Here is a 107,150-nt window from a genome sequence, read left to right on the forward strand (position 1 = left end):
AAAACCCTAAATTCCAATTTTCACTCATGTTTATTAAGAAATTATTCAAATTTCTTATTCTGATTTCCATTCTTTAGATAACTAAAAGAAAAAATTTATGCTTTTAAAAAAAAAGTTATTGTAAAAATCTTAGAAATTCTTTTTTAAATTCTCATTTTCCCACTTAAACTTGTGTCCACATAAAAAAACTATATTCGATTCATAACTTTGACGTTAGCCTTCATTAAAGTTTAAAAACTTTTATTATTAAAAATTTATTTAAAAAATTTAAATCAAAAATTTTTTCAAAATGTTTTTTTACAATAATTATGGAAAGTTATTTAACTATATAAAAAAGTTTTTTCACATTATGGAAATGTATTACAACAAATCATATTATTACTGTAAAAGAGTTTTAAAAAAAATGGAATGTGATGTGATGATATTTATAGTTTTAATAGTTATAATTATAAATTTATATTTTTTTTATCCATCGGCACATCTTTATATTTTTTTTGCGGATCATATTTATTTTTTTAATAGATGTGATGATATTCAGAATATAGTTTTAAAAGTGATAATTATAAATTATATTTTTTTTTATCCCTCTTCATATTCTTATATTTTGTTTGTGGTCAATTATTTGTTTTATGATTGAAAACTAAGAAAAGGAAAAAATATTTGTAAAGGATTATTAGCAGTGTTGTGATGATTTAATGAAACATATTGACGATTAAATTAAAAACCATCCATATAAAATTATAATCTTTTCAAAAATAATTAAAATATAGACAAAGCATTATTGAAATTTCTTTTATTTATTTCTTTTGTTATTTTAATTATTTTTGCAAAGATTATAATTTTATATGGATGGGTTTTAATTTAATCGCCAATATGTTTCATTAAATCATCACAACACTGTAGTAATTTGATTGTTGTATAATTTTTTTTTATTGTATTTGAATCCAAATTTATATGTATTATGAAACAACAAACAAATTATATTAATTATTTAATAAAAATACATATATTATAATTCGCTATGTCGAATGACAATTCAAAAGTGTAATGAACCGGGTTAAAAGTCGATTATGTTCAAAGGTACGATTCGATAAATGACAAAAGAAATGATGTCCTAAAAGTACGATGATTATATGGTATCTGGGCTTATGAAGGGTGGGCGTGTTGCAGATGTTAAATTAAAGAGGAATAAAAATGTTTATTTATTTTAAAGAAAATGTCAATCAAGATTATTATTTATTTTATAATATATTTTTCTTCGATAAAAAATATTCATTGGAAAATTAATGGATTTGTAATGTAATAATTCATTAATTTTGTCGATCGTTATTTAAATTCCGTATTATTGTTACATATTTCGTTGTTCAAATAATAAATATAATGTTTAACTAGTTACAAAATGTATATACATTAAATAAAATGAAAGTTCATCTAAAAAAATAGGGACAATCATTTTCAAAAGAAAATGAGACTAATGGTTAAATACAGTAACGTCATTGGAGACAAAATTTTAAGAGGTCCCCTTTAAATTTTAAATGTTTTATTTACCACTAAAAAAAGGTAAGTTAGCTAAAAGAAAATGAAAGTAATTTAGGATAATGATAGCTAAAAAAAAGGGTATTTTAATAATATTATTTAACTTGTAATTTTAATAATAAAATAGTAGTTTTTTAGAAACCGGAAACCAGTTTTAACAAATGTGCAAGAAATATATACATACTAGGGTGTCGCCCTAACCCGGCCTTCTACTGAGGGGAGTGTAGCGGAATCAAAAATGGCTTTGGTGATGGATCACAAATAAAGAGACATCGGAATTTAAACAAAAGGAAAAATATAATATAGGTTAGGTATAGGGAAAATTAGTAATTTATGTATCGCCATAGTATACATATATCGTTATTTCGTGATTTGTGCAAAATCACCTTTTCTGGTGGTAAGCTCCTTCAACATCTCTCTCCACTTTATGTTATTAATACAATCTCTTTTATCTAATTTATACTTCTTTATATTGGCTCTAACTTTATGGCTCCATTGAAGTTTTGGCCTTCCTCTTTTACGTTTGCCCATCACATCCAAACTCTTAACTTTATTTCCTATGTAGTTCACTTCTCATTGTGTGCCCATACCACCTAAGTCTGTTTACCATAACTTAGTCTTAATGGGCACTACCTTTAAACTACTTAGTATACTTGAACTGCGCACTTTATCCTTTCTTCTTACCCCAGCAATCATCCTCAGCATTCTCATCTCCATGGTTTGTAGACTTCTCTCGTCTGATTCTTTGGTTGACCATGTTTCCCAATTTCTAGGATATTTATCCAACTCACTAGTCTTTCTTTCATTTCATCCTTAGATTCGGCAAGTATCACAATATCATCTGCAAATATCATATTCCACGGGACATACCCATCTCCAATCATCAAAGTCTTCTGCCCCTTCCATTTCGTCTCTTGTATGCACGCTATATCAACTTTTCTCTGGTTCAACATTGATACCAATTCTCTCGTCTTACCTTTAAGCGTCCCAATATTCAAACTTGCTAATCTTGTCTTCTTTGCTTTGACCTTTACTTTACTTTTCACAGGATGGAGGTCTACACCCTGCGCGTCGCATGGAGGGAACGCCCTAGCTTTCATATTCATATTATTTTCATTTGTGTCCTTCATTTTGTTTATTGGACAGGTATCCTTAGCACCCGGCTGTCCGGGCCTGTCGGTGACCGGGGTGTCATCTCTAAGCTCCGAAATTTATCATACCATACGTCTTTACACATCAGTCGAAGAAAAACTTGAAAGTTTTTATGATTCTTACCAGGATGAACCTGCGTCCTTGTTCATACTCGTGCTTCCAAGCGTACATCTTACCCATTAGGCCACCCCGGCGATAAATATAAAATCTTATTTAAGTAATTAAAATAGCGTACCATGTATCATTTTAGGAGTTTTACAAAATAATAGATGATGCTTCTTCTGATCATGTAAAAAAATTTATCTTTCTAAAAATATGTACTTATAATATGAAATAACACATCTATGAGATAATTACCTTTAATTATTTTTAGTATTTAAAAATAAATAAATACGTACCGATGGCATGTAATGAGGACATGAAGTCGGTGGTCACGATGACATGAAGTAGCGAAGACATCGAAAAATAATAATATGATTAATAAGACCGATACCGGATCGGACCGATCTTTTTGTGAGGAACAGTCCGGACTTTTTTATTATAGTGGTCTGGACCCGTTTTAATTAATATTTAAATTTGTTTTACTATTCAATTAATATAATTTTTTTTTACCTAATTACCTAATTTCTTTGTATATTTTTTTATGTTATTTTTCTAGAAGAGTTATTTTTGCTTTTGTGAATTTTTATTTTGAATATGAAAACTATAAGTTTGTCAAAGAACCAAATTACTTATAATTCCAATAAATAAGAATTAAATTAGGTGAAAAATTTTTTTTTAAAACTAACAAAAAAATTAAAAGACCCATCCTGGACCGCTCTTTTTATTTAGAACCACGATATGGATCGACCTTTTTAAACACCGTGGTCGGGTTCGATCCGAGAGCAACGGTGACCATAGACGGGACCTTGACCTTCACAATTATACATATGCTATTTAAAATGTTGTGCAATTTACAGGGTATTAGTGTTGTTAAATTGCTGGGTCGGGTCGGCTTGGCCGAAAACCCAGCAAGGTTTGAGCCAAAAAAACGACCCTAAACCAGAGCCGACCTATTTGGCCATAGATCAGACCCGACCCAACCCAATGGGTTACATAAGCCGACCTGATGGGTGGCTTGCTGGGTTAGCTTGCTGCGTCGGCCTGCTGAGTTGTATTTCTGGGTCGGCTTGCTGTGTTGGTTTGCTGGGTCGGACTGCTGGGTCGACTTGCTGGGTTGGCCTGCTAGGTTAGCTTGTTGGGTCGGCCTGCTAGGTTGGTTTGCTGGGTCGGCCTGCTGGATTAGTCTGCTGGGTCGACTTGCTGGGTCAATTTTTTGGGTCGACCTGCTGAGTTGGCTTGCTGGGTCGACCTGCAGGGTTGGCTTACTCGGTCAACAAAATATATAGAAAATTAAACTAGTATGTTTTAATCCAGGTTCAATATTTTTGATATTAGAAAGATGTTTAAAAACCATTTGGTCTTGTAATAAATTGGAACTGCAGTTTTAACCATGAGGAAAAAAATTTATGAATATTTTTAAGACGTTGTTATAAACCTTTATAAATGTTTGTGATATTAGAAATGTTCCAAAACCTTTGGGTCTAGTAATTAATTGGCACTTCCACTATATTTTACTCCACGAGGAACTAAATTATATTTTTTTTAAATTTTTGCCTTAAACTTAAGAACTTTTGGGTCTAGTAATAAATTGGCGCAGTTTTATTTTACCCAACGAGGAAAAAAATTATTAAATCTTTTTTAAATTTTGTTTTAAGCCTAGTTAAGTATTTTACAGTAAGATGTTCAAAACTTCTGGGTCTAGTAATAAATTGGCACTAGCATTTTATTTTACTCCACGAGGGAAAATTAATTATGAAAATTTTTTTAAATTATGTTTTATTAGTTAAAAGTTTTTGAAACTAAAAAATGTTCAAAAACCTTTGGTTATAGTAATAATTTGCACTACCATCATATTTTACCCCACGAGAAAAAAAAAATTATCGCGAGAAAAAATTAATTATTTAATTTTTAAATAAATTTATTTTACCTAGTTAAATGTTTTTGTACTATAAAGATGTTCTAAAACATTTGTATTCACAAAGAAATTTCTAGTGCTAATATTATTTAACCCCCGTGTAAAATATAAAAATAAAATTATGTATTTATGTTTTGAGTAAGGTTCATATAGTATTAAATCCACACTGCATTCTGATTCATTACACGAGGAAGGCTAAAATATAAATATTTTTAATAACTTTGCTATGAGACTAGTTAAAAGTTATTTATACTATAAATTTTTTTCTAAACCTTTGATTTCATAGAGAGATTCCCATTGACACTATTTTTTATAATTTCTTGCGTTAAAATTTAGAAATATTAAAAAATATATATATTTATGTTTTGAGCCCAATAGTAAGTTTGGGTCTAGTAATAAGTTGTCGCTATCGATTTAAATTTTATTTTCAAATTTAATAGTGTTTTATTGTGGTCTGATCTTGCGTTGCATAATTTGCGAAAAACTATGCTAATTAGGCTTAGCCTAAAAATCAGCTTAAATAATTAGGCATTGGCTAAGGATTTAAGGATTTCGGCTAATTATCCGTCAGCATAACACAATTTATATTTATTAAAAATTATTTATTTATATTTATAATATAATCCTGAGGGTGATTAGCAGAAATCCTTTTCCGATGTGCAATTTTTTTATTAATTAGTTTTGGCTGTGATTATTTGATCTATAAACTTGGCTGATTGGTTAAACAACTTTGACTTATTTAAACAAATTTTTTTATTATTCAAAGATTCTATAGACTTTTCTAGTGACTACTTGGAATTTTTATTTCCATCCATTTCTTCTAGAAATTCTAACCTAAGATCAACTTATTACCTGCAATGTCTATAACATATCTCTATCTACTTTGATTTTGTGTCCATTTTTATAATATTTGTTTTAAATATTTCCTTTACTTTTAATGGAAATATATTTCATTTTTATTTTTTAATGATTTTAAGTTAATTAATATTTCAATAACTGATTTAATTTTTTAATGAGACTTATACATCAAGGAATGGGAAAACCAAAGATATGCGTTTTTTAAATCATTTCAAAAAATTTCTGACAATTGGTGGATTGTTAATTGGAAGAAAGTACGATTTTAAGGCTTCATACATTTTAAGAAATGACATAAGGAAATAAAAAATTAGGTTTTGAACATTTTTTAGTATCAAAAACTTTTAACTAAACTTAAAACATAATTTTTAAAAATTTTCGTAATTTATTTTTACTCGTGGAATAAAATAAAATGCTAGTGCCAATTTATTACTAAACCCAGAAGTTTTGAACATCTATTTACTATAAAATACTTAAGTAGGCTTAAAACAAAATTTAACAAAGATTTCATAATTTTTTTTCATCGTTGGGTAAAATATAATGGCAGTGCCAATTTATTACTAGACCCAAAAGTTTTTGAACCTCTTTCTATTATTAAAAACTTTTAACTAAAAACTTAAAGCAAATTTTAAATAAATTTTCGTAATTTTTTTTCCTCGTGGACAAAAATATAATAACAGTGCTAATTTATTACTAAACACAAAAGTTTTTGAACACATTTTTTAGTATCACATACTTTAAACTAAGATTAACACAAAATTTTTAAAAAATTAATAATTTAGTTCCTCGTGGAGTAGAATATAGTGGAAGTGTCAATTCATTATTAGACCTAAAGGTTTTAGACAATCTTTCTAATATCACAAACATTTAACTAAGCTTATAACAACGTCTTAAAAAAAATCACAATTTTATTTTCCTCGTGGGTTAAAATATAATAGCAGTGCCAATTTATTACAAGATTCATAGATTAAAGAACATCCTTCTAGTATCAAAAACTATATACTAGGCTTAAGATAAATTTTTAAAAAAATTTCAGAATTTATCCTTGTGGAGTAAAATACAATGGTAGTGAAAATTTATTACTAGATCCAAAGGTTTTAGATCTTCTTCCTAATATCATAAACATTTAACTAGATTTAAAACAACGTATAAGAAATTCACAATTTTTTTCCTCGTGGAGAAAAATATAAAAGCAATGTCAATTTATTACAAGACACAAAGTTTAAGAACATCTTTCTAGTATCAAAAACTTTTGACTAGGTATTAAATAAAAAATTTTAAAAAATTTTTGCAATTTATTTTTGTGGAGCAAAATATAATGGCAGTGCAAATTATTACTAGACCCAAAGGTTTTAGAACATCTTCCTAATATCATAAACATTTAACTAGGTTTAAAATAACGTCTTAAAAAAAATCTTAAGTTTTTTTCCTCGTGGAGTAAATAATAACAGCAGTGCCAATTTATTACAAGACCCAAAGGAAGAACATCTTTCTAGTATCAAAAATTTAGCCCAGCAGTCCGATCCAAGCCAGCCCAGCAAGCCAACCCAGCAGGCCGACCCAGTAAGCCAACCCGGTCGGCTCAACAGGCCCAATGGGTCGGGGTGGGTTGTGGTCTATTATTCGACCCTGGCTCAGGGTTGGGCCAATTTTTACGACTTCGATTCGGGTTCTTGGTCGAAAAAACCAACCATTTAACATCACAATATATTTATTGTTTAAACCATTCTAATTTTATTTTTACTTTAACAGTTTAAAATCGAAATCTGGAACATTCGGAACCGCGTGAAATATAAATACCCGGCTCAACCTTTTTAAAAATATTTTTAGGATTAAAACCTTTATTTTTACAAATATTCATAACCGGAACAGTCTAGGTTCTAAAGTCAGATTAAAATTCATTGATCATCAATTTTTGGATTAATAGAAAGAAAATGATTTTAGAATTAAATTCAAATTTTTTAAAAAAAGTGCAAAAATTAATTTTAATTTTTTATATTTATTATTTATGCAAATATTTTAAGGAGCTATAATATTGAGAGGATTTCATTCAATTTTTAATTAGAATTATTTTTGTTTATACCTACCCTTTGATTAATTAATTCATAAAAGAAAAACATGAAAGTAATATCCACTCCACTATTTTATACAAATTTGAAAATAATTATAATATAAAATTTCATTAATATTTTAATTAAATTATTCAATTTTTATAAACAAATTAACGTATAATTTTTTTTATAATAATTGTTTCATTAGAACACAAATATTTTCGTATTTGTTACTACTCGATTTGATTCGAAACATATATTATATTTCTTTTTAAGTAGACCTAGTATAGACCTTTAGTTTAACCAGGCCCGATAATACCTTCACCCATTTGGGTGGGGGAGGGGGCAGACAAAAATTTTGGAGTGGCAGTTAAGAATTTTTTTTTAATATCATAGAACGAATATTTGAGTTATTTGAACACTAAATTGAAATATATGATTTCATTATATATAATTATGATCAAATGGTAATAAAATTAAATGGAGGAATTGACTTATAGCTGAAAAGAAATAAGTTGAATTAATGATTTTACAATATGATATTATAACGTTGATATAGATTAATTATTCTTCTGTAATATTTGTTAGGGAGGGGTTCAACTATAAAATATCTAAACTGAATCAGAATATTTGAAAAACATTTGGAAATGCATTTTTGTATGGATATAAAAATTTGACGAAATATGATATAACACAATTTATAATTTTTTAAACTTTTCACAACCTCAATTTGATTTAATAATCGCTCTTCAGTAATATTGTTTTCCTTGTACAAAAAAAAATTGGAAAAATCTTGTAGTCTTATGATCCACTTCCTTCTATGTATTTTGCAATTATCATGTTTTCAAGGTCTCTTTTTTCAGGAACTCTCTTCCAGTTAGTGCCGTTTTGGTATAGGCTGATTCATTATTGTTTAGTTATAGATCCTATAAGGAAAGCAAAAAACTGCATCAGCTACAATGAATAATTCAAAACATTCGTATTTATAAAATTTTAAAGAAAATCTTCTTCCGTTATTAATAAAAGTATTTTTGAGTGATATTGGCCTATTTGGTAATATTTGATTTAGATCAGTAGTTTTAAAAATTATTGAAAGAATAACTAAAAGATCCAACCTCTACTTTTTGTTTTTAGAAGCTAAGGCTCATTTAGCTTATTCTGAATCTTGGCACCTTTATAATTTTCATCTTCATCCATCAAATTAACTATATTTACATTTACTCCTTGTTCCTCCTTATAATATGAGGTGTAGTAGCGCTATTATAAATTTCAGCCAGTGTTTTTAAAAAGCCCGATTCGGATCGATTTATAAAATTTTAGACAAAATAATATTATGTAAGCTTGGAGTTTGCTCACAGATGGCAGCAAGGTTTTAACCTTAATTTGCAAAATCTCGAGGTTTACATAAAAAATAATTTCCAGGAACCAAAAGAAATTTTCAAAAAAAATAAATTTAAGGGGGAGGGGGGAGGTTGGCAAGTGCAAGATTTTTTCTATCCCCAAATGGGCCTAGAATCGGTTCAACATTCAATAATAACTATATATGTAACATGACAATATCCTAAGAATAATACCATTTTTACTATTGGCCGAGATCGAATAATTTTTTATCGTAATTTTTAAGGCAAAAAAAGCTTTTGTTGACATGTCAGCAAAAAGATTTCAAATAAACGAAAGAACCTTAATCCTTAGATTAATTCAAATAATTTTTAATGATGAAAACCGCGACTTGATATTCAATTGTAATTAATTTCCAGCTGTTTTAAGGACCCTCACATTTGCCAAAAATATTTTATACTGGGTTAACAGGAATGACTTACATCAAGTTCTGATTTAAATCCAATAGAAATGTGTGGGCTTTTATATTTAAAAAAATATAGGCTCACATAGACCTAAAAAAAATGTGATTTGATGAATATAGGTCAAGTATTTGTGGAAAATTTTCCAAAAAAGGCTGTCATTAGCGTTAAATGCCACGTAATCAGTATTAGAGCTTTTGTTTCAAAAATTATATTATATTTTTTTTACTCCTGTGTTTTAATATAACTTAGGGGTTTTAAGGCAGTTTATATTATCAAATAAAATATTAAAAATCTTCACTAAAAATATAGAAATTCATTTATATTCTCCTCTCATTTATTTTTAAATATGCTTTTAAAATAATATTATATTCAAAAACTTAATTTAATAATTCGAAAATTTATAGAAATGGCATACAAAGTTGTTTCCTCTATATTTTTAATTATGCTCTGCTCTCCTCGCTATTAATTATTTATATCAGAGACCTGCAGAGATACAATTTGCACGGCCCGGCCCGGATTTTTGTTGATAAATTTTTTTAGCTAGGCCAGGTTTTTATATTTTCAGGGGCCTATTTTCGGTCTCGGTCCGGATTTTTTAAAAATATAATACATTAATTCTTAATTTTTACAGCTAATAATGGCGATTTAAAATATTAACGTCAAAAAAATTTTTAAGTCCCACCCAGCTTGGATATTTAAAAAAAATTTAGGACTGACCGGGGTCCGGGTATATTTAAAAAATTAAATAGGGCCACCCGTGTACCCAGGCCGGGTCTGCAGGCCACTTTTATATAGTTGTTTTATTAATTTATTTTTATATATATCGGATGAAAAATATAAAAGTGCTATAAATCATCTTTTATAAACTATGTGATCGATCGAGTCACTATTTTAATGTTTTAAATCATAATAATTATTTTTAAACCTATCACAAATGAATATAATAATAAAAACAAAGCAGAACGATCAATAAATAGAATTATATAAAAAAATTAATAATGCGAACTCCTTATTATGGAATACAATTAAACTTTACATTACAAGGGGAGGGGGGGGGGGAGGGTATTGCAATATTGATATTTATATTATTGTAATTAGTAAAAATAATTACTTATTATGTAATACAATTAAATATTACATTGCTTGAAGTGTGTGATGTAATAAAAAAAATGTGTTTTGATGAAGTATGCTTTTGCTATTTTTAAAATATATTTAAATCCTATCAATCTCTTATTTGATTAATATGAGCTATAATAACTTTATTAACCATCTTAATTTCCCACTTAATAGCACTAATTCTCAGCTCCGTGAAGTTGGCCGAACGATTGGAAGCACTAACGATGAATCATATGTCATTTTTTAGTGCTTCGTTAGTGCTTCAATCCGTATAGTAGCCGAATTCAAGGAAAAAAAGTTATAAGCAAAAATAAAAATTTGTGCCAACTTCACGCTTAAAAATCGATTGGAAGCACTAACGATGAAACTTATATCATTCTTTAGTGCTTCGTTAGTAGAGGTTAGTGCTTCAATCCATTTTGTAGCCGAATTTATGAATAAAAAGTTATTCACGATAAAAACAAAAATAAACAAATAGTGGCGACGTGCCAAAACAAAAACTAGAGAAGTACTTAACATCCGGTTTTCGCCATTATTTAGTGCTTAATTAATGTATTTAAATTCCATTATTAATTTGGTTAACCGCCATATGGAAAAAAAGTTATTAGCTAAATAAAAATTATGACGTCACGATTTAAGCGTGAAGTTGGCCGAACTTTTGGAAGCACTAACGATGAAACTTATATCATTCTTTAGTGCTTCGTTAGTAGAGGTTAGTGCTTCAATCAGTTCCGTAGCCGAATTTAAGAATAAAAAGTTATTCACGAAAAAAACAAAAATAAACAAATAATGGCGACGTGCCAAAACAAAAACTATAAGAGTACTAAACATCCGTTTTTCGCCATTATTTAGTGCTTAATTAGTGTATTTAAATTCCGTTATTAATTTTGTTAACCGTCATATGAAAAAATTGTAAAATGCTAAAGAAATTTTTAGAGGTCAAATTTCGGCTAGAAAATTATGAAAGCACTAACGATGAAACTTATATCATTCTTTAGTGCTTCGTTAGTAGAGGTTAGTGCTTTAATCAGTTTTGTAGCCGAATTTAAGAATAAAAAGTTATTCACGAAAAAAACAAAAATAAACAAATAATGGCGACGTGCCAAAACAAAAACCATAGAAGTACTAAACATCCGGTTTTCGCCATTATTTAGTGCTTAATTAGTGTATTTAAATTCCGTTATTAATTTTGTTAACCGTCATATGAAAAAATTGTAAAATGCTAAAGAAATTTTTAGAGGTCAAATTTCGGCTAGAAAATTATGAAAGCACTAACGATGAAATTTATATCCTTTTTTAGGGCTTCCTTAGTAGAGGTTAGTGGTTCAATTACTTTTGTAGCCGAATTTAAGAATAAAAAATTATTTGCAAAAAAAACAAATAATGGCGACGTGCAAAAACAAAAGCTATAGTAGTACTAAACATCCGGTTTTCGCCATTATTTAGTGCTTAATTAGCAAATTTGAATTCCGTAATTAATTTGGTTAACCGTCTTTATAAAAAATTGTAATACGCTAAAGAAATGTTTAGAGGTCAAATTATCAAAACCGGATGTTTAGTACTCCTATAGTTTTTGTTTTGGCACGTCGCTATTATTTGTTTATTTTTGTTTTTTTCGTGAATAACTTTTTATTCTTAAATTCGGCTACGGAACTGATTGAAGCACTAACCTCTACTAACGAAGCACTAAAGAATGATATAAGTTTCATCGTTAGTGCTTCCAAAAGTTCGGCCAACTTCACGCTTAAATCGTGACGTCATAATTTTTATTTAGCTAATAACTTTTTTTCCATATGGCGGTTAACTAAATTAATAATGGAATTTAAATACATTAATTAAGCACTAAATAATGGCGAAAACCGGATGTTAAGTACTACTCTAGTTTTTGTTTTGGCACGTCGCCAATATTTGTTTATTTTTCTTTTTTTTGTGAATAACTTTTTATTCATAAATTCGGCTACAAAATGGATTGAAGCACTAACCTCTACTAACGAAGCACTAAAGAATGATATAAGTTTCATCGTTAGTGCTTCCAATCGACTTTTAAGCGTAAAGTTGGCACAAATTTTTATTTTTGCTTATAACTTTTTTCCCTTAAATTCGGCTACTATACGGATTAAAGCACTAACAAGCACTAACAAAGCACTAAAAATGACATATGATTCATCGTTAGTGCTTCCAATCGTTCGGCCAACTTCACGTAGCTCTAATTCTCCCTATGGCAGTACCTTCGTTCCAATTTTGATTTGTAACTCTTCACAAAATTAATTTTGTTTTAATAAAACCTACATATCACATCCTAAAAAAGGCTCCCTTTCCATTTAAATTTCCTATCCATAAGTTTGGTTATAGATGTAGAATTACGTTTATTAAAAAAATATTTTATACAATTTTTTGCATTTAAAAAGAAATTTTTTGAAATGGAATAATATTTATTAAAATAATAAAAGGTATTTATTCCTTTTTTATTGATTTATGAATTTAACAAAATTTTATAAATTTATGCAGAAACTATAATAAATATCCTTAATTATAAAATGAAAAATATATAATCATAATAACAAAAGGAAAATATTGAAGCATAGATCATAAATAATGTAAAATACAAATTAAATAAAAGCGAAAGCAGCAAAATTATTCGAAACCTCCTTCACCTAATCATCAGGAGAGATCAAATTAATAAAACAAACATAATTCGCCTTAAGAATGGCTATTGCGATCCTCTGCCTTAAGTAAAAACCTTCGCGAGGCTCCCCAGAAGTTTTTCTGATTAGGTGGCCAACGTCTTTAAAAAAGTTTTTAGCCAAATCATCATATGTAGTTAAGGTGGAGCAAATGATAGGTATGAATATGTAATTTGAGGAATCAGAGCTGTATTTGCCGATCTTAACATTTTGAGCTCTGTTCAGAGCGTCCTTGTTAAAATTGGAGGGGAAGTTAGTGTCCAGACAAGAGAAATCACATATTAGAATTATTCCTTAAGACCATGGGATACGTGTGACCCCATCAGGACGCCTACTGTCGGAAAATAGGCCAGAAGGATCCATTGAGGTAGGAAAACCAACTGACCTGAGTGCAAGAGATATGATTTGATTGCACTTCAAGTGTCGAGTTTGCTGATCCGGGATTACGATTGCAATGTAAAGGATACAGCGCCATATTGTCATCATCAGTACGACATTTGCTGTATTTATATGGTAATGAAAAGGGAATGTTGAGCCGATACATAGAAGCATAGCTGAGCTCATGGTTGTCCAATTCGAGTTTGAGATTGTAGATGGAATAACATCTAAAAATTCATATCCCCGATCTTTGATAAGTTCAATAAATGTGGATCTAGCCAATGGTGAGAGACTCGTAATAAGGTAATCAACGGAGTTTTTCAAAGTGGTAGATCCCAATCCTTCTGCTTTACAGGGATCGGAAATAGGGTTGTGGCTATGATGGATTTTGCCCATTCTCTCTTAGCTGTATTCAAAAAAGGATCGTGGACCGACAGATGTTGGCCAATTAATATACGAGCCTGAAGGTGGCTAGCAATGAACGCACATATTGAGATCGACAATGGCGATCTTATACCAAGGCCGCCATGTTTGGAAGGAAATGTAGCTTGATGCCAAGCTATGTCTGTAAATTTGATATTTAAGCAGTCGCTAAGGATGACTCTTATTCTGGTTTCGAATCTCACTAAATGCTCTCTCTCTAAAAATAATAGGCTCGATCGTAGAGCATAAAAGATTTTAGTAGTGCTGTAAACGTTACTACAAAAAAGAAACGCGTTACCGTTACTCATTACATCTGAAAAATGGAATGCGTTACCGTTACTCGTTACCATTTTACAAAAGGAACGCGCGTTACCGACTTTTCAAAAAAGTAACGGGCTACTCGTTACTTAAAAAAATTAAATGTTATATATAATGCAAAAAAATAAAAAAAATTTTCCGACAATATATAATAAAATAAAACTATACAAAAAAAACATATAAGATAAGATCTTTTTATAATAAAATTTTCATATATAATTATAATATGAATAAAATTATACAAAAATAATATATTATATGATAACATCTTTATGTAACAATTTTTTATTTATTTTTAACAACAATTGATTTTCAAAATTTTGATCAGATAAACATGAGCACTTAGTACTCAACACAGCTTTCGCCGTGCTAAATACACGTTCAATTGGCGCAGAGGATGGGAGAGTGGTGTTATATTTAATAAACAAAAATTTCAATTTGGGGAATTTATTAAAAATATTTAAGGAAATATCTTTATTTTGAAAAAAGCTTGAAAAATCATCTTCACAGAGATCTTCATTCATTTCCTGATCAAAAAAAAGTTTATCATTATCTGAAAATATTCTAGTGTGTGTGTTGGGTAAAGGAATCAATATTAATTCATTCTTTACCTTCAAATGTTTTTTTAAGTTTGCTACTTGACATTGACGTAGAAATATTTGCGTTGGGACATAATTTACATTTACAAAGTGTAGACTTGGTACCATTAATTTTCTTAATTGGTTTAAAATATAATTAAAATTGGGGCCAGGGAAGGGGGTTAAATCTTCTTCATCTGAAGAAGTAAGTATTATGGACATAATATTCTTTTTAAACAAATTATAAATTATTTAATAATATCATTATATTTACTTTGAATTTTGATTAAATATTAATTTAGACTGATAATTTAACAAAGAGAATTTAAAAAAAAATGTTGAAAGTGGTTGATATGAATTAAAACTCCAAAAGCGTTACAGTTACTCGTTACCTTTAGATGAAGGTAACGAATGGCGTTCCTTTTCTTCAAAAAATGTAACGTCGTTACTAACGACGTTACTTTACAGCACTAGATTTTAAGGATATTGAAGAAATTCCGAATTAAAAAAAAGGCCTTTTGAGCAGGGTTGCCATGTCTCCCCCCATCAGTGGAAGTCTCCCACAATTTTTTAGTTTACCCACATACATCTCACTCCCACAAAACTCCCAAAATTAGAAATCTCCCACAAAAAGCTCCCACAATTTTTTAATTTCTCCCACAATTTTTTTTAGCATTTTAATGTTTTTAATATATAAATAATAATTTTGAGAGACAGTATTTGATTATTTTTATATTTTTAAAATAAATTTTAAATATTTATTCGAAAAATATGTCTAGTTCTTTTATTTTATTTTTCCGCTCTAAAATATATTTATTTTTTTATAAAATTCTCTAATTCTCCACTCGACATTTTCAAAATTTTTGTGTTAGAAAGAATAGAAGTTAGAACAGTATGTATAATTATTATAAATATATTTTAAATTACTCAATATATTTTATATCGTTATCTAGAATTGCAGTGCTCCACTCGACATTTTCCAATGTGTTAGAAGAATAGAACTTTTAGAAGTGGATATTATTCTAATCTCTAATTCTTTTAAATAAAGTTAGTGGATGAATAATATTGATTAAATTATATTTTTCACTACTTACTTTTATACTATTCCATGAAGTATATGTCAAGCAAAAGATTATAAATATAATTAATATATTATTCAACAATAGCTAAAAATCAAAGTGTATTTACCGAATTGAGGCAGCACAATAATGAATTACTACCAATTGGCTGTATATGCCATATACTGCATAATTCTTGCAAGAAGGCAATGAATGTACTATCTGTATATGTCGAAGTAATTGTGATGAAATGTTTTAACGAATTTAGTTCATCAACTAAAAGAGTCACTGAATTAAAAGAATTGGTGGAGTGGTCTGATTTGGAATGGTGTGAGTTGTTGCGATATGTACCTATCAGGTGGTTATTATTAATACCTGCCATCGAGAGAATTTTAAAATTTTACGAACCCTTAAAGAAATACTTCTTAAATAAAGATTTTAAAAGCTGTCCTAAAATTTTGAAAATTTTTTCGAGGATGAAATGTCCGAAGCATATTTGGGATTAGTTTCACATGTAGGAAATCTACTTCATGTAGTTAATATTCAGTTGCAATCAGAAGATTCTTTATTGATAAAGATTCACAAAATCATGCTACAGCTCTGTTCATCTCTACAGTTAAAAATAGATAATAAATTTTATGGCGCTATTGCTAAAAATATCATATTAAAATGTTCAAATATTACTATAATTAACGTATTTTTAAATGAAGCAAATATTTTTATTAAGACAATTGAATATTTACAATCAAGATTTGATTTTAATAACTCTATTTACAAGTGTATAAATATTATGACCTTGGAACAGAAACCATCATTTGATGGTTTTTGTAATTTAATAAATATATTAAAATTACCGATAGACATTGAAGCCTTGTTTGAAGAGATTGTTATTTTTTCCATTTTTATGATTCGCCAGAATACTTAAAGTTAGATGGTCTAAAAGCAGAGGAGAAATGGGTGGAATTTTTTCGTAATAACGATAAATCCCCATGCTTGGAAAAAATTTGTGAGTATGTTTTCTCCTTACCTCATCCTAATGCCTCATCGGAGCGCATTTTTAGCCTGATGAGGACTGCCTGGAGAAAGGAGATAAATCGAATTGCTTGAACAACATTAGAGGCCGAGTTAATGGTTAAACAAAATTATAAAATGTCATGCCAGGAATTTTATAAATATCTTAATAACGACGGTAAACGTTTAGTTCCATTATTTAAATCTCAAATAAAATATAATTAACTATAACTATTTGACTTTCTATATTTTATAAAATCTTATTTATACATTTGCATAAAATGAAATAAATTTATTTTTTACATTGTAAAATTAATATTTTGAATATTTTGGCAAATCATAAAAATAAAGAAGCATTACAATCTCCTCAAACATGACATCATATTAAATCTTATTAATAATTATCCGATAATAGTAATAATATTCTTACTTTGGTATTTCTGCAGCATAATTTAGTGAACCTTTATTAAATTATATTCTTCTGATTGCAACTGCATATAGTAGATTTCCTATATGTAAAATTCCTAAATATACTTCTGCCATTTATTTTTGAAAATTTTTTTCAAAATATTAGGACAGCTTTTATAATCTATTTATTTTTTAAAGGTTTGTAAAATTTTAAAATTCTACGATGGCGCGTATTAGGAGGAACCTGTCAACCAACATTATGCTGACTCAATTCTGTAAATACACTCTGGTTTTTGCCAAATTCACTGAGGAATTATCAGATCAGAAAGCTGCCATGTAATTCATGGGTAATGACAAATCTGCCATATTTACCATTATATATGGTTAGCTATGTCTTTGGATATTTCATATCTGGAGAAAATTTTTGTAATAGTTTTATTGAAATGACATTAATTTTGTTGAAATAGGGGAGGATCAAGGGAAATGTTTTGATATCTCCTTATTAGATGCATCTGTTAGAATTGCATATCTTTCAAATCGTCAAGAATTGACCTTCTGGATTTATATCCTAAAACATTGATGATAGCCTTGCTCATTTGTGTTCTACAATGTATACTTTTCATTTATATTAGTCGTTAAATATTATGGGGAAATATTCTACCAACATTGTGATGTTAAGTAGCTCTCTGAATGTTGTACTGCATGATATGTATTTACCATTTCCGCAACTGTAGTTGCATCTGTATTATTTCTTATTTTTGAAGAATATTTTTGTTTTGCAATAGATGTTGATAGACTGCCCTGTACTGATTTATGCTTTGAAGATTTTTGATGCCTCAAAATATCATATTCCCTTCCCCCATTGTATTAACTAAATACTGTAGAACAACTTCCCCGCACTGATTATAATTATTTTTTATATTGTAAATTTAAAATTGTTTGTTTTTTTTATAAAATCTTATTTATACATTAGCATAAAATATATTTTTTTACATTGTAAAATTACAATTTTTTTATAAAATTTTATCTTGTTTACATTCTTTTGTATTTAAAAAAGATCGTTGGTTATTATTTTTAAACAAAATTAATATATTATAATAAATCAATGTTATTTTAATAATAAAGATAGTATTTAAGAAATTTTGTGTCGTACAATTACCTATTTTGAAAAATAGTTGCGTATTTTATTTTGGAAAATAGTTACCTATTTTATTTTGAAAAAGAGTTGGATATTTTATTTTGAAAAAGAGTTGGATATTTTATTTTGAAAAATAGTTGGCTATGCCCGCAAATTTTTTTTTTTTAGCAATTTTCATATTTCTCCCACAATTTTTATATTACTCCCACAAAATACCGAATTTCTCCCACAATTTGAAAATTTTGACCTGGCAACTCTGCTTGTGAGCCGAAAGACAAGGAAGAATGCGTTTTAAATTTTCAAAGAATCGTCTGACTCCTCACCAATGGGAGAACCCAAATGCGATAGATTTTTCAAGGGGACATGCTTGAAACCAAAAACGTTTTGCGGAATTGTATTTATTTATTCTATCTCCAATTTTATAAAAACGTTTCTTATGAAAAAATCATTGCACCTATAAACCATTTCCTTAATGTTTTTTATAACTTCTGGCCACCAAAAATAATTTTTCATTGTATTTATCATTTTGAATAAACCAACAACACATCCCTTTTGTAACTCATTTAATCAACTTTTTAGCTCTTAAGAAATAATTATTTGTCTTCACTTAAAAACACAGTCATTTTTAATTCACTTATATGTGTTCTATAATCTTTAACATCAGATTTATTTACACAATTATATAACGATAATCTTTTAACTTTAATAAGGTCTGTCTACCAATGTAGCTTTTTAAAATTATATCAAAATTATTAATAATATTCTTATCATCATCCCAATCAAAAAAACAACATGGTATCATTGTTAATTAATCTCGATAATATATCAGGGATTAGTAGAGGTTTGTGGAAACCCTTATCGACTATATATTCTTTCCATTTTTTAACTCCTAAAACTAGTGCGAATTCTTCTTCCTTAATGGATTTTTTTCAGAACCTGACTATACGATAGACATCTTTCCTTTAAAAAAATTAAAAATAATTGTTTTTATTTTTTCAATAGGTCTCGCATTACCATCTATCCTAACATGGAACATTATTGCTCCTATATCCTTATAAAATATACCATTCATTATCTCTCTCTCTTATAATGCAATATGGTTGGCGCTTTAAACAATCTGTTTTTGATTTCGTTAAAGCCTCTTTCAATAATACCCAAATAAAATTGTTTTCCTTTTTTAGATATCGTATAAATTATTTGCCAATTTTGAGAATCCTTCCATAAACCTGGAACAATAATTCATAATATAAACCATGCCTGTAACTCAACTTTATTCTTAGGTTCAGTCATCTTCATAATTTTCAATTTTTTTTAAATTGGCAGTATGTCCTTACTATTAATTAAGTAACCTAAATATTTAATAGCATCTTTACCGATTTCGCTTTTCAATATTTCCTATTAAGCCAAACTCTGCCATTCATTCGAATACACATAATTTATTAAAGTGATCCTCAGCATCGTTACAATACCAATCATCTAAATAAAATATTTCCCTATTCATGACAGAAAATATTTCATAAATAATTTTTTGGAAATATTAAGTTGAAAATGTCAGCTCAAAAGGTTATCTTTTGAATTGTTATAGACAATTTTAATTAATGTCTTAGAAACAGGTATTTATAAATAAACTGAAGAAAAATCTATCTTAGAAAATAACTTTTCATTAACAACCTTAGCAATATTATCCCTTAGCCTTGGTAAAGGATATTCAAACTTTTCTAATTGTGGATTTGCTGTAAGCCTATAATCGGCACACTCGCAAAATAAAATCTTTTTATAACTAAAGCGAAAGGTGTGGCCCATTGTGAAAATCTTGCAAGAAAAATATCCTCTACGTGCCATTCTTTCTCTGCTCAAGAATATTGTTTAATTTTTCTTCCTAATCAAATAGTACTTTCCTGGACTTTAAAAATCTATGCTTATAATTATCCTTTAAATGTTAATTTTTAACTCTATATTTTATCATTAATAAAAATACCAAATTTTTTACTTTAATTATTTATATAAAATTAGAAGAAATATTCCTTAATATATCTCAGAGACCTGCAGAGGCACCATTTGCACGGCCCGGCTTTAAATTTTTAGCCCAGCCCGGATATTAAAATTTTTACGGCCCGACCCGGCCCATATTTTTAAAAAAATTATTTACGCTCTGAATATTTTAAAATTATATTCGACCTGGTATATACAAAAATTCACCTATGAGGTATTTTACCATATTTTTCAGCGAGTATTATCTCTTATTATTTAAAAAATACATGTAAAAAGCTAATATTTTGAGAATATTATATTGAATTTATAAAAATTATAACTGTTATTTATAAAAATGGATATTTTGAGCATATACTATATTTTATATTGCATTTATAAAAATAAAACTAATATTCATAAAAATGGTAATAATATTTTGAGCATATACTATATTTTATATTGCATTTAAAAAAAATAAAACTAATATTTAATTTATAAAAATGGAAAATATTTTGAGAATATAATATATTTTATTTAATTTATAAAATAAAAATAAATCGCTATTTAAAATAATGCATGTATAATAAATAGTATTTTGAAAATATTATCTAATTGCACAATATTAATATGATTTATTTTATAATATAAATTTTTAACAAAAGAAGATAATTGTATTATATAATATTGTAAAAAAAAATAATGAAAAATGTTGGATTAAAAACTTTAATGACTCAAGGTAAAATATAATAAATGCAATAAATATTTGACAGTTTGCAAAGTAAAAAACCAACATGATTGACGAAACCCTATACTCAAGAAAGATATTAAAAATTCACAAATTATCATGAAGATAGAGAAGCATATCTACCTTTTCAGGTTGAAGATTACTTCTTCTTTCTTCAAGAATTCTCCCAGTAGTGGAAAAATTCCGCTCACAGCTTGCACTTGAAGCAGGAATTGCCAATACCCGTTTTGCCAATTTTTCTTAAATTGGAAATTCGCTTTGATGAGCCGCCCACCACTCTAACAAATTATCCACCTTAAAGGTTTCATCTATTTTTTTATTTATGTAATTATAATATTCATCATCGGGTATTGACATATTACCAGAATTACCATCGCTCCATTTGTCATAAAACGATTCAGTTTGTTTAACAACAGTCGTAATTTGACTGATCGATGGTATTTCATTTTCTTCCTGAGCCTCTTGTAATTTAATATAATCTTTAATATAGTTTTCCGTCATCTTGCGATCTGTCCCTGACAACATTAATTGCTTGAATTTGGGACAAAGAAAAAGAGAAATAAAAGGATACTTGTGTAAAACAAATTTTTCAATTAAAAAATGCTTTATATTAAGTAAAATCAATTTTATTTCTCCTTTTCGCTTTGAAAGGTATTACAAACTTCAAGAAGTTCATAATACCAAATTACCACTTTAAAAAGAGTACAAGAGTCCGACTGTAACTCAACAATAGCTCTGTTAAAATTCTCAAGAATTTTGACTAGATCCTGAAGGATCGGAAAGTCTATAATATAATACTTTTCCGATTCCCCATGTTCTTGAAGAACTTTTATAATTTCTTCATTTTGAGAATAAACAGAATTGAGCATATTGTATTTAGAGTTCCAGCGGACTTCTATATCTTGATAAAGGGCTTTCAAATGCTGGCATTTATTACTTTGTTTTAAATGCCCCACTAATATTTTAGTATTATCTATTGTTGATTTTATTAATGAGGCATTACTTTCCAAATATTTGAAGTTAAATTTAATATATGACAAGAACAATTTAATCGTTCATTTAACTCCAATGCTTTTATAATATTTTTACCTTGGTCTGTAACAAATATTATATTAATCGTTAGTGTTAAAATTAAAATTATGAAAATTTTTTAATAGTTCATCCTTAACTACTTTGCTAGTCTTTGACACTTCTTTAAATTTAGCGGTAAATAGGTTTCTCTTCACTAACTTCCAGTCATCTGATATATAGTGCATGTTAACTGTTACAAACGAGTTCTTTTTATGGTCATCGCTCCATATATCAGTGGAAGCAGCCATAAATCGATTCTTGATTACTGGGGCAATAGTATCAACCAAAATGTTTCTTATTTTATTACATTTTTCTTTAAGGTGGCGTGATAGAGTGGTGGGATATGAAACAATGAGTTGATATCTATTTTACCATACTTTGCCCCAACATCGACTAGAGCCTGGCTGAATTCAAGAAACCCATAAAAAGCTATCATTTCGAAAGGTCTAATATCTTTTGCGCAAAGTGTTAAGGAATGATCTATAAATTTTTTTTTAAAATATTTTTATATTACATTTATAGGTTGGTTTTTCAGGTGTAAAAAAATTTTTATTGATTTTCATGGATTTACCATCACATTTATGTCTTTTTAAATGTGGTGTACCATGTTTATAATTTTAAGAAAATATACTTGAACAATTTTTACATTGTACGTAGCCAATGTTTTTTATTTTCATCTATGATGATGTTAAATTTAGCCCATATTTCAGATTTAAAATTATTATTTGTATTTCTAAAAGAATTTTATTAATTATATCATTAGTATTTTGTGCCATGATTTTCCTTTATTTGATTGTTTTGGTAAATATTTTAAAAATTTAGATATGAATTATAAAAAAATATATTAATAATACTTGAATATTGGGGTTTATTTAAGATATTCTTTTATTTGATAAAATATATGGAATACCATAATTAAAAACGTGCAATTAATAATGTGATAATATCACTGCCGAAGGTGTTGACATTTTTAGGGGAGGGAGGGGTGCTTCCAGTGAATATCCTATACTCCATCATTATTTTAGAATCAATTATTGAACCTATATGAATCAATAAAGATTTTTGAACCTTTATAAATGTTGAACCTTAATCAAACATAAACACATATTTTTTCCTGGAACCTCAGCCGAACCTAAATATATAAAGGATAGACACTGTCGGAAATTGTTACGTTTGAAGGACGTGAAATAGACTATTTAAAAAAAAATTAAACATGTCTATCCCGCATACAAAATATTTCAAATCAATCCACACATTATTTCAAGAAAATATTTTTCTCACTTTTTAACTTAACCCAGTTGCAGACCTTTAATACAAGTCAAAACAAACCAATGAAAGTAAGAATCGAATCATGGAAAAATTTTTCATAATTTATGGTCCAGTAACATTTGTTGCAAATTGTGTTTGCAATTATAAATTTAATTTCAAAATATTTTATTAAATTTAAACCTATTAATAAACGTAAAAAAAGAAAAATATTTTTAATATTTATCATATATAATTGTGAGAAGAAAAAATATACGAAAATTAAAAACAATTTTGAAATATATAACAATATTATAAATTTTGAAGGAATTATTTTTAAAAATAATTTATTAAAGTTAGCAAATATGTAAGTGGAAAATTAAGATTTACGTTTTAAAAAATATATATTAGTATGAACAAAAAATTGGATTGTTATCATAAAAAGGGCTGAAAATATAAAAATATTTGTAAATCTCGGGTCCTCAAATTTAAAAAAACTATTAATTTTGACTTCGTGTAAATGAATATTAAGCTTTAAATAAATGGGTGTTAAACCGGATAATTTAATCTTTCTCCGTTTATAAATTTCATAATCCAATAAACAAGAAAAAGCAACGAACAATAATTTGCTACGTAAAATATTGGATTGCTCAATCGATTTCCCGATTAATTTAACTAAAAAAATAGATGAGTTGTTTGGTAAATTGTGTTAATGAATGTGCATAAAAGCGTTAACCAAAAAAAATAAAGGTAAAAATGAGGGTGAAAAAATAAATAACGTTTATATCATTGGCTGACGAGTAAAGTGTAAAAAAAGTGGTTATAAAAACTTTTGAGTGATTATTTCGTATTCGCTCTTGTGTGATAAAGATATTTAAAAAAAAATTTTCGTTTTATTATTTATTATAATACATACATATTCTTTTCGTTGTTTTTTTTTTCAAAATTAAAATATAAATTTATTTTCTTTCTTTCTCCTTTTTCAAAAAACAAAAAAGGCGCTTTTTTGCGGCGTTTTGTGTACATAAAAATATTTAATATAAAATTTTTTCGAAATTTAAAAAAAATAAAACATAAAACAAATCAATTTTGTGTTGTATATATGTATATATATTTTTTGTATATTTATTAGTATAAAAAATATTGGAAAAAAGGTAAATAATATTGCAATTGTGTTTTATATATATTTTTCATTTAAAACGGGGGAAGGGAGAGTATAAAAAAAAGCTCTCGGATAACAATGATAAAGTAAATTTTATCTTAAAATCCCAATTATATACAATTTCATCGATCAAAAAAAAGATGTGCACCCCCCCCCCCTCAAAAAGAAAAAATAATTTCACCTGCGTTTTGTTTTGAGACAAAAAAAATGCTTAATAATATAATATGTAATTATCTATATCATCAATCATGTCTATTAAAATGAATCTCTTTTTTTTAAATATTAATTTTTTGACATTGTCTTCTAAAAAAGGGGTTGAATAAAAAAATATATATGGGGGAAAAATATATTTCTATTTCTTTTTTTAATGTAATACTGGGAGAGTATATTAATATTATTTTTTTTAAACAAAAAAAGGTATGTATAAAGGAAAATTTAAAAAAAAATTAAACAGGCTAAAAGAAAAGTTACATTGGTAACAAATAGTAAAAGGATGGATACTATTAATTTTAGTAACAAAAAATAAACCCAGTTTGTTATATATTATAAATGCACGATTTTAAGAATATCTTGACCATATGTTTAGTCGCGAGTGGTAAAAAAAATTATGGGAGATATATATATAACCGGAATTGAAGGAAAGACTATAATAAAAGATAAAAGAGGGGTGCATTTTGGAAGAAAAAGTGTAAAAGTTTTATATAAAATAAATTTGTGTATGTAAATAGATGCAAGCAGCGTGTAAAAGTTTTAAAAAAGAATATGGCCATCTTATAAATATTTAGCATCTATAAAGGGCAGATTTAACTTTTTTTAAATTAAAGTGTACACTTCAAAGTTTTAATAATTTAAACGCGCATATAATAATTTTTATAAAATAGGATTATATATGCAGCACCATGGAATTTTAAAATAAGAGAACACTTGATCTCGGACAAATTAACGCGCTGCTTCAATATTATTTACGACTAAGCAAGGATAAATAACTAATACAAGCGAAGGTAGTATAATAATGGTGAATGAAATTAGGGGAAAAATTGTTTGAAAAAAATATAAACATATTAGCTGAAATATAAGGCAACATTATGTTTATATATAAAAAAGATAAAATGATACTAATGAATAGAATCAATCAATAGACAACTGATTCTATAAAAATGCAAGAAACTAATAAATCATTCTTACCGAACTATAATAATTCTGCAATGCACATCACAAGCAGACCAAACATTTCTCAGTGACGAACCCACAGCTAGTAATTATAATCATTGATAAAATTGGATATCAAAAAAGTTCTTTTGTGTATAAATTAAAGAAATTTATAATAAAATATATTTTTTTTAAAATGTAAAGATTCTAAAAACTGTAAAAAAACATAAAAAATATAAAATTTGCAAAAAAAATATCTTTACCTATAAAATATTATTATGAATGTTAAATTTAAATATTTTTTTAAATCATACAGGGTTAAAATACCATGTGTAAAATATAAATAAAAGAACTATGACCCCCAAAAATTTTATATTTAAATATTGGATTAGATATAAAATTCAGTTCTTACCTTTAAATAATATGTTGTTAATTATGAATCGTGGGATTTTTAGTAAAAGATGAATAATACAATAAACGCATTAAACAACAAAAAAGCAGAGGATAATATATAAAAAATTTGTTTGGTGGTTGAGGGTTTTATGAGGGTTCATATATTTAATTTACAATATAATCAAGAGAAAATATGAAAAAGTTAAAATTCAACAAATGTATAAACAATTAGAATTAAATTCTGCGGTAGGTGGGCTCCGTTAAATCTGATGAACAAATGGTATTTATACGTAACTATTATTTCTTTTGTAATCTATATTTTTTATTTAAAAAAAATATATTATAATTGTTAAATTATGAAAATACTCCATTTAATATGAAATTTATACGATTTATAGCTTCATATAAGTAAATTTTTCAAAGAATAGTATTGAAAAAATTAACAAACGTAAGGCTAAAACATAGTGTTGTTAATTAGTCGATTTTTTCGACTCTGAACGGTTCAGACTCGAGTGCCTTTATGAGCCGATTTATATATTAAAATTATATTTTATATAAGAATTCATAAAAAATTATACAATCTAATAGTAATCTTTAAAATTCTTGCATAAATTTGAAGAATATTTTTTTTAAACCAAAAAATATAAAATATCTCAATATTTAGCAGGAAATATTTTTAAAAAAATTTGGGCCAGACCGGGCTTGAAAAAATAAGCCCGATGAGATCACTATTTTTCATTTCACCAATATTAAATTTTCTAAACTAATTCTGATCTCGGAAATCTAACATTCTTTTTTAAAAATAGATGTTTTAAATATAAAAAAAGTCAGAACAATATTCTTTTGAGTTTTATAAAAAATATTTAGTTTAAGTTATTTATTTTTATTTGGTAATTTGGAGAAATATTATTACTATATTATAAAAAAAATATATAATGTAACTAAAAACAATTAAATTAATATAAAAAAAATCATATATAACATTATATCTCCGAAATCTTATAAAAAAGGTAAAATAAATGTATTATTTGTAATTTATAAGTGAAAAGAAAGCAATTTTTTGAATAAAATGAAGTGTATGAAAATACTAATTCATTAATTTATTTTATACCCAATAATACTTTATATGTGATAATGAGTATAAAATATTCCTGAACCTCCTCGTCCAAATAGATCTTGTAAATTGATATCGAAATCAATTGATACTTCTATTAACCATATATACTTTTGTCAATAAAAAAGAACTTAAAATAAATGGGCCTGTGCCCTGATTAGTGCTCAGAGCAAGCCTAAGCACCAAATTGTGGTGTAAATTTTACGACCAAGCAAATTAATAACAGTATTTAGTGATGTTAAACGGATCGATCAATTTGGGCTTTTTTTAAGAAAAACGTAAACTCAATATTTTAATCAGAAAAATATTATACACGCTTTATGATTTAACTCATAGATAGCATTCAATGATTTAAAAATCTATTAGCGAAATCTCGAGACTATGTTATATTTTTCTGAAGAAAATATTGAGTTAGCCGTTTTACATGAGTTGGACATCTATATTTGCTTCCATATTTTTATAGGATTAAGTAAATATTGGAGACCTGCAAAGGTACCATTAGCATGGCCCGGTCCAGATTTTTTTTAAAAAAAATTTTCAGGCCCAGCCCCGATTTTTTTAAAATATATTTTATTTATTTATGATTTTTATAGCTAATAATGACGATTTAAAATAGTTCACGACATAACTCGAGTTGTGAACTAAGTTAGTCCACTAAATTGACTAATGACTCTGAGTTGAATTAACTCGACTACTATTAAATAAATATGATAGACATTTTTTGAGGATTATTAAATTTAATATTGAATAGATTGAATAATTTTTTATGAACTCATATATAATTTAATAACATTTTTATATATAAAATCGACTTGAGCCGCTTCATGTCAAAGTCGATTTTTCGACTAGAAACTTGACTTAGTCGTTTAATAACACTACTCAAAAACACATCATCTTTTATTTCCTTTATTGAATTTTTGCATATAACAAACGTTACTTCCATCTAACAATTGTGATCAATTAAAACACTTTATATTTAAATGTGTTCATCAAATTTGGATTTTTTGGAAATGTATGTATAGGATAAATTGGAAATGTATGTATAGGATAAATTGGAAAATAATGAACTATATAATAAAAAATTTATATATTTTGAATTACACTTGCCCGTTAACTAAGGAGGAACGAAAAGCGTGTCTAACACAAGGACGTAGTGGTTGTTCTTGGCGAGTGTGACGACGTGGCCCTCCGACGTGATTTTAAGGCCACAACATCGACTAACCTTTATGTTCATAATAATTTTAAATAGTAAAACATTACGAACCCGAAACAGTCAAAGAATATGAAGATAATTTACATGACATTTTAAATAGAGTAGATCCTCTATCAAGGGTGGATACATATGTGAAATAACAATCTTTAAGAACATGCCAAAGCACAAACAAGAGGGCTGTTCCGGTCCACATATTTTTCACCAAATTGATTTTTCACCTCTCCCCTTTTAACCAAATGCAATTAAGAAATCAATATTTTTTATGCAAAAAATCAAATTATGCATTTAATTTAATTTTTTTATTTCTACAATAATTTTAAAAATATTATATTATAATAGATAAAATAAATATATTTAATAATATATCCATTTTATGTTGGTATAAATTTTAAAATTGTAATATTTAATATAAAAAATTGTAATATTTAATATAAAAAATTATAATATATTAGATTTTTTTAAAAAAAATTCTTTTATTTAAAGGTTATTATTTAACCCTCTATTGCGCGACATATCAATAAATGGTACAATTTTTTACAAAAACTTATTTTTGTCTTTAAAAAGCCCTAAACTAAAAAAAAAATTTTAAACCGTAAAAAAAATTTCAGTGTGTATATTTAAATACACAATGTGTGAAAAAAGTATCATATTTTTTCAATTTAAAACCTTTAATAAAACAAATTTATATTAATTTTCATGAAATAATTTAAAACAATCGTTTTTTGTAGTAAAACATAATGATACACCATATTTGGTACAAATAACTTTCGTAACCAATTTAGAGCCAGGGCCTTTTTACTATATTTTGGCCAATGTGCTATTGAATCCTGTCTCATTTCTTTGTGCGTAATAAGACTTGTAGATTTTTTTATCGTTTTTTTACGCTAGCGTTCATATTTTTGTTACATTTACAGAGTATCTGCTATTGAAATTTTAAATGTTAATAATGGCATCTGTTCTTTTACCGGTACCTTTAAAGCTACAAAATCTTGCCTATACATTAACTAAGATTTATGAGCATCATAACAAGTATATGGAATACTATACGGTGATACCATTTACGTGATCTTATGTGAATCTATGCTTTATCTTTTAGAATTCTTTTTCAGTTGGAAACTGGCAATTATGAATTCTATTAGCTTTCTCTGTAGCAATACTCCCTTTTGGGCGAGTAATACTTGAAGTTCTATACCACAGAACCAATTAACAAAACACAATTTAAAATTGGAATGTAGTGGTAACCAATTGTTAAAATACCGCATTTCCGCTTGAATAAACATCTGCTGATCTTGAATCAAGAATTTCCTTATCTGATGAGCCACTAATTAGAATCAGAACTATTTTCTGGAATACAGTACATTTTGATTATAGATAGCAAATAAAGAACATTTATTAATAAAAAAAATAATCAAAAAGCCCAAATTCATATTGCATTTGTGTGCATTATGTATCTGAGTACATGTACCAAAAAATTTAAATTTTAAGCACTATTAATGAATATAACTATTTTAACCAGATAAATATTACGCAAGCTTGAAGATTTTGTTCGAGTTAGCCGTTTTTAAAAATCGGCTCAAAACGAGCCATTTAACAACACTAAATATAACAATCTATTTATATATAAAAAATTTCTATTACCTTTATTTAATAGGATTTTTAACTTCCTGTTCCTTAAAAATTTGTACAAGAGAAATGGCATAATTTATAAAATGGGAAAAATGCAACTATTAAGTTGTAAACTATGTATTTTATAATTTTTATATTGATAGCTGTCTTTCATTTTTGACAAAATTAACTAGAAATAAATAAAATATATGTGTATCTATCATACATCATGTGTATTAAACTATAAAAAATTTTATATAAAAATTTATACCTTTTTGGTATGTGTATTCATATATGATGTACACAATAGAGGGTTATAAATAAAACTTTGGGTCCTTTATATTTTTTAAAAAAAATTAAAATACTATAAAAATAAATAAGTAGTGTTGTGCATTTGCATTGTTAAAAAAAAATTATTTCGAAAATATTATTAATGTAAAATAAAACATAACATAAATTTAAAAAAAGGTAAAAAGATCGGATCGGGTTTTACAGATATAGACCCGATCCAATATTTAATATCGGCACAACCCTAATGGAAACCATAGGGAAGTTTTAATATTCTAAATATTTTTCACCTAGAATCAAGATTTCATAAAATACCAAAATATAATACCCATCTATTTTGCATGCAAATATAAAATTTGTCCTGCATTTATTTATTCAAAATAATTACCTTGACATGTGGACACTCAAATTCAGCCACGAAGGCGCCATCCGATCCGCGAAAAACGGCAACGTGAAAGCGGTTTCCATGCGAATCGCCGACGAGTACCTCGCCACCCTCACTCACGTCAATGCCGTTAGGAAAGTTGGTGAGGGATTCGCGGCCTATACGGCGCAGGAAACGTCCACTTTCTGCAAACACGGCAACACAATGCCCCTTGAAGTCACACACATAGTACTCATCGCCACGAACGGCCACGTCTGAGGGTTCACGCATTTGTTCACTGCAATCAAACCAGTGTAATAGGTCTCCAGTTTCGGCAATGCGAAAAACGGTGGGCGTTACACTGTCTACTGCTACAATATGTCCTGCACCACCTGGGGAACCAACTATATTATGTGAAATAATATTAGTGAATTGTATTAAAAAAATGAGGTAATAACATAACGAATAGCCTAAGAGGTGAGATTATAATTTGAAATAACCTGACCAGTCAGCCAATTGAAAAAACTAGTCTACCAAAAATTAAATATAAAAAAGGTTATCCAAATGGAACTTATATAAAAATTAAATCTTGGTAAATTCCTAAAATTATTCTAATCAATCACCAATAAAAAGACTGGGTCTAAAAGTTGGCATAATTAAATATCGATGATTTACTTAAATAAAAATCATGATTCAAATATTCAGTTTTTTAATTATTATAAATCATTTCCTGTGTTGCACTCCTGTTCCTAAATTATATTTTTGGTATAAAATAGGGCTATGATCGGCGCCAATATTGGATCAGTCAATATTTTTTTAAAAATTTAACCGATGCTGATTTTATGTATATTTTATACACATTGTTTATTTTATTTTTGAACTAATTTTCTTCTCCTAATAAATCTTCATAACTCTCATAAATATATTAATAAACAAATAAAAAAGGAAATTACCCAAATTTTTATTTGTCTACTATTTATTCCATTTGTTTCATTGATTAATAAACATAGATACAATATTTTATCTCCGATGATCCTCCTGGTTATTGGAGGGCTAATGGTCAAAGGTTTTCAACTTTTTCAAACCTTGAACCTAGCTATCTCGCATTTCCTGCAGAAAATGTTCTATCAGAAAAAGTCTGCGACACAGCTGGTGATATAGTGTTATTAATTGTTTCAACTTGAGCCTTTTTTTAAAAACGACTTTAATATTTTAACCAGAAAAATATCGCCTAAGCCTAGATATTTCGCTAATAGACGTCCAAATTAGGCTTGCGTAATATATTCTGGATAAAATATTGAGTTCGCCGTTTAAAAATCAAATCGAACTACTAAACAGCATTAGATATAGTCAACATGGGGGAAACTTATTATCACATAAATTTGAAACTCTTATCTTTATAAAGAAAAACATTTAACATTATTATTTTAATTATAATATTTAATTTGTTTTTGCTATTAATTAAAATGAAAATGGCAAATTCCCGATTTTTCGATTTTAAAAAATATAAAGTAGAAAATAATTCTCTCAATAATTTTTTTAAATATCAGAAATAATACCCTGCTGCCAAAAAATAAATTTTTTAAGTTGCAATTTCTTTCGAATTTTGCAAATTGCCAAAATAAATGTTATATGATTTCAGTAAAAATGGAAATAAAGAAAAATGACAATTGTCATAAACATTATTTTTAAATTTTATTTTGAAGAAAATAAGTAAATATAAACATTATTTTTATATGATTTCCATCAGGGATGTGAACCCGAACCCTCGTATTTTGGTTGTACCCGAACCCTTTTTAAAAGTAGAGGGTCCAAGGGTTCTAGGTGTCACAAAAAATTTTAAAAATAAAAATATTTTTTTAATAAATATTATAAATTATTTAAAATTTTATTAACTTTTTTGTGAAATCATTTATTAAATATTCGCGTTTTTCTTTCAATTTTTTCCCTGGACTTCCATTTTATTTAGAGATTGATATCATAAATTATTTTCCAGTGTAATATTTTTTAATGTAAATTTATTAATATGCTATGTTATAGAAATACGTTGATTATTTTGAAAGTGAATTATTTTGTAGTGCAAGTAATAATATTATTATTTAAATGATAAGGCACAACACGTTGGTCCTCAAATTGTATGATTCTAGAGCGATTGAAAGACTTCTGTAATGATCTTATTATAGGAGCATGTGAAGTCATTTTGTCGGAAGATGAATGGCGCCATAAGGACCTTACTAGTGTATTAGTTCCTTAATAACAATATTTAAATTACAATCAGAACATTATTGTTTATTTTATGGCATATGGATTAGATTAAAAAAAATTAATAGTCCTTTTTATACTAAATATTAAAAAAAAAAAGTTTTGTATTGAGCAAAATCAAATAGCTAAAGACCCTCTTAAGGATTTATGGCATACGCAAAACTCCATTATTTACAATATATTGGAGGCTACGACAATACCTACTGGTTGTAATGATAATAATAATTATGATAGCAACAGTGATTATCTTGAAATTTTACTTTTAGATAGAGAAAAAAAAATCAAATTATCATCAGATAGAAAGGAGGATCAAAAAATGTCTATCGCATCTTTAATAGAAAAGTTCTCAGAAGTTAAGAGAATAAATAAGGATACAAATATTTTAAAATTCTGGGAAGAAAATTCTTCAATATATTCAGAATTATATATCTTATCTAGAATCTTCATGACTGTACCGGCGACACAAATACAATAATTTTATAAAGATAACTATCTATTTTGGGTAAGGGTAGAACGTGAATTTTCATATATTGTCTAATTTACGTGAATCTCAAGGATGATATTTTAGAAGATATTTTGATTGTGCGATTGAATAAAACATTTAAAATATAAATTACATTTGTAAATAAAATAGGGACTCGATAAATTAAGGGTTAGCTTTGATACTTAATAATGTAGCAGTTATAGCATAAAAAGTATTAAAGATTTTGACATTTTGGAAAGAAAATGTGACACCAAATTATGATGTAGTAATGGCTATAAATACTTTTATATTAATCAGTTAAAAAATTAAAACGGAAATTGAGAATATGAGGAGTAAATTTATGTTAAACGAATCCTTATTATTTCCACCTAATTGAAAAATAAACATTTTAGAAGGTAATTGTAATTAAAATTTACCAAATGGATATATAAAAAATTTCTTGGAAATCATAAATAATTTCATAATTTCTTTAAACTAGAATTTAAAAATTTGTAAAATTGTAAAAATGAATATTCTATAAAAGAAAAATATTTTTCAGATTTATTTAAAGCACCTGATGGTCAGGACCAAATGATATGATTTTAAAAAAATCTGGGATGAACTATTATAATTAAATGTTAATTTATGATAATATTTTGCTTAATATCACAGAAACTAGGTATCTAGCAGGTAATTTAAGTTAGGGGTATAGTATAGTTAAGCATTAGTTTATTTTATAATAATTTTTTTGCTTAAATTTTACTAAAACTGGGCTGGAGATATGACTATGACATTACAAATTATATGGTTTAGAGTTATAGCCTAAATATTTTGAAAATTAGGTTTAGTTTAGCATCAACTACTTTTTATTGTTTATAATAGTGATTACAATTTTATTTAGGAATTTTTTTTACTTTGTTGATTTTATCAAAATTTTAAAATATTTTATTTATTCGGAGAATTTTTTTATCTCATTTTATTAATTTTCTAAAAAATATTATTTCCTTATTTGTATTAAGATCAAAATAGATAAGTGAAAATTCTGATCATCATTAAAAAGAAATAATATGGAACTTTATGTATAATCAATCTCTAAGCTATATCTTAATAAGATAAGATATTATTTATGATGTATCTTTTTATAAAAAAACCTTTTTACAAATCTAAAGACATATGATAAATGAATATTCAGATTACATTAAAAATTTATATAAAGATTTTCATTATTCCATTATCTTATATGACCAAATAATCATCAATGTTACCGGATGGGTAATGGTGCCATTTAAAATAAATATCGGATCAGTGCAGCCCTAATATAAACTCTATAATGTCATTTTTATATTATTAAAATTAAAAGGGATATCAAAAATTTCGATATATATTGTATTCCATATTAAATCAACCAAAAAAGTCGAACCCGACCGCCCTTGATTTTTTTAAAAATTTGCATGTTGGTAGTATATACACTAACTAATAAAAATGTAAAATTTTACTTTTCAAATCGCCTTACTTCATGAGATATGGTCATCTTTAGAAACGCGGAAATTCCAAAATATACTATATTTAATTTTCAATATCTCAAAATGTAATTAAGCTATAGACATGATTTAAATTTTATTAAATAGCTCTATAATATGACATAAAATTTATTTTATTGAAAAAAAGTTTATTACCAAAAACCGGAAATAACTATAAAAAAAAATTGCTCTTTTTTTTAAAAAATTTTTTTAAACAGATAGACATTATACTTCTTAATATTTGTACAAAATTCTAGATTGGGACGAGTACTGGGTCAATAGTTATTACACTTTAAATATAAGTTATATGGCTTAAATCCTATATTATACCAAATATAGAGTAATTATTTTTATAAAAAGTATGTTAAAAAACTCAAAACAACATTTACCAAATTGTATTGTATTATTTTAAATATAACGCAAAACGCCTTAATTTGGAGGCATTATAAGTAAATAATAATATTTTGTAAAAAGTAATAAAGTAACAACTATGATAATAAAAAAAGTGAGCTCAATAATCTCTTCACCCCAACCTAAAGATTATCTTTTTAGGCCCAGCCCCGATATATTTAAAAAATTTAAAATACGGCCCGGTCCGGGCCTGCAGGTCTCTGATGTATACAATTTCTGTAAAATTTTTTTAAACATATCCGGGCCGGGCCTAAAAATTTTTTTTTAAATATATCCAGGCCGGGCCTAAGATTGTTAAACCCGGGCCGGGCCTTAATATTTTTTAATATAATTTTTACATTATGAGTTAATGGTTATAAGATTATATTATATTATAGTTATGATTAATATAATATTGGGTGATGGTTAACACTATCATAGTTGTTACTTTATTACTTTTTACAAAATATTATTATTTACTTATAATGCCTCCAAATTAAGGCGTTTTGCGTTATATTTAAAATAATACAATACAATTTGGTAAATGTTGTTTTGAGTTTTTTAACATACTTTTTATAAAAATAATTACTCTATATTTGGTATAATATAGGATTTAAGCCATATAACTTATATTTAAAGTGTAATAACTATTGACCCAGTACTCGTCCCAATCTAGAATTTTGTACAAATATTAAGAAGTATAATGTCTATCTGTTAAAAAAATTTTAAAGAAAAAAAGAGCAATTTTTATTTTATAGTTATTTCCGGTTTTTGGTAATAAACTTTTTTTCAATAAAATAAATTATATGTCATATTATAGAGCTATTTATTAAAATTTAAATCATGTCTTTAGCTTAATTACATTTTGAGATATTTAAAATTAAATATAGTGTATTTTGGAATTTCCGCGTTTCTAAAGATGGCCATATCTCATGAAGTAAGGCGATTTGAAAAGTAAAATTTTATATTTTTATTAGTTAGTGTATATACTACCAACATGCAAATTTTTAAAAAAATCGAAGGGGGTCGGGTTAAATCTTCAGTTGATTTGATATGGAATACAACATATATATTCTTTACTAATATTACTTTCAACTTCAGTTTATGAATATTTAATTCCAGTTTAAGCATTAAAATAATTAAAATATTTTTTAGCCCAAAGGTTCATAGGATAACACAAGCAATGTAATAAAATGAATGCATCATTAATTTTGCCACATTCATTATTTAACTCTAGGGAATTTTTTTTAAACGATTCATTTTATTATAAGATTTTATTTAAATCTAAAAATAGCGATTTAATCAAAATCGATTTTGGACAGCTCTAGCTAGACAGTTTATAAACTTACTAATTAGTATGTACACTAACTGTAACATATGCTATATAAATAAACTCGTATTAAACATAATACATGTAATTTACCTTCTGTGATGGCCAACCCAGCCACGATATCAATGTAACGAATAGGCACTTTCTTCAAAAAATTTCCGTTGCGATCAAAAATCTGCATGCGAGAACGCTCATTGCCCCGGTCGCAAACCACAAATTTGCCATTCATCTTGTTGACGGCTACTTTGCGTGGATACCAGAGTTGCCCCTCGTCCCGTCCTGGGATCCCAAACTGACCCTTAAATGCGCCTTTATGTAAATATTATAAGCTTTAAAAACAGTATTCTGACTGAAAATCCAACTACAAATTTATCTTAGTGTAGCGATAACAATTAGAATATTTTTTAATAAATTCGTTTTTGAGGGGTATATTCTTTAGTGCTGTATTGTTCTATAATGAAGAATAAATAAATATGTTAAAATTTTTTATACAATTTTGTGCTAATTTGTGTTTAATATTCTTAGAAGAACTATCAGAATTTTATAAATAAACTTATATACTCAGTAGAGCAGAAATGCTGCGACCTAACATAAAAGAAATTTTAAAATAAGTTTAAGCCTAGTTGAGAAAATATTTAAAAACATTGTTTCAAAGCAAGAAAATTGCAAACCGGCTTTGGTATAGACTTGGATCCTGTGGTTGTTTGTATCGGCCACGATAATCTCTTCGTCAACACCCAAACAAAATCCATGTGGAGAATTGAATTGCAAATTTCCAGGACCCAAAGAACCGAATTTAACCCTATAACAATAGTCAAAAATCAAATATTTACTAAAAATATAAATTAGACGTTAAAAAATTCCTAAATTTATTAGACAACTAAACGCCTGAAATTAGCATCTATTATATATGATTAATTGAAAAATTTAAGGCAATCAAAATGAATCATTAACTGGCACTTCTTTTTGGTGGAGAAAAATAAAAAAATACAATAAACCTGACTTTCATGACGCTCATTTTAGGGTTGGAACTTATTCCATTGATTGAGGAAGAACAAGAAAGGGGTGGCGGGTGGGTCTGAAGGTAGGCACTTAAGCCCATACCCATGTTGAGGAAAGGATTGCCAGCTAACATTTGAGAGTTAGAAGAACCATCAATTAGCGCACCTGTAACATTATTGAGGCCGTTAAGTGGTGCTTGGAGTTGTTGAAGAGGGTTTAGCGGAGGTGTGGAATGCAGTGAGTTTAAATCTGAAAAGGTATATTTTTAAGGCGTTTAAATTTTGATAAAAGATTCGTTGAATTTGAATATAATTTCTGATAACACTTATCTATATTGTATTATCGATCAAAAAAGGCACATTTTCAACCGGTTGCTTTTAAAATTGTTAAAAATTTATGGAATTATTTAGATAGGTAAAAAAAGAGAAAGCCGTTTATTTTAGCTCGCTAGCACACTCATAGGTACAAAAAAGAGTCATTTTGGAAACTGTAAAATTTTAAAAATGCTTATATCTCAAATATTTTTATAATAAAAAATTATAGCATATCATATTGTAGATTAAAAAAAACTCTAAGGGCTATCAAAGTAAAATAAAAATGGCCGTAAATTTGAGTATTAACATCAGGTTTACCTATATTGTTTTACCTGTATTTTTAAGCAAAAAAGGGAGTTTGATTTTAACCAAATATTGAAAAAAATAGATGACGCTAATGGTTGAAAAATATTATTGTTAAACGATCTTTCTTTCTTCATAATATTTCTAACTTGCCCGTTCAGATTAATTCTAAATAATTTAACCATCCTACAGCTTATTATTTTATCGTCTTCCAATAACATTCGGATTTGAAGAGTGCAAAAACATATATTCTAGGTGCAGATCAATTATTTTATTATATATCACAGATATCAAAGTGTTGCAACCCATCCAGGACTAGTTTAAAAAGACTTGTTTTAGAACAAATAACTTGTCCTAATGAGTTTTTTCCAATTGTAAGGAAAATATTAAAGGTATAAGATATATAATTTATTAATATATATTCTATATTTTTTTATTAAGGAATACATTTCTCTTATATTATGGAAGATGATTATGAGAAAGAACAAATTTTTAGATTTATAATTTATTAATATATATTCTATATTTTTTTTATTAAGGAATAGATTTCTCTTATATTATGAAAGATGAATATGAGAAAGAGCAAATTTTTAGAAGAGAGATTCAATAAAGCGCGTATATAAGGAACACAAATATTTCATATTTTTCACCCAATTTCTAGTGATAAAATTGAAACAAAATTTTATTCTAACAGAAGCAAATATCAAATATAGCATTTGACTCGAATATTAATATGAATTTACTATATAAAAAAAATAGATATAACATGTATCTATGACCATCAATAATGGACGGCCTGTGATTTAGAGAAAAAAAAATCGAAAAAAAGAGGTGTTAGTTTTTTTGCATCCTCAAGAACCCTCAAATTCTTATAAGGTAAACCGGAAGATAAGGACTCAAATTGGGGCCAATTTATATTTTTTCTTTGATAGCCCTTTAGAGAATTTTCCTATCTACAATATGATATATTATAAAATTTTTTACTATAGTTTTATAAGCATTCTAAAAATTTTAGAGATTCCAGTGGATCTTTTTTGTACCTATGAGTCCTTATATCTTGAGAACCAGATGTGCTAGCGAGCTAAAATAAACGACTTTCTCTCTTTTTTACTTATCCAAATGATTTCAGAAATTTTTGATAATTATTTATAAATATGCAATTAGATACGATATTTGTATTCGGCTATCCCTAACTAATGCAAATGCCTTGGAGAGATAACTTAAACATGAAAATAAGTTATAGGAATCAGATTATTAAAAGGAATGTGTACAAAACAGGCATAATATAAGTTGAAATCATTAAAGATTGAATTAACGTGAAAGTAGAGTTTAGGGGAAATAGGTGAAGATACCTATTTTTTATTCTTCTTTATCACTTTTAATTCTATCAAATATTTTAAACTTAAATTATCATTCAAATGCGTTTATGCACGTTAGATAACAGCCACGGAATTCCAGTGTATCTCTAGTATTAAGAAAAATTGTTAAAATTAATTTATCTTGGCCAATTACAATAGGGTTTAGCCAAATTTTAGCTTAAAAAATTGTCTTTTATTAGGTTGAGCCTCAACTTGAAAATTGGCATAATTTTTTAAGATAAAAAAACTTTGCTAAGGACGTCATGGAGTTAGATATAGATCAACACTTGATATTAATTATCTGCTTATTTTTAAAATGTCTGAATATAAATCAAATTAATAATATAATATTTTTAAAATATATTCCTAGAATTATCTTAATTTAATCCATCCATCATTAAAATTTCAAGAATTGTATATTTAATTTTTATTTTAGCCTACCACTTACTTCACTCATTTAAAAGTAAGGGCCTTACAGTTTCCTTGGGGATATTTTATTATATAAAATACAAAAATATATCTTATAAGCAATCTTAAGTTTAATTATTTCTAATAAAATTATAAAATTCAATGAAACCTGTCAATTAATTATAAAAAGGATTAGATTAAACTAATTTCCTATTATAATAAAATATTAAGGGAATTTAGATGTGTCATGAATATTATATAATTTAAGAAATGATATTATAAAAAAACACAATAACTTGAATGGGCCTCGTGATTTAGGTTGTAATGCATGGGCATGTTGTTGGAAGGTAGGGAGTGGTGAAGTTGAGGCGGGGGTGGTGGGTTGGAAGACATGGTCAGAAGACGAGACAAATTGGCCGTGAGGTATTCGTTCCCACTCGGCTGTCAAATATATATATGTATCTATACTCATTAACCCGTTAAAAATATTTTTTTAAATAGACGGTTAATAAGTTAAAATGCTATAATGACTAGATCTATTTAGAAAATGCATATATACCCCAAGACTGGTATTATTGCGTTCGAGGAGAGCGGACAAATTATTCAGTCGTCCAGTGAGGGCGTTTAAATTCAACGATGAGGTTTTGGATGACCCATTAGCGTCCGGTTCCTATGCATTAAATAATTATAAGTTAAAATAAATATTAGTAAACTTTAAATCAAATATAATATAAAAAAGTAAAAATCACACATAAAAATATAAATTTAGAATTGTATAACTTATAATATGCATTAAATAATTATAAGTTAAATAAATATTAGTAAACTTTAAATCAAATATAATACAAATAAGTAAAAATCACACATAAAAATATAAATTTAGAATTGTATAGCTTATTAGAATGAGTGAAATGTAAGGAAATATCAGAGACGCGCCAATTATTTTTTTACCACTACCCTGTTACTTATATGAAAAAGAGCATCAAACGTCGTTACTAATGATGCCATGTTTAGGGAAAATATAATGTTACTATGGAAAGTAATGAGTAGAGTAACGATTATTTTTTAAGTTAATCATTAGTTTTTAAAATATGGAAAAAATTAGATATTAGTCGCCTAGAAAATTTTTGTTATAACCAATGGCAGATTTATCATTTTCGATTATAATGGTATAATAAAAATGATAAATTTTCATTAAAACACATTCTGTTGAAAATTATATCATGTGTATTTTTTTAAAATTTAAATATTAATTTTAGGCAATCTAGAAACCTTTATGAGCCTTAATTTTTTGATGGTTTGGCTAAGGCCAGTAAAAAAGATTTTTTGGCCCAGGTCCATATCTAATACTAGAAAAAATTCATAAGCCCAGCTTGAGTCCATAAGTAGTGTTGTTAATTGGTTGGTTGTGTAAAACCCAGACCCGGGGTTTGGGTATAAAAAATTGGCCAAACCTGCTCTGAACAACCCCGAGCACAGACCCGTGGTTTGTGACGATTTAATAAACATGTTGATAATTTATAAAATTTTTTATTGTAATAATATTGATCACTCATAGAGGGCGGGTCAGGAATATTTTTATCAACACAAAATATCGATATGGGTATCAAGTAAAATCTAATTTAAATATATTTAGACTGAAAGTATTCATTTTTTGTCTTGATGGGCATGATTTGGTCTGGGGGGTGGGTGGAGGGGGGGGGGAGTGTAAAAAATAAATTTTTTTGATATGGGTATCAAATAAAAGGTAATTAAAATATTTTTTATTGTAATAATAATAATAATCACTCATAGAGGGCGGGTCTAGGTCTTGGAGGGTCAGGAATATTTTCATCAACACAAAATATCGATATGGGTTTGAAATAAAAGATAATTAAAATATCTTTAGATTGAAAGTAGTCATTTTTTGTCTTGATGGGTATGACTTGGTCTGGGGAGTGGATGGAATGGGTGTAAAAAATAATTTTTTTTGATATGGGTATCAATTAAAGGTAATTAAAATATTTTTTTATTGTAATAATAATAATCACTCATAGATGGCGGGTCTAGGTCTTAGGGGGGTCAGGAATAATTTTATCAACACAAATATCGATATGGGTATCAAATAAAATCTAATTTTAATATCATACTGAAAGTATTCATTTTTTGTCTTGGTGGGTATGACTAGGTCTGGAGGTGAAATATATAATTTGCAGTTTTCTTAATTTAGCGCGTTATACCATATATATTTTTTTTAGTATCAATAGCTTTAGCGTGCTACTTTTTTTATAAAAAGAGATAGCGGTAGCTCGTTACTAAATAAATATAAAAAATATTGTATAATATTATAATTAATTCTAAAATCATAATCTTGTTATTTTATTTTAAATTTACATTTATAAATATGCATTGTAAATATATTTTTCAAAAAAATAAAAAATTTTAAATGTGGACAGTAGAGAATGATAATGAAAATAATTTTGGTACAGATCATATCGACAAAGTAATATCCCTTGAAAATAATGATGATATGGAATTTTCTTTTCCTAAATTCACAAAATATTTTAATCTCGATAAAAAATAATTAACCAGGGTATAAATTTTTCTGTAAGATGTGACGGAGGTTTTATCATCAAACAAGACTAGTAGCTTCAACTTGCAAAAACATTTAAAGGTAATATATCAAACAAATTTAATATTAATGTATAGCTCAATAATTCCTTAAAAAAATTAGAGCATCTATAATAGTTTTTGAGTTAGATGAGTTTATGAAAGTTGATAATATGACCCAGTCTAATAATGCTATATTTCAACTGGCCATAAGATAGTGCGCTATATTTTTGAAAAAATATCGATAGCGCCCTTCTTTTGTGTAAAATAACGGTAAAGCGCGCTATTTTTAAAAGTAGCTTTTAACAACACTATAAAATGCTTCCCTTTTTCTTATCTCTCTCTTTCTTTATCTCCATTTTAAATTTTCAATAATGTTAATGTCATGAGTAATTTATTTCTTTCATCTAATATAATGTTCATTATATTGGAAGATATCTGTTATTTTTAAGGAAATGATTAATGATAAAAATTCTACAAACAAAAATTTCTTTCAATTTTCTCTTGGATCTAAAGATATTTAAATTAGCTTTTATTTGATATTAATATCGATATTTTGTGTTGATATATTCCTGACCCTTATTATTACAAAAAAAATATTTTTTAATTACCTTTTATTTGATACTCATATCAAAAAAATTACATTTTACACCCCCTCTCTCCATCCACCCTTCAGTCCAAGTCATACCCAACAAGACAAAAAATGAATACCTTTAATCTAAAGATATTTAAATTAGCTTTTAATCGATATTTTGTGTTGATAAAAATATTCCTGACCCCCTAAGACCTAGACCAGCCCTCTATGAGTGATTATTATTATTATTACAATAAAAAATATTTTAAATACCTTTTATTTGATACCCATATCAAAAAATTATTTTTTACACCCCCCCCCCCAGATCAAGTAATACCCATCACATCAAGACCAAGAATGAAGACTTTCAGTCAAAATATATTAAAATTAGCTATTATTTGATACCCATATCGATATTTTATTTTGATAAAAATATTCTCACCCACCAGACCTAGACTCGCCCATTATGGGGGAAAGATTGACTTCTAGTTGAATAGATCTTTTGATTAGCTATCGATTGATATCCTATATTAGACATATCTTATTTCATAAGCCAAAAAACAACATAATTAATAAATAACAATAAAATTAAAAAGAAATAAAACGAAACGCGCGTAATACGCTTTTTAAAATAAGATTTCTCTTTATCACGATTAAAACGTGATAATACCGTATTATCATTCCTTAACTTAAAACCCTAATTTTTTAGTTATATATAAATTTAAACCCCGTGATGATCCTGGATAGTTCAGATCCCTTTAAAAATTACCATATATATATTGGGCATAGTTATTATCCACTTCTATTCTAACTCAAAATTTTTGAAAATGTCGAGTGGAGTGGAGCACTCCAATTCTAGACCGACGATATATAAAATTTTCAAATAACAATTTTTATAAAAAAATCTATATATATAATCACCGTAATCAAGAAATGAACGTTTTTATATCCTTAATGTTAATTTTTATTTTTCTCATCAACTTTCCTATCTTCTTAATGTTAATTTTTATTTTTCCTATCTTCTTAATGTTAATTTTTACTTTTCCTATCAACTTTCCTATATTCTTAATTATAAATAAATCGATGGAGACTATATCTCTCTAATGTTAAATTTAAAAAAAATTTTTGTATATAAAGGGGTTCGAACCCATAACTTAACGTTTTAAAGGCAAGCGTTCTTCCCGCTCAGCCACCTTCTATATTAAATTTTGTAATGTAATCTTTCTTATAATTATTTTGCTGTTATTTTATATTTTTATTGGCTTATTAATCTTTATTTTTATTAGTTTATTAAGGTCTTATTTCATTGGTTTAAATTTATTTTCTTTCTATTTTATTGGTTTAAATTTATTTTCTTTGTTTTATTAATTAATAACACTGTGTGACAAATTTCGACTTGATTTTTTGGGAGAAAATAAAATAAACATGTTTTAAGACAGTTTTTTATGCATATTATAAATCCGCTGTCAGTTTTTTTCTAGCACGTCAGGTTTTTTATTTATTTTAGGTTAAAGTGGCCAAAAAGGTCATTTTTAGCACTTTTTGAAGGTTTATAACTTTGGTTCTAATGATCCCTACAACTAATAAAATATCTTAATTTTTGCAGCAAACCTTCCTTATTTACATTTTTTTTTATAAAATCCTTACTCAATTTTATAACAACCTATATTTTTTAAATTTACCTTTATTTATAAAATCTTTTTTAATATAGCTTACATTTAATATATTTATTTATTATGACTTTCGTTCTCAAAAAAAAATTATTGAAAGATATTAAATGTTTATGAAAAATTAAGCGCGAAAAAAGATAATTCTTCTCCTTTCTTCCTACTCGTTATTTGGCATTATTATTTATTGCCCATACTACGGGTTCAGGTACTCCATTGGAAAATCATATATATTGATATAAATTGATTAAAAAAACAAATATTCTTAAATACATCTAAAAAAGATATATATTAATAAAAAATATGAAAAAATTACCAATTATTGCATTTTAAATGAATTTTGCTTCAAAAATGCTCAATTCAAAAAGAATACAAATTAAAAAAGTGGGTACAGATATCTGATTTTGGTATAAATTGATCATAAATGCATAAAATATTACTAAATACAAAAAAAATAAATATTACCTTAATTTTGCTTTAAAAATGACTTATGCAGAGAAAATTCGTGTACAAATTAAAAAGTTCGAAAATATCTGTACCGACTTTTTTAATTTATAGATTTTGGTTGAATTTTCATGGCATAGGCTACTTTTGAAACATAATTAGAATTAATATATAATCTTGAGCATATTTGAAGCAAAATTATATAAAATTTATCTTCTAAAGTTAATAATTTTGTAGTAATTTAAATTGAAAACTTAAGGCCCCCAAAACGAAATTCTTTACCATTTTTCTCAAAAACCAATAGATAAAAAATTATAAAAATTGGTAAATTTATAAAGAAATATAAGTTTAACACTATCACCAATTTTCAGGGATTTTTATTCGATACTTTTTAAAATATATCCGTATAAAGACCTAAATTTTACCATTTTTGAGATTTCGAAAAGTTGTCTTTATACGGTAATATTTTTAAAACTTGACGTGTAGGGAAAATTTGGAAAACGGATTCGAACTCAGGGTCAAATTCAGCACCAAAACTTGTTTTTATTTTCTTCTTCCATTTTTCTTGTCACACAGTGTAATCAACCATTTTTAATTAACGATCTTTTTCTAATTAACGATTTTTAAGAAGATCACAACCTTTTTTATATTTTTAAAAAGATAGTCAAGTATAATTATTTTATTAATAAAATTTAATATTATATATATAAATTATCATGGAAAATATAAATATTTATACAAACCAAAAATTTGTTCAAATTCTTTAGTACCAAGTGAAATCCAACTATCTTTTATATTAAAACGTCTTCAATTTCCTAAATCAGTGTCAACCCTTCGATCATGTAGGTTTATGTTACCTGCTTTCTAATTCAGTGTCAACCCTTCGATCATGTAGGTTTATATTACCTGTTTTATACCATGGATAACTTAATGTAGGATTAAGCAAATGTACTTCTTAAAAAAACCTAAAGTTTACAAAATATGCTCAAATAATTAACGTAAGTATTTATTAAAATATCAATTAACCATTTTTAAATTTTAAAAATGACAAATTAGTTTTTAAAAAAAGTTTAATATTTACCCTGTTCATATAAAAATATGGACATGAGATATTGTGAGAAAAACATAAATAAATATAAATTATGTTTTAAGTTAAAGAAATACAATATTTTTAAGATTTGTAAAAAATAATTGATACTTTAAAGATTAAGAAAAAAAGTAAATAACTAGATTACAGACATATATAAATGAGGATAGACAGATGCCAAATTAGGCAAAAATATGAAATAATGAAAAGCTAGGAATGAATGAATCATTTCAAATTTTTAAAAATGACAAATTAGTTTTTAAAAAAAGTTTAATATTTGCCCTGTTCATGTAAAAATATGGACATGAGATATTGTGAGAAGAACATAAATAAATATAAATTATGTTTTAAGTTAAAGAAATAACCTTTTTTAAATTTTTAAGAAGATAAAATTATTTCTTACCCTGTCAAGTATAATTATTTTATTAATAAAATTTAACTTTATTTAGCAATTATCATGTAAACTATGGAAAATTATTTTTAATTAAATTTTTAGGAAGATCACAACCTTTTTTAAATTTTTAAGAATAAAATAATCGTCAGGGAAAAAAAAATAAATTATCAAATTTATAAAAATGACAAATTAGTTTTTAAATTTAAATTCAATTTAGCCAATTGAACATTAAAAGTCATGCTCAAAAAACTAACCCAGGTATTTATTAAAATATCAACTATAAAAAATAAAGATATATTTTATTTAACCAATCAAAAAATAAATATATAAAAATAACATATAATAGCGGAAAAATTTATGATTCCCATCAATCTTACCCTCTCAGGTATAAGATTTATCTTTAGAAATAAACTAAATTATTTTAATTATATGTCACATATTATTATTTAAAGTCAAATGGACTCTATATACCTATTTATTTCATGGAATTAAAATACTCAAATGCCTAAACTATGTAACTATGCCACAATATGCCAATCAAATTCACTACTCCTTAGTACATATTACATTTTAAATTTAACAAATAAATTAAAATTATATTTAGCCAATTGAACATTAAAAGTCATAACAAAACTTTTCTCTCACCATTAATATGTGATCTCTGGAATACCAATTTAGCACTAAGTAAAATCCAACCTTTTAAATTAAAATGTCGTCAATTTCCTATTCTCCCATCTTTTGTTATTACTATTAATAAAAGTCAGTGTCAAACCTTCGATCATGTAGACATCTCATTTATTTAAAAAAATAATTAATCAACCCTCAAATTTATTGAAATTAAAATGCTCAAAAAACTATCAATTAAAAATATTTAAATATTAAAAAAAACCATATAATAGTGAAAACATTTATGATTCCCATCAATCTTACCCTCTCAGGTAAAAAATTTATTTTTACAAAAAGTCAAATGGACTCTCTATATACCTATTTATTTCATGGAATTAAAATACTCAAATACCTAAACTTTGTAACTATACCACAATATGCCAATCAAAGTCACTACTCCTAATTACAAATTACATTTTAAATTCAACAATTTTAATTATATTTAGCCAATTGAACTTAAAAGTCAATATAATACTTTTCTCTCGCCATTAATATGTGACCTCAGGAAATGATATACAATACCTATTTATCCATATCTTCCTAAATTTATGAATACAAATTCACATATTTTACATTCATATATTTAACATTAGATTTAATAAAATCTATATATATTCACAGAAGATGCTCCTTTATTTAAAAAAAAAAGGTATTAAAAAAAAATTTCATATAATAGTTCAAGATTTTTTTATTCCCGTCATACTTGACGGGTTATCAACTAGTCATTATAATAAACTTAACTTCAATATAAAAAAACTTTTTATTTTTTAAATTATTATTTTTGTAAAAAAAATAATCTAAGTAAATAACTAAAAAATAATAATTAATAAACAACTTCAAAAATATTAAAAAAACGCATCATGAGACTTTGCCATTTTTCATCACAAATTATAAATTTACAACATAATTTCTTTTTATTATTTATACATGCCTGACATTTAATCTTTATTTTTTTCCATATTTAATTACAATATGTATTAAAATAAAATTTTACTTTTTTATTTTACACCTTATATTGTATATTTAAAAATAATAATAATAATATTACTCGTTTCACTTCACTGTAATCGGATATTATGTAGGGGATTTGTTTATAAAAAAAATATACATGAAAGTAAAATAAAAATTAATTAAATTTAAATAGATTCTAGATGTGCCAGTAAATTTTTTTTTAAAAAAATTCGGGTTCTGGCCGGAAAACATTTTAATCAAAGGACCCCAAATTTAAACAAATATTTAAATGGTAAGAAAATGAGATTAAAAACTTTATTAATTTAGAATGTATAAGATTTAATTTAAGTTAAGACTAGAAAATGAGATTTATTTTCTAGTACTTTTCATTTATCCGAGCCCCAGGTGTAATCCATAGGTGGGTCTGAACCCCGGGTCGGCCTGAGAACATAAAAGGGTCGTAAATTTTACGACCAAGCAAATTAACAACACTACCCATAAGTTTCAAAAAATTTACCTAAGCCTGACCCAAGTCCATATTCATTTAATTGGATGAATTTAATGAAAATTAACAATATATATGTGTATATTTAGGCATCGTTTACAATAATTAAATTTACTATCATTAGAATAAAAAATTGCAATATTTTTAATAGTTAGCATCTGTTTTAAATAGGCTAAATTTAAATCAAAAAAATCTAGAGCAAGCATATAAAACACTGGTCTAGCTCTTAAGTTATTAATCCCGATTTGAGTCGATTTTTAAAAACGCCCCAATTCAAATTTTAACTAAAACAAATATTATCTTAGCCTCGAGATTTGGCAAATAGAGGTCCAAACATTTATCCCATCAATGAGCAAAATCTGTAGGCTAACATATTATTTTGGCTATCTTAATTGGGTCGTTTTTAAAAATCAACCCTAATTAACCTTTTTAACAACTCTACCTGGCCCAAAGGAAAATAATATTATACCCGACTCATGGACTGGACCAGCCAATGAAGGTGGGTAATTCCATGACAAATCGATATGTGATTCGGACGACCATTTTTCTTTGCATGGGTCAAATAGATTGTATACTTTTTACAAATTTTAATGGCCTAGCTCAAATGTTCGATGAGAGCCTTTTCCTCTTTTAACAAATCTAAAAATACTCAAAATATTCTTGGTCTAAAGTAACAAATTTTAATCATTTTGTAGCCGTTAAAATTCTACTTAAGGAAATGCACAAATTACTTTTAAAATATCCTCAGTCATTGTTTCCGACAAAACAAAACAAAAATTATTATGAAAAGTGCCCCATTTAAAATGATGAAGCTTATGAAATGTGTTTATTATCAATATATTTATAAATTTAAAGTAAAAATATGAATAGAGAAAATAAGAATTTAAATTTCATTTAGTTTTTATAAATTTAGAAATTAAAAAAGCAATTATAGAGGGTGTTATTTATAAAGATAATTTAATCTATTTTTATTTTATTGGGGTACAAAAATATGTATTTTTAAAATATTTATAGTGTACATAATAATTTTATAGAAATGTTTATTTATAAATAAAATGTAATTTTATCGAACTTTAAAGGCCTTTAACTCGGGATATATTTGAGGTAGAGCATCAAAATTTTGATTTGTATAAAATATACAATTTTAATCCATTTTAAAAATGGCCGGTCGAAAATCAGGTTATTTTGATCGATTTTTCTAGGTCTCTGCTTTGTCTCATTAGTTATTTTCCATTAAGAATTACTTTATAAAAATTATTTATACTATAAAATTTGATTTTTTTATATGTATAAAAAAAATTCGATCTGGCCAACTTTTGAGCAGATTTTTCGGTAAAAAAATTCGATTTAACATTATAAAATATTAGTTGTATTTAATAATAAGCCTTCTCAAGTTTTCATCAGTGGAGGATCAGTTTATACTGCACATTTAATGGGAAAATAAAACATAGACCCATATTTTTTTTAACGATTCAGAGTTTAATAGGCGTAAAATTATTCATGAAAAGCAAATATTAATTCAAATCTTATATGGGATTTTTTGATAATCCAATGTAAAATTAAATTTGCTTGTATGTTTTTCAAACAAATATTTATGTATCTAGAATTTAGATACATGGCTCTTGATGCTTTTCATTTATGTTGATTTTTAATTGGATTTAAATCGAGCTTTAACCCTGTATTCCACACTTTATCAATAAATGACATATTTAAAGGCACATTATTTTCGTCTCTTTCTATAAAAACATTTCGAATAGGGCTTAAAATTTTTTCAGTGTTTGTATTTAAATCAGGGTTGGCAAATCGGTCAATTGACCAGTCAAATTCAGTCAATTGACGGGTCAATTGACCAAAGGAAGAATAAATTGAAAATATGTTTAAAAAGGGAAAAAAGATGTAAATACATGTGATCACAATGTTTGCTTATTTTTTGTGTCCACAATATCAAGAGGAGAACTCACAAGTATGTGATATAATTCAAGAATTAGCTCTTTTACAAGGTAGTGATGACCAAAATATTTTAAGATAATTAATTTCAGAAGCAAAAACAGCATGTTTAATATAGCAAATTATGCGGAAAGTAGTAATTTCCAGAAACAATCAATTCCGACCTCTAGTTAATAGATTAAACTTTGTCCACCCTGCCCATTAAGAGACTAACAATTCCTAGTTCTACTTCTTCTTTAGAAAGAAATAGGTCGATTAGGGTTAATATTCTTATGAAAATGGAAATCGATTGAAGACAGTGGCGTAGCTAGGAATTTTCCTTAGAGGGGGTCCATACATATAAAAGCTGGGGGGCGGCAGGGTTTATCTTACAAATCATAACCATATCTTCGATAATATATAATAAATATATTTTTTAAAATGTTATTATAATTTAGTAGATTATTCTCAATGACTTTATAATAATACTATCCATAATAATTTCAATAGTAATATAATATCCTTCCAAAAACATCAAAACCAGAAAAATATAATTCATATAAAATCACTTTGAAGTCTTTTGAACGTATAATCTCAAAAAAAATTTTGCTCTGGGAGGGGTCCAAACCCGAAAACCACCCCCGTAGCTACGCCACTGATTGAAGATCTAAGACATCAGGAAAATTGATTAAAAAATATTAAAGAAAATGATAATATTGAAAATGAATCAGAACAAGAACTCCGCTACAATAGCTACACGTTAGTTATTGAATGACAATGAATTTAAAAAATTAATATTATAGATTTTATTTTACTATTATATTCAAAATAAAGTTAATATTAACTTTAAAAAAACATATATTTGAATTTGACCACATTTGACCCTATTTGACCATATTTGACCGGTCAAATATCGGTCAATTGACCGAAACGTATTTGACCGGTCAAATGCACAACCCTGATTTAAATACACAATGCGTAAAAGTATTTTTTTTTAAATTTTTAACTTATAACACAAAGGAATGACATATAAAATTTAATTATTGAATAAATGATATAATATTAAAATTTTATATCCGAAATGATTTAAAACAATCAATTTCAAAAGTAAAATATAATGAAACTCAATATTTGGTACAAATCACTTTGGTAACCAATTTACATCAGGGATTTTTGCACCATGCTTTTGTACTATATTTATGTGAATGAACGATTATATCATGTCTTATTTCCTTCATCAAAATAAGACATGTCGGCTCTTTGTAACATTATGGATACATTCTACTTGCAGAGCCCTCTACCATTGAATAGTAATGGCCTTTGTTTTTTCATTCGTAATTTTAAATATACACAATCTCGCATATACAAAAAATTTTTATAAGTATCATAGTATATAGAATACTATATGGTGATGTGTGATCTTATGAGAATCCCGTTTGTATTATTATCAGAGACCTGCAGACCCGGCCTGGCTAAGATACACAAGCCAGGCTGTATATTAATATTTGAAAACTCAATGAAACTCGGGAAACTTATTAATATTATTTTTTTTATTTAAAAATAATAAAAATGCGATCGTGTGGATATGGGTGGGAATTTTTTTGATGTAATAATAATTCAAAGTTTCATTACTCAAAATTTTTAAGAATTCCATATTTTCTTATAAAAATTTTACAATTCTTTAATTTTACATTAAAAATGGAAAAGATGTGTACTATATTAAATGCTATTAAGTTAGAACTAAAATATTTTTTATTGAAAATTTTCATAATTCTTTGATTTTACATTAAAAATAGAGTAAATTATTTAAAATTTTTAAAAAGATGTGTGCTAAATTAGATGCTACTAAGTAGGACCATTAAATCAAATACTAGACAATTAAGCAATTTATTTGAATAAACATAATATATAAACTAATAATATATAGATATATATAAAATTTTAAGGAAAAACATAAATAGTTCTATATAAATTTATAACATTTAAAAATTTAATTAATTTATTTAAATTTGACATATTTTTAATATTACTAAAATAAGAATATTTACACATATATATATATATATACATAAGAGGAAGATTTTCTTTAAGATCTGTGAAATTAAAAAAAATCTTATTGCATCTAAATCTAAAATTAGGCCAATTGAACAAAAAAAGTAAGCAATTCTTTAACTTTTGAGTAATGAAACCTTGAATTATTATTACATCAAAAAATTTCCACCAATATCCAGATCACATATTTATTATTTTTTTAATTATATTTTAGAAAAATAAATATTTTTTTTAAAAAATAATATTAAAAATTTCTGTGTTTCAGTGAGTTACCTAATTTTTTAAATATATACAGGCCAGGCCTAAATATTATTTTTGAAATACCCAAACGAGGCTAGATATTTTAAATCACCATTATTATCTATAAAATATTATATTTTAAAAACATCAGGATTGGCCAAAAAAAAAATTAAATACAGGATGGGCCATGCAAATCGTACCTCTGCAGGTCTCTCACATCAAATAATACAATTATATATCTTCCTTTTGTAATACGTTTGTAATTTAAAAAATTAAATACTTTTTACATGCATTATGTATTTAAATACAAACACTAAAAAAATTTGAGTGTTTTATTTTTTAAAGTTAAACTAGTTAACAATGAAAATAATGCATTTTTTTTAAATTTATCATTTATTGATATGGTGCACAATAATGATTAAAATTATTTTAAAATCTTGAAAATATGTGAATGAAGACAAACACATTTACTTGTGTAAAAGAATTATGTAATTTGTTTGCTTTATAACTTAAAACAAAATTTATCACCTACTACTATTGATATTTGGATTTAATTTTTTAAGTCTGCTCGATTTTTTTTAAATGATTTGTAGCGCTTGACCTGATCCTGGAAAAATTTGACCCACAATAAAAATTATTTGTTCGCTTGGCCCAAATTCATTTAAAATTAGAAAAAAAATAACTTTTAATTCTAAAAATATTCTACAAATAAAAAATATTAGTGCCTTGTTTGTTGCATGAATTTTAAATTATATCAAATAATTTCACAGAATTTAATGTCATATTTAAATATTTAAGCAAGACCAAGCCCGATCTTTTTTAAAAAATATTAAGCCTGACCCAATCATTTTTTAAAAAGAGGCCAAGCCCGAAGTCTGTACGGGCCAGGATTATAGATCTCTATCTACTAACCCAAATGTAATCATTTTTTAAATTTAGTGAGGGGGGGTCACGACCTCTAAACACCTGAATCCGCCACTGTACCCCATAAAACAATCGTAGAGAATCTTATAAATCATTAAATTTTTATTTATTCATTTACCTTAAGCATAGGTTGACCAAGGAACGGTTTGTTAAGGTGCAATTCAGCTAATGTGCACGACATGTTGATGCCAGGACCAGAAGTTTCCATGTCAAGAGGAGATGGAGAATTAGAATTGATGCGTGTCAGACTGCCATTGTTAAAACTAGTGGTGTTCATGCCATCTGAGAAAATATATTTATTTAGGTAAATGATTTATTTATTATTATGAATATATGTAAAAATAAATCATATATTTTCAACAAAAACGCAAAACCTGGGAAAAGAAACACCCCAAAATGAGAGAGGTCCATGTATGCCCCATCCCAATATTATTGTAATAGATATAAGTTTTTTAAATATAATCTTAAAATTACTCCATCTTTTTGAGCTTTTTAGAAAAGCTCGCCCAAGACGGAAGCTTGACTTTCCCTGAATGTATTTAATATTTCAATAGCATAAAAAAATATGATAGATTTTACGATATTTTACAGTTTGAGAATCCAAAATTGTCATTACTTTTATTAAAAGTATCGTTCAGCTAAAGGATTAGGCTTACCTAAATTTTCCTGATGTAATTTATCAATTCACTTTCTCAAACTAGAAGGCCTACAAAATGGGTTTCTTGGCTCAAAGCTAGCAGAGGCTCATCGCGCATTTATTTGGCAAATAAAATCTAGGAAAATAATTCCCCAGAAAAGATATTAAAAATTACAAAATAATAGGAGAAATAATATGGAATAAAAGTCCTTATTATACAGGACATGGTTTTTAATTAATAATTTCGATGGGCCTATCTCTGATAATATAATTGCTAATGAGCTAAAGTTTAGTTTTTGATATAACTATAGAACATCGTATATAATGTGCCTATAAATTTTTATCGATGAAAGTCAGCTGTGAGATGTTTGATTTAACATAAATTTCAAATATAAAATTTCAATATCATTGTATTATGGTGGTTATAAATGGTTAGAAGCATTACCAAGTAGTAATGCAGGCAACCTCTTATCAAATAAATAATTAAGAGCATAGTCCACCAAATTGAATGCAGCATCTTGTAACCATAAACATAAAATATTAGTTGATTCCAAAGGGAGGGAAACATGGTCTTAATTGTATATTTAGTCAAGGCAGACAAGCAAGATATGCAGCAATTAATTCAGTTGAGGGTGAGAATACCAAACACTCTGGTGCCTGCTAATTTAACATCAGATGATGGCCTGGGGCTAGGTGTTAACTCTTAATTTGGGACTTCTCATGGTCTCTTCATTTCCAAAAAATGTAAATTCTAAGGTAGATATAGTTAAGGAAAAAAATCTAAGATTAACATGTTTTTATACTTATCATTATTACTTATGTCAAGCGGAACTTTAAATTTATAAGAGCTCTTATATCATAACCCAAAAAATTTTAACTATTAAAAAAAAATTTATTTTTATAAAATGAGTATTTTACTATTATTATTGATATTAATTTTTAAATAAATAAAATATTTAGGATTAAAAAAAATATCAAAGCTATTTTAATTTAGCAAAACATTCTCGATTTAAAAATTATAAAAAAAAATTAATTTAAAACTTTTATTTATTTAAATAAAATATAAAAAGCATGAAAACTATTTAAAACATAACATATACAAAACTATGTTAAAATAAAATGTATTTTAAAAGATAAAAAAACATGTAAACTATTTAAAAAACATACAAGACAAGAGAAAAAACAATGAAATTAAAAAAAACTCTCATTGAAATCTGAGAAAACTTGAGTTACAAAACCGTAATTAGAATTAAAAATTGCATAGTATATTTCATTTAAATTTTCTTTGTAATAGATGCTTAGGGGTAAATTAAACTGCTAGACTCATTACTTAAGGAAAGTATCATTAATAGAAAAGTAATAGCAAAATGTATGACAGTCTAGAATCCTATCAATATGGCAGCTCATGACAAAGTTGTGGTAAATTTCCTAGTAATCGGGTAGCATATTATATTCCCAGGAACAAGGTTATTTATAGATTAAATCAAATATAAGAAAGTATTAGCTCCCCCTAATAAAATAAACGATAAGGTCTTGGCTTATATATAGGTTAGATATATTTATTTATTGCTAGATGTTAATTCTACGATATCAAGTCAAAGTGAGATTACTTATATTGAGAAAATTAATATTGTTTTATCAATCTTTGATGTAAAATTTAACATTTTTAACAAGTTTAAGTCTTATTTTTGCTAGAATTGATCATACATCTCTTATATTTGTTTTAATTTTCCTATAATTTTTCCAAATTTTATATTCTTGGAAATATTTTATCTCTATATAAAGTACTTTCGAGCCCTGGGGAGAGCATAGTGAGGTCTGGCATGAGAATCATGTTGCCATCAAGAGTCATGTTACCCAGTTTGGCTAATGCAGCCAATCCCATTATATTGGTGGCAAAGGCTGAAGAAGGGTTCATGTCATTGAGGGGTAGAGCTAGCGATGATGTCATGGCGGACAGAGAGGATGGAGACGTAAGCGCAGGGTCATTGTTATTAGCCTGTTCAAAATAAAAGATGTTAATTTTAATTATTTATCAGACATATCATTGGAATAAATGAGATTTGCTTTAAAAAACCTGTTATAATAGAAAGACCCCTAAAGATTGCATTATAAAATTTATTCACATATAGATATGAGTCAAGTAAAACCTCACGCTCTAAGCTATCAAGTGAACTAATGTCGCCATTGGTGAACGACTTGGAGCAGGAGCTCTCGTCTCCTGATTTAGTTTCCCTCTCGACCCCTGGATCCCTCTGGGTGACAAAAGGTTCCAAAAATTGTTCTTTCAAAAATGTTTCCAGCTTGGCTGGCGTATCCAGGTGAAAGGTGAGGTCTAGATCCGTGGCCGCTGCATATTTATTATTGGGTCTGTCTATTCCTGGTTCAACAACAGCTAATGGAAGTCCAGAATTGGCAGAAAGAATAAATAACCGATGTTTAACAAAAGGTTTGAGAGAGAGCATCTCAGGTAAATTGCAACGCCGCAGCATTTTCTTAGTAAATTCAGTGCTTATATTATTGTGTGGAGTAATGGAAAAAAATAAGATGTTTTAGCTAATATTAAAAATAGATCTAAAATAATTTACCTTTTTATTTGTATTTTAGATAATTATTAGGTTTTGTTTTCAACAGTTGGAAAAAAATCTTAAAATTGAAGATTTTTTTTAAAAAAAAATTCATTTCATCTTGAAGGATATTTTATGCATGAATATTACATAGGATATATTTATAGAATAATTATTTTCCTTTTGAATAAACCATTACTTTTTTGATTTAATCTTTTCCTTTTTGAATGGGAAACTGTAAAATGAATTCTTATTCACTTATAATTTAGTCTCACAAATTAACAAAAAAATTTTTTAAAAAATCGTGATTTAATAGAATCATATATTAAAAAAATGATAATTTTTGCCAATGCTAAATAAAATAATGATTCACCGAATTTATAACCATCTATATCATTACAAAAAAATACTTAAGCACAGGGAGATTTAGTATAAAGGGAACAATAAAAATAGATATTTTATTTAGATTGGAGGTCGGCTAGGACCAAAGCCCAGCCAGTAGGTTACATATATTTTTTGGACCTAGCCTGACAAATTGCTTAAAATATTTTTATTATCAGGCCAAAATTTTGAAAATGGTTAAAAAACAGGTAATTTTGCTAATAATATATTAAATTATTATAGACCAAACCAGACAACTTGTACAAAATCTTAAATAATAATCCTCAAAAAACGTCAATCAAATTTAGCCAATAGTGTTCTATTAAAAATTATTTGACCAATAAAAATTATTATAGCGTTTTTGGTTCAATGGTATTCATCATACCAAACTCAAGCATTCATGCAATTTAGATATATTTCTATCACATTTTAACCATCTTCATAAGGTTAAATTTTTCATAGTTATTTATTTAGTCATATTATTTTTTTTAAATAATCAATTCATACCCAAGATGCATCATCAGAAGACGTTAAGATATTGAGCTGCAGGCTAAATATTCATTTTTCATAACTATAAAATCTAACAAATTTAATTTAGATAAATAATATAAAAGGTAATCTATCAAATCAAAAAATTTAGCTTAGTCACTTGCATTTTGTATGATTATATATTTTAAAAAGATTATATAAGTAAATATTTGCATTTATCATTCCCAGTTTAGTTACACACTTGGAGATGACACCCATGGAGTTGTTAAATTAAAAACATAATACATCACTTCTAAGAAAATACAATAGGTCTGTTATTTTGCACTAATTGTTATCATTGGAAGCTGTTTGGATTTATTAAGAATGAGTCTTTTATTGACTTCAAAAAAATTTAAACTTCAATTAATTATTTTTGATGAGATTAAAAATACCAAGGTAATAAAAGAGGACATGTGACCCCTGCTGGATCCTTTCATCAGAGTCTATGATATGTGGGCTGAATAAAGGAGTTTTAATGTTACAATATGTCTATAGGAATTTAGGAGTAAAACAAATTATGAAATGTTCTAGAAATTTGTCATTAAAAGTATTTTTAAAGTCTACTATGGATTCTGAATATAATACAAATGGCAGGCTATTTTGACTACTCCCTTAACACCGAATCCTAATTGCAATCTATAACTAATTTGATCCTGGATTTTCACCCATGGCAATTATTTTTGCTAATAATCTTCTAAATAGCTAATTACAATGGGGTGGATACCACACTTTGATTTAAATCTAGGAGGTCTTTGTTTAAAAGAGTATTTATGAAAGTCTTAAACATTTAAATGATTTTTTGAGATAAGTGTAGATTTTATAAGAAATTCTTGAGGATGAAAACAATGTGTCTGGATGTGAATAAAATAATGAATAAATCCAATTATTTCTTTATTAGATAATTTATATAACTCGCAAATAATATTATTTTTATTCCATATTTTTCATAATATATTTGGTTTTTTCTAAAAATTTGCAGAATGAACATAAATAATCTATTCCTCATATTTGGCTATTGATTAAAGAAAATATTCTTTCGATGTTGGCATTATGAGCTGTTATAGAATATAATAAAGCCTACATTTTTAAGGATTGGAATATAAGAGAAATCAGACCAATTTTAGTGAAGAGTAGATTTTGTATATTCAACCATCTGATTTTATTTTGACTACTTGGGAACATTTTTAATTTCTATCCATTGGAAACATTCAATTCTTCTAGAGGTTCTGACTAGAGAGCAAAATATAAAATGCTATGTCTACATTTAATAAATTATCTTTCATTGCATCAATTAAAATTTTTTTGTTCATTTTTAACATTTGTCTCAAATATTGTTTTTACTTTTAATGAAATTTTATTTTCTTTCTTTCTGTTAACAAATCGTCGCCTGAGAATTATATTATTCTATCTCCACTTTTTTCTGTATTTTGAATACTAGAAATGCTTTCCTAATTTTTTTTTAATTTAAGGATGTGTATATTTAATATTTATTAATCACTTAATTTTATAATATAAAATACCATGATATATTTCTTATTATTCTAAAACTGAAGATAGAATAAATACCAAATTTTATTTTTATTCTATTCTCCAAACAACTTCTCTTTAAATCCAAAAATATTATTGAATAATAATAATTACTGTTGTAAACAAGACAACAGATGAATAAAAATTGTGGTAATATTATTTTTTTTAAAAAAATAATAAAAAAATATTCTTTTTTTTAAAAAAATAATAAAAAAAATATTCTTTTTAATTTTTTGTTTTTTTTTGAACCAGTAATATTGGAATCTTTATATAAAACCATACAATCAGTTAAAATAACTCTTAATGGGTCATTCCACATCAAATGAGCAAAAAAATGAGATTTTCGGCCGACCCCTTTCGATTTTTTTAAAATTTGGTAAGCAAAGAATGGTCAATGTAACTAAGAAGTAGCCAAAATTTTAGCCTCCTAGCATTTATATTTTTGAAGATATTAGGGTTCAAAGTGGCAAAAATGAAGTATTTTTACCATTATCTGCCTTCATTCAATTAAGCATATCTTAAAAACTACATAATTGTAAATTACGAATTTAATATCAAAATTACATACAAAGACTCCTTAAAAAATTTTTTTTATTTTTTTTACCAATTTTCGGCTATTTTATTTAATATATAAAGACGACTAAAAAAGATTTTTTGGAAATAATACGACCTTTAATTTTTTTAAAAAATTTAGTAGACATTATTAAACTCTTCCTTTATATTTATAAAAAAAAATTGGTTTGGGAAGCGGCTATCTTCATTCTCAAAATCGATAAAAATGTTTAGAAAAGTGTATAAATATTTTCCCGATAGGGGACATAAAATTTAATGGTTTTTCTTGGACTATTTGATATAAATTAAAGATTATTTATCTTGTAAGTGAAAATAACAATAAATGGGGCTTTCATTCAATTATAGAAATTGTCTATCGATAAAAGAAATTCAATTTATTACTTTATTTATAATTTATTATAAAATTTTTTGTCATATAGCATATATTTAATGAATATTAATAAAATATATTTAACCAAGTTTATATTTCTTGAATATATGAATCAGAATCTTGTGAATTTCATAGACGTCAAAAAAAATATCAAAATTTTCTCTATTCAATTTTTTAAAATAATTTGATATATTTAAAATATTACAAATATTAATTTATTATTATTATGAAATTATATACAAAATAAAAGTATTATCATAAAATAACCCAAAACAATATAAATAATGGATCGGATTTTCTAAAATCAGAATAGCCTTACTAAATTAGAATAACAATAAATAAGTGTTTCAATCAATAAAATAAATAAAAATTTTAAAATTGATTAATCATTCAATAATACATGCTCACTATATTCATTTTTTAATTAATTTCTTGGTATTTTGATTTTTATAAACACCTAACCCCAAGCCTGGAAAAACTATAGATGAATATACAGTTAAATTGTACAAGAATTTTATTGTATGGACGAAATAAGCAGAATCATGCCAGGCAAGAAAGATTGCGTTTCGATTTTGACCAAAAACGGAAAAGAGAATACCATACATAAGAGATTAATTTTAGATAATTTGAAAGAAATTTATATATTTTTTAAAGAAATGAGGCCTGATGTTAAAATTGGTTTTTCGAAATTTGCAAGCAATCGCCCAAAAATTGTATACTCGTTGGAGGTAGTGGTACACATGTTTGTGATTGCAGCTACCACCAAAATTTTAAATTAATGATCATGGGATCAAAATTACCCAATTTAACCATTGATATGTTGCCCTTTAAAACATACAAACATATTTAACATTTAATAATTTGCAATTCGCCTCAACCATCCATATGGGCAAATGTGATAATTGTCCAGGGTCAACACATTTACGCGATCAAATAGAAATATTGTTTCGTTCTAAGGACATCGAATTTATAACATACAAACAATGGCTATCCATAGATAGAACCACTCTTGAAACAATAACGAAACCAGAAGGTGAATTTATCAATGCCTTTTTTGAAAAAATGGAATCTTTATTACTCCATTTTTTTATTTCAACGCAACAATCGTTGTATCAAAACGATCTAAAATTGAACTTAGATGAAGACCAATATTTAATCATATGTGATTTTTAAGAAAACTATAGCTTTATAATTCAGGATGAAGTACAAATTTATTATTGAAATAGGGCTCAATGCACTGTTCACCCTTTTGTTATATATTATAAAGATAATTTTGCCAATATTTGTTGCCTAAATTATGTAATGATATCCGAATCTTTGCAACACAATACAATAGCAGTACATAATTTCATTGGTATATTTTTTAATTAATAAAATTTTTAGGCCAAATAAAATTTTTTATTTTTACGATGAATCCGCTGCACAGTATAAAAATCGTAAAAATTTTATTAATATTTGCCATCATGAGATGGATTTAGGAGTACAGGCGAAATGGCATTTTTCTGCTACAGCACACGGGAAAAGTGTTTGTGATGGGATTGGTGGCACTGTTAAAAGATTAGCAGCTATACAAGGCTTTACTCAAAGTAAATAACCACATTATATGAATTGTACAAGTTAAATAAAGATAATATTAATGTCATATATTTTAAATAGATGACCAAAATAAATTATGATTACGAAGATCCATTACTCAGGGAAAGATTTTCAAAAACTAGATCTATACCTGGAAGGAACACACAAAATAAACAACTTACAGATCTACATCAATTTAAAAGAAAAATGTATTCCAATTCAAGAGAAAGTACCTTAGAATAGTTATCATATAATGATGAATGTATAATTATTGAAGAAATATCAGGATACCTAACGTATCCTTATGATTCTAATTAGTGGTTAGCTTTGTTTTAGTGAAAAATCAAAAGTAGGAAGAAATGTATATAAAGTTTTTACCCAACCGGACTTTCTAATTAATGATCTGCATCGGGCCTAATTTTTCAAGCTCGGCCCGACACGAAATTTTTTAAAAAAAGTTTACCGTACCGGCCTTGCCCGAATTTATTTAAATATAGAAATTAAGTTTTATAATTACTCAAAATAAAAGACATATGTTATTTGTCGTTTAGTTTCAATAAATTAAATTAAATATTTAATTTTACATAAAAAATTCAATATAAAATTGAGAAATTTTGATATATTTAAAAAAATTCCAAGGTCCGATCCAACCCATCCCAAATTTTTTTAAAAATATTAGGCCCGGCCCGATTATTTAAATTAGAATTAGGCCCGAACTCAGCCCAAAGCCCGTTCAGCCAGACCAGACTAGACTCGGGCCGGGCCTAACTTTGCAGATCTCTACTTCTAATTCCTTTACATTTCCAAGTATTAGACGACACTCTTTACTTGCCCAAATGTCATATCTTAACATTTGTTTCACTGTTAACTGCTACTGGCCGTAGTTATACATTGTCGTCACAAGAAAGTAAATGTGCTACCGAAAAATTAGAATCTTTTAAAATGGAGTTGTATATTAGATTTTTAAATTTAAATTATATCAATGTTTTTAATATTTAGGGCGCCATATATGAAATGCACAAGATTCTGATTCATATATTCAAGAACTCGAAACTTAATTGAACATATTTTATTAATATTATTCATTAAATATATGTTATATAATAAATTATAAATAAAGTAATAAATTGAATTTCTTTTATCGATAAACAATTTCTATAATTGAATGTAAGCCCCATTTATTGTTATTTTCACTTACAAGATGAATAATCCTATAATTTATATCAAATAGTTCAAGAAAAACTATTAAAAACTGATTAATATATAATTTTATGTCCCCTATCGGGAAAATATTTATACACTTTTATAAACATTTTTATCGATTTTGAGAATGAAGATGGCCGCGTCCCAGATTATTTTTTTTTATAAATATAAAGGAAGAGTTTAATAATGTCTACTAAAAAATTTCAAAAATTGAAGGTCGTATTATTTCCAAAAAATCGTTTTTAGTCCTTTATATATTAAATAAAATGACCGGAAATTGGAAAAAAAAATAAATTTTTTTTTATCTAAAAGTAGAATATTTGTACGTAATTTTGATATTAGATTTGTTATTTACAATTATTAGTTTATAAAATTTGCTTAATTGAATGAAGGCAGATAATGGTAAAAATACGTAATTTTTGCCACTTTGAACCCTAATATCTTCAAAAATATAAATGCTAGGAGGCTAAAATTTTGGCTATTTTTTAATTACATTGACCTTTCTTTGCTTACCAAATTTTAAAAAAATCGAAGGGGGTCGGCCAAATCGTGGTTGATTTGTCATGGAATGACCCTAATTCTATTTAAATAATACTTGAAAACGTTTTAAAGAATTATGCTGGATGGATTGATTATTTTTTGTAAATGGAATAATATAAGTCAAAATTCTAAGATATTTTTATGTAAATGGATTAATATATTCCTAAATAATCAATAAAATTATTTTTGACTAATGGAGATAGAATAACCTCTAACTCAGGTAGCAAAATATTTTAATGATTTAAAATGGTTTAACATTTCAATCAGAGATTTCATGGGGAGGCTTATGGCCCATGGGGTGCCAGGTATAATATTATTTCTAATGTTCCTGGGCCAGGCCAGGTTTTTGGATAAAAAGCCTAAAAAATTTTCATTTAAATTTAGCTTATTAAACTGTGACTAACTTAAAAATATATTGCGTTTTTTTCTTCTAATAATAATAAATTTCAGTATTACAAACAAAGTGATTGCCTAAATACACTGAAATATTGTTTATTTTCATTTAAAACAATAAATTAAAATTTTGGATATGTTTTGCAAAATTTTTGAAACTTATGATGGGTGGGTTTGATTTTTTTTATTAAATATGGACTGGGTATGCAAATTATTTTTACTACTGACCTGGCCTGGAGGCTGATGAATAAATCAAGGTCTACGAAGATCTAATTTCAATAATTGAATTATTTCATTTCTTGTCTGACTTTTTAAAGAATGGGCAAACCACAGATGTGCCTTACTTAAATCATTTGCAAAAAGATTCGTGATAATTGTTGGACATAAGGAAATAAAAAAAGCCATTGTGAAGTGTATATATAGGGGAAATATTAATTAGTGATCTGCATCAGGCCTAATTTTTCAAGCCTGGCCCCGCTCGAAATTTTTTTTATAAAGTTTTGCCCAGCCGGAACCTGAAATTTGTTTTAAAAAATTTTGCTGGCCCAGCCCGAATTTATTTAAATATAGAAATTAATTCTTATAATTACTCAAAATAAACGATATATGTTATATCGTTTATTTTCTATAAATAAAATCACATATTTTTATTTTACATAAAAAATTCAACATAAAATTGATAAATTTTATAAAATTTTTAAGGACCAACCCGGCCCTGTAAAAAATATTAGGCCTAGCCCGAAGCCCGTTTGGGCCAGATTCGGGTCAGGTACAGGCCTACTTTTGTTGATCTCTAATATTAATCCATTTCCGTTGTTATCTTGAATTAAATTTACTATATTTTTGGGATTTTTTAAGAACCCATTATCAAAAATATACGTTACTAGCTATTAGGCCATCAAGAATGACGAGGTATAAGAATTTTCTCATTTATTCAATGATGGGTGACAAATGAATTACGCCTTTATTTGATGATGGATGAATCTGAAATTTTCCTAAATTATGAGGTGTTATTCAGAAATTTATATTTATTTAGATAAGGAGTTATTCTAAAATTTTGCATACTTTCTATAAAAATATGTTAATGTTTAGCAAGAATATATATTTTAGATTATAAATTACAAATACAAATGAATAAAAATTTAGTTTAATATATTTTTGATAGTGCACATAAATTAAAATTACTAAATATATACTCCCGTTAACATATTTTATAATAATGGAAAATTTTAAAATAACCCCTTATCTAAATAAATTTCTGAATAACACCTCATAAGATAAGAAAATTTCTGAATCCCCGTTATTCTTGACAAGCTATCAGCTAGTATGTGATAAAGGCCCATCCCAGGAAAAAATATTTTCGTCTAACAAAAAAAACGATATAAAATTTTCATCTGCTGGTAAGGGGCCAAAGCAACCTTAAAATTCTACAAATTTAATAGTAAATAACGACTGACCTATCCTCGTAATTTTCCAACAGTTTTTTTACATCGTGGAATGCTTCCATAACCTTGAGCTCATATGAGGTATGCATGTGCGCCAGTTCTTCAAGGGCGGCACTAAAATATTGATCCACTAAATCCTTACATGACTCTCGAGCTTCCTCTAGCCCCCGTTTGGCCGTCTCCTGCTGACTGTCCAGTGTAAAGAGCTTGTTCTCATACTGGCACACCTTTCCCTCTAGCAAACGCATCTGGCATAAGTTTTTGCAAAATTAACATAATATAGTTGAACATTTTATTTTCAATAATGGCATTATGATTTAAATTTAAGTCTCAGCATGATCGTGTTCAAAAAAAATTTTAAAGGTGGCAAATATAATATTATTTCTAAATTAAAAGTCAAAAAATAATCGTCTAGCAATCAAAAATTATTATATATAAAATATAAAAAAAATTTCTAATGTAAAATTAAGCTTATTATATAAAACATATTATGGAATAAGCCATTTTATTAGTTATCGGTAGTGTTGTAAAAACGGCCCAATTAAGATTAAAGCCAAGTAATATTATGCAAGTCTCAGAATTTGGCAAATAGAGGTTCAAACCTTTCTGTCACCTATGAGCAAAATATACAAGATTACATAAAATTATTTTGGCTAAAATCTTAATTGGGTCGTTTTAAAAAATCGACACAAATAAGGTCGTTATAACCACTAGTTATTTAAATGAGTTTTTATGGTCCGACAAAAAAAAACTAGTAACCCTACAATGAGAACAAATATTTTTTATAAGTTAAATTTATAAGCTATTTTAATTATTATTTAACCAATGGATTAAAATTTTACTCATAAATATAATTAGACAAAAAATCATAATTAGTTTTTACTTTTTCAGTTGCTGTATCAATGTCTTGTAAAAGATCTTTCTTATGCTTGTCCTCTAAATTTGAATCTAACAAAAGACAGATATGCTGAGGAGGTTGATGTATTTCAAGGCATTGCAGACATATAAGGAACTTTAAAAATATGACAAGCATTGTTTAAATTAGTTTAATAATTCCATATTATGTTTTAATAATGATTTCGATAAATATGATTGATAAAAACCTGACATGAATCGCAATAGTATTTCACTCTTTCACCTGGGTGTTCATTACAATGCACCACACATTTGAGGCTATTAACCAATGCAACAACGTCTTTATCACTATGGCAATTTTTATGGTCCAATTTTTTCGCTATACCACTAATATTTTAATTTTAATATAATAATTGATAAAATGAGAAAAGGTAAAGGTTATTTTTTAAATTAAGACAGTGTAAAAAAGGTGAAACTATAACTCAAAAATTTTATTATTGTGGAGAATGTTATCAATCTCTAAACTTATAAAAATTGTGGTATGTTCCAAAGATGCAATTTTATAAATAAATGATTACTGCATTTTCAGTTATAAGTGTAACAGAAAAAAAGGTATTAGGTATAAATAGGAAAGGTTTAGGTCATACTTAATCTTAGGAGCCGACTCTGCGTCACCACTATCACCATGATCGCTCTCGCTAGCAAAGGATTTGAGAGACTTACCATTAGCTTCTTCATCACGCAAAACTAAAGAGGACGAAGTGGACGAGGCTTGTGATTCACTTTCTTTTATAGTTGGTGCTTCCAATACATCATCAAAATGATTTGGATTTTCTTCACCATCACTTTTAGGAGTTGAAACTGTTGTGCCAGTAAGGCGATTGAGGGCTGCACGAATTTCTGCAAACATCATGACTCTGTGATTTTCAAAACATCGCATATACTGGTGAGCGCGCACACATGCTGGGCATAGATAGGCCCCACAGTCTACGCAACGACCAACAGCCACCTTGTCCTGGTCCCCATGAAGCATCAGACTCAAAACTATTTTGCAGCTAGTGCAATATATCGAATGTTGTTCATTGCTCTTCTCTGGTGAATTAAATAATTTAAATTTTGTTCATATTAATTACTAATCTTGCTAAAGTTACTTTTTGAAAAGTAAATAGTCACAAGTTATTTCGTAAAAATCGCAATGCGTGATTGTTTTTAATAAATACTTAAGAAAAAGTCATAAATTATATATCATTTTATATCCTTTAAAATTCTATATCGGAAAATGTCAAAAAACTATAAAATTCTAAGTGTTTTCTTATTTCTGGTAAAAATTAACATTGAGAAGGAATTTTTTAAGTGTTGATATTGACTAGGAATGTTTAGAACCTTGATATTTAACTGATTAATCAAGAAAATTGATAGCTATTTTTATTTAAATTTTTAATAAAAATATATAATATAGACGGCATTACATTTAAAAATCATTATAATATATATAAAAAATATGTATTGTATTAATATTAAAATAAAAATAAAAAAAATCATTGAGTATAACTAGACCTGTGTGCCGACTGCTTTACCAGCGACGTTTCATTGTTTAAAACGATCTGCTGGTGGCGGTACACTGATTTAGACGCCGCCACAAATCGGCAGCGACATAGTGGCATCAAATATTTTTCTAACTTAAATTTTTAATTAAAATTTTAAATTTATTGGAAACACTGTTAAATAAAAGTTTTACTTTATTATGTAAATTTAGAATTAAAATATAACTATAATTTAGCGATTTTATTAAGTTTTTAGTATCATGTATAATTATTATTTTACTTAAATTTATAGGACATATGATGATCTTTTAGAATTCAGAGTAAGCCCAGCTATGGAAAATACATACACGTTGGGTGACACAGGATATTTCTGGCTAATATTAAAAGTTTAGGAAGATCCAATGCTCTTCTTATCTTCCAAAAAAGACATATTTTATCTATAAGGCAAAAATAATGAATAACACCTTTTTTAAGACTAGTTAAATAGTTTTGTTGTTCCAGAATCTTGTAATAAATTGATGAATGCAAGGTAGCTAATATCTTAAGTCACATTTTTAATTCGTCCATGTAAGGCAATAGAGAGGTAGCCTTCATTTTTATCAAGTGTTATTTGCAAGCATGTTACAAAAGGGGTCATTCCATGTCAAATGAGCAAAAAAATCAAGATTTTCGGCCGACCCCATTCAATTTCAATAAAAAGCTGTAGATTGGTTATATATGTTCCCATTAGATCATAAATGAAATTTTAGCGCATTAGCAATTATATTAGAGGAGATAATCGGGGTTAAAGGTCCAAAAAACGTCTTTTTTTGCTTTTTACTGATGTTAAATAATTAGTTTTTAATTTAAAACTAAATATGATCAAATATTGAATCTAATATCAATAGCTAAGTTAATAATTGTTAATTATGGCAAAAACATCAAAACTAATTTTTTTTTTAAATATGGGTCATCTTATGGTCAGTTGAAAATTTGAAATTAATATTTCGAAATGAATATGATCTCCAATTTTTAATTTTTTTAAGAAATATTATCCTTTTACTATTTTTTTAATAATTTCTTCAACAATTAGCATGGCTGGATATTTATTTAAAAAAATATTGCTATTTTTATACTTTAAAAAAAATAGATGGCACTATATATAATAGTTTTAATATGTTAAAATTTATTTTTTTATTGATTAAAAATATTTTAATGTAAAATATATCATAAAATTCGATTATTTAACTTTGTAAACCTTATTCCCCTGATATATTCGCAGGAAAAAAAAATTTAATAATTTTTTTAATATTTCAATGTAAATTAAAAATAATTAAAAAATCCGACTAACATGAGAACAAAAAAGCTGGATTAAAGGAGTGCAGGAAAATTATTAAGGAAAAAATCGAAAATCACATAATTACCAGGCCTACCCGGCCTACCCTTCATTCCCCCCCCAGACTAAGTCATACCCATCAAGATAAAAAGAATGTTATGAACTTGTCATTAACCAGAAAATTTCAAAGATTTTTAAAAAAATTTTAAGCAAAACAAAAAATTAACTAGTTATAAAATTTTGGGTATCAAATGAATTTGAGCATTCTCTATAAAATTTTTGATCAAAGTTTTTGAATTTTGAACATATATGTTTAACACTGAAAAAATTAATAAAAGTAAGTCAGCTGTTTTTATCTTTTCTTAAAATTATTAAAAATAAACTGATTAGCAAAATTAATTAGCGAATTTAATCGATAAATCACAGTTGCTAAAAATAAAAATTGATTTCTTTAATATTTTTTCACAAACACCGATTCATTTCTTTAACATTTTTCTAATTTAAAAAAAAACTAATTTTTTATATTTTTACTTGTCGTTAAAAATAAATAAATTTTTCTAAATGAAACCTTTAAAAGATAAGCTTAAGTGTTGCAATCCACTGAATAAACCAAAACATAAAAATTTTAAAAAAAATTTAAGATCAGTTCTTCCATGGATGCTTAATATAAATAAAATAATGATTTATATCTTCAACAAAAAATATGTAATTCGTGCCGATACCAGTTAAGTAAAATTAGTCCACACATTCCCGAAGAATTTATATCCCCAATAACCCATAATCAGGATGTTGAAACTATTAACCCTGTATTGCATACTGTGTATCTCAAGCCACATACCACAAATTATATAATAAATATTTTATAAATAAATTTTAAATCAATTGCATGGTGTGTATTTGAAGCCATATTCTATATCTTCGATTGGAATTTTAATTTGGGCCACGTGATCTATTATTTATTTTTAATTTCGCATTTTATTAAACCCTATTTTTAAAAATGGCTATTTTTTATAAAATTTTTCTTCTCAATTTTCTACACATCGTAAAAGGATAAATAATATATTTGACAAATTTCAAAACATTAAAATTAGATAAATAAAAGGTAAAAATTAATGTTTATGAAATTATTTTATATATATTTATTATTTTTGATAATTATATTTTGTAATAATCATACGTTGCTTTAAAGACACATTATGCAAATAAGGTATTTTATTTGAGTTTTATATTTTTAGAATTATGAATTGTGGTACCATACCTAATGATAGTGAAGATTCAAATTTAAGTGAATCGTCTGATGAGGAGTTTCTGTCAACCCAAAATAATGATTTAGGTATATTTAAAATGTATGCTCTTATATAATCTATAAATATCTAGATTTCAATGAGAGTGATGAATCGGAAGAGGATGAAAATATAAATAATGAAAAAGGAATCGTGAGAAAAATGATTTGGAAAAATTGCTTAACTAATTTACCATTAGTTATTCCAAAGTGGAAAGGAGAAAACCCAACGGTTGATAAAGTAAAAAAACCAATGGATTATTATAATACATATCTCAATGATTTATTACCTCTAATTGTTTACGAATCAAATTTATATGCAATTCAATGTAATTCCAACAAACCTTTGAATTTATCGATAGATGAATTAGAAAAATTTATATGAATTATTTTTTACATGTCAATTATTAAACTTCCCAGAGCACGTCTCTACTGGGCCACCAATACAAGACAGGCCAAGGTGGCTGATGTCATGACCCTAAATCGCTGGGAACAAATCAAATCATTCATTCATATAAATGATAATGACAAATTTATTCCACTTGGAAGTGAGGGCCATGACCCACTTCATAAAATTAGACCCTTGATAACTATAACCAATAATATACTAAAATCTTTATCGATAGGGGAAAATATTTGCGTAGATGAGCAAATAATTCCATACAAAGGGATGAGCAGATTAAAGCAATATAACCCCCAAAAGCCCAAAAAATGGGGCTATAAAGTCTTTCTACTATGCGGAGATGATGGCCTTCTCCATAATTTTGAAGTATACTCTGGGAAAATACTACCAGCGGAAGGATTGCCTGATGTTGGAGCAAGTGGCAATGCTGTGCTACGTTTAATTTCTTATATACCACAGCAAATTAATTATAAATTATTTTTTGATAACTGGTTTTGTTCACCAAATTTGCAAGTCGTACTCGCTCAAAGAGGGATATTTTGCGCGGCCACGGTCAGAGGTAATCGACTACCAAATATCAACTTCCCAACAGATAAGGAGTTGAAAAAAAAAGGACGAGGATTTTTTGTTTCAAAAAAAAACAATAATAAACGGGGTTGAATTAAATTCAGTGAAGTGGCACGACAATCGTGCTGTGACCTTATTGAGCACTTTTGTAGGTGCACATCCTCTTATCGATTGCGAAAGATATGATAGAAAAAAAAAGGATAAAATAATGATAAAATGTCCAAACATTGTTAAAGTTTATAATAAATCAATGGGAGGTGTAGATCTTATGGATTCTTTACTTTCATTATATAGAATTCATACCAAATCAAGAAAATGGTACCATCGAATTTTATTTCATGTATTCGACATGTTACTTATAAATTCTTGGTTGCTATACAAACGGGATTATAATAGTATATCAATAGCAGGCAAGGATCGATTAAGTTTGTACAATTTCAAAATTTCGGTGGCGGAAGTCCTTTGCAAATATGGCAAATGCACTTCAAACAATATTCCAAAACGAAAATCAGTTCAAACTGGTTATCGGGAAAAATGTAAAAAAGGACCAGCTCAATATTTACCACTTCAAGAGGTTAGGAAAGACCTCACGGCTCATTGGCCAAAATATAATGATAAGAAGGGTAGATGTAAAATGCCAGGATGCTTATTTATAACAAAAGTATCTTGCAAAAAATGTGGTGTATATTTATGTTTTACGCCCACAAATAATTGTTTTATAGATTTTCATGAAAATTAAAATGTTTAAACCTTTAATATTTGTTATATTTAAATAAAATTTTATATATTTATAGTTTAAAGTACAATAAAAATTATTGTGGAAATAATTGAAATTTGTATCCTTAATTGCATAATGTGTATTTAAATCCACATACCGTTCATCTTCTAAGAAATTTAGAATTTTTTTTAAAAAAGTGAGCCATGAGATTATCAATAGTATCTAGAGAAATAAAAAATCTAGTTTGCCAAAAAAAAATTATTCTAACATAGTACATGCAATACAGGGTTAATGAAACATTACACAATATAGGAGAATCACCAATTAAAAGAAAACGTTTATAGGAGAAAAAATATCCTAAAAATAAAATTCAAAAGATTGAAAAAGCAATAAAGAGTAAGGTTTTAGAAATATCTGATTCCGAGATTGATAGTCCAATGAAAGAGGAAATTCTTATTATATTAAAGGATAACTTTGATACATTATCAAAAAATCAACAATATCAAATTCTTACAATTTTGCCTCAAAGATGGAGTGTAAATAAAATTCAAAAGGAATTCAACGTAACATCATACATGGCAAGAAAATCTAAAATGGTGGTAAAAGAATCGGGAATTCTTTCATTCCCAAAACATAAGGCAGGAAAGACACTAAACGAAAAAACATTTAAACTCGTCAAGGATTTTTATTAGGGATGTACCGATATTTTATATCGGATCGGATCGGGCCGATATTTCGCTCATTTTAAAATATCGGTTATCGGCAAATATTATAAAATTTTCCGATCCGATATAAAATGGCGCTTTTAACAAAATTTAAAAAAAATTATATCTAAAAAACCATTTATTTTTATAAATAAAATCGAAATACATTTTTATGTTTAATTTTTTTAATAGAAATAATTAGTTAATAAACATTCTGCAATATAGTTATTTTTTTTCGCATTCTGTTTAAAAAGTGTTCATTAATCTCTTCAGTATCTGTTTTTAGTGATGCTAGTGATATTAACAGTCCCCATCACCGCCGACATATCTCTGATATAAAAAGAAATCTTCGATATATTAATTTTAAATATTAATTTCAAATTTCATAATATATTTTTTTATTACTAATTATGTAAATAGATTAATGTTATTACTTATTATATAAATAATAGCAATTGAATTGAATATAAACTATAACTAACCATTATAATATATTTAAATGACATATGTTATGGTATAGTAAAATTATAGATGTTGTACTAATAAAAAGTATATTAAAAATTATAACCGGTATCTTTGCAGAATACAAAACTCGATATGATATCGGATCGGTTATCGGCCGATATCAATTTAATATCTGAAATATCGGATCGGCCTCCAAAAAGTGGTATCGGTACACCCCTAATTTTTATAGTTCTGATGAAATAAGCCGACTCATGCCTGGAATAAAAGATTGTGTATCTGTTAAAGGCGAGAAAAAACCAGTTCAAAAAAGACTTATATTAAATAATCTTAAAGAAATATTTAAGATGTTTAAGGAAGAATACCCAAATATATCAATTGGATTCTCTAAATTTGCCGAACTTAGACCAAAAAACTGTATTTTAGTTGGAGCTAGTGGCACACACACTGTTTGTGTCTGCACTATTCATCAGAATGTGAAATTAATGACAAATGTAATAGCTGAAATTACAGCAGGAGAAGATTACTCTATAAATTCTTACAACTATCTTTTGGCGCAAATTATTTGTAATCCATCTCAGCCAAAATGTTATTTAACAAATTGTGATCAATGCCCTGGTATAGAATCTCTTAAGGGACAATTATACCAATTGTTTCAGAGAAATCGTATAGAATATGTCACGTTTAAACAATGGATCACGGTGGATAGAACAAATCTTGAAACTATTAAAAAGTCCGTTGATGATTTCATCGATTATTTATTAGAAAAAGTTTAAATTTTACTGCCTCACTCGTTTATAGCTAAACAACAAAGTTTATTTTTGAAGAATTCCAAAGAAAATTTAAAAGATGGGGAATTTTTAACAATTCTAGATTATTCTGAAAATTATTCCTTCATTTTACAAGATGAAGTTCAGGGATTTCATTGGAACAACGTGCAGGCCACTATACATCCATATGTAGCATATTATAAATCTGGAGAAGATTTAAAAAATATAAATTTTGTTATTATATCCGAATCATTAAACCATAATACTAGTGCAGTCCTCCTTTGCCAAAAAAAATTTATTAATTTCTTAACAGCCAAATTTAATTCTAAATAAGAAAAAATAATATATTTTTCAGATGGAGCCGCGTCTCAATACAAGAATCGCAAAAATTTTCTGAACATAAGCTTTCATAAATACGATTTTAATATTCCTACCGAATGGCATTTCTTTGCCACTGCTCACGGCAAAAGTGCATGTGACGGTATCGGAGGAACTGTCAAAAGATTAGTCCAAATAAAAATCAAATCCTAACCCCATTAGAATTATATAATTATGCAAAAGAAAATATTAATGGAATTCAATTTGAATATATATCCAATCCAGAATATTCGAAGGGGAATTAGCCCTTCGTAAAAGATTTAATTCTGCGCTGCCCATACATGGGACCCTAAAAATTCACCGGGTTATTCCCATTGATCAAAATAGACTAAAAACCAAAATATATTCAAATTCTAAAAAATATAATATAAATAAGTTTCGTTTTTAAATGAAAAAATTATATTTAAAAATATTAATGGATATGTAACATGTGTATATGATGATAAATGGTGGTTAGGATATATAATCGATAAATATGATACAAATGAAGAAGTAAAAATCCGATTTTTACACCCTTTTGGACCTTCAGCCGCATTTAAATTTCCCCTGAAAGATATTTTAGTGTTACCTAAATCTCATATTCTTTTGCTGGTCAATCCTTCTACTCCCACCGGTCAAACATATATATTATCTCCTGAAGAAATCTCACAAGCTAGCCAGGCTTTGTATTTCTTTAGATGAAGTAAGATTTAATTAATTTATATGATATATATAAATTAAAATATTTTTAATCAACAAAAAAAACGAATTTTAACACAATAAACTATTATATATAGCGCCATCTATTTTTTTTAAAGTATAAAAATGGCAATTTTTTTTAAAATAAATATCCAGCCATGCTAATTGTTAAAGAAATTATTAAAAAAAATAGTAAACGGATAATATTTCGTAAAAAAATTAAAAATTGGAGATCATATTCATTTCGAAATATTAATTTCAAATTTTCAACTGACCATAAGATGACCCATGTTTTAAAAAAAATTAATTTTGATGTTTTTGCCATAATTATCAATTATTAACTTAGCTATTGATATTAGATTCAATATTTGATCATATTTAGTTTTAAATTAAAAACTAATTATTTAACATCAGTAAAAAGCAAAAAAAGACGTTTTTGGACCTTTAACCCCGATTATCTCCGCTAATATAGTTGCTAATGCGCTAAAATTTTGCTTGTGATCTAATGGGAACATATATAACCAGCCTATGATTTTTTATCGAAATCGAAAGGGGTCGGCCGAAAGTGATTGATTTGACATGGAATGACCTAAAGACTTTATCTGTCGCAACATTGTTCACTTATTATTGCCTGTTTTTAATATTAAGGATCCAAAATGTTTCCATGCAATGCTTGGCACTTGCAAGGATAGGCTGTTGCAATGCTGCATCCATTATACATGTTTTAGTCCTGCTATGTATATATTAAGATTTCTTTTATAAAAAAAAAAAAATTTTATATGAGTTGTGGATTTCATTAATAAAATATTGTATTACTTATATAATTTGGTCTTATACAAAAGTTTTGAAAAATCAAATCATTGAAACTCCAAATAATAACTTATAACTATATTAAGAATACAGATTATAAAATAAAACCTTTTTTAAATTTATCTAAAATAAATCTTTTTAGGATTAACAAAGGAATAGGATTAATTAAAATAATATAATATATAATACTGTCAATACCTTTTTGTATTATTAATCTAAAACATATCAAGTTGCAAATCAAATATCTTTATACAAAATAATGTTTATTAATTTTAAAAAATAAAATCGCATTTTTTAAAAATTTAAAATATATTCAATATTATTTTTCTTCTAATTATAATTCATAAATATAGTGTTGTTAAACAACTTAATTTGAGTCGACTTTTAAATACGGCTAACTCAATATTTTAGCCAGAAAAATATTGCACAAGCCTCGAGATTTTGCTAATAGATGTCCAAACCTTTGTGCCATCGATGACCAAAATCGTCAGGCTTGCCTAATGTTTTTCTGGCTAAAATATTTAGTTAGCCGTTTTTTTATATCGGAAATTGAGCCATTTAACAACACTACATAAATAATGTAAAATATTAATCATGCCATCTAGGCAGTGGTGTGTTGAAAGCCGACACTTTTTGGAGGCAGGGTTAGATTGATCATAAATCACTGGCAGCAGCGGACTGGTCTGAGTATAACCAATATTATGTTTTGAAGTGATATGTAAACAGGAAGCACATATAGATATGATTATTATTATGACATTATTTTGTATAATAAACATTTAAAATTTTAATATACAAAATATTATAAAAAAAATATTTTTATCATATCAAATTTTGAGCTCATTAATAGAATTTCTTGAGGCTATCATTTATAAGTATATTTTGCCAATGTTGTGGCTACTATCTTTATTATTTGATGTCACTTGTGGGGTAAAAGAAGGTGATGGTTCATGGGAATGTAAAAAAGAAATTTATATCCCCAAGTACTTTCATCCTGTGTTAAGTAGTGGCTAATAACCCTAAATTATAAAAAAACGTTTAGAAAAAAGACCAGTCCAGAATGTGGTCATAAATAAAAGACCTATCATGTGTATTTCTTTTTAATTATCTCAAAGATGCTTAAATAGTTTTCAGACTATGTGTACAAGTACATTTGGCTCACCCCATTAACTCCAAATTTATCACATTTTTCTTTAACATCTAATTATATGGAAATAAGAAATATCAAGTGTAGCACCGTTAAATCTTCAACATTATAAGGTGATGCCCTTTAATAATTTAATATGAATAACAAGATTATATACCTGATCAGTAATGGGCTAATATCAATATATCACCAATATCCAATCAGATCAGCCTCCAAAAAGAAATATTAGTAAACTTCTAATTAAGGTAAATAAGGAACTAAGAAAACCAATAAAATATTAGATGGGTGGGTGAATAGATTATTTTAAAAACACCATTGGCACAGGTGAGTTAGAAATTTTGGAATGAGCAAGTAGGCATTTGTGTTAAAAATAAAATATTTTTAGATGGGCAGTAGGATAATTTTTTAAAAAATTATTGGCACAGAAAAGTAAGTTAAATTGGAATAATGAGCAAGTAAGCATTTGTGTTAAAAATTAGTTATTAAAGGACTCTAAGTACACTATCATTGTCACTATGTTCAACAAAAGTATGGCATCTAAAGGCCCATGATAGACAATTTTGCCTGAACACTCACCCTGTATTTTAATTTATCCATCATTTATTTAAAAATTTTGGTTAACCCACCTTACTTAATTTAAAAATTGATTTGTGGTAATTATCTATTAATTAAACTCATAGCTTACCAGAAAAATATAGCATCCCTTACCATATGGATCCAATACACCCTTTATATAAAATAATAAAACTTTTCTCACTATTTTTACAATATGGACACATTATGTTTCATGCATATGACTAATTCCATGACAAATCACCCAATGATTTGGATAACCATTTTAAAAATAGATGAAAATTAATATGAAGGATAAATATATTGTATATTTTATGAAAATCAAAATTCTAATGCTCTAGATCAAATATCTGAGGTTATGGTCTTGAAAGTTCAATGAGGTTTCCACTTTTAAAATATTTTAAAATAATCAAAAAAAATTTATTTAAATAAATATATTTACATTTTGTAGGCCTTAAAATTCTCCTTAAGAAAATGCAAAAATTATGCATTTTATATTACAAATAACCCTTCATATTTGTATAAAATTATTATATCATTGGCCTAGAATTGGAGTGCTCCACTTGCACAAAAATGATAAAATCAACAATAAAGTTTAAAATCAAATATAGGAAAGCCTTATTCATCAATTTTGACAGAACTATAACTTTGGCAAAAATTAATATTTTTTAATCTAGTATTATTTTTATACATATTGGGAATAAATAAGTGATTATCCACTTCAAACTCAAAAATTTTAAAAATGTCAGGTGGAGCACTCCAATTCTAAACTGACAATATATACTTTAAAAAAAATCAAAAATACCATTTTTTGTACTCTAATAAAAAATGTATTATAATTATTTTTAACAATAATTAATTTTTGATTACTAAATTATAAAAACTAAATAAAATTAATTATCATTTCCTCCATTAATATTTTACTTAAGGGTCATTCCATGTCAAATCAATCACTTTACAACCCGACCATCTCAGATTTTGTTAAAATTTGGTATTTAAGTTAGTAAAGTATTGTAAGTGACGAATCCAAAATATTAGACTCTTAACTCTATTAGAACCGGAGATATAAGGCTTCAAAGTGGCTCAGCTTGGTCATTTTTTGAAAAAAATGAATTTTTAAAATTGAGATAACTTTTATACTAGATGCACTATGTATATCTATTATGACTCATTTTATAGCCCTAAGTAAACTCTTGAACGTATGTTAAATAAAATTAATTTTTAGTTTATATATTTTTTTTAAATTGCGGTTAAAAATTTGTGATTAATTTTTTAAAATGTTAGACTAAAAATTTTTTCCCAAATTTCAGATTTTGTAAAGATTACCAAGAACTGTTCATATAAAAAATTTCAGAGTGGGCCCAAAAATATTAATTAGAGAAAATCTCATTTTTGAAAAATCCGCTAGATGGCGTAAGTAATTTAAAATATCAATTTTAACAATATAAGTCAAATTTTTTTTATTCCATAATAAAATATATATCGAATAATTAATAATAGTAACCTTAAAATAATTTTAATTAAATTTCTTTAAATTTAATTTATATATTGCCAAGTTAGATTCATCATTAGTTAAAGTGTATGTTCTTCCGGTGGCTGTCAAGGGGTTGACAATTGTGAGAATATCATATATCGGAATAATTAGAATATCTGGTATTGATGGATAATAAAAGGATTGAGAAGGTCCTTTTGGATGTAAAAAAATTACCTTTATTTCAGCATCGCTAATAATATCTTGAATGTATGCTACCCACCATTCATTATCATATAAACATGTAACATACCCTTTAATATCTTTAGTTGATATTTCGCTTATTATATTTTGTATTTTTTCTAATTTCGCTTCAATAGCACTGAAATATTTTTTTATATTTATTTGTGATAAATTAACAGGATAGACTGCATGAATTTTTTGAGTACCAGGAATTGAAAGAGCTCTTGCAAATCGTTCCGCTAAAAATTCTTGCTCATCTTGGTATTCTTTATGGGTTGTATAGGAAAAATAAAAATTTTTTATATTTTCCTCAACAAATTTAAAGAATTCATAGGGAGATTTTATTTGATTATCATAAGGACGTTGTAAACTGGCCCGCGCAGCCAAGCGTTTAACGGTTCCCCCTATTCCATCGCAAACATTTTTCCCATGGGCAGTAGAAAAAAAATGACATTCTGCTGGGATGGCGAAGTCTACTTGATGATAACACAAATTTATAAAATTTTTCCTATTTTTATATTGAGCCGCGGACCCATCGGAATAATAAAAAATGTATTTTGGATCGGATAAAAAGTAATTTTTTAGAAAATTTATCAATTTTTTTGGAATAAATAAAATAAACAAGTGTTATGTTCCAGCGATTCAGATATGGCCACATAACTTATATGATTTAATACATTATTTACTTTATAATATATACCAAATGGATGTAGAGTAACCTGGGAAGTGGCCCAGTGATAACTTTGGACTTCATCTTGAAGTATAAATGAGTAATTTTCAGAAAAATCACAGATAATCAAATAATGATTATGCTCTAAATTATTTTTAAGATTCTGATGGAATCTGTTTTGTTGTTCAGTAATAAAAGCATGGCGAATCAAAATAAATATTTTTTCAAATAAGTAATTAAGAAATTCGTCAGCTGTTTGCGTTAGGGTTTCTAGACTGGTTCTATCTACAGATATCCATTGCTTGAACGTTATCCTGTATATATCATGTGCAATTGATAAATTTTCTAATTTAGCCCTTAATTCTTGGTCCCCCGGACATTCATGACATTCGCCAAAATAACAGGCTGGTAGGGGAGATTTTTGGAATTATGTCTTTGTAAGTCTTTATCTCAAAATCCTTATTTTTTGTTAAAGTTGCTAAATTGCTACCTATTAGCAACTTAACATTCTGATGGATTAGGCAGACACAAACCGAGTGAGTGCCACTTGAACCTGGCATTATGCAATTTTTAGGGCGCAATGAGGCGAATTTTGAAAATCCGATTTTAAGAGAAGGGTAGATAGTTTTGAAATTTATATAGATTTCTTTTAAATTATTAAGAATTAACCTTTTTTGAACGTTAATCCTTTCATCATTTTCAATTATAGAAACGCAATCTTTTTTTCCGCGTAATAATCTACTATATTCGTCATTTAAATAGAAACTTTTTACAGTGTCAACTGTGCCCTGATTTATGGTTTTACCTGCTTTCGGATTGGGGGTTGAAAGAATACCCTTTTGACCAAGAATAAATTTTGAATTACGGATCAACAATAATGGATAATTATTTTTCATATGAGTTATTAAATCTTCGCTACCATTTGTATTCGTTTTGGGTTGAAGAATTTTGGCAATCGCGGTTGAAATTCTGCCAAGTTTTTTCTTGGGATATCCTTTCTCTTAGTCTCTTTTTTTTTATTGGTGAATGCCACATTTGATCTAAAGTAGAATTTAAAGATTCTAAAAAAATTGTAGGGATTTGCGCATTATCATTATTATTTGGATAATTATTTTCTATATGGATGGAGTTTAGGAAATTATTTGAGGTTGTAGCTATGTTACTATCCTCTAAAATTGAAACATCTTTCTTCTTTTTATATAAAGATTTGCGACATTTAGGACAAATATAATCTCCTTTGTTAATTTTATAATACATTGTCATCCAAATACTGACTTTACAAAGTCCTTTTTTGGAATAATGATTTGGCAGATTTAATGGATTTGTACAAAACATTTTAATAAAATATTAATAAATTTTAAAATTTATAAATTTTAGGAAAAATAACAGACGATAAATTATTGGAAAAATTTTTTCGAAAAATCGATAATTTAATTAAAATTATTTTAAGCTTACTATTATTAATTATTCGATATATATTTTATTATGGAATAAAAAAAATTTGACTTATATTGTTAAAATTGATATTTTAAATTACTTACGCCATCTAGCGGATTTTTCAAAAATGAGATTTTCTCTAATTAATATTTTTGGGCCCACTCTGAAATTTTTTATATGAACAGTTCTTGGTAATCTTTACAAATTGTCTGAAATTTGGAAAAAAAATTTTAGTCTAACATTTTAAAAAATTAATCACAAATTTTTAACCGCAATTTAAGAAAAATATATAAACTAAAAATTAATTTTATTTAACATACGTTCAAGAGTTTACTTAGGGATATAAAATGAGCCATAATAGATATACATAGTGCATCTAGTATAAAAGTTATCCCAATTTTAAAAATTCATTTTTTTCAAAAAATGACCAAGCTGAGCCACTTTGAAGCCCTATATCTCCGGTTCTAATAGAGTTAAGAGTCTAATATTTTGGATTCGTCACTTACAATACTTTAGTAACTTAAATACCAAATTTTAACAAAATCTGAGATGGTCGGGTTGTAAAGTGATTGATTTGACATGGAATGACCCTTAAATATTTAAATCATGTCAAGATTTCTTTCAGTGAAAAAGCCAGGTGAAAATTTTTTGGGGGCATTTGCCAATATTTTGTGCTCTAACCACTATAGTAGCCAACATAAATGAAAAAAATATTTAAAAATTTTTGCCAAATTTATGATTAATACGCAACTGAAAGCATTAATCTGAAAATGTAATCAATGTTTAATTCAATCCATTCAGTGTAAAAAGAAGAAAAAAATCGCCCCCCCCCCAAACCTCCCATTTTTTATGATCACTCAATATATCTTATTCTATGTTAAAATTCAATTTAATTAAAATATTAAAATACTTTAGTATAAATAACACCCCTTTATTTAACTATGTATTTATTTTAATGATAATATACAATTAAATAATTTTCAAAATGTAGAAATTTTATATAGATTATATTAAAAATTTATTCTAAATAACTATATATATAAAAATAAAATTACAAAAAAATATGAGTATTTTTAAAAAAATTCAGGCCAGGTTGGGTCGGGCTTTGGAATTTTATTTTAAATAAAAATATTTGATTTTATTTATAAAAACTAGATGCCATATAAAATATATCTTTTATTTTGAGTAATTATAAAAATGAATTTCTATATTTAAATAAATTCAGGCCAGGCCAACAAAACTTTTTCAAAAAAATTTCGGGCCAGGTCTGGCTTGAAAAAATAGGCCCAATGAAGATCACTAATTCTTATTGCAAATGCAATATTTTTATTAAAAATAGTATAATATATAAATATTATGACTAAGAATTCATTATAATTACATTTTGAATATAAAAATTTTATGACTAAAAACATATAGTATAGCAATTTTATGATTTGAATTTATAAAGAGAGGACAGCTTTTCTCTGAGATTTGAATAATACATCTAGAATTAAATTTTTATCTAGAATAATCTTCTTATAAATATTTAAAATTCATTTAAACAACTTTCACCGATACTATTTCTTAAATAGGTTTTTAACCTTTCAAAGTTGAAAAAGACCTTTCATTAGTGCATGAGCTAATCTGTAAGGTAAAAAAATAAAAGGCAATGTTTTGATATTAGGCAGGGAATCTAAGTCAAAGAGTACTCTATTCTGTCAAATTTAGACCAAAATTTGATATTACAAAGTAACTTATACAATCCTGATAATTCAACAAAATAAAACTGAGATTTTCTTGAAATCCTCTCGCATTTCAAGCGTATTCACACTCAACTGGCAAAAGAAAATAAAAGCTGTTTAAAATATTGCGACTAATAAATCTTTCCTTTAATTGAAATAAAAATATAACTATTAAGAGGTAAAAATATTTATTTTATAAAAATCCTCAATCATAGATGCATCAATATTTAAGCGATGAACTATCTAGAAACTACTTTAGGTTTAAAATTTTTAATCCCAAACATATTAGCGATTACCTTTACTTTCTCATTATATTTACCAAATTAAATAATTTTTCTTTTATTTAAAAATTATAAAAATTAATTAAAATTAAAAATTTTATTATTAAATTTATAAATAATAATTTATTTAACTATGCCAGAAAAAATTTACAATATATTTTTGGTTATTTAATATTTTACATATAATTTTTAATATATATTTTTAAACCATGTTATTTAAAATTGAAAATTCTTATTTGTTTTTTTTAAATATATTTGATTTTGATATTGTATATAATTTTATTTATAAATTGAAACCATTTTTTAAATAAAATTATTCGCAATAAGAAAGAAATTTTTAAAAAAAAAAAATTTGAGGTTTTGGGGGGGGAGGGGGTTCAACCCCAAAACCCCCCTTATATATGCCACTGATTTCTTTATTTCTATTATCTATGAGCAAAGAAAAATAATGAATTAATCTAAACATTAAACAACCCTAAATAAAAGCTAATTAAATTAATATTTTTAATTCATAAATATCCCTTAATTATATTAGCTTCCAAGATTAAAAATACAATTTTTCAATTATGGGTTTCCTCATTTTGATCATATTCAATGTTAAATCACCTTATAATTCCAGAATAATGCATTTTACAAAGCTAAGGATGTTTTTATGTTTACACTAAAAAAAATTTCAAGAGAGTTAAGCATTTAATAATATAATGTAATTATTTACTAACTGAATATTTCATATTAATGTTTGAAAGAATATAGTGTATATGTGCAAAATAATGTCTTTGTTAAATTCTATTTAGTAGTATACCTTCAATCATATTTTCTTTAGATATAGTATGAGATTTTTTTTGTAAATCATTTAGAGTAAGGATATCATTTATAATTAAGTCTTTCGGCAACATTTTGTCCAAATTTTTGACTATTTCTTCTTCTTCAATTAATATCTAAAAAATTCAATATTATGGATAAAACACAATTAATCTACCTTGGTTATATTATGACATATGGGACATTTTATATTAATTGCATTAGTTTGGTCATCATTGATCTTTAATTTGGTTTGAAAAAATGGAGAGATATTTGAAGATATATGATTATGTGTATTTATACAATCTTCTCGTAGTATATGATTGTTATCATTTATATGGTATAAATCATTGCCTTTTGTTAAATTATGTAAATCATCTAAACTTCTTGCAAGTCTAAATATGCATTCTAAACAAAAACTGTGTAAACAAAATAGTATCCTAGGATCTGAAAACTTTTGATTGCATAAGAAACATTTTATTTGAGATGTATGCATAAAATCAAAATCGTTATTGGTATCAAAGGCGTCATTATTTTTTTTGTCCATTTCACATTCATCCATTTCATTTGTAAAATGACTTTGATAATTATTATGCTTATGGTCATTTAATGATATACCATTCTCTAATAATTCATCTTTTTCATATGCATCATAAATTATATTTTTATAGCCTTTATACTCACTATCTTGTGGATTAAGGTTATCGTCATTGGAAAAGCCGTTATTATGTTTATTTATATTCGCTGTATCTTCATTTTGTGGAGAATCATCCGCACATAATTTTTTGGCAAAAAAAGATTTAGTTTCATTCTGTAACATAACCTGTAATAAAACTAATATGTAAAAAAATCCAAAAATGGTAAAATAAATTATACTTGATATTTCATAGATGAAAGTATCTAGTATTTCATAACACGGAAAGAACCTAACAATGTTGACTATAATTGCAAATATCTGTGGGAAAATATTTATTTCATAAATTCTAATTTAGTTTTAGTTGGATTCTAAACTTGATTCTTTTTGCGTATTTCTTTATTTGTGCACACACATTCAAATAATAACATTACTGTAATAACTTTTTGTACACTTTTTAATTTACCATATTTAAATCTAACAGTATTATCGTCTTAGCATTTTTACCGTCACTTATTTTTTCCCACACACATTCTTATAAACATCGAACACATTTCTATCATAAGAAATGTGAAAAAAAATAAGTCGGCTAGTTACTGGCTCTTGAATTATAATACACATGTATTTAATACTTTCATGGTTACATTTTTAAATATAATTAATATTATAAAAGCACACAATTCGAAATATATCCAGAATATCCAGTGGCGTAGCCAGGATTTATCCAGGGCAGGGGGGGGGTTGCCAATATTATGTGCTTTATTATTGTCAAATCACTATTAGTGTTGTTATACGGCTCTTTTTGAACCAATTTTTAAAAAGGACCAACTCAATATTCGTCCTGAATAATATTAAGTAAGGCTGTAGATTTTGTTTGTAGAAAGAATAAAGGTTTGAACATCTATTAGCAAAATCTCAAGGCTTAGGCAATATTTTTCTGGCTAAAATATTGAGATAGCCGTTTTTTAAAAATCGGCTCAAAACGAGCCATTTGACAACACTACACTACACTATAGTAGCCAGCATAAATGAAAGAATATTAGTAACAGAATTTTGGCCAAATTTATGATTAATAAGCGGCTGAAAACATTATTCTAAAAATTTTATCAATGCTTAATAAATTGTAAATTAATCTATATAGTGTAGAAAGAAGAAAAAAATTTGCCCCCCCCCCCCAAACCTTCCATTTTTATGATCACTCAATTTATCTTATTGAGTGTTAAAAATAATAATTTTAATTAAACTTTAGAGAATTTCATTATAGATTTTATTTATTTTTAAAATAATATGGTATAAATAATATGGTATAAATAATATGGTATAAATAACATCCCTTATTTATTTTAATGATAAAATACAATAAAATAAATTTCAAAATGTATAAATTTTATACAGATTATTATATTAAAAATTTATTGTATACAACTATATTTAATAAATATAATTCAATAAAATATAAGTAATTCTTGTACGGTATTTAAGAAAAATATAATTTAACAATTATAATTAATACAAATGAATCAAAATATAAATAATTCATATTGCAAATGCAATAGTTTTATTAAAAATAGGCAGCGAATCTAAAATGCAATTACACATAGAAAGGGCCTGCAAAGCATTTTTTGGCCTCAAAGATTATTCTATTTTATCAATATTTTTATACCAAAATACGACATCACAGTAACTTATGCGATCCTGATAAATCATCAGAATAAAATAAGATTTTCTTAATATCCTCTCATTTCAAGTGTAATCAACAATTCAGACTCAACTGACAGAAGAAAATAAAAGCTTTTTAAAATAAAATTGTGACTAATAAATCTTTCATTTAATTTAAATAAAAATGTATAATAAATATTTATTTTATAAAAATCCTCAATCGTAGATGCATCAATATTTAAGCGATTGAACTGTTTAAAAACTACTCTAGGTTTAAAAATTTAAATCCCAAACATATTAGCTATCTCCTTAACTTTCTCGTATATTTCATGAAATTTTCATCCACATTATCTTTGATATTTGTTATATTTCAACATTGCCCTTTGACCTATTCATAACCTCCCTTAAATCCAAATCAATTTTTTGTAAAATTTTGCTAAAATCTTATGTATAATTTAATAAAAAATATACACATTGAATTGATATTAAAAATGTGGCTTCGTAATAGCCTGCAAAAGATTTTCAGCATCTGAGGAATCCTTTAATTTGCTTGATATGTAGGATTCGAGCGCTGCAAAAATAACTTCATATAATTCGATGAAAAATCTCACTGATTGTTGTCTTTCAATAAAAATCTTTTTAGTTTTTTTAAATTATTTGAATCAATATCATAAACGTTCGGTTAAAAGGTTGCCTCCTCTTGGATGGTGTGAAAAAGTCACAAACCGACGATATTGTTTCTATATTTTAAAATATATTAGAATTATAAAAAGATATCTATAATACATAATAAAATCCAATATATTCCAATTAAATTGAAATATATTTACGTAAACTGTTCCGGATGTATCGAATTTCGCATTCCTCATATATCATCAAATTTAGGTAATGTGAACTACAGTAACATATGTAGCTGTGCTATAAAGCTCTCTAATTCTTGACTGCACCCCTTTAACGTGACCAATCAGGGAACTCTATCATATCCTTCATTAGATTTAAATTTAAATCTAGGCCTTAAATGGATGCTAAAACTTTTTGGCTAACATCTATGATTTAGTGTCATGTAAGTTAATAAATTGAACAGTGTTCCTTCATTTTGAAATCTCCTGATTATTGCTCTATGTTACCAACATCGAAGTCTCATCTTCCAAAATACTAAAAAATGGTGATGCTTCACTTTTGAAGAAATTTCTTTCAATATGAACCTATTTGCATATGGTTATTATTTCATTTTGAATACTTGGACTAAGGTAGGGTAGGTGGCATTTTTAGCAGAGCTTTCAAAAAGCTTATCATTATTATTATATAAAAGTTACAACAATTCCTTGAAATTCTCTTCATTATGAGAAATTTATTTATGAATTGAAACCGTTTTTTAAATAAAATTATTCGCAATAAGAAAAAAAATAAAAAAAAAGAAGATATTCTAAAAAAATTTCAAAAAAAAATTTCAAAAAAAAAATTTCAAAAAAGTTTTAAATAAAAAAAAATTTCGAAGGGTATGGGGGGGGAGGGGGTTTCAACCCCAAACCCCCCCCCCCTTGTCTATGCCACTGAGAATATCACTACCAATAACATTCCAAATTTTGCACCATAGCCACTAATTAGCATTACCATCTTACGATGCTTTGCCTTCAAGTCACAGCAATTGATAATTAGTATCCTCATATGCAAATAAGCTCGTGGGGAGGGGGGGGGGGAATTTGCAATGTTGACTTGTTCTCAGGATACAAAACAATGGAAGAACAATATAATATACAGTGCACATGCTTTAATTAAAATGATATAGAAATATGTAAAATATTATTATTTTAATTAAAAAGCAATGTATTTTTTTAACATAAATTTCTCTCGATACAGACCAAATTTTCAGTAAATCGCTTCAAAATTTTTAAATAATTATACCAACCTTATTCTCGTCACTATAGATACAAGGATAAACAGGAATTTTTAGCTTGGGGAGGGGGGCAATGGCATCCTTTTTGGAAGGGAGAAGGGTACTATTTTATTAAAAATAAAACAAATTAGGCATTTATATAAAAAATTTTCAATTTTTATTAAAAATTTTTAAATGTAACATGAATAGAAAATAATGCCATAATATAATGCCACGATTTTTATTTTTAAATTTTAACATAAATGTAGTGTTGTTAAAAAGCCCAATTTGGGTCTATATTTCAAAACGGCCTGAGATTTGGCAAATAGATGCCCAAAAATTTCTACCAGCCATGAGCAAAATATACATAATGTTATTTTCATTATAATTTTAATTATGCAGTTTTTTAAAATCGACCGGAGTCTGGCTTTTTAACAACACTTCATAAATGAATTAAAAGTTAAATTCTGTGTTTTTCTTTTTTCATAGGCCATTTATTTTAAATTTGTTTTACTTTCTCGTTAGAACCCTCTTTAGTATAGAGAATGAGGCTTCACAAGAAGTGGTTGATACTCCAATGATGATGGCTGTTGAGTAGCATTTATGCAATTCTTTAAATGGAAGACTATACTTTTTTATACATAATATTTAGGATATTTTCAAAATTATATGTTTCTTTAACTTCTGTAGCTATCTGCTTTTTTTATTTCATGATGTAATGTTTCCTTATTTAAGTTTAATAATAATCTAATGGGGCCATTTTATCTGAAATAAAATATTAAAGGTCGGGGGGGGGGGGGGATGTATTAAAAGATGGTTGATATGTCACGTTTTTAACAATAATAAAAAAAGAAAAACATATAAATAATAATATAAAAAAGAATCTTAATTTTACCATAGAGTAACCTATGAATATGATTGTTTAATTTAATAGTTTGTTACATAATTTTATTAAGACTTCAAGTGACTGATTTAAGATGATTAACTAAAACTGTAAAATGATTAATTATTCTTTTATTTCATATTAAATTAATATCATATAAAAAGGACGATGAGTTGTTGATAAGGATCAGTATAAAATGTTATTCATATTTTAACTCGCGCTGAATATTATGTATAAAAGATTTTAAATTTAAATAAATTGATTAAATCAAGACATGAATATTCCTAGTTATTTGATCTGCCATATCTACTCTAATATTTTAAGCATGATAGAAGATTATCATGGGCGTAGCCGGGGGGTGGGGCAAGGGAAAATTCCCCCCCCCCTTTCAGAAATTTACACTTTTGTGAATATCATTTTAAGCTAATACAAAATATCCCCCTTAGTCCTCCCCCCACTCCCTGACCCCCAAAAATGTATACATATATTTTAGACAATAATTTGAAAGAAAGAATGTAAAAGTTGTATTTTATAAAACTATTCATCATAATTTTATACATTTTTGGTAAAAAGCATTTTTATATAAAAAAAGTGAACCAAAAATGTTTATTAAGAAATGGAATATAAGCCAAAGATATTTCATAAGACAAAAGTGAAATGAATTATAATTATAAATAATAGATCCATAAAATTACTAAATAATATATATCAGATATAATTTTTTATAAAGTGAGTAATTTTAATTTATTTATCTTAATAAAAGTAAAATATAATTATAAAAATATATCATAAATTAAATAAAAAAATTAAAGCACAATACAAACAGTGGAATATTATATGTCGTAGATTTGCAGTATATTAATCAATTATCATATGACAATCAAGTAATTTTTACCAATATAGCTATAAAGTATTGATAAGGATATAAGAAAATATATTTTAAAGACATTGTGGGAGGAATGAAGATTAATTTTTAATAACATTTATATTTAAAATAGATGGCTTAAAAAATTGAATGCTAATTGTTGCTATATTTATTATCAAGAGCATTGTTAGTAAAATTTGTTAAAATATTAACTGTAATATATTCTCTAACTGTCAAATATGTTTCTAAAAGTGGAATTTTACCTAGTATATTATAACCAATTCTATATAATAGTAGAATATCAACTATATGTCTACTTACTTTTTATAAATAAATTTCTTATACTTGTTTGGAATAAATTATTGCCATGCTTTTATATTAATGTATATACAAGTATTTTATTATATTTTATATAAACTAAAAAAATAATATTTCATATTTGTTCTAGGTTTTTTTTATATTAAAATTAACCTATGCCACCATTTCTTAAAATGTATGAAGCCTTATAATCGTACTTTCTTTCAATTAACAATCCATCAATTATCAAAATTTTTTTGAAATGATATAAAAAACGCATATATGTGGTTTGCCCAATCCTTGATGTATATGTTTCATAAAAAAATTAAATCGTTTGAGAAATAAAATTAAATCAGTATTGAAATGTTTAACAATTTAAAATCATTAAAATATTTGTTCAACCGAAAGAAAAATGAAATATTTTTCCATTAAAATTAAAGGCAATATTTGAAACAAATATAATTGAAATGGACAAAAATATCCAAGCAGATCATTGCATATTTTAAAGACATTGTATTTAATGGGTTAATCTTATGTCAGAATCTCTAGAAGAAATGGATGGAAATAAAAATTCCAAGTAGTCACACTATAGATTTTTTGAATAATAAAAATGTTTCTTTAGATGAGTCAAAGTTGTTTGACCAAATCTGCAACCTTAAATTGTTTATTTTAAATAAAATGAGGTGTGTTGAATATATAAAACTTCCTCTTCATCAAAAATAGATCATAATTTCTATGATAATTCAATCCTTGAATATATGAACTGCTAAATAGCTTCAATTTTCCTACACCATCTATTGCCAACGTTGAAAGAGTTATGGACAAATGAGGTGAATAGTTGAATTTAAATCTATAAGAGCATTATATGCATGCAATACCATTTTAAGTGGGTTTGTCTAGATTTCTTTAATTTTTTTGGAGAAAGGCCAAATATATTCGAAAAATATCTGCAAGTGAAAAATATGGAATAAAAAATATTATCATTTGCGAGATTTAATGAAATTTATATATAAATACTATTTATTAAATGAATGCTTAATCATCAATTTAATTTTAAATTCATTAAAATCCCTTGTCTAAAATACATTAAAAAAAATATCCTCTTTTCCACTAAGCAGGATCTGTTAATCCTAGATATGAGGTCTTTTTTTAGAGAAGAGCCACGATTAAAATTTTAAAAATAAATTCACTGTTTAAACTTTATTTCATATATAGAAATTATTTATTAAAATATAATATACATAAGTTAAAAATGTGAAATTTACTCTATCTTACCCAATTTTTTATCTTTTACTTAGGTGGAAGATAAAATTTTCATTATTCGGTAACCGATAGGAAGATTTATATATTTTTAGAACAAAACTGATTAGTCTAATTTTTTTAAATTTTTTTATTTCGATTTAAAAACTATTATAATTTACAAAAAAAATATAAGCTATATAAAAATAAATGATATAATATTATTTATTTTTAAAAAATTGATAATAAAATAATGTAATGTATTAAAAAATGAACATGGGGAGGTGCATCTAGCTTATGGCACCGTGGATTGATATACTATGAGACCTATTTCCATTGAAATGCGTTAGGATCACCCGAAATTAAGCTCATTTTTTGGCCGAGTGCCTTGAAAAAATTCTTTGCTCTGGGTTCGAAAGCACCGATTATGTCAGAAACAATGGGGGTTAGAGTAATATTAGAATGCTAATGTATTTATAACTCATTTCCGCTCAACACATGTATATTCCCAGGCTAGGGTAATTCTCCTGCTCCATGGAATAAGTGTCATTCCGTCAGGCCTGATATTGTCCCCGAGATTAAGACCTTCCCTGATGAAATATTAACTGAATGGAGAGTTCTAGCAATAATTAAATTTATTGCTTGGTGGCATGGATGACGGTTTTTAGAGAGACGTCAGTGAAGAGGACGATGACCCAGACTGTTGAAATGGAGCTGACATAGTTTGTAAGATTTGGGCATGACGATATCACAGCCTAAACAAGACCTATTCCTATCCGAGGTTCTTCGTTGGAAAGAAACAAACCAAGGTTGGAGCTAGGGATAGCGTCAAGTTATTCATAGCGCGTGTTGAAATGTTGAATTGATAATGGAGAATAACTACTTTGATTTGGGGGAGGGGAATAAATCAATATTTTGATTTATTGGGAAGGGGATATCTGGGTTAAAGATCGAGGAAATGCCCTTCAAGGCAGCGTTCTAGTAAAGAAATTCAAAGGAATGCTGGATTAAAGGTAAATCCCAATCTTTTATCTGTAGAATAGAGGCAAAGGAGAATTTGGGGCGTTTGACTTCCATAGGTCTAGTGCCAACCCCAGGTGGGGATCTGTAGTGGTGGTAAAAATGTTAGTAATTGGTTGACTTTTGGTATATGATGAGAGAAAAGCTGCAATACTCAATGTGGCAGGGGATCGAAAGCCCAAACTCCTAAATTTGCACGGGAGAGCTGGTTGCATCTAGCAACTCGGCGAGAATTTGAGGTTGAGCATTGACTTAAGGGATATTTAACTTTAAGTTCCAAATCTAGTAATAGGTCTGGGATTTGGAAAAGAGGAACAGAACAAAAGGCATGCAATATTTTTGGAATATAAAGGAAATTCTTTAGGAGAAAGAATAAATGATGAGATGGTAAATCCTAGGATTTTCTGAAGTCGGTCAAATTTAATCAGGAAGTCTTTTATAAATTTGGATGTTGCTGCTTTGCCTCCATAGGTGAGCCTAGATGAGTAAAGCTTGATTTCTCGACTATAAAATAGAATTTCAAAATTTGTCAAATATTTGCTTTCCCATCAGGGCTTTTATATAAAAATTTCTAAAATATTCCAAAAATTCAATTTAACTTTAGATCATCGTCTGTCTTTTTATTTCCTCTATACTTACTCGAAAACATATATAAAATTAGCTGGCTCTGACCTTCCCAACAAAATCCGGTAGATTGTCCTAAGGCGGCGATATTCCCACGTTATTAATTGAATGTTTTTAATTGTTATGGTAATCACTTCATATATTTTAAAAAGAATAACTTACATTATGAATACTCAACTACAAACTCTCAAAAATTATGTGTGAAAGAATTTTTTTAGAATATGAATTAAATTAATTCCTCTCATTTACGATGAATGCATTATAATAATGTATTGTTTTTGGTATGAATATGAGTTTGCCAAGAATGTCTAACCCATTTAAATTACATATAAATATATAAAATATTCATTACACAAATTTTTTATTATATATCTTTATTTGCAAAATTTAATATCAAATAATAATAAAAAATAATATGAAATGAGAAAAATAAAAATAATAATCATATTCATTCCGATTGGTATAAAGAATTCCAAGAAAATTAATATTAAAAAAATAAACATCATAAAAATAGATATTTTGTAGAAAAAATTATAAATAATATTAATTCGTTATCACGGTAATTCGGTGCAGCTTCAATTCAGCGCGGCCACAAATCGGCGCGTATCTAAAATAGCTGCAATTTATTTAATTTATTAATATAAAAAAAGGATGATTAAATAGAAGTCATTTTGAATGTTAGTCCTATTAATTATTTCTTTATATTTTTTTTACAAAAATCTCATTTTAATTTACTAAATGTGTAATATCAATAAAAAATTTAATAATATCAAAAAAAATTAACAACCAATATTTATACAGATTTCTTTGGTGGACCAATTTACCACATTATAAGGTATACATTATTTTGGCTAAAATCATAATCGACAGTTTTCAAACTAGACCCAAATCGGCCGTTTAAAAACATTAATTTTGATCCAAAAAATTCAAATTAAGACTGACTCATTTTTTAGATATATTAAAAATCCTTGAAATAATTATAGTAATCATTTTTAAAAAAATGTTTTGTTTAGGTTAATTTTCCCTATTACAAAATAATCAAAAACTAATTAAGGCACAATTTTTTTATTTATTTATAAAATGACTATAAAGAATATAAATATACTATATAAAACATACAAAAAATATGTTTATAAGAACATTTAAAAAAAATAGATGGCATTAATATGTTTGTAAATTAAAATTATAAGCGATGCGATCCTCCTTAAATAATCATGAATCGGGAGATTTATGAAATGTTTAGATTAATTTATTGTAAAGTTGTAAAGTTACAAAATGATTTAATATCAGCTATATATATATTTTTTTCTATTTTTATAAATTGTAAATAAATTGTATCTTTAAGCGAATATAAAAAATCAATTTATTTAAATACATTACAGTTCTCCCCACTATAAATTGAATACATCATAATAAAGTAATGGGGGTTTCGAAACTCTTTTTTCTAGAATTATATTTCCATTATGTTCTGCAATGTCCAAATCCTCAGTCATTGTCATGGGTGTTTCTTTAGCTTGTACATGAGCTTCCCTCAGTTGGTCGGCATGCTTGTTTTTTACAATACCCTCAGACTCAACATCATACAATATCGCACTTTTCCGTTGAACCACTGTTCCTTCATGCCATCCCGCAGTCCTTTCGTTTTTTACCCAAACTTTTTGCTTCTCTTTAAATTCACGGGGCTCAACGTTCCTATCATTATAATTTTTTTGTTTCCATAACGCGTTTTCAGTCCTTTCTCTCGTAGATAATTTCCACTGATCCAACGTCGTCCTGAGCGGCCTTCCAAACATCATTTCGGCAGGGGATTTGCCGGTAGTTGCGTTTGGAGTATTTCGGTGTGTAATTAAAACATTTGCTAAATTTAACTGGTCCGGAGTCCCACTTCTCCTTCCAGCATAGAAACGCGTCTTTATCGTACGTATATAGCGCTCAGCCAAACCATTCGACTTGGGGCTATAAGGGGCCGATCTAAAATGTTTTATATTATTTTTAAAAAGAAACGTTTTGAATTCAGATCCAGTAAACTGAGTACCGTTATCTGAGACAATGTAACGAGGTAAACCAAATCTAGCGAAATAATTACGCAGATTATTTATTACACTCGTCGAATTAATATGTGTTAAAATTGCAACTTCAACACATTTGGTGAAAGCGTCTACGCAAATTAACCAGTACTTTCCAGACACGGGACCTGTCAAATCAATGTGTATTCTTTCCCAAGGTCGGGTAGGAATATTCCAATTGTATAATGGTACATCTCTGGCTCCCGGTCTTCCTTCCTGACAACTTTTGCAGTTTTCTACGAATTCTTCAACATCTCGTTCAAGATTTGTCCAGAAGACATAGTATCGGCATAAGGATTTCATCCCCACTATCCCCGGATGTCCTCGAGATAACATTCAAAACCTCTTTTTTTAGGTTATCAGGAATGATGATTCTATCATTATAAAATAAAAGCCCTTCTTCGAAAGAAATATTATCTTTAATTAAGATGAATTTTTTTAAACTTTCCGAATAATTATTCATATTATCCATATGCCAATGATTTTTTATTAATTTAACAATCTCTTTTAGATTTATATCATTGATCGTTTCACTAATAACTTTACTTCGAATGAACGATAAATCTTCAATTAAATTGATCCTTACTTCTCTAATTTCATTTTCAAATTTTTTTTAACTTCATTTATTTTTTCTCTCTCTACCCCCAAACGGGAAAGAGCGTCGGCGCATTTATTTTGATTACCCGGCCTATGAATTATCTCATAGTCGTAATTTAAAAGCTTCGTGGCCCACCGTATTAAACGGTTATTTGTTATCTTATTAAGGTCTCTTTTATCACCTAAGATATATTTTAAAGGTTTATGATCAGTAACCAAAATAAAATGTCTTCCATAAATGTACTGATGAAACTTCTCGATAGCGAACATGATTGCCGAAGCCTCCCGATCAATAGTGGCGTAATTCTTGCTGAAAGTGTCCTCGATGCGTAAGCAATCGGTTTCTCCTGACCAGTAAGAAATCGGTGTGCAATAACAGCTCAAGACCATCTTCGGAAGCGTCACAAGAAATCACGACAGGAATATCGGCTGAATAAGGAATTATTGTATCTTCTTTTGATAATATTTTTTTAACTACATTAAATATTTCATCTTCTTTAGCTGACCAAAACCAACTCACATTTTTACTCGTTAGTCGGTGTAAAGGTGCACAAATAGAATGTAAATTTTTAATAAACGATTCATGATAATTTACCATTCCCAAAAACGAACGTAATTCTTTAACATTAGATGGTGTTTTACAATTTTTTATAGCATTAATCTTATCTTCGGTCGGGTGAATTCCGAATTCATCATGAACATGACCTAAATAAGTAACTGACTTTTCTCCAAATTTTATCGGTCGTAGTTGTCAGTCCAGCCTTATCAAATCTTCTTAATACTTCTTCTAGATTAACTATATGATCAAAATTATTCTCGCCTGCAATAATTACATCGTCTAAAAATACACTAACCATAGGAATTCCCTTTAATAGGTTTTGCATAAAACGTTGAAATATTATCGGAGCGCTAGTCAACCCAAAAGGAATTCTTTGATATCGGTAATAACCGACATGAGTCGAAATTACTAAAAGGTCTCTACATTCTGGACTAACTCCGAATTGTAAAAATGCATCTCTTAAATCTATCGTTGAAAATATTTTACCACCCGCGATCCTATTTGTCAGGTCAACGAAAGTTGGTAGTAAATCGTTATCTATCGCTAAATATTTGTTGATTGTTATACGAAAATCTCCGCATATCCGCACGGCACCGGATTTCTTTAAAATATTAACCGTTGGCGTAGCCCAAGTAATTGGAGTCATTGTTGGATCTACTTTCTCGATAACGCCTTCATTTAAAAGTCTGTCCAACTCAGCTTCAGCGGTTCGACGCAACGGAAATGGAATTCTTCTAGATGGTAACGCAATTGGCACTGTATTTGGTTGTATCTTTATGACGGCTTCCTGAAATTTTATTTGTCCTAATTTTTTTTTAAAAACAGCGGAAATTTTGAAACAATTGTATTTAAACTGGAATCTTTCATATTTATATTGTTAATACGAACTTCATCAGGAAGTTTTATACCAAATTCTTTAAGAAAAGGCATTCCAAAAATGAGGGAATTCTCACCCTTAACTACCCAAATATGAAAATTTTGAAATATTTTTTACTTCGACTTCCACTAAACATTTACCCAATACTTCGATTTTGATATGGTTATATCCTACTAGTTTATAAGTAGGTGATAATGTTGGTTTGTCTATTCGACTCCAGGTAACCTCGTCTATCACACTACACGCCGCCCCAGTATCAAATTCCATAGTAAGCTGCAGTCCATTTAGCTTCGCATCGATTGTAGCTTTATTAGCAAAAGACAGGCGAGGTGTCCGTGGTAAAATCATTTGTATAGCATGCGTTCTACACTCTTTCGCTATGTGGTTTGCTTTTCCGCATCTAAAGCATATTACTTTTTTTTGACTGAAATTAGGTTTAAAACTTGGTAAAAATTATTGTTGAATTTGTTAGCATATATCCCTTAAGAGTTCATCAACCGGCGATTTAAAATTACATAAAGCTCAAATGCTTTTTAATTTAATTGAAAAGTCAATTATACTTTCGTTATTTCTTTTTAATGTAAAAAAAATTATTCCTATGAAGAAAAATGCTAGAGACATCCTTAAAAAATTTTTCAAGATTCTCTATTAAAGTTAAATAATTTATATTATTTAAAATATTTGGAAAATAAAAATTTTTAATTTTAATTAAATTTTCGGTGCCTATATAGGCCAATAAAAGATCCTTTTTTTTTATTTTCATCGAAAATATTTTTTACCTTGAAAATGAGTTCTATATTATATAGGTAATCCTGAATATTAACTTTTTCTTTGACAAATTCTGGAAAATGAAATTGAGTATGTTCTTCAATCTTCTTCAGAGGCATGGTATAATTTTAATCTTTTTATTTTAAATAATTCGTCGTCGTCAAAAATGACTTGAAAAATAAATTCGTCGCCAAATGAAATGTTTAGATTAGTTTATTGTAAAGTTACAAAATGATTTAATATCAGCTATATATATATATTTTTCTATTTTTATAAATTGTAAATAAATTGTATCTTTAAGCGAATATAAAAAATCAATTTATTTAAATACATTACAATTTACATAGTCAGATACAATTAATATAATATTTTCAGCTTTATTCCGAACCTTTCTTAATCTCGGGGGTTGCGTACCAAAAATATATTGTTCAATTTTTGGGTTGACGAATGTTCTAAGCGAAGAGCATCTAAAAATTTCCGAATAGAGGGATGATGCGATGATAGGAGAGATGAGAATGCTCTGTGCTAACCTTTAAAAAATAATTGACCGAATATTTAAGATACTCCAAGAAGTTCCAAAGTAAATTATAAAAAATAATTGTGTAATAATGATCAAAAGATAGCAATTTTTTTAAAAAAATTACCTTCAACTGTATTATTTGTTTTTGGGATTCCTTCCAATGTAGCAGCATATTGATTACAAAAGGAAATTGGAAACCTTGGTGCTTGTCTATCCCAAGAAAATTTTTACCAATCCAATTCGCTTCATAGTATTTGTATGTAATAAGATTATTTAAAACTCTTTTATTATCTTGATAAAAGGGTGTTTGTAAAAGTCCATAAAAGGCATCAAATACGTCATCCATGGGAGCAAATGCAATTTTATGTCTAGAAAATTAAAATGGCTATCTTGATTTAAATTTGCTAATTAGTTTATCCATATATTTTGGATAAATCTTTTTCTTTTAGTCTTATGATCCTTTTCTTCTATTTATTCTGCAATTAGTTGGTAACTCCGTTTTAGTATAGATTTGATTTACCATTCTTTAAGATATAGATCTTACAAGGAAGATAAGAAACTGCATCAGCTTCAATTAATTATTCAACCTATACATATTTTTAAAACTTTAAAAAACTTCTTCCATTATTAGTAACAGACATTTTGAGTGATGTTGGTATTGTTGTTAAAAAGCCCGATTTGAAACCGCCGTTTGTCTAAACCTTTCTGCCATCTATGAGCAAAATCTCCAGACTAGCATAATATTATTTTACTTATAATTTTGATCGGGCCGTCTTTAAAATTGACCCGAATCCGTCTTTTTACCATTAGATGTTGCCCTTAAGATATTTACAATAAAATAACTTAAAAATCTAACCGATCATTTTGTTTTTGCAAACCTAGGCTAATTTTCCTAATTCTGAATCTTGACAACTTGATCATATTCATTCTTCCACCAAATTCACTACATTTACATTTTCTCCTTCCTCATTACAATATGAGGTGCGTTGATATTAAGTATTTCAGTGGGAATGAATAAATATTTTTTTAAACCGATAGTGGTTTGAACAACAATTATTTCTCTCCTATTTCATTCTTATTTTTATAAAATCTATCAAAAAATATTCAGGAACCAAAAATAGGGGGAAGGAGGGAGGTTAAGGTAGAGGGGGGGGGAAATAGGGCCTGTTTGCTTTTTACTATTTGGATATAGTTTATTTCGCTAATTTTTATTTTGTCTTTGTCTTGCTCCTTTTCGGCTTGACTATAAAATATAATATAGTAATATAGAGCACAATATATAGATTTGGTCTATGTTAAGCAATATATGTATATTTTATAGGTATATAATAAAAGTATTAAATGTATTTTTATAGAAATATATTTTACCCTATTTCAACTAAAATTTAATTGATAACCTCCCTTTATTAATTTCTTTGCCTACCCGTAACTCCCCTTTAAAAAAATTAAAAGCAAAATGCACCTACCCCCCCCCCCTCATGTAGACGCTCTTTGTCTTAGAAACAAATGTTATTTTTTCGAAACAAAAGTTATTATTTAGAAAAAAACCTTGTGTAAAACAAATATTGTTTTTTTTTTCAATTCAGTTCTAAGGAGTATATATTCAGCCAATATTTTCTAATTTAAGTCCAAAGATTATGGGGAAATCAATTATTTATATGAACTCCTATTGTTAAAAAGCAAAAACAATTTTTGAACTCAGTCATCTCTGAGGAGATTTGTTACTCAGATGATATACCCACAAAAAACTAATGACAAATTGAATGCCTTCTTCTCAAATACTTGAATTATAAATTATATCCATTATTCTTCTTTATTGTAGAATTTGAGCCCCGTAATATAATATTTAAGCATATCTTTAAAAGAAATTATTAGTAAAATCTTTTCCTCTCTTGCTTAATTTAATTGTTTCCTAATATTATAAAAACAATACGATATCATGTTATTTCCTATTTTTTATGTTAGAAAAAATATTCTTTTGTTTTTTTGCCTCAATATTAGATGTTGATACTAATATAAAAAAAACACCTTCTTCCCTATATATGATTTTTATAAAAAACATCTCTATGTAAATAGTAGGAAAAAAGATGAGATTAACTCACTTTTTGATTAACCCTTAACTTTTCTGGCCTAACTTTGGAATAAAAATAAAGCATTTCTTACATTGATTTTTACTAAATTTCACTCATATAAATCGTTTCATAGCTGTGTCCCCATAAAAAAATAAAATAATTATATCTCATTCAAACCAAAGAAAAAACAATATTAATTATTATTATTTATATATTTCTATGCTCTTTTGCATGTGACTAATATTTACGGAATAGTTTTATAAACAAAATTGCAATCCATGAAAAAGTCAAGTATTATACATTGATTAAAATAATATACTCTATTCATTATCAGAAATATGCAATTCACCCCCTGAGAATTAGATTATTTTATCTCCTGTTTATATCTTAGATGTTTCACGATTTGCAAAGGAGACTTATAGAGCCTCTATATAAAACGGCTGCATTCTCACGGATATCATAAAGGCGCAGCCTATCGATGTTTTAATTATGTGGAAGAGGATTTAAATAGAAATTAAATATTTTCAGGATTTTATGAAGTATCGGAAACAAATTCTGAACATCTATTTAACTTAATTAAAGATATATTAATTAAACATTCATTAGACATAGGCTTAAAACGAATTATTTGTTATTTGATATTCGATTCGAATTTTACGAATACGAATAACACAATTATTCGATTCGTTTCGAATCGAATATTAATAATGAGAAAAATTATTCGTATTATTCGAAATTATTTATATAAATATTCGTAATTATTCGCAAATTTTTTATTGCAAGTAAAATAAAAAGAAGTAATTAAATTTTCCTAGTGGATATCATTTCTTTTTATTTTATTTCCTATTATCAAATATCAAATCATAACAAGTTATATTTGCTGAAAAAGTTTAATGGAAGAAAAGGAAAAGCTACAAAGTAAAATATAATTATTTTATTTTGATTGTTTCTCTTTAATCATTTTTGATGTTATGAACAAGTCAAAACATTTTTATAGAGTGTGCCTCTTTCCCATATTCTCGAGCTCCTGGCAAATAAATAACTAAATTTTTTTGACTAGTTCTTATTATTTGATTAGGAAAATCTTTTTCCCATTTAGTAACCTTATTTTTGGCAAATTTTAAAGATAATCTAATTCAGATAGTGCATTATAATATCTTCATCCTCTATTACATTGTCATAATCACTTCTATTAATAATTAAATAAAGGAAATTTATGCTACTAAAGTATTTTTAATAAATAAAATCTATAAAATACTTTCTAAAATTTTGTTATATTTTATAAGCAAAAATGACAATTAGTTTAGAGAATCCTTAAAAGTGTCATCTTTAAACATCTGCAAAATTTTTTTTGCAAAATATTTTATGAGCTTTAGAAAAATTTTCGAATCGAATAATGATTTTATTATTCGTACGAATACGAATAGCGCAATTATTCGATTCGTTTTTTTGTAGGCCTAATTAGACATCAAAAAATGCGGAGGTCAATGTTATGATGGAGCCTCTAATGTTAAAGGAAAGACAGGTTTTCAAACACGTCTTTATAATGAAGAATCTAGACCAATCTATGTATATTGTGCAGGTCATTAAATCTTGTGGTACAAAATTCATTTAATGTACTATTGTAAAAATTCGCCATTTTATAGTAATGAAAAACATAATATCTTGTTTGAGTTTCTCCCAAACGCATGAAGACAAATCGTTTCAGGGGAAAATGATAGTTCAACTTCTTTAAGGCCATTATGCTCTATAAACAGGTGTTCGCTCAATATCAATAGAAAAGAATTATAAAATAATCAAATTTTTTTTTATTTTACACTATAAATATATTTCGCAGTGAGGTTGCTACAAAAGCAAAAAAATCTATACCATTAGTATTAATAATTGAGAGTAAAAGATCCTTCTGTTCATTACATTAAAAATGTTAATCAGGATCAAAATTGTAGATGCAATGCAACAAGATGATAGTTTCGTTAAATTATGAAGAAGTGAATTTTAAGACAAATAAATTATATTTAGAAAACACCCATTCTAAAGAGGCAGAAAAAAACACCTTCAAGATTCGAAGGCTTGAATTTATTGTATTGTTTCAGATGAGTTATTAAATATTAGACAAATTTATTATGAAGCTTTAGATTATTTAATTGTAAGTATATAAAAAAATGTTTCAACAAACCAGTAATAATTCATTTAATTAATAAGGGGCAATTTGCGATCCAAAAACCTGATGGAAATCATGTTTCAAAATTCTATTTAGAAGATTTTGAAATGGATCATCAAATTCTTCATATAGATATGTTTTTGGACTACTCACAGTAGGGAAAATATACATTAATTTAGAGGACGATAACCATATTAAAAGAACCAAGAAAGAAAAAATTATTTAGATTTAGGAGTAGGCCAAATTTATTAAAATGCTATTAATACTTCCCAAATGTGATTGTTCTGTAAAACGGTCGTTATCAGGACTAACACGTCATAAATCTTATTCATGTTTTACGGTAAATTAGCAAAATCATATGGCAATTTTAATTGTTAATAAAGAAGCAAAAAAACCTTATTTTGAATATTTTTATAAATTAAAATATGAAGAAACATATTTTATTAAAAAAAATTGTGCTGATATTAAATATCGGTTCAGATCGGCACCGATATTTAGTGTTTTCAAAAATTATCGAGGTCGATAATTTTTACCCGATCCGATATTTTTGACTATATGATTATATATAAAATTGTATGATTTTTTTTTATAAATAATTTTATAATAAATTAATGAGAAGAACTAAAATACAATTTATTTGTTATAATGTTTAAAAAAAAATTTAGCACTAAAAGAATTTTAAAATACCTAACCAATCACATTCAGTTAATGTTGTTAAACGGGTAGATTTAGCCAATTTTTAAAAAAGGAACTAAAGATTTTAGCCAAAAGTAAATTATTCAAGAATATTTACTTTGCCCACATATGGCAGAGTTTGGACTAATTTTAATATTTTGGCTAAGGTCTAGATTTCGTTATATTTATAAATCGGTCAAATGGAACTATTTCATAACACTACACATTCACACATAAACATTGCAAACATTTTAAATAAGATTAATAACTTTTGAAGAATAAAAAAACAAAATACACTTAATCATTATTGAAAGTGATATTTTTATGAAATTGGTTCAAGGAAAGATGTTAATAAAAATCAATATAAATATCGGATCGGTGAAGAATTTGTGTATCGACATAGCGCTAGTTCTTTTTTTTCTTTGGCCTTTCCTAGACAATTCGATGCTTGTTGGATAAAAAAATACTTTATTCATGCACGTAATTCCTATTCTAAATGCTTAATCTCCATATTTTCTTATAATTAGTTTTTTTTTTAAATCAACGCGAAAATAAATATTTATGACATGACAATATAGATAAACATTATCCTTTTGCATTAGAAGTGGTTTCCTCCATGTTATAAAACAGAGTGAGGTCTAACTGCATTTTATATTTTTAGGAATTTATTAAAATTATGTAATTTAAATTAGAAAATAAATTCTGAGAGGAAAAATATATTTTAATTATTATAAAATACTCAAAAAAAAATTTCATTATAATATTAGGTTACATTTCAAAATGCCCCAAAATACATAAGCTACTAGCTTAGTTTAATATAGTAACATTTGCATTTCGCTATTGTCCATCTCTGAACGCAGCTAGCATTTTTTTAAACTCAATATGCTACAAAACAATATGGCATCCTCAATTCAACGTATCATTTGGTGCGCGCCTGATATCCATTAACAAACAAATGGTGACATATAAGACCTGTTGCTAGGCTCAATATTCAGAAGTAGTTAATAAACGATTAATTTTTTTTATTGGAAATCATTTGTCTCTTTGAAATATAAATTTTTAGTTGACATAAGATGATCAGTTAGGCAAAAATGTAGATCCCCCACCTTAATTATCAATTATATATTAATTTGTGAGACTCAAATTTAATATTCTAATTGTTTTCGCTTTTAATTAATAACTTATTATTTAATGTTCGAAGGGGCGTATTTTTGCACCATTAACTTAATTACTCGGGTATTATAAAAGCTAGTGCTTTAGATTTATATTTTAGAAATGTTATGAATGATTATTATATAGTGAATAATATAATATTCGTACAAATTTTTATCGGTGCGAGATTTAAAATAAATATCTAATAACTTATTTTAAGAATAAATTTTTTTTTAAAATGGCGTGACACAATCGATATTTTATATATCTTTAAATGGCATTCGTAGACGAATTATTTTTTATCTAGCTTTAAAATCTAATAAACAATATATATGGTGAATTCCATATCAAATCAACCAAAAAAAGTCGATTCTCAACCCGACCCTCTTCAATTTTTCTTAAATTTTGCATAATGGTAGTATAAACTATAACTAAGAAAAAAATGAAATTTTACCTCCCAACAAGGTTTACTCGCTAAGATATGGGCGTTTAAAGCGCGGAAAAATAGTACATTTTTGACAAAATGTGCCTCATTTATTTTCAAATATCTCGAGAAATAATTAAGTTAGAAAAATAATTTAAATTTTATTATGTAGCTTAATAATAGTTCTTTAATATGACATAAAAATAAATATGATATAAATTTGATGAATGTCCAAAACCGGATGTATAAAACCGGAAATGGCCATAGAAAAAAAAAGGTATTTTTTTTTCGAAATTTTTTTTCCGTAGATAGATATAACACTGCTTTATATTTGTGCCAAATCCTAGCCTGGGATGAAAAAGGGTCTAGGAGTTATGACTCTTTATATGGCTTAAATTGATCAAAAATATCTTCATTTAATGAATACTTATGAAATAATGTTTTTTTTTAAATTTTGTCTAAATGATAGGCCCTAACTTTTTTTTATTTTTAATTGTTAACATGTTGTGACTGAAAATTACTTGACAAAATAATTCTAAACCAATTTATAACTTTATTTTTCTGAAATGCATAATTACATATAATATAATAATTCATAATTATGTTTACAATATATCATATATTAAATTATCTAAAGAATTGGTATAAATTTTGACTTTAATTTTATTTTCATCAAGGGGAATATAAGCATGGTATTTTTGTGTTCCCGGAATTCTTTTTGCTCTCAAAAATCTGCATTATTTGTTGCAAAGTTGAATAAATCCATTGGTGTCAAAATATGGTTTTGATATGGCAGTTGCAAACTAGCTTGAGCTGCTAGTCGTTTTGTAATACCTCCTAAACTGTCGCACGGACTTATTCCATGAGCTGTAGCAAAAAAATGCCACTCGGCCTTTATACCAAAATCACATTCATGATTATAGAGATTTATGAAATTTTTTTTATTTTTATATTGGATTACGGCCCCAATCAGAAAAATAATAAATTTTGGTCAATGTATCAAATCTTTCTTTTAAAAATAAGATCATTTTAGTTTGAAATAAATAAAAGGCACAGGCATTGTGCTTTAAGCAATCTGATATCACCACTAAACTTATATGTTTTATAGTGTTGTCCTGACGATAATAAATGATAAAAGGGTGAATAGTGGACTGATTATTTGTCCAATGAAATCCCTGTGCATGGTCTTGCACTAAAAATGCATAATTTTCCGAAAAGTCAGCAATAACTAAGTATTCGCCAACATTTAAATTAGATTTTAAATTGTTTTGAAATAATGATTGTTGTGATGCTATAAATGAATGTGGAATCAAATTGTCTAATTTCTCAATTAAATAATCTAGGAATTTATAAGCTGATTTTGTCAGCGTTTCGAGCGTAGTTCTATCAACTACCA

At 26.8% G+C, this 107,150-nt stretch overlaps 1 protein-coding gene across 2 annotated transcripts; it reads right to left on the bottom strand.

Annotated features, from left to right (window-relative positions):
• Positions 1–23,847: 23,847 nt before the first annotated feature.
• LOC135922678 (uncharacterized) lies at positions 23,848–85,727 on the bottom strand. Of its 2 annotated transcripts, none has more exons than XM_065457110.1 (18): positions 85,663–85,727; positions 84,965–85,609; positions 84,788–84,923; positions 67,456–67,900; positions 67,057–67,195; positions 66,837–66,965; positions 65,966–66,201; positions 57,002–57,362; positions 56,640–56,850; positions 54,333–54,496; positions 40,755–40,865; positions 40,492–40,636; positions 37,809–38,061; positions 37,482–37,612; positions 36,904–37,119; positions 30,870–31,249; positions 28,477–28,597; positions 23,848–26,574 (listed from the first exon to the last, which is right to left on the bottom strand). In XM_065457110.1, exons 1-17 carry the CDS (start codon positions 85,672–85,674, stop codon positions 28,490–28,492), a joined length of 3,822 nt encoding a protein of 1,273 aa, XP_065313182.1. In that variant the 5' UTR covers positions 85,675–85,727; the 3' UTR covers positions 23,848–26,574; positions 28,477–28,489. The 2 variants fall into 2 exon arrangements, with proteins under 2 accessions (XP_065313182.1, XP_065313181.1); XM_065457109.1 differs by having other exon boundaries at positions 23,850–26,574; positions 28,483–28,597.
• Between the last annotated feature and the right edge of the window lie 21,423 nt (positions 85,728–107,150).

Source organism: Gordionus sp. m RMFG-2023, chromosome 1, assembly GCF_954871325.1.
Source record: "Gordionus sp. m RMFG-2023 chromosome 1, tfGorSpeb1-WG-v2, whole genome shotgun sequence".
Lineage (NCBI taxonomy): Eukaryota > Metazoa > Nematomorpha > Gordioida > Chordodea > Parachordodidae > Gordionus > Gordionus sp. m RMFG-2023.

Excerpts from the sequence above, each read along its gene's own strand:
- LOC135922678 (XM_065457110.1), bottom strand. Across the intron at positions 67,196-67,455 it reads GAGTCGGCTCCTAAGATTAA|TGGTATAGCGAAAAAATTGG; the intron begins GTATGACCTAAA and ends TTAAAATATTAG. Across the intron at positions 40,866-54,332 it reads TTGGTCAACCTATGCTTAAG|GAACCGGACGCTAATGGGTC; the intron begins GTAAATGAATAA and ends TTTAATGCATAG.